This window comes from Cervus canadensis, chromosome X, assembly GCF_019320065.1.
Source record: "Cervus canadensis isolate Bull #8, Minnesota chromosome X, ASM1932006v1, whole genome shotgun sequence".
NCBI lineage: Eukaryota > Metazoa > Chordata > Mammalia > Artiodactyla > Cervidae > Cervus > Cervus canadensis.
This window is the reverse complement of record NC_057419.1, coordinates 53,874,878-53,999,962: the sequence shown is the minus strand read 5'-3', so window position 1 is coordinate 53,999,962 and position 125,085 is coordinate 53,874,878. Positions and strand designations below refer to the sequence as shown.

Sequence of the window (125,085 nt, the reverse complement as noted above, 5' to 3'; positions counted from 1 at the left end):
TTTCTCATGATGTACTCTGCATATAAGGTAAATAAGCAGGGTGACAATATACAGCCTTGACGTACTCCTTTTCCTATTTGGAACCAGTCTGTTGTTCCACGTCCAGTTCTAACTGTTGCTTCCTGACCTGCATACAGGTTTCTCAAGAGGCAGGTCAGGTGGTCTGGTATTCCCATCTCTTAAGAATTTTCCACAGTTTATTGTGATCCACACAGTCGAAGGCTTTGGCATAGTCAATAAAGCAGAAATAGATGTTTTTCTGGAACTCTCTTGCTTTTTCAATGATCCATCGGATGTTGGCAATTTGATCTCTGGTTCCTCTGCCTTTTCTAAAACCAGCTTGAACATCTGGAAGTTCACGGTTCATATATTGCTGAAGCCTGGCTTGGAGAATTTTGAGCATTACTTTACTAGCATGTGAGATGAGTGCAATTGTGCGGTAGTTTGAGCATTCTTTGGGATTGCCTTTCTTAGGGACCAGAATGAAAACTGACCTTTTCCAGTCCTGTGGCCACTGCTGAGTTTTCCAAATTTGCTCACATATTGAGTGCAGCACTTTCACAGCATCATCTTTCAGGATTTGAAATAGCTCAACTAGAATTCCATCACATCCACTAGCTTTGTTCATAGTGATGCTTTCTAAGGCCCACTTGACTTCACATTCCAGGATGTCTGGCTCTAGGTGAGTGATCACATCATTGTGATTATCTGGCTTGTGAAGATCTTTTTTATACAGTTCTTCTGTGTATTCTTGCCACCTCTTCTTAATATCTTCTGCTTCTGTTAGGTCCATACCATTTCTGTCCTTTATCGAACCCATCTTTGCCTGAAATGTTCCCTTGATATCTCTAATTTTCTTGAAGAGATCTCTAGTCTTTCCCATTCTGTTGTTTTCCTCTATTTCTTTGCATTGATCACTGATGAAGTCTTTCTTATCTCTCCTGGCTATTCTTTGGAACTCTGCATTCAAATGGGAATATCTTTCCTTTTCTCCTTTGCTTTTCTCTTCTCTTCTTTTCACAGCTATTTGTAAGGCCTCCTCAGACAACTATTTTGCCTTTTTGCATTTGTTTTCCATGGGGATGGTCTTGATCCCTGTCTCCTGTACAATGTCACGAACCTCCGTCCACAGTTCATCAGGCTCTCTGTCTATCAGATCTAGTCCCTTAAATCTATTTCTTACTTCCCATAAGGGATTTGATTTAGGTCATACCTGAATGGTCGCTCAGTCATGTCTAACTCTGCAACCCCATGGACTGTATTCCGTGGAATTCTCCAGGCCAGAATACTGGAGTGGGTGGCCTTTCCCTTCTCCAGGGGATCTTCCTAACCCATTAGAGAAGACCCATGCCAATAGAATATGACTTTACCTTAAGTACATCTGCAAAGATCCGAATTTCCAAAAAATATCACATTCACAGGGTGGACATCAAGTTTGGAGGGATACTATTCAACTTAGTACACCATCTGACATGCTCTATGTATTCTAGTTCTTTATTGTCTCTCTCCCCCAGTACAATGTCAGCTCTGAGGTTAGGAACTGTCATCTATTTGGTTCTTTGCTATATCCTCAGTGTCTAGAATACTGCTTGACACATAGACAATAAATATTTTGTGACTGAAACTTTGTACCCATCTGCCTGCTGCCTCACAATCTGAATGAGAGAAACAGGGACAGGAAACAGGAACACAGGACAGGAATACTCTGTAAATACTCTGTAAATATTTGCTGGAAATAGAAGTATTTGATACCTATATTAATTTAACTCTTATGGAGCACCTATTTTGTACAAGGTATTAAGGAAAGATACAGAGATGTGAAAAAGAAACATCTGAGCTTCCTGGCTATGCTTCTGTGTGACCCTGGGCGAGTCATTCAACCTCTGGGTTTCACTTTCCCCATCCATGACATGGAGGTAATAACATCATCCACCTCACAGGATTATCATGCAGATTGAGTTCGTGCATGTAGAGTACTTAGCACAGGGCCTGCCACATGGTAAGCACCATAGATGTGTTGTTTTTTTTTTTAACTGTAGCTGTTGTTATATGCTAGACTCTGTGCAAAGTGTTTTTAAAAAGCAGTTTTTATCAAGATACAGTTCACATACCATAAGATTCTCCCTTTTATTTAATTTTTTTTAATATTCTCCCTTTTAAAATGTACAGTTCAATGGTTTTGAATTAACAGGGTTGTGCAATCATCACCACCATCTAATTTTAGAAAATTTTCATTCTCCCTCCCCAAAACCCCATAGCAGTCACTCCTCTTTCCCCAACCCATGCCCTCGCCCCTAACAACCATTACTCTACTCTCTGTCTCTATGGATTTGCCTGTTCTGGAATTTTATCTAAATGGAATCATGCAATATGTGGACTTTTGTATCTCTTTTAGCATAATTTAGCATAATGTTTTCAAGGTTCATCCATGTTTTAGCATGTATTAGTACTTCATCCCTCCTTTAAAAATTGAAGTATAGTTGATTTACAATATTATATAAGTTTCAGGTGTACAATATAGTGATTCACAATTTTTAAAGGTTAGCCTCAATTTATAGTTATTGTAAAAATTGGCTATATTCCCTGTGCCGTACAATATATCCTTATAGCTTATTTATTCTTAAAAAACTTTTTATTTTGTATTGGGAGTATAGCCAATCAGGAGAAGGCAATGGCATCCCACTCCAGTACTCTTGCCTGGAAAATCCCCTGGACAGAGGAGCCTGGTGGGCTGCAGTCCTTGAGGTCGCTGAGTCGGACACGACTGAGCGATTTCACTTTCACTTTTCACTTTCATGCATTGGAGAAGGAAATGGCAACCCACTCCAGTGTTCTTGCCTGGAGAATCCCAGGGACGGGGGAGCCTGGTGGGCTGCCGTCTATGGGGTCGCACAGAGTCGGACACGACTGAAGTGACTCAGCAGCAGCAGCATAGCCAATCAACAATGTTACGATAGTTTCCAGTTGTTGACAAAGCGACTCAGCCATGGGGGAGAATGTGTATCCATTCTCCCCCAAATTCCTCTCCCTTTCAGACTGCCACATAACATTCAGAGAAGAGTTCCCTGTGCTATACAGTAGGTCCTTGTTGGTTATCCATTTTAACTATTGGCTTACTTATTTTATAGACAGTAGTTCTCCCTACCCCTCTATTGTCTCTCTCCCCTTCCCTCTCCCCACTGGTAACCACTGATTTGTTTTCTATAATTGTAAGTCTGTTTCTGTTTGGTCATACTCATTAGTTTGTTTTATTTTTTACATTCCACATATAAATGATATCATACAGTATTTGTCTTTCACTGTCTGACTTATTTCACTTAGCATAATACCCTCCAAGTCCATCCATATTGTTTTAAATGGCAAAATTTCGTTCTTTTTATGGATGCACAGTATTCCATCTTGTACATATACCACATCTTCTTTATCCATTCCTCTGTTAATATTGGCGTGCATATATCTTTTTGAAGTAATGTTTTCATTTTCTTTGGATATATACCTAGGAGTAGAATTGCTGGCTCATATGGCAATTCTATTTTTAGTTTTTTGTGAGGAAACTCCATACTGCTTTCCACAATGGCTGAACCAATTTACATTCCTACCAACAGTGTACTAGGGTTCCCTTTTCTTCACATCCTCATCAACATTTGTTATTTGTGGTCTTTTGATGATAGACATTCTGGCAGATGTGAGGTGATATCTCACTGTGGTTTTGATTTGCATTTCTCTGATAATTAGTAATGTTGAGCATCTTTTCATGGGCCTGTTGGCCATCTGTACATCTTCTCTGGGAAAAAGTCTATTCAGGTCTTCTGCCCATTTTAAAAATCAGGTTGTTCTTTTTATATATAGAGAGAGAGTTGGATGAGCTGTTTATATATTTTGGAACTCCAATCATTTTTATGGCTGAATAATATTCCTCCATGTGGATATACCACATTTTGTTTACCCATTCATCAACAGATGAACATTTAATTGTTTTCACTTTTGGGCTATTATGAATAATGTTCCTATGATCAATCATGTACAAGTTTTCATGTAAACATATTTTCATTTCCCTTGGGTATATTCCTGGGAGTGGATTCCTGGGTCATATGGTAATCCTATATTTAATAATTTGAGAAACTTCCAAATGGTTTTCCAAAGCAACCACACCATTTTACATTTCCAGCAGTGACGACTGAGTGTTCCAATTGTTTTACATGCTCAACCAACACTACTCCCTGTCTGTCCTTTTTATTTCAGTTATCATAGTGGATGTGAAGTGGTAACTGTATATGTGTGTTTTAAGAAACTGATGTTTATTTTTCAACAGCTTTATTTCCGTTTTCTGTTCAAGAGCCTGTGGAGAACAGCTTAATACTACCCAATGGTGGTTCTTACCAATTCACTGGCCTGAGCATTGGGATCAGTCTTCAGTGGTGGGTTGAGTGCTCTGATCTTTGGCAGAGAACTGCTCGATAGGTGCAGAGAGCACCAACATGCTTTCAGTCCAGCCTGTGACCTCAGGTTGAGTAGCAGTAAACTCAGGAACTAGAGCAGTCCATTCGGTCTGAAATTCCTTCTTGGTCACAGCCTTTCCATCAGTGACCTATTTATTCTTTTCGATCTCTACAGGGTCTCTGTAGAAACAGAGATCAGGCATGACATCCCGTGAGTGCTCATGGAAGATGGTGTCACGTATGCATTGTACTTCCCAGGACAGTATTCACATCAGACCCACGGAGTGGGCTCCATTGTTGTTGCCTGGGGTGGCAATGTCCACCTGGAGCAGAGGAGAATCTGTGTCATGCAGAGCAATGGCGGGCAGCCTAACATAAGATGCCTCTGTGAGAGGCTGGTGGTCAGCTATGGGATCAGTGACCACTGGAAGTTATGGCTCATGGAAGGCTGCCTGGATTTCATTAACAAAAGATTCCAGGAGTGAAGGAGCCAGCCACAGGAGTGGCTCCAGTGGCAGCAGCAAACTTCAGTCCAGCTTGGTGGCCAGTATTCCTGGAGGATGTGACACTGACATCAGCTGGGTTTTCAATGGCACAAGTCACCAGCAGAAACTTCTCTCAGGTTCTCTTCAGATTTATGATGTAGATGTTATCACCGCATTCTGTAGATGTACAGTTCCATTTGGAAGTCAAGGTTGGTGCCACCTAAGTGGGTTCCTGCTGCAAGGAATTTAAGGATATCCTCCTCCTTCATCAGTAGGGTATCAAGGGCTCTGGACATTGTGAAAGTTTCCTTTTACATTAGGAAAAAAAGCTCACTGTGGTTTTTATCTCCATTCCCCTGATGGCTAATAATGTTGAGTATCTTTTCATGTGCTTAATGGTCATTTGTATATCTTTGGAGAAGTATCTATTCAAGTACTTTGCCCGTTTAAAAAAATGGGTTGTCTTTTTGCTGTTGAACTGTAAGAGTTCTTTACATATTCAGATATATCATTTGCAAATATTTTCTTTCATTCTCTGCATTGTCTTTTCTGTGCCAAATGATTTTGCATGCTTTTCCCAAGACCACCCCCTGTGAGGTAGGTGTTACTGAGAGGGAAAAGGAAGTTCAGAGAGATGAAATTTAAATCCAGTTCTGTATGATTGTAAAACTCAAGCTTTCTCTTCTATCCCAGCCTGCTCACAAAGATGAATGAAGACATGTTTCTGGCTTTAAGGAGCTTGGTCTGGTAGAGGACATGCAACAAGAATAAAAACAAATGGGCTGTAAAGCAGAGGTCCACAAGTGTCACAAAAGAAGTGTGGAGGAAGTGAGCACTTCTGGCTGGGGAGATCAGGGCTGGCTTCAATGAGGTGGTGTTGGTCTTGCAGGATGGGTACAGTTTCATTGGATGGAGGTGATGGAGTAAATGGAGATGAGCATTTCCAAAGGAGAGTAGAAAATGAGGGCTGAATGAATGAATGGAGCTTTGAGCCTAAGACTAGTTGTGATGGGGAGTCCCAGGGCTTGTTGAGGTGGGAGATCCTGGAGACCGCCCATGATATGGGCTAGAGAGAGGTCTCCAGAGGTAGGAGGTCCAGGGGTTGGATGGGATAGGAACACTGACACTTGGGATTGGCAGACCCAGGGGATGGGGAGTCTGAGGGATTCCTGGACCTGGGGGCTGCCTGGGATGGAGGTTCCTGGAAGGTCTTAGATGAGGATCTTGGGCCTGTTGGAACCGAGGACGTTGGAACGGACTGGGTATGGAGGGCTTCTTTAGGCTGCATTAAGCGAGGACCCTGGGACCGGTGAAAAGGAGAGATCTCCGGCAGCTTGTGATGGGGCTGGCCCATGGGGCCCTTGGGGCAGGTCCAGCTTCGGGCGCCTGCGGCGGCTGCAGGTGGGACGCGCGGGGGCGGGCCGGGCGCGCGGGGTGGGGGCAGGGGCGGGGGGCGGGCCGGCGGCCGGGGCGGTCCCGCGCGGCCGCGCTGCGCAGTGACTCCGCAGCGGGCGGAGCGCCGCGGGCCGCGTCCTCGGGAGCCGTGGCGGCGGCGGCGGCGGCGGCGGCGGCAGCGGTAGCCTCAGCTCCTGCTCCCCGTGCCGCCGGCCCCAGCGCTGTCTCCCGGGCCCCCCCGGGCCCCCGGGCCCTCGAGCCCGGTGCGCGCCCTCGCGTCCCGCCGGCCCCCTCCCCCGGCTGGGCCCGGGGGAGGGTGGCGCCGTGAGCGAGCTGGGATCGGGCTCTCCTGCCCCTTCCCCTGCCCCTGGGCCGCCAGGATGGAGGCGGGGTCGGGTCCCCCGGGCGGCCCGGGATCCGAGAGCCCCAACCGGGCGGTGGAGTACCTGCTGGAGCTGAACAACATCATCGAGAGCCAGCAGCAGCTGCTGGAGACTCAGCGGCGGCGCATCGAAGAGCTGGAGGGCCAGCTGGACCAGCTCACCCAGGAGAACCGCGATCTGAGGGAGGAGAGCCAGCTGCACCGCGGGGAGCTGCACCGGGACCCCCACGGCGCGCGGGATAGCCCGAGCCGCGAGAGCCAGTACCAGAACCTGCGCGAGACCCAGTTCCACCACCGCGAGCTGCGGGAGAGCCAGTTCCACCAGGCGGCCCGGGACGTGGGCTACCCGAACCGGGACGGCGCCTACCAGAACCGGGAGGCTGTGTATCGGGACAAGGAGCGGGACGCCTCCTACCCACTCCAGGACACTGCTGCTTACTCTGCCCGCGAGCGCGACGTGGCCCAGTGCCACCTGCACCACGAGAACCCAGCCCTGAGTCGCGAGCGTGGCGGGAGGGAGGCTGGGCCGGCGCACCCGGGCCGCGAGAAGGAAGCCGGCTATTCGGCGGCGGTGGGCGTGGGGCCCCGGCCACCGCGGGAGCGGGGCCAGCTGAGCCGCGGCGCATCCAGGAGCTCCAGCCCCGGGGCCGGCGGCGGCCACAGCACCAGTACCAGCACCAGCCCGGCCACAACCCTCCAGAGAAAGTAAGGAACGCGTGTTTGTCTTCCCCGGTTCTTCCCCGCTAGTTCCCTCTTCAACTTGAACGGCTAGTAAAGTAAGAAGCCAGTGCCTGATTCCGTGTCTTCTCCTGTCCCAACCTGTCGGGAAAAGCCGGGCGCCCCCTCAGGCAGCCGATACCCCTCTCTAGCTTCCCCAGAGTGGGTTGGCCCGATGAGTGCAGGCATCTCTATTTCTCAAAACCGTGGCCAGTGAGAGCTTGGAGCAGTCGTCACCCCATCCACTTCTTCACCCCCTCCCTGTATCCTTGCCAGAGGATGGCTTTTCATTTCTTTATTTATTCTATTTGGATGCGCCGGTTGGGATATTTATTGTCTGTCACGATGTCAGCTCAGAGCCGCAGGGGAACGAAAGCCCTCCCCCCCCCCACCCCCGGCCGCGACTCCCCCCACCATTCGGGTCTCCTCTGCAGGTCCTGAGCGCAGGCCTGATCTTTTCTCCTCTGGCAGCCTCAGCTCCATCCTTTCCCAGAGAGGCAGGTGGGGACCAGAATGGCAGCTAGAGGCTGAGACGTCCCTCTGAGGGGGAACTGCAGCACATCCTGGCCAGGGGAGCAAAGATGGAGGCCCGGCCCTTGGCTAGTTCCTCAAAGACCACCCCCTCTCCACCCTTAAGAAAAACACCGCCCAATTGAAGAGCATACCAGCAAGGGAAGTCTACAGATCTTCCCTCTTGTTGGATCAGTGCCAGTGTCTGTGCTGGGGTCTGTGTGTCTGCTTATTTGGGACACCTTGGCAACATCTCTTGGGTTGGTGGGGCATGGGCTGGGTCCATTTCTCCATGCAGATATCATGGTGAGCTGGTTGGGATAAATGTCAAGCTGAAGGAGCCAAGGGTGTGCAGGATCACAGGGCTGCCTTAAAGGCTCCCTGATTTTTCTTCTGCTGGACTGGAAAGAATACTGAACTGGGAGTTAGGAAACCCAGGTTCCCCTTCCAGCTCTGCTGCAGATTGGCTTTGTGACCTTGACTGAGTCCCTTCCTCTCGCAGGGCATCAGTTCCCCCATATCTTTATAAAAGGCAGGATCTGCCTTGAATGCTCTTGAATGGCCCCTCCAGCTTAGATTTGATGGTTCTGTGACTAATCCAGCCACCACTACAGACCAAGTCTGAAGTCCTCTAGCAAATGGACAGCTTTCCTCCTCCTCTCACGGCTCAGCTGGTCCTACCATGTGCCACAACCAGCGGAGTGTCTCTTGGAGGCTGGGCTGGGGGTGGGGAAGCCTTCTGCCTCAGGAAATCTGCTGGGAGACAGCTCTCTGCAACTCCCCCGTGGTGAGGCAGCAGGCTGGGGTGCTGGGTTGAGATGGCTGGGCCCCAGGAGCAGCAGCTGTAGCTCAAGGACTCGGCTGGGCTTCACTGCAGTGCACCCTCAGCTGAGGTTTGGTGTGGGCTGCCCCAGAGGGAGATGGGCTCTTCTGCCTGGGGGAGGGGAGGGGGGGCTGCTTGGAGCCCATTCCAGGAGGACTGACTGTGTGCAGCTTGGGGCCCCACACTGGAGGGAGGGGCCAGGTCAACCAAGCAAGACCCTTTCAGGAGAGGACCGTGGTAGGGTGAGGGCACAGGGAGACTAGATGGGCATTGTGGTCCCTGAGCCTGGCTGCGGAAGACTTCCAGAGTGGTCAAGCCTGTGACAGAGGAAGCAGCCTCGTTATGTGTGCTCCAGGTAGCAGAACCGGGAGCAATGGGAAAATTGGGGATAAATCAGGAAGAACTTTCCAACCTGGTCTGGTGATGCAGTGGACTGCCTCAAGGGGATCGGGAAGGGCTAGAGAAAACATAATTCCTGAACTGGTGGAAAGCCCTGTGAAATGACCAAGGCTTTCCCCAATTCTAGGATTCAGTTCCCCTCCTGTTCTCCACCCTGCAGATGTGGGTTTGGAAGCCTGTTTGCTCTTGAGCTCTGGGCTTCTGCCATCTGGGCAGGCTTGCCTCTCGGTCCTTCCCTCTGTGTAGCCTCCAGGCTGTTCGTTGGATTTCACATTTTGTGAAACACATTTGTGTTTGTTGCTTCACATTTCCTAATGGGTTAATAAGGGGATTTTAGATGGTACTTCAAATTTCTCCTAACCATAAATATTTGCACATCCATTATTACCTCTTTTGGTCCTCACAACAGACCCTGTGCAGTGAGCACTAGCAACTCCATTTTAGAGATGGGGAAACTGAGGCTCCAAAAAATGAAGGGACCTTGCTCAAGGTTACACTGCCAGTTCTTAATAGAGCTAGGGCTATAACCCGAGTCCACCTGTCTCCAAGGCCTGTTATTTTTCCACTGGAGCTTTCTGAAGCCTCAAGACCTGACCAGGTCACAAACTGGAAGAGGCCAAGAGAGCCTGAGGTCTCTGGAGGATATGAGCAGGGGGAGATGGCTCTGGAATGAGTGATGAGAGAGGGAGTTGATGGGGGAGGGCAGAAGGCCTTGTCTCCCTCCTTTCCACTCTCCCTCCCTCTCTCTCGGCCAGGTGTCAGGAGGGCCTGTTGATGCAGTAGCCGTTGTCGTCGCCACAGCTGCTGCAAGCTACTCCCCTGCCAGGCCTCCTCTGGGTTTGTAAGGAGTGGGTGAGAGGCTGCTGCTGGAAGCCAGGGCAGGCAGGGTGGGAGTTGAGCAGCAGAGGCTGCAGCACTGGGGGAGGCTAGGTAGAGCTGGTACAAGCGGGGTGCTCCTGTTCCCCTGGCTCCCTCTGGTGGAGAAAGAGGAGAGAGAGGGGCCTGGGCCCAGCATGGAAGGGCCCCTTGCCCCGGGGCATATTCAGTCCTCCCAGCTACCCTGTGCGTATGTCACCACAACCCACGTTTTCCAGCCAAAGAAACCGAGGGCTCAGAGAAGTGAAGCAACACTCCAGAGGTCACAGAGCCACGAGGCAGACTCCCAAGCCTGGGAACTTGCCCTCTACTGCAGTTGATAGCAGCTGTTATGTCCACCCCCACCCATGTCATCCCCCCAGGATCCCCACACCCTCCCGCACTGTCTCTTCTGGACGGGTTCCCAGATGCCAGTCTGCCTTCTGCTGTGCTCTGGGTGTGGCCTTCCTAGTGCAGCATAGCGCATGAGAAGGCCCGACCTCCTTCTGGCCTCTGGGCCTTTGTATGTGAAGTCTTTGCTTGCTTTTGTTTGTCTGTCTGTTCAGCAGCTGCTGATATCCACCACGCTCAGGTCTTTCCCCCTGGAATTGCCACCCTTCCCCCCCCCCCCCCCCCGTCATGATTAGAGAAGATCTCTGTTTTTGTTGTCGATCATGGCCTGGGCCCCCTTGCCATCCTGGCACCTGGAATGATTTACAGCCGTGCTGGGGGCCACTGCTGAGTCCTCCACGCTGAAGAGAGCTGCATTTCCCACTCTTTTTGCCTGGGCCCAGCTCTGGCTTTGCCGTGGGCAGTGGTGGGCTGAAGCCTGTTTGGTGGTAACTCTCCATCCTCTGCCCCCCCCCAACCCTGCCCACCCAGCAAGCTGGCTTGCACCAGGGGACAGCAGTCAGCAGGGCCAGCCTGGTGTTCTTGTCAGCCAGGGCAGTGCTGGTTTAGGCACTGCTGTGGCGTCTCCTGTGTGCAGTGGATTGACAGTGTGCTCCCCGCAGGGGATGTGGATGCTGGGGGGGGGGGCACGGCGAGGGAGGGAGCCCAGGGAGGGGTCCTAGGGAAGTCTGTCTCCTTTGGGGTCTTGGGCACTTTTCCCAGGGGGGGGGTCCTCTCCTTCTTCTCAGGAGGGAATACCATTTCTTTCCCCGCCACTGTGTTGGGAGCATTATAGTTGTGTGGGAGGCAATGATAATGTCGAATTGAATGAGAATTAGAGGAATCTTGCTTCTCTGTCTAGATCTGGGGCGAGAATGGGGCTGTTGTCATCCACAAACATTTCTTGGCTGTGTGCAGAGAGCAGGAGGGGCCTCCAGGCTGAGCAAACACCACACTCTCTGTTCTTGAGATCCCCCCACCCCCTCCCCTGGCCAAAGACACAGGGGACCAGACCTGACCCATCGTAGTGACGGTGCTTAGGACAAAATGAGTAGCACAGGCAGTGAGGAGTGGAGGCTAGGACCTGGGGCAGAGGGAGCTTTGAAGAGAGTGAATATCACCTGGTGTTGGGTAGATGGGTAAGGGGAAGAAGACCAAATCCAGGCTTGCCCTCTGCTACTCTTTCATCTGTCCCACCTCTGCCTCCCATGGCCTCTGAATTTTCTGGGAGCACAGAAGAGGCCTGGGGCATGGAGAAGGGGCCACACATGTGCTGAGTGAGCCTCAATTCCATGTGCCAGGCACCACCCTGTGTGGTTTTATGTAACAGTAGCCAACATTGTTTTAACCTGCATTTACTGTGTGCCAAGCACTGTTTGTTCCAAGTGCTTTCCGTATATTAATTCATTCAATCACCACACGAATCCCTTGATGTATTATTGATAGATACTGTTATTAAGTCCACTTCACAGATGAGGAAATTGAGGCCCAGAAAGGTTGGATCACTTCCCCAAGGTCACTCAGTGCATATATGACAGAACTAAGAAGGAGCTAGGAGTCCGGGTGGCTGGACTCGAGAGTCCATCCACAGCATTCTCACCCACCATTCCGTGCTGCTGCTTATCTCATTCACAATCTGTGCCAGGTGGGTGTTCGTGTTATCCTCATTTTTCAGACAGGGAAATGGGAGATCAGAGAGGTACGGTGACCTCCCCAAGGTTACACAACTGCATGGGGCCCAGAACTATCTGGCTACTGAGCCTTTGGTCTACCATTACCTCCTGCAGGTGGGCGTGAAGATGGTTTAACATGTTCTGGGTGTAGCTCTGGGCTTCTACCCGCAGAGCTCCTGGGACCACTGCTTGAGTCAAGCTCCCTCTCCTGGTAGCCTCTTGGATTTTGACCACAGACTCCTAATCGATGCCCTCCTGCTCTTGTTCCCTTGGGCCCCTGATGAGGTACAGCCAGACCAAGCTTTCTGTGGGGCTCCAGCAGTTTCCTGCTGTCCTGGCCTTTAGGAGAAGGTTTCAGACAGCTCTGCCTGCCATGCATGGGCCCTTTAGGATCTTACCTTTCTCCTCTCATCTTTTTATAGTCCCCCTCACCCAGACTGAGTTACAGCCAGCCTGGCCTGCGTGCCCCATTGTCAGCACACTCAGCCCCCTGAGAGCCTCTGAGTCTTTATTATTATTATTTTGACCACACCTGCAGCGTGCAGGAGCTTAGTTCTCCAACCAGGGATAGAACCCGAGACTCCCCTGCATTGGAAGTGCAGAGTCTTAACCACTGGACCACCAGGGAAGTCCAAGCCTCTGGGTCTTTGCTCATGCTGTTCCCTTCTCCCGGGCTGTTCCATCCAGTGCCCAGGCTGCACTCCGCTGCTGTCACCTCTTCCACGTTTGTTCACTGATCTATCCCTGACCCTTGAAATGAGCACTTTGTCTTTCTTTATCCGTTTATTTGTTTATATCTTGTATCATCTCTACTAGCTTGAGAGCTCCTTCAGATTGAGATTTCACAGATATATATCACATGCATGTTGTGTCAGTCCCTCTGCTAGGTGCTGTGGGTGTAAGTAAAGGAGCTAGAAGCTTGGAAATGCATGGCGGACCACATAGTAGCTGCTCAGTAAATGCTGAGCAGACAAATGAATATCAGGTTAAGTCCTGGGACACTAACAGCCAGGGGTGGCTAAGGTGTTCTTCCTTTCAGGACTCCTGTAGAGAGAGATGACTCAACTCCAGAGTTCTCTTGGCTTCTGTGTGGCTTTTTCCTCACACTCCCTGGAGCTGTTTGGCCTCTGCCCTCTGTGTTCTTCCCCCTTACCAATTTCCCAGTTCATAGGATGTCAGGGTAGCGGAGTCAGATGAGACTTTAGAGACATTTAAGCCAATCTGCTCACCATTACCTGTCCTTCCCATACCATGGCTGTGTCATACCATGGTCTTCTCCCTCAACGTGAGACCTTCTGTCCTGAAAGGAGCAAAGAGGCCTGTATAGGACTGTGTACCATCTGCCTCATCCAGTGCGAAGTTACTTATTTAGCCATCAAATCTTTATTGGGCGCTGGGCACAGTGTCTTGGAGTCAGAATAAGACAGCCCTTCTAGCTCATTCTCTGCTATGTTCCCTGGCAGAAGAATCAACACTGGTCACAGGGAAAAATGGTGAGTAAATGACTTATTCCTCTTTTGCAGCAAGCCATTTAGGGCAAGATCATTTGCCGGTTACCCTCACTTCCTTGTAGTATTGGGTCTCTCTCCAGGCATCCATGTTGAAAAGCACTCATGCAAAGATGCCTGTTTTATTGTTTGGGTTTTTTTGGTTTGTTTTTAGGTTTGTTTTTTTTGTTTTTTTTTTGGCCACACCATGTGGCATGTAGGATGTTAGTTCCTTGACCGGGGGTTGAATCCGTGCCCCCTGCATTGGGAAAACAGAGTCTTAGACACTGGACCAGCAGGGAAGTCCCAGGATGCCTGTTCTTAAGCACTTAAGAGCTGAAGTTCCCTGGGACCTTTGAATTTAGAAAATGTGGTGTTGTGGGAATAAGGACTTCACGTGACTTAAGGAAAGTCACTTAACTTTCAGAGCCTTCTTTTTCTCAAGTAGTAAATGGGGATAAAACTGTATTTTCTGATGGGTGAGATTCCCATTGCCCCTGGCCTCCTGCCCCACAAAAATGTACCAGAAAGTTTCCTGACTGTCTAGCACACTCAGCAAGGTCCTGATCAGGATGGAAAACTGAGGAATAAGGATGAAAAATAATATGTGAGCCTGCCCTGCCCTCTAGAGGTGGAGTGTTGCAAACAAAACAACCCAGCCAAGATTGTCTCATCACATCCTTTTCAAAACAAAGATGACCACCAAGGGCTACATGACAGATCAGGATGATTCCTCTAACATCTTAGAAGGAAATTTATCACAATCATCACCTGATATGTACCATTTTACTAATGTCAAATGTATTTGTAACTGTGATATATATATGTATATGTATGTATGTATATATATATATATATATATATATATATATTTTACTAATGTCAAATGTATTTGTAGCTGTGATATATATGTGTATGTGTGTGTGTATATATATGTGTGTGTGTGTATTAAGGGATAATAAGACTGCATATCTGGATGAGGCTTGTGATTTCCTGATGGATTCCAGATGCAGTTTAGTGTATTCACCTGAAGAAAACCTCTATTTTCCTCTATAGAACCACTTTAAAATTATTGTCATTGTATCTGTGCTAAAAAAATAGTGCATAATTTCTTCCTTCCCTCAAATTTCTTTATAAAACTGGGAGGCATCTGTCACAACTGTACACCTGCTATGCTAGGCAATTCATAAATGACCCATTTTGTGATTGTTGTGAGAATTCAGTGAGATGACAGATACAGAAGTGTTCAGCAAAGAGTGTGTGTTTACTCAGCCATAGGCGTTTTTATTATTAATAATAATAACTTTGTGAAATTCTGTGCCATGGAAAGGCACGGGGAGAAGCCATGAGGGAGCTCACCACACTTATGAGAGAAAGAGAGGGCCGTCCAGTGAATATTGTACACCAGGGATATGCCACAGCTTGTGCTGTTGCAAGCAAGGGAATTCCATCATGGATAGTATACTCTTCTTGGCTTCAGGGAGCTCACAGTCGGGTGGAAAAGACAAGTGTAATGTGGGTCTTGTGTGCTATGCCAGAGGGGAACACAGGAGGCCATGGGTGCCCAAAGGAGGGACATCTACCCAGACTGATGGAGAGGGTTTCCTGATGCCTGCTCTGAGGCTTGGAGGATGAGCAGGGGTTACCTGGGTGAAGCAGGATGGCATCTCAGTCAGTGGGAGTTGGGAGCCAAAGGGTGGTTAAGGCAGAGGGCCAGCAGGGTATATGGAGGTGGGGAGGGGAGCACATTTACCAGGTCAGTACAACCTAGAACCAAACCGGGAAGATCCAGAGAAGAGTGATGACTTGGCTGGCCCAGATCTGGAGGACACTTGAGTAGCGGCATGAGGAGCTTTATTCTGTTAGGAATTGGGAGCCAACATGGAGTTCTAAGCTGAGGGAAGAGGTGTGTATTACAGAGTATGGGGTGGCTGTTGAGAGCCGTGTTTTGGAGAGATCTCTGCTAGATCTCTGCACTTTGAGAGGTAGACTAGAGGGCATCCAGTGATGAGGCTGCTGTGACAGGCTAGATGAGAGGTGACAAGGCCTGAACTTGGGAACTTGGGTGGTGAGAGTAGAGATAATCTACTGGGGGAGAAAGACAGTGACAGCACCTTGATAAATGCTGTGACATAGGAGAGTTTAAGCCATTCATGACCAGCAGGGTTTTAATAACATCAGAATCACTCAGCTCAGGCTTTTCATTTTACAGATGAGAAGACTGAGGCTGACAGAGAGAGAAAGGACTTAATAGGAGGCCACTCCATGTGTGTGAGCAGAAGAGCTCTGATTAGAAATGCCACTCTAGTGTTAATGCCAGTGTTTAAAGCATCATTCCTTAAATGTGCTATTTTCTGCCTTGAAATCCCGTGAAGGTGGTAGGGATCATTATCTTTGTCCCGCAGATGAGAAAGCCGGGCCTCCAGGGGGCTGGGTGATTTGTTTGGGGAGGAAGCGATAAAGATGATGCCATCACCTGAATAAAGGATCTCTTGCTTCAGTGGGAGACAGACCCTGTGCTCTGGTTCAGCCCCTCAGAAGTCAGATTGGTTAGATTTATAGCTGGGGTCTGTGGTTTCCTTTTCTAGAAGCACTAGGCCCAACCTTCTTTCTGATTTGGAAGTCCTCATTTAATGTGACTGAGGCAGCTCAGAGGCAGTTTCTGGCTTGGCAGCAAGGCCTGTAATCCCCCCTTTTCTGTTTTCATGGACTAGGATTGGCCTGTGTCACCACTGTGTCCCCATTGCCTTGGGCAGGATATCTCTAGCCTTGGGGGCCTTGGTTTTGAGGCCCCCCCGGTATGAAACATAAAGAATGAGCTTTGGTTTGACAGAAAACATCAAAATTCTGTAAAACAATTATCCTTCAATTAAAAAATAGATAAAGTGGAAAAAAAAAAAACAAGAATGAGCTTTGGAGACAGGCAGACCTAAGTTTGAATCTCGGCTCTGTCCCAACCAACTGGTTGGGGTCATTTCACCTTCTCTGACCTATAGTTTCCTCATCTGGAAAATGAGATGACAATGCCCATCTCTCAGGATTGACCAAGATCATTTGAATGGCATTCCCTGATACTTGTATGTGCTCAATAAATAGTCATTTCCAGGGGAAGAAAACCAATGACATAATTCTCGATTATGCCAAAACATATGCTCTTATATACTTCATTTCATAATCATGATATTACTTAAGATTCTTCAGTTTTTATAGGAGATAAGTCATCCAAATACCTGGAGAGCAAATCATTAAAATAGGACAACTTGAAGTTTAACAAAACTAAACCAAAACAAATCAAAAACAGTCATTTCCTTTTCCCTCATGAAATCTCCCATGGACAATGACTTGAAGAATTCAGTGCTTGGCAAAGATTTGCTTCCCCTGAAAATGGCTGTATTTCCTCCTTCCTAATATGAGGCTGTCATGGCTCATTTTATCTTGCTTTCTGCCTCAGCTACCAGTTAATTTGAAGTACAGCTCTAGCATCTTTGTTGATCTCTTTTTCTGAGTTCTTATTTTCTAGTTCAATTTTTATTCTTTCCTTATCTGTATTATTAGAGTAAGCCACCTCAAATCCTTTATGACTCAGGCAGGTATAAATAACTAATGGTTGTAAACAGTTGAATGAATGGAAGACTGGCAAGGCTGGACTAGTGATGGTGGGATTTGAAGGAGACCAGAGGGTGGTGCAGGCTGGGGCAACTGAGAAGGCATCTGTAAAGGATGATTGTGATACTGTGAGGAGTCGAGGGGTTAGTTAGGAAAGAATCAGTCTTTCACTCGCCTGTCTTGCTTCTGCTCTAGAAAGAAGCATAGATTTTGGAGAACAAGACCTCACATCACCTTGAGTCATCAACCTCCCCACTTTGTATGGACTGTGTGGGAGACTGCAGTCCAAAGAAAGAAGCGGGACTTGTTTTTTAAAAATTAAAGCAGTACATATACACAATTTTAAAATTATATTTATTTATTCACAGCTGTGCTGGGTCTTCATTGCTTTGTAGGCTTTTCTCTAGTTGAGGCACGTGGGGGACTAGTTGTGGTGTGCAGATTTCTTATTGCAGTGGCTTCTCTTGTTGTGGAGCACAGGCTCTAGGGCTTCAGTAGTTGCCACACATGGGCTCAGTAGTTCTGGCCCACGGGTTTAGTTGCCCTACAGCATGTGGAATCTTCCCAGATCAGGGATCGAACCCATGTCTCCTGTATTGGTATTGGTAGATGGATTCTTTACCACTGAGCCATCAGAGAAGCCCCATATACATAATTTTTAAAGGGCAAATAGTACACAAGGACATATATAGTAAAAAACCAATGTCTCCCTGTCCCCCACTTCCAAACCTCCTGTGTTAGTCACTCAGTCATGTCCAACTCTTTGTGACCCCATGGACTATAGCCCTCCAGGCTCCTCTGTCCATGGACTTCTCCAGGCAAGGATACTGGAGTGGGTTGCCATTCCCTTCTCCAGAGGATCTTCCCGACCCAGGTACTGAACCCAGGTCTCTTGCATTGCAGGCAGATTCTTTACTGTTGAGTCACCAAGGACCCAACCCCCAGAGGTGACCACTTCCACCATTCAGGTTTTCTGGTGGTAACTTCATATCTCTAAATAAACATGCTTTGATGCTAATTTCTTCATTTATCAACTTCAAACATCATATCATCTACTGACTTCTTCCTTGGATGACATCACTGATTCGATGGACATGAGTTTGAGCAAGCTCTGGGAGTTGGTGATGGACAGGCAAGTCTGGTGTGCTGTAGTCCATGGGGTCACAAAGAGTCAGACATGACAACTACTATGACAAGTGAGGATTTAGCTTATTTACAACATCTGACTTTTTTCTCCCCCTCCCAAACTTTAATAGTTATATTACTATTTTGGTCCTCTATTAGTTACCTTTGTAACTTTGTTAGGTACAATTTAGACTTATTTCTTGTTCCATCATTTTGCCACAGTATCTCTTGACCACTCAGTTTATAAGATAGACCTATTAGTTCCCCATTCTTCCCTCCATCTCTCCTCTATCTTTCCACCTCCCACTTTCTGTATTCTGTACTTTCACATCCAGCAAGATTGATTACATTTGCATTCTATTCTATAACAGTAATTAAGTCTTCAGTGCTTTTCTGGACAAATGAACTTTAAAAGTTGACCACCAATACACTGTGTTTATGTGATTATGACTATGTCATATTATTCATTGCAGGGTCAAATAGTGTACTATAATTACACCTCACTTCTCATGGGTCCACTGTTCCAACTTCTGTACTCCTAGGAAAATTTTCCTAGCATCAAGATCAAATGAAATTTCCTTTCTTATGCACTATGAATTGCTCGAAGTCATGCCACTTTTTACATTGTTTCATATCTAGACTGGGATTTTCCACTTTATAAATCTATTTATTTATGTGCTTACTTAAACTTACTGTTGTATGGGGTTCCTTGAAACCACAGGATAATCATAGCACATCTTCTGTGGACATTTTACTTGCAGATTTTTTAGGAGGTTTTTTTTTTTTAAACTTCTTACTGAAATATATGTATACAGAAAAGTGCTCATATCACAAATGAATAGCTTGGTCAGTTTTTTTTACAAGCCAAGCCAATGTAACCAACACTCAGCTCAAGGTCTGTTTTTCATTCATGCTACCTGGTACTCAGTGAGCCCTTTCAACTTGCTGCACCTTGTCTTTTCTTACATCATTTATTTGGTAGTTTTCTCCCCTTCATTTTCTCCATTTTCTCTTTCTGAAGTGTCTGTTAGTTGGATGTTGAAGTTTCTGGATTGATCTTCTAGGCTGCTTACGTTTTCTCTCATAGTTTCTATTTTATAGTTTGCGAATGAGTTGATACAAAGCTGAGTGAGATGTCTGTATATCCAACTGTCTTGTTCACTCCCTGACCTTATTTTAGGTGAGCCACCAGGAGCTGACAGTTGTAATGGGTGACCTCCAAATGCCAGAATGTAAAGCACTTTATTCTGGGAGCAACAACATGCCACTAGGTGCCTAAGTAATACCACAGAGTCTAATTCCTTTAACCAGGAGTTCTCTGATATTTTACCTAGGGATGAATGCCAGGCAGCTTGTGTTTTGGATCTGGGAGTTTGGGGGAGGGCATGGGGGAGGATTTCCTGTACTTACCTTCAGTTTATGCCCCATTTTCAGCCCCCAATCACACCTACTCTCCTTCGTGCCTACCATCTTCAAGTTTGGGTTCTCTCTGGGCCTCTGCTGGCCTGATTGACTCCCTCTCCGGCTGCAACCCCCTGAGTGGTGTTGCTGGCTCTCCTTCAACTATAAACACTCTCCTCTTTGTTTTTTGCTCCCAGAAATTTGTTGAAATCCCTCACCTATTGATATCACCTTCTTCCATCCTCTTCACTGTTATGATTTCATACCTTATTTTATTCCTTCTCATTCTTTTTAGCAGGGTCCTGACAGAAGAAAGAGATAAAGATTTATGCTTTTGAGGTTGCAAACTAAGGCTAATGCGACTTTTAAATATGGTTGTTTTGCTTTCTCAATCCAGATTGAGATGGAAAATACTTAGTCAACCCCCAAAATACCCAACTCTGTAGGCCTCATTTTGGCATGTGTTGCCTCTGGCTCTAGACCTGTCATGAGCATTCCTGTGGCAGTCTCCTGAGCTCCTTTTCCTCAACCTCTGCCGTTTAGACCTTGCAGTCAAGAGAGCCCTCCACCAAGGGGCTGGAGATGTGGGTTCTGACCCCCACCCTGCCACTGCCTCCCTCTGAACCCCCAGGCCAGTCCCTCCACCTCTCAGGATGCCCTTACTGTGACTTAAGGGGGTCTGAGTCTGCTGTGAGCTGTGCTTTGGCAGGATTGGGTGGGTGCTTGGAGAACAGCCTGGCCTCCTTTGCTTAGGCAGTGGGAGCAGGTGGGCCAGCAATAGGCCCCAAATGCACAGGAGGGGGCTTTGAGGCTGAGCTGAGGCTTCTGCAATAGCAGGCTGCTCTCGCTGCTCTCCCTTCCGCCCACTTTCTTTCCCATCATGGCTGAACCTCCGTCCTTCTGCCTCCAGCAGAGGGAAGGAAGAAGGGAGGGCTAGAGAGCCAGTTTCATTTTCATTCTCTCTCTCTCTTTTTGTCATAGTGCTAAGCTTCTTTGGGCTGCAGTACCTGTGCCTAACCCCACCTTCCCTTTTGGGTGCCCCCTTCCATCCTTGAAGTATTATCTCTTTCAGAAGCACCCCCTGAATGCTCAATGTATGGAGGGGGTATCAGAGCCAGATGAGGGAGAGAGGCCAAGCTGGGGGAGACGAAGTGCTACCTAGCTCTGGCATGACAGAAGGAAGCCACAGCTGTAGCAATGAAAAGCACTGGTTTTGGAATCAGACAAACATAGACTTGAATCCCGACTCCACTACTTATTATTATTTGTGTGACTCTAGGTAAATCACATTACTGCTCTGAGCCCCAGTTTTCACACCTATACAATCAGAAGAATAATAATGAACTTGCACAGCTGTTATGAAGATAACACAAGTCCTGGACCATTATAGGTGCTTAATAATCACTTTATCCTTTTTGGATTATTAGAAGGCAGAAATGCTAAAGACCAAATAAAGCCTGCTTCAGTGATTGAAAGGAGAGGGAGGCTAGAAAGGCAGCATTTGCCCTTGTCACTCCTTAGGCCGAGCCCCAGGGGCTCCCCTGCAATTATACAATGAAGTTCACACTCTTGTTCAGTGCTGTTTTTGTTGTAGTCTCTGCCTGTCTTTTTTTATTTCTTTTTTTTTTGTCTTTTTTTCTTTAAAATAAAAAATGTAAAGTGATACTTGCCTCTTTATTTTCTGGAAAAGAAATTTGAAAAGGGATAGGCAAATATTTCCTTTGAAGTACATAGCAATCTTTATCATCATCATCATTGTCATTTCAGGACTTTTCAGTGAGTAGTGCTAACAAATGACTAGAGGAAGAGTAATCATCAACAGAAAGATAACTGGCAACTGAAACACCATGGCTTTCATTTTGTTTCCCCACCACCATTTTGGCCTGTGGATCACATGGATCCATCCAGTGTCATGTGGATCCACTGCGAAAAATGTTATCCAACAAGGTTTCTGATTTGTCCTGAGGTTCATCTAATTGTTATTCTCTTTAAGTAATCTTATAAGATTTTCTTGCATATCACTGTTATCTCCTCCATATGACTTCTATCCTTGCCTATTTGTCTTTTCTAGGTCTGATTCCTGGCTCAGATTGCCCCTTAGAAAGGAGTCTTCCCTCCACCTGAACTATCTTTCAAAATGTTTTCACTTTGGCCTTCCACATCATCATGATTTAGATGACAGTTGAACTTGGAAGGCATCTTTGTCTCTCCGCTAGTGCTTTTCTACTTCCTGGCTGTCACAAGTTGGTTTTCACACCACTTGTGGTCTAGGAAAGCTCTCACGTGCTCCTTTGGGTCAGGCCACAGTCCCACTCATCTTTATAACCACTCTGCTCCCTTCCTCACCCTGCATTCAAACTGTACAGAACTTGGCAAAGTGGACTGCTTTGTGGTTCCATGCCTGTATTCTGGCTGTTCTCTTGGCTGAGAATACCTTATACCCATGTCTACATGGCGGATAGCTACTCGACTATTGAGGAACATCTTCACTCTCTCACTGTTTCAGGCACTTGCAAACAGTGAACAAAACAGATTTCTGCCCTGCGGAGCTCACGTTCTAGTGTGTGAATGTAGGGGGTGGAGACAGAAAAGAAACAGACAAGAAGATACAAAACATGTCAAATAGTGGTAAGTGCTATGGAGAAAAATAAAGCTGGTCAGGAGGATGGGGGTGCAGAAGGCCCAGTCAGCCCTACCGTAGCCAATCTTTGCATGCCCATTATTAAGCGGCGTTTTCTCATTTGAGCATTTTCTAATGTTATTATGTATTCATTGCAACCACAATCCTTCCAACAACTTTATCAGTACTGTTATTATCTTTATCATATTGATAAACAAACTGTGTCTTAGAGATGTAAATCATATAGTTAGGAGGGGCAGAGCTAGGATTCAAACCTTGACCTGTCTGACCACAAAACCTGTACTCATAACCTCTAAGCCATTGTGCCCCCAGTAAGCCTTGCAACAACTCTCTGAGATTGGAATTAGTATACCTATTTTATAGTTGAGGAAGCTGAGGTTCAGAGAGGGGAATGGATTCACCCATGGTTGTACAGCAAATAAATAGATTTGAACCCAGATCTGTCTAAGACTCAAAGCTAGGCCCTTCTACCAACGTTGAGGCCTAGGGACCTATGGACTTGCCCGCTTCTGTTTATGTGGCCCATACAAGGTACCAGTTGAGGCCATTGGCCCTTTCCCCTTCTCTCACCACCTGTACCTCATATGGAACCTTGAGATGTATATGGATATCCCAGCCCACATCTAAGCCCTGACTGTTCTCCTTTCCCATTGGCCACCCAATGGACCTGATGAACCTGAATAATAAGACCACACAATTCCTGCAAGTCAGCTCAAGAAATATAGATGGAATTCTGGGTTCTGAGTACCTGAGTAAAGTCTAGAAGAAAAAGGCCAGAGACCCTAATGGGCATATTCCCTTGCCCCACAGACCATTTACCTCACAGAAAGGGGCCTCTAAAGTGTGATATCCAGTGTAGTAAAGTCTGTTTCCCAGTACAGCTTATGATATTGCAATTTGTAATAAGCTGAACTCCATGATCCTCCTCCTTTGGCTTCCTGAACTAGGTCCTGCTTTGCAGTGGGGGCAGGGACTGGGCCTTCTGTGTCTCTGGTCAGTGAAGGCCAAAGCCTTCCTGGGTCCTCTTCACAATATTTTATTCATGAGCATCTCAGGATTCTTATCTTCATTTCTTAGGAAATTTAAAAAAGATTATACATTTAATGCATTCTTCCATTTGAAAATTTAGAAAAGTAGAGGAGAAAAACATCATCCATAATTACAACACACAGAGGCAGCTACTCTGAACATTTGATGTATTTCCCTTATTCTCTGCATTCTTTTCATATGGTTGAAATAATACAGCAGGTGCAATTTTTTCTTGCTTTGTTCATTTGAACATTTCCCCCATGTAATTGCATATTCTTTAGAAGCATCATTTTTAATGGCAACCAATATACCATAATGTACTTAACCATCCTCTCAATGCAGGGCATAGACACTGGGCCTGTTTTTTTCACTGGTTTAAATCATGCTGCAGTAGGCATCTTTGCACATAACAGCTTTTAGGGAACTTAGAGCTTTTAGGGAACTGGTCTTGTATAGGAACAATTGTATTCAGCTTATTTCCCTTTCTAGATGGTCCCTCTGGCTAGGTCTGATTCATACTTATAGTCATTCATTTATTCATTCATTCCATCCCCACATATTTACTGTGTACCCCTGTGGATCAGACCCTGGGAACTGGGGCACAGGCATGACTAAGACATGGCTCAGACTGCCAGGAGATCCCAGAATGCAAGGAGAGCCAGGCTTGGAAACGGACACTGTCAAAACAGTTCGATCAGGGCTGTGATAGAGGCAAGAAAAGGATCCTGTGGGAGAACAGAGGAGGGGTTCCTCATCTAGGAGGGGATATTAAGATAAGCTTCCTGGAGAAGGTCTTGCCTAAATGAGTCACGGAGGATGAATAAGAGTTGGCCGGAAGAAGAACGGGAACTTCCTGTTAAATACAACAAGTTGAATAAACTTATTTATCCGTGCTGCTTTCACAAATTCCACTGAAATATGAGTAAAGAAATAAAAAAGGTAGACACATGAGGCCTGGGATGCTGACCAGAAGTAAACTATTCCACACAACGAGCCCCAGAAATGCTTGGGTATCAGAGGTACCATGAAGCATGGAAAGTAGGATGAGGCATAGAACCAAAAACACGGAGAATATTGAAAGACTGTGAACAGACCATGTTGGCTCCTCCCCAACCCCATTCAGTCAGGGACGCCCCCTGCCTCCACTGGCTCCATCTCTGCAGATGGAGGGTGATTCTTTGGCAAAATTGAAGTTATGAGCCTCTGGGCTTGGGGACACCAGGCACAGTGGAGGATGGGGTGAAACAGGGCTGCAAGCAAAGTGACCTGCACCCCCAAACAGTGGCACCCCAACCTCTTTGCACTTACCTACTTCAGGACACCAAAGTCAGGAGCACACAAGAGAAAAGGATTCTTCTCGGGAAACTGAAAGACCCTAGACAAAGGCCTCTTAAAGATGACATTTGGGAGTCTTCCATCCAAAGAATAGGCTCTTAGTCCATTAACTCTGTAGTGAAGCCCATCACCTGGCCAGCTCCACCTACACACAGAGATTGTTAGTGTCATGGGAACTTATCACCAGGTCTCACCAGCTGAGGACCCTTAAAATAGGTATATTTCATTTTATGTAAATTAAACCTTAATATAACTGACATTAAAAAAAAAAAAGGCTTAGGTAGCCAGAGATGATCAGGTAGTAAAAAGCTATTTGAGGAAGACCATCAACCTGCAAGAATGACCCAAAAAGTAAGCAAACCAAAAAAACTTGGAGCAGAGGTAATGAAGGGAGGAGAAGACACCTGGGAAATTTAAGATAACGAGAGCCAACTCAAAATTTCAGCCGAAGGATTAGGAAATAAAAGTTGAGGAAGTATCCTAGGAAGCAGGAAAACAGGACAAAGCGATGGACAACAGAAAAGATGAGAGCTTGGGAGGATCAGCTGAGGAACCCCAACATCCAACAATAAGAGTTCTAGAAATAAATAGAGTATGGAGGAAACAGCAGGAAGGAAACGATCAAAGAACATGTCTCAGAACCGAAGGAATGAAAATCCCACTGAGTAACCAGCAAAATAAATGATAAAAAGACTCCCACCAAGGTACACCGCTGCACAATTTTGGAATAGCAGAATAAAGAGAAGATTCTAAAAGTTTCCAAGGGACTCCAAGTGTCCCTTGGACAGCAAGGAGATCAAACCAGCCAATCCTAAAGGAAATCAACCCTGAATATTAATTGGAAGGACTGATGCTGAAACTCCAATACTTTGGCCACCTGATGCAAAGAGCCAACTCATTGGAATAGACCCTGATGCTGGGAAAGATTGAGGGCAAAAGGAGAAAGGGGCAGCAGAGGGTGAGATGGTTCGATGATGTCACCAACTCAATAGACATGAGTTTGAGCTAATTCCAGGAGATGGTGAAGGACAGGGAAGCCTGGCATGCTGCAGCCCATGGGGTCACAAAGATTCCGACATGACTAAGCAACTAAACAGCAATAGCAACTAAAAACTTCCAGAGAAAAAACATATCATATACTAAGGATCAGGAAAAAGAATGGTATTGGACTTCTCAATAGAGGCACTGGAAGCTGGGAGACAATGGAGCAGAATTCTCAAAATTCTGAAGGACCATAATTTCCAACCTAGAAGCCTGTACAGAGTTGAATTATCAATCAAGGGTGAGAGCATAATAAAGACATTTTCAAACAGGAGATCTAAAGATTTTATGTCCTAGGTCTCCTTTCTCACGAAGCACTGGAGAATGTGCTCCAGCAAAATGCAAGCATAAACTCAGAAAAAAAAGGCCAAGAAATTGAGGAAGCAGAAAATTAACACAGAAGAGAATTGAAGGGAATCCTAAAGTGATGGAGGAGATCTTAGGGCAACTTTGTGCAGGCCTGGAGAGCAACCAGTCTGGACCGCAGTGAGGACAATGTCTCAGAGGAAAAAAAAGTCTGATGGATTATGGGATGTGTCAGATTACATTGAGAGGAGAAATGCACTTCTCACAGAGTTTGGGGAGAGTTGATCATACAACCAAAGAAAACTGGGCTTCGTAGGTGGCCCTAGTGGTAAAGAACCCGTCTGCCAATGCAGGAGATATAAGAGACTTGGGTTCAACCCCTGGGTTGGGAAGATCCCCTGGAGGAGGGCATGTCAACCCACTGCAGTCTTCTTGCCTGGAGAATCCAATGGACGGAGGATCCTGGTGGTCAACGGTCCATGGGGTCGCAAAGAGTTGGACATGACCGAAGCAACTTAGCACACATGCATGATTTGTGCTTGAGAGATGTTCCTTTGGCAGCCAGTGAGAGAAGGTGGTTGTCCATTGAAGAGACTTGCAGTTAGGCAAGTTGATGTTTGGGAGTTGAGGTCGCTGTCTGTGCCAGGCCGGGTTCTTAGCTTTTAGAGATGCTTCTCTGGACCAGGGCACACCCCTTTCTCCTCAGGACGCTTCCAAGAGGAGCGCTGTACACAGTAGCTCTTCAAGTCTCCTTTAAAAATATGTACCTTCTCTTTGTGTCCAATCTCCTTTCTGTTGGACAACTGATCTTGTAGACATGTTGCCCAAATGCTGTGAAGAAACCATCTCTCTTTTTCAGGTAACTGCATATCTGGTTTCTGATGCATTTCTCATAGCTTTCAGAGGACAGCCTTGTTTATATAATTGTGGGTTGTTGGGAGAGAGGCACCTTATTTCTTCCCCAGGTACTTTTTATAGATGACTTGGAGGAGCAAGATGAGAGTCAGGGGATCCAAGAGGCGAGAGCAGAAACCCCAGTATGGCATTTCAAAGGCTTATATTCTTTTCAGTTATTCTGCCCTGCTGTCCCTATACATCCCCCAAAGGTTCAAGACTGTCAATATTTTGCCATTTATTCTCCCATCTGCCTGATTGCCCCTTGTACCTGGAAGCAGCAATGTCAAAATCCTTGGTCTCATTACATGCCTGAGTTTTAGGTTCAGTAGGGATTCCCTGGTGGCTCAGATGGTAAAGAGTCTGCCTGTAATGTGGGAGACCCGGGTTTGATCCCTGGGTCTGGAAGATCCCCTGGAGAAGGAAATGGCAACCCACTCCAGTATTCTTGCCTGGAAAATCCCATGGATGGAGGAACCTGGCAGGCTACAGTCCATGGGGTCGCCAAGAATCAGACACGACTGAGCGACTTCACTTTCTTAGGTTCAAAAAGTATGGTCACTATACTCATAGACTTCAGTCAGTTACTGTTTATTGAGCATCACTCTTGAGGATGGGAGTTAGTATAGCCAAGCCTTTTGAGAACTCTGGGGTCCAGGCCAGGCCCCCCTACTTGTGTGCTATGGGGCAACTCATTTCAACTTCTGTGAGTCTCAGTTTCATCATCTTAAAAGCAGATGAGTAATTCCCACTTTGCAGGATCAAAGGAGGTCATGTGTCAAAAGAGCCCGCCACCTTGCCTGGTATATAGTAGGTGCCCAGTGATTGTCCACATTTCAGTGCAGTTGACTATATATGTGGCTTATGCCCTAAAGTAGATTGAGGCAGGGGGCCAGTCTGTGAGCAACTTGAGGGCTTGTATTCCTGACTCGAGGCCTGGTATATAGTAGATTGAACACATGTATGCTGGAGATTTTGGGGTGGAGTGGTGAGGAGACTAGCCTGCCTGGAGCAGAGGGTTCATGTTAGGGAGGGACACTGAGGGGCTTAGCCTCCATTCTGTCGACAGTTGGGGAGTCATTGAATTAGGCCCATCCAACCCGGTACCTGCAAATGATTGAGCCAGGCCTCAGACGCAATCTTGTTGTGGCAGGATGAGATGGAAGTTTTAATAAATGTGAAAAGGTGCTCCGTGGCCCTAATCCTCTGTCCCTTTAGGGGGCTGCAGAGGCTAAAGATTGGACCTACTGTTGTCTACTGTGCCAGGCTGAACCTCACAGCCACCCCACCCTCCTGCCCGCCTCCCTTCCCCTGTCATGTCATTTTACAAGTGAGAAAGCTGAGGCGGGACATCGGACAGTGCCTTCCCCGGGATTATATGGCTAGTAAGTAGCAGAACTGGAAGCACTGGCCTCACCCACTGTCTGTGCTCCTGCAACCAGAAGCTTGCCTGCCCTACCTGGCCGGTGGGTGCTCCATTCACTCTTCCAGCAGATACTCACGCTGAGCTCCATCTCCCTTCCCTGCGTGTCCCTCTCACTTTGCACTCAGCATAGATGACTCTCCCCTGACTCAGGTCCTCACTAAGGTTGCTTCTCACTTTCGGTTCTCTCACCTGAGGACAGAGCCTGTGATGTGTTCATCTCTGTCTCCTCCGGGGTAGGGGTGGGGGTGGGGAGGGAGGGGAGAAAAGGAGGAAGAGGACAGACAGGGGACAAGGAAGTCACTTCACACACTCTCCCCACTTCTTCCTAGCACCCTGGTTCTTCTTCCTTCTCTACCCCACCCCTAATGACAGCCCCAGTGTCCCTCCCCTACACACACACACACACACACACACACACACACACACACACCTTCTTTTAGGGAGGAATAGCGCGCGCGCACACACACACACACACACACACACACACCTTCTTTTAGGGAGGAATAGCACACACACACACACACACACACACACACCTTCTTTTAGGGAGGAATAGCACACACACACACACACACACACACCTTCTTTTAGGGAGGAATAGCACACACACACACACACACACACACACACACACACACACACACCTTCTTTTAGGGAGGAATAGCCAGAGGGGTGTGGTTCTGATTTCACTCATTCTCTCAGTCCCCTCAAAGCTGTCCCCAATGCTATTCTCTTCTCTTGTCCTTCCTTTGCCTCTGAGGGGGCCTCACAATGAGGAAGGCAGACCAGTGTAGTAGAAAGGAGCCCAGCAGCTGACTCACTCACCCTCTCAGCCTCATTTTCTTCATCCGGAAAATAAGCAGGTTGGACCAGGCAATTGGCAAAGCCTTTTCTGTGTTGTTAATAATACCTGGCATTTGTCTGCTGGGTTCCAAAGGGCTTAATCATCCTACCAGCCCTGCAGGGATTGGCCTCATGTTACAAGTGGGGAGACTGAGGCTCAGATTCCAAGCAGGGAGGTGATTTGCCCAGGTCACAGGGCTGGTAAGTGGCAGAGCCAGTATCTGAGGCTCCATCTCTCTGGATTTAAACCTCGGACTCTGCCCCTGCCCGCAGCCACTCCAAGGAAGGCTCCTCACCATGACCCAGTAGGCTAGAACATTGTTGGTCCCTGGCACTTCCTTGACCTCACCTCCAACCGCTCTTCCCCTCACTCACTCCTTCCTTGCCACACATTCCTCCTCCTTATCCCAACAACTGGCCAGCCCCTCCTCCATCTCATGGCCTCTGCACTGGCTATTCTCTTTGCATGAAATGCCCCACCCCTCATTTTCATGATGTGTAGAAGGTGTCAAGGCCACTATGTAGAGCAGAGGGAGGAAAGGAGTAGAGCATCTACTGACTGTTGTTGGTTTTTTTTCTCTGTTTCTCTTTCAGATCTGATGGTGAGAATTCCAGAACAGTCAGGTCAGTACCTCCTTTCTTTAGCAGTAGTTGGGAGATGGGGCAGGAACTGGGGTAGGGGCAGGGACTGGGGTGGGGGCCTCTGGTTTGTCACTTTGGGATCCATGGGAAGGGGGTGCCAACTCCAGGGGTTTTGTCCCATTAGTATCAGGGGTGGGGATGGAATGGAGTGGGAGGGCCACAGTGAATGTGGCAAGCATGCAGAGGGGGTTGAAAACTCTTCCTTAGTCTTTCTGACCCTCACTGACTTGGAGGCTTGGCTGAACACTGGAGCGGCCCATGTGGGAAAGCTGGACCAGGGACCTTCTCCCTCTCTCCTCCCAGGAGAAGGGGACACAAGGGAAATGGAGCTTCCCTTGTCTGGCATTTGTGCTGCACCCTGGCCTGCACTAGCCCTGAGTAGTGGGGTTTGGATGGACTTTTTGATGTGACACAATCTAGACATTAGAAATATACCTTATGGTAACCAGTGGACTTTTTTTTTTTTGCACACTCAGTGAAAAAGGCTTACAGGCATCACTGAGTTTTCAGGGTGTGATCAATCTGCCATTTGAGGAGGTGGGGGTCAAACTGGGATAGAGACAAGGACTATTAGTACATTTCCCAGGCCTTAACCCATCAGAGGCTTCACGAAAACACAAGTGTCAAGGATAGGGACCATGTGGGAATGATGGGGGACTAAGGATACAGCCCAGTTAGGCAGCATCCAGGCCAGAAGTGGGCCTCTGAAAGGAGATGGGTCCCAGCCACAGAGGCATGAGATGGGTCACTCAGTTCCAGTCGGGGCTGCGACTAACATACACAGCACCTATGTGAAGAGTAGAACCCACTGAGTGGATCAGTTGGAGGAATGTTCCCTTTCCACTGGGCTCCTGCAGCCCCTCACCAGGGTTCCTGGCTCAGTGAGCAGAGCACAGGTTGAATTTCAGCCCCGACTCATGCCCTCTTGGTTGTAAAGCCTTGTGCAAGGCACGGCTTGTCCAACCATATGCAGCAGCCCAGGTTCTGGATTCCAGGCAGTGGATATGGGAGAGGCAGAGGATCCCAGCATTCAAATGGAGGTGCATTAATGAGACACGCTGTGTCCTAGCATCCCAGACAGGGGGTATGGGGTGAACACACTGGTGTCCTGTGCCAAGGGACGGGCTGTGGGATGGGAGCACACTTGGGCCAACAGGAAAGCGGGAAGTGTGATCGATGCAGTCAGGCCCAGTGTCCAGGCAAGGGGTATATGATGAGACACAATTAGTCCCAGCCTGCAGCCAAAGAATATGGCCCGAGCACAACCTGTCCTAGCATTTAGGAAGGCACTGGTCTAGCACAGAACACTGATTCCAGTGCCCCACTGTGGGTTTGGAAGAAGACAACTTGGGCTGACTCTGAGCACAGGCCCCCAGGCATTCCCATTGATATGCCTTGTCAAGGAACCCAATGGAAGGCGTCTCTAGCTCTTCCCAGCACGGGTGTTCCAAGGACCTATAGCTCAGGGCATTTAATAGCATAATCATGTATCATATGATAGTGTACGTTGGCCCTTTACGACTCACAGAAGTTGTCAGGGGCTTTCTTTCGTTTGATCCTCCCAGCGACACTGTAAGTGGAAGCTGGGTTGGCCTTATCATCATTCTTTTACAGTTGAGGAAACTGAGGCTCAGGCTGGTTATAGGTTTTGCCCACAGCCATGCAGCTAATTTATGGCTGAGCCACCACGGCAGGAGCTCTCAACAGCCTTGCAGATAATAATAGCCATCTTATCCTCATTCGAATATTAGTAGTCATAGCAGCTATCATTTGCTCCTCACCTAATAAGAACTCTGAACATGATCTTATTCAATGCTCACCACAGTCCCATTAGGCATGGATTGTTACAGATGAAGAAAATGAGGTTCCTCAGATGGTCAGCCCCTTGCCCAAGGAAATAAGAGCAATGGGGCAGGGCGGCATCACTCTGACTCACAGTCTGGGCTGCCTGCTTCCAAAGCTGGCATTTGTTTTACTAAGATGTGCTTCCTGACATCCACCCTGGACCTACAGTCAAGCAGACTACAGGGACCTTGAGGACTCAGCAACTGTGGAAGCAAGGGTTAAACTTAGACTGTGGAAGGGGCTGGCCTAGAATAGCACTTGTGGGGCAAAATCTTGTAAACATGGTGGGAAGAACCTTTAACTTGGAACCTGGGCTGGCTGGGGTCATCTGAGGATGCTCTCAGGCCCCACGTGGAAATTCTTGAGCTCACTTCAGTTAGGCATCAGGGAGAACTTCCTGGAGAAGACGGTGTCTGAGCTGGGTCATGGAGGACTGACACATGGACTTTGTGTAAGGAGGGCATCCTTGGAAAAGAAACCAGCAGGCATCAGAGGTGAGGGGGGCTGGGTGGGGCAGTCGGTCAGGCTAAAACAGATCTGGGCAGGAAAGGAGATGTTAAAAGCTCCTTAACAAAGGACTAGTTTGGTTGGGGCTGGGTCACAGACACCTTCTGTCATCAGTGAGAGCCAGGGGAGGTTAGAGGAGGGAGGCTGGGATCTGCAACATAAGGGCAGCAACTGGATCTGGGCAAAGGGTTCCATTTATGGCCAGGTCACCTTCTAGTTGTGTGACTTTGAACAGATATATTTCCCCCCAGGAGTCCCAGGGTCCTTCCTCATCTAATAAACATTGTGTATGTGTAGGGGAAACATTAGGAGGGTAGAAGAAAAACATTGAGGAGTTAGACCTTGGCTGTTGTGAAAGGGGAACAGGAAGGAGTGAGTAGGGTCAGTGGATTGAAAACCCACTATGGTATGGCAGGGCCCCAGGCATGAGGGCTTTCAAGTATGGGGTGCCAGAGGAAGTGTGGAGTCTAATTAGAGCTGAACAGCTGGTGTTGTGAGAGGGATGCGGGCAGAAGAAGGTGCCTGGACTTCCTGTGGATCCATGAGAAGTTGTCAGACCTAGAGATACCTTAAATCCAGGTCCAGAAAGGGATGGGCAATGGCTCAAGGTCACAAACTAGTGCTCAGCAGAGCCTGCTTCCTAGCTGTGTGTTGTTTGCAAAGTCATTTACAGCTTCTCTGATCCTTACTTTCCTCATCTGTAAAATGAGGTCAATAATTCTGACTTCTTTGGGTTAATGAAAGAACTTAAAACAATGCTCAGCATAAAATGGTGGTACAAGACATTGTAGCGCCCTTAGCCAACGCCTAACCCAATCCATTGTCGTTTATGGGGTATTCAAGCTTGAGAAATGTGGAGCGTAGAACTTGAAAACAGAGGGGCAGGAGGAGCTGATACCCCTGCTACCCAGAAGGGGAGGGAGCCCAGGCCTAGAGGCACTGCCACTGCACTGAGGGTGAAGCTGGAACTTGGGGGCCCTGGGCACCAGGCTGGGGTTGCCAGGCACGCAAGGATGAGAGCCAGAGGAGGTGGCCTGTTGCTAGGGAAGGAGGGAGCGGGTGGGGGAGCTGTTGACACCCGCAGAGCCAGGGACGTCCCCATGGCAACGGAGCCACTGCTGTTGGGAGGAGAAGTGGGAGGAGGAGCCAGTGCTGGCTCTGTTCCCAGAGGAGGCCTCCCACTCTGGGCCTCAGTGCCCCCATCTATCCAACCGGAGCTTGGATTAGATAATTTCTAAAAGATTCTTCCTTGTTTTGACCTCCTGGCAATCTGGGGTGGCTGAGACCTCACAGAGCTTCCATGGCTCCCCCACATGCCCAAGACACCACCAGACACCAGAGTGCCCCAGCTGCTTCTGAATCTTCCCTCCATGCAGTCTCCGGTTCAGTGCAGCCTGGTCGCTGGCCCCGCCCAGCTCTTTGTTGATACCACTTCCTCTGCCTGGAACCTTGTCGCTTACCGCCTGCTCAGTGCTCTCTGGTTCCGGTGGGCCCAACTCCAGCCCTTTGCACTCTGGGGAGCCTTCCCTGGCTGCCCTAGCCTGCCCAGACTGCTTCCTCCCTCCTGGGCTCCTTTGGCCACACAGGTCTATGCTTCTCCTGCTCTCCTTAGTAATTTGCTGCTGCGTTGCTTTGAGCTGCTTCTGAGAGCTTGGGCTCCCCTTGACAGATTCAGATCTTTCTGTAAATTTATGGTGTCATATTGCGAATCCCCATTTTACATATGAGCCAGTGCTCTGAGAACTTATGTGGCTTGTCTGAGCTCCCCAGGTCCTATGTGGTGGGGCCAGGCTAGGAACTTAGCTCTGTGTAATTGCTGCTGCCCCAGACCCGAGGTAGGTTATGATTTATCAGCTGCAGCAGTGCTTCCTAGGTGATAGCTAAAGTCCGTATATGCTGGCCACCATGCTGGGCACTTCACCTGTGTTTTCTCATTTCATCTTCACAATAATCCTATAGAGTTTATATTTTAGTCACTTTACATGTGAGAAAACTAAGGCTTAGAAAGTTAAAATAATCTATCCCCCCCCATAGAACTCAAATACAAATTCAGAGTTGTGGTCACCATTCTATACCAGAGTTTATCCAGTTGTATTCCAGAAGCACGTACAGAGCATTCCCTATGTACCAGTCTTGTGTTGGGTGATCCATGGTGGAGATGGAAGTGGGCTACAGACATAGATGAGCCAGCTCTGGCAAGCCAAAATGGGAGTTTGTTGATGAAAAGCCAGTTCTAAGAACAAGAGGCTGGAAGAGGTAGCACTTGACTCTGATAGTGGGATGGAGGAAGAGGGTAGGGGTGGGGAGGAAGATGGGTAATTTTCCCAAAGAATGTACCTTTTCCCAGGAAGCTCACAAGGGGAAAGAAGAGGTAATGGGGTTCTCCCTCTCCTTCCTGTTTATGTTCCCCTGCCCCCTCTTGGCCCAGCCCCAGGAAGTGGGTGACCCCTAAGCTGGCTGCATGCCTGGTTGGCACCAAAATAAACTTGCCTTCTCTCTCTTCTCCTCCCCTTGTCTCCGTCCCCTCTGTCCTGGCTTTAATTAGCAGCCCTGGGGATGAGTCACTTGGCAGCTGGGGAGGGAGGCTGCTGAGAGCCCAGTTGAGCCTGAGTTCCTGGCCCTCACCTCACAGGCAACACTGCTGTGTTCTTGGTGTGGCTCCACGTCTGTGCGGGTGTGAGGAGTACAGGGACAGTGCTGCGTGCTGGCCAGTGTCCTTGTGTAGCAGGCTGTCTGTATAGAAGCAGATCTGGTTGCTGCTCGGTGTTCACTGAATGTCGATGTGTGTGTGTGCGGCTGTAGGACATATCTGTGGTCGCAAGTGTCAGGAAATGAGGGAGCTTGTGGGTAAACAAACACAAAAGCTTTGTAATTGTATTCACCCCTCCCTACCTAAGTGTTCTTTATGCATTTTTGCTTATGCAGCCCTGCACTTATATCCCCAATTTTCCCTTGTCTTAGTCTAGGTACACTTTGTTGCAGGGAACCGAAACCCACTCAAACATGCTCAAGAATAAGGGATGGGGAGGGGGAAGACTGTTGTGAGACTACATCTCACAGAATCTAAGAGCAGTAAATGACATATAGCCAGGCCTCATGCCAACTGGAAATGGGACCAAGAAGTCAAGGAGCAAGACTGTACCCCCCCACCCCCCTCTCTCTCTGCATCTTCCTGGCCCGTGCCTGTCTCTCTCCATCTTTCATGACTTGCCTGGTCCCTTTCATCTTTTTGTCATTGACTCCTCTCTCTGGAGTGCCTTCCTCTGCTCTCAGGTGGCCTGATGTGGCCATCAACCTTGAAGTTATATGACCTTCCAGCTCTGGGGCCCACCCCCAGGTGACTGCAGCATTTTTGTCCATCCTATGGTAAAATGAGGCAACAAAGGGTTGTAGGTGTGAATGGATTCTCCTAGAGGTGGGTGAGTGTGTACCCGTATGTGCTCAGTTATGTCCAGCTCTTTGCAACCCCATGAACTGTAGCCTGCCAGGCTCCTCTGTCCATGGGATTTTACAGGCAGGAATACTGGAGTGGGTTGCTATTCCCTTCTCCAGGGGATCTTCCTGACCCAGGGATCAAACCCGAATTTCCTGTGTCTCCTGCATTGGCAGGCAGATTCTTTACCACTGAGCCACCTGGGAAGCCCAGGAGTGGGTGAGGGTAGAGGTCAAATACTAAGGACTTGGTGTTTCTTCTATAGTGCCCACAGCTTTTATGTGTTCACAAGCGAGGTCAGAGCCTGGGGAGCAATCTACTCAGAGGCCTACAATTGTCAGCTTGCTCATCCATCAAGGTTGTGGTTCATACTGTAATGCAAGTCGACCTTTGCTCACTATGCTTTCAAGTTCCACACTCTTGAATCAGAACACGCTATTTTATCTAAAAATTTCCCCTTATTTTGTGCCAAAACAGCCTTTAAGTGCATGGTGATTATTACCATCACTCCCAGTGTACGGTGATTTTCATAGCCTCAGAACAACTGGCATAATACTACTATATAATAATGATACAACTGTTCTCAAGTTCTTCGTTGTTTCAGAAATTTTCACATTTTATTAGTACAGCGACTGAATTTATAGTTATCTGAAGTATATAACTACAAGCACACATTATCAATATTATCAGCTTGACGCTTGAGCTTACTTTTCTATTAATACAAACCCTGCTGTTTTTACATTAATTACAGAGGGAATTAATGACCCCTTAGACAGGTTTTCACCTATGAGTAAGAAGTTTGGAACCAGCTGTGTGCATAATGACTGTTCTCCAGAAGCAGGCGCAATTCCCATGGCTCTGACCTCGGCCCTGGCCTCCCATCCTCTGGCTGAGACTGGAGGCTGCCCCCTACTTCCTTGGGGAGTGCCTACTGCAGGTCTGGCACATATCAGGTGCTCTTGTTATTTTTAATAAAAATGATAGTTTTCTTATTGTTAAAGCTATCTTCCACACATAGATGGTAAACCTGAGTGGGAGAGATCATCCCAGGCTCAGGACAAAACCTCTTTCAACCTAACAAATGCTTTGATTTAGAAAATGTGTACTATGTATCAGGCACTGTTAGGGAGTGTTCCACACACCTTTATCTTTAATCTTCCTGGCAGCTCTGCCAAGCAGGGGTGATTGGATCCACTTTACAGGGGGGGGAAACTAAAATCTTGAGAGGTAAGATGACTTGCCCGACGTCATCCATCCATCTACCTATCCATCCATCTATCCATTTAGTCATTCATTCACTCAAAGATAGTTTCTGGAGTACCTACAACATGCTAGTTTAGTTTCGCATACAACATGTGTGAAACTAAATGCAGTTGATACAGTGATGCATAGTAGAATCCTGCTGTGAGGAAACTCACCCTCTGGTAGGAAAACAGAGAAGGAGACAGACAATTAACAGAGGAAGTGTAGAGTGCTGTGGGAGACCCTCAGAAGTATACCCAACCCATCCTGAGGGTCAAGGAGTCTTCTCCAAACTGACCTCTAAACTGAGACTTGGTGGATGAGTTGAAGTTAGCCTGGTTTTTCCAGTAGTCATGTATGGATGTGAGAGTTGGACTATAAAGACAGCTGAGTGCCAAAGAATTGATGCTTTTGAACTATGGTGTTGGAGAAGACTCTTGAGAGTCCCTTGGGCTGCAAGGAGATCAAACCAGTCAATCTTAAAGGAAATCAACCCTGAATATTCGTTGGAAGGACTGATGTTGAAGCTCCAATACTTTGTCCTCCTGATGTGAAGAATTAACTCATTGGAAAAGACCCTGATGCTGGAAAAGATTGAAGACAGGAGGAAAAGGGGATGACAGAGGATAAGATGGTTGGATAGCATCACCAACTCGATGGACATGAGTTTGAGCAGGCCCCAGGAGTTGGTGATGGACAGGGAGGCCTGGCGTGCTGCAGTCCATGGGGTCGCAGAGTTGGACACAACTGAGCGACTGAACTGGTGCAGGATGGAGGTGGGGTGAGGTGAAGAGCATTTTGCAGGCAGAACAAAAAAGTGTGCCAGGGCTGTGGGAGCAGTATTTGGTACCTGCATTTGTGAAGAACTATAGCTGTATCTGTGGAATCCCCAGGTGGCTCAAGTGGTAGAGAATCTACCTGCCAATGTAGGTGACGCAGGCTCGATTCGATTCCTGGGTCAGGAAGATGCTCTGGAGGAGGAAATGGCAACCCACTCAACTATTCTTGCCTGGGAAGTCCCATGGACAGAGGAGCCTGGAGGCTTACAGTCTCGGGTCACAAAGAATTGGACATGACTTAGCAACTGAGCACATAGCTGTATCTGTAGTGGGATGGGGCTATCGTGAGAAATAGTTTGAAAAGGGGGTAGAAGGTATATTGGTAGACTGGGGCCGGGACCCTGGTCAGTCAGACCCAGAGCCAAGGAGCTTCAGGACCCCGGAGTAGAGTTTCCATGATTCCCTGCACGCCTCTTCCCAGCACCAGCCTGGGTGGGCCTGGCCAGTGCCAGCAGCAGGCCAGGATTCCAGTGGCCACAGTGCCCTCTAGTGTCCAACAGCCTGTCTTGCAGTTTCCACCTCAGTGTGGTTTGTCTGTCTCCCAATACCAGCTGACATTTATGACTAGGTGCCCTGTGCCGGATGCTGGGAACACTGGGATGAATAAGACACGGCCCCTGTCCCCACCAAGCTCCTGGCCAGAAGGGGAAACAGCATGTGAACAGACAGCGCTGGAGAAACGCAGGGTGGGAAGGCCGCAGGGGAGTCAGGTTCCCAGAGGGCACCACTTCTGAGCAGACTCCATCTCTCACGAGGTGGAGAGATGGCAGTGGGGGCAGGGTGGTGGGGAAGAGTCTTCTGAGCGGAGGCAAAGGTGAGGGCAGAGAGCAGAGTGTGGCAGACAATTGCAGGCACTTTTGTCTGGGTGGAGCACAGGTTGAGGATATGAGGGGAGGCTGAGACCACCTGGAGGTGGAGGGGGGCAGCTCACAGAAGGTCCTGGGATGCCTGGCAGGCAGTTAGTGAATGGAATCATATAAGGAGCTTCCCTGCCCTTTTGGGATCACAGACTCATCTGAGGATCTGATAAAAGCAATGTTCTCCCAAGAAATGCACTCATACTCATGTTTTTTATACAACTTAAGGGACTTCAGAGACACTCTGCACTCCAGGCCTATCCACGAACCACAGGCTTCGAAATTCCTCTTAGTATAAATACTGAAACCTTATCATGGCCTCTGGACTCTGCGTGATTGGTCCCCCGCCTATATCCCTAATCTCCCCTTTGCTTTTTTCCAATCAACCATCTTGGCCTCCTTGAAGTTCCTGGAAATACCACCTCAGGTCCTTTGCCCAGGTTGTTCCTCTTCCTGGAACACTCTCCCCCTAATACCTCCAATTTTGCCCAGTTTAATTCCACTAGTGGTTGAATAATGTCTGTCTCTTCTCATTCGGATATGAGCTCCATGAGATCAGGACATTGACTGCCCTTAGTCACTACCATATCCGTTCCCCTGCCAGTGCCCTGTGATTGGGTTAGGCTCCTTACCCTTAATTCCTTCCCTTCAATCCCTAGAGGATTATCACATGAGATGCACCAACAGGCTCTGATATGTCTGAATTCTAAGAGTGGCCCAAATGAAAAGGTATCTTCCTAGAAATCTTCCCCTGCCTGAAACAAACAGGTTTCCCAAGAGTCTCCCCTACCTCCCTGGCAGAAGGACCATGCTCTCTCAGGCTCCAACTGAGACTTTTCAGCATGTGCCTATCTGTCTCACTGAAACTTCACAAAAACCTGTGAGAATGGAGTTGCCACTCACCTTTTACAGATGAACAAACCAAGCCTCAGAGGGGTTACCCAGTGGAAAAGTAGTAGAGCCGGGATTTGTACCTAGCTCTGCCAGGCACCAAAGTGTAAGCTCTTTGCCTCACCAGAGAGGGGAAGGGGCTTGCCCAAGGTCACACAGCATTGGCCTTAGGGCCAGAACTAGAATTTATGTTTCTTGACTTCTGCCAGGCCAAGATGAATGTTTGGGCCACAGGTGCCACTTTTAAGACAGTAACTGCAAATGGGCACAAGGTGTGGCTGCCACGGGGGCCAAGAGAGTTGCTGAGTGAGAGAGAAAAAAAAAGCAGGGGCTGAGACCAGAGCCTAAGGACCATGGGGCTTTAGGGGGTGGGCTGAGGAAGAAGAGGCCATGAAGGGCCCATGGATGCCAACTTTGTGGTGGTCCAGAGGGCCAATCTCTCTCAGCAGCTTTGGCTTTCTTGAGAGGAACCAGCTGCCCCAGCAGGAAGGCAGGAAGACTGGCCTGTGGCCTGTCAGCTCCTATTCCTTCTAGATCACTGGCCCCCTGGCCCCTCCCAGGGCCGCCTTCTGCTCAGAACAGCCAGGGGCCTGGGCTCTGGGGCTATGAAAGGACAGGAGCCCCCTGAGTTGGATCTGGGATACTCTTCAGGAACCTCACACCCTTCAAATCCTCCAAATTATCTCCTTTCTCCAGCCCCCACATAAGGAGGAGAGAGAGGTTTACTGTGGTAGGTCAGTGGGGAGTCAGGCTACCTGGATTCTAGTCTGACAGGCAGTATGAACTTTAGTAAGACTCTTCCCTTCTCCAGGCCTCAATTTCCCCCTCTGTAAAGTCAGGAGGGGCAATTTCTTTAGAACAGCCTCTAGATTGTGAATGGCATTTCTTCTGATTTTTGCTTTTCTGTCCAGGGAGCATTTCTCTTAGCCAATCCAGAAAACAATACAGAAGCAAGTGAGAGATTATTGCAATGGTCAAGAATATTGGCTCAGGCCTCATCTTGATTTCCCAAAATGGGTGATTTGAATTTTACTTTATCTGGAACATCCTAGCATAACCACCACACGGAGTCTCTTTAAGTCTGTGGAAGATGAGAATGTTTGTGAAAAGCTTCTATGGAAAGGTTTCCGTATTCACAGGGCAACCGTATGGCCAAGGGGATGGAGTCCTGATTTGGGAATGGTGAAAACAGGTCCTGACCTTGGGGTTCCGCTACTTACTAGCTCTATTACCTGTGCCGAGTTACTTAAATGTTTCTGCATCTCATTTTTCTCTTCAGGAAAATAGAGCTAATGACGTATACTTGACAGGGTGCTTGGGGAGATTCCAACAGAGGTGCATGTAGTGAGACCAGCCTGAGGTTTGGCCCAGGGGAGTCTCTTCAAGCTCTCAAAGCTGCTTCCTCTTACTAGGAGTTCCCAGCCCTCCTGGGGGAGCAGGGGAAGGAGCAAAGTTTCCAGTTGCAGTCTGGCCCCGAGCCCAGCCGGCCTGGCCCCGCCTCCTTGGTTCCTCCTTCTAGGGAAGGGCTGGGGAGGAGGGGGTGGTGACACAGTGGAGGCACCGCCCTGGCCAGGGGGCCTGCCCTCGGGACAGGTCCAGACCCATGGAGCCCCCCGGGAGGAGTAGCAGGTAGGAACCTGGCCCCCAGCCTCAGCCCTGCAGCCTGACCCCCTTCCTTCCTGCCCAGGCCTGGACCTGGTCCCTGGGCTGCTGATTCAGCAGCCTCCTGGCTTCCTGGTTCCTGGCTCCCCTCTTGGACTCTTGGAGGCCTTTGGCTTGGGGGAGGGAGGCAGCTCGAGTGGGTAAGTGCAGGGGCATTTGGGTGCCCAGCTCTGTGAGGACCCTGGAGCCCTGAGCAGCACAGTCTGTGACCCAGGAGGAGTGTGATTGGTGGCTGCCCAGGCGCCTAGCCTGGCGCTGTGGAGCTGTCTGTAGCAGCTGAGACTGATACCAACATTCCAGCAGCCTGTGGGTCTCTGAGTCTCAGATTTAATGAGTCAAGGACTTGGGCCGGTAACTGGCACCTAAATGGTCCTTGAGAAACAGTCATTCTGCTGATGATTATTCCAGAGACTCTGGAAGAAGAGTATTGGATTCCAGGATTCTCTGTAAGGTTCTAAGATTTAGGCATCCTCTAATTTGCAGCAAGCGAGATAGTGGGCAGCTGGCCTGGCCTGCAGCTGTATCTCCTGGCCTTTACTTGGGCTTCTTGAATGGCCAGGCCCTGACCAAAACCAGCCTTCAGGGGCTCGTGGGGGACAGGGGCTGGCTGACTGGGGACTCACTCCCAGCATCTGCCCTGCACTGGGGAGGCCAGGGACCGGGCCCTTGGCCTCACTACCCTGCTGTCTCTCCTCCTCCTTCCCATTCTCTGGACTTTTCATCTTGGGAAGCAGGAGGCAGAGGGGCCTTTGGACCCCGCTCTAGGGGTGGGGGACAGCGCTGGGGGGCGGGGCTTGGGCCCTGCCCCAGGCTGGGGGTGCAGCACTGGCCTTGGAAGCAAAGAACCACCCTGTCCCCTGGCTCGCTGGGCCCCATCCTCCCACTCAGTCCTATCCTGTCACCAGGACCACTGAGACCTTGTCAGCTCTCCTCCGCCCTTACCTCTCCTGTCCTTTGCTCTGGCACTTTGCCTCTCCCCCCGTCTTCTTTCTGTGTCTTTTGTCTCGCCCTTTCACTGTCTTCCTCCTCTGTCTCTCTCCTTTTCTGTCTCACCCTTTTCTTGTCTCTTTCAGTTTCTCTCTGTCTCTTACCCTCTCCTCCTCCAGTGTCTCCCACACCCTCCCCCACCCTGCCCCAGCCTGGGTTCTTCACCCTCTTTGGACCCAGAGCCTCTTTTCTCCCCATCCTTCCCTCCCTTCTTGTGAGGGGTCTTCTATAAGGGGGAACAACCCCCTCCCCACACACCTTTTCCCTTTCTCTTTCATCCACCCGTCCCCCTCCCCTCTTCTATCCCCGTGTGGCATCTGGTGTGAGGAGGGCCCCCTCCCCCTTCCATACTGTGGTGTCCCAGTGTCTCCGTGGCCGAGGTCCCCACGGAGTCACCTGGAACACAGGAGGCCCAGCCCAGCTCTTTCGTCTCTGCTGCCCCCTGTTGTCGTTGTGTTCTGTTTGTGGTTCGAGTGCCGTCCTCTCTTTCTTGACTTTGTGGTTTTTTCTTTTTTTCTTCCTTCCTTCCTTCCTTCCCTCCCTCCCTCCCTGCCTCCCACCCCTCCTCTTCCAACCCCTATCCCCCACCACCCATTCCTCCCAGTCTTCCCCTTTCCCGTACCCCACTCACTTTCACCTCCTTGTCCCCATTCCCCACCCTGCCTCTCCCCTCCTTCCCTCTCTCTCTCTCTGTATCTCTTTCTCTCTCTGTCTCTCGCTGTCTCTCAGGTCCACAGCGTCTCATACTCTACACCAGTATTGCTGTCCTACTCAGGTCCTTGACTCCATGAAGCTTACCCCCTCAGGCAGGCTGGCAGAGAGCAGGTAAGAGCTAGACCCACCCTTCCCCCAATCCCTCACCCCTCCAGACAAATATGAATATCATTGCCAGCCCCTCCCCCATCTTCCTCTAGCCCCTGGAGTGATTGTGGAATGGGTGTCTGAGCGGGTGAGGAGAGTGACTGGGGGACCAGGCCAGGAGACCGAAGAGGACATTCACAGCCTGTTTGTAGCTTGTCCTTCCTTAAAAATCCTTCTCTAGATACTTTCCCCCCAAAGTGGGAGTGGTTGGTCCTAGAATATGTAATATTTGAGCTGTTTTGTAGGATGAGTAAGAGTCTGCCAGTTGGATAGGATTGGTTAGGGTGTTTAGGCAGAGAAAACCATCTGCCTACACTTTTGTGGAAGGAGATTATTTCCAAGATAATTTGAAATAAATACATTTTACATTGTCTGATTATAATGTATAAAATGAAATCTTAATAGCAATGGCAAAAAAGGCTAAGTCCATTTGAAAGTTTAAAAATACTTGTGTTAAAGAGGAAACAAGAATGGAACTTATGGACTATTTAGAGTAAATGTCAATTGAGAATATTAAAGAACAAAACCTATGGGATATGACCAAGGGGTTCCCAGAAGAAAGTTTGTAGTCTTAAATGCTTTTATTAGAGAACAAGACAGCTTAAATGAACTAGCTATTCCAATCAAGACACTATAAAAAGGGCAACCAAAAGAAAGTAGAATTAAGTAATTACTATAGATAAAACCAGAAATTGGGCTTCTCTCATGGTCCAGTGGTTAAGAATCAACCTTGTAATGCAAGGGACACTGGTTCAATCTCTGGTCCAGGAAGATCCCACATGCCGTGGGGCATCTAAGCCTGTGTGTAGCAATTACTGAAGCCTGAACACCCTAGAGTCTGTGCTCTGCAAAAAGAGAAGCCATAGCAATGAGAAGCCCATACACCACAACTAGAGAGTAGCCTCCACTCGCCGCAACTAGAGAAAGCCTTTGCACAGCAACGTGACCCAGTGCAGCCAAAATAAGCAAATATATATTTTTAAGAAGACAGAAATTAATGAAATAGAAAACCAAAGGTTTGATAAACTAAGAGATGTTTTTTGAAAAGACCAATAAACTAGACAGACCAAGCTCTGGCAGATATAATTGAGAAAAAGGCAAGAAAACATGAAGTATGATGAAGGGGATTTAACCACAGATTCAGAAAATATTAAAAAGTCATGAGAAAGGGCTTTGTATAATTTTATACCGAAAAAATGTGAAAATCTAGATGAAACAAGTGGTTTTCTAGGAAAATATAAATTACCAAAATCACTTAAGGAGTGGCAGAAAACCTGAATAGAATAGAACTGTGTAGAAGAAATTTAAAAGATGGTCAAAGTTTTCTCCTCAGACATGGTAGTTCAGGTATGATGGAGGTTCTATCCAATCTTGATGATGCTAATAGGAAAAGATGGACAGCTTCCTATTTCATTCTACAAGGCTAGAATCACTGGACATGTTTAAAAAAAAAAAGAAAACTATATAGCCTAACCTCACATATTAATAGAGAAACACGTATTTTAAATTACAGATTCTCCAACTGAACCCATCAGTGTATTAAAAGAAGGCTGTATCATGACAGGTGAAGGTCTGTCCCAGGAGTGCAGGGGTTGTTCAACATCAGGAAAGCTGTTATTATAATTGACTATACTAAATAGTTATACAATCTTTTCTTTTTACTCTGTCTACGTAAATGCTGAAAAAATAATCTGACAAAATTACCCATCCATTCTTGATTTAAAAACCCTTAGTGCCTTAGTTATCTCTTGCTGCATTAGGACAATTTGTTAAACAACAATAGATAACTAGTACAGTAAGCTAGGAATGAGTGAAAACCTCCTTCACTTGGTAAGAATTTTTATCAGAGACCAAAATCAATCATCAAATGTAACAATGAAGTGCTAGATAAATTTCCATTCAATTCAAGAACAAAATAAGGATGACTCCTATCATTGTCACTAACCAATATTTTTCTGGAAGTTTTAATCATTGGGATTAAAAAAAAAAGAAGTGGTATAAATATCAGAAAGAGAATTAGCATTACTGGAAGATGATATGATTGTCTACTTAGATAATCAAAGAGAATAAAAGGAAAAATTATTAGAACTAATAAGAAAATTCAGTAGATGGGTAGATACAAGATAAATATACGCCCAAACCATTAGCTTCTCTGAATACCATCAATAACTAATTAGAAGACATAATAGAAAAAGATTCCATTCACAATAGCAAAGAAAAGATAAAATTCCCACAAATTTATAAGAAATTTAAAATACTTCTTTGTAGAAAACTATAAAATTTCATCAAAGGCTGTAAGGGTTGAATAAATTGAGAGTCATATCCTATTCTTGGATGGGAAGAATTCAGTATGGTTTAAAATGACATTCCCCCTCCCCCCAATTTGATCAAAAGGTTCAATGTATTTCTCATTAAAATTTTAGTGGTATTTTCTTTGGGGATTGGGCAATTGGATTTTAAAATTCATTTGGAAGAGTAAATGCCCATGAATTACTAAGAAAATTTTGAAAAAGAAGAACAATGAGGGGGGACTTGCCCTATTAAGATTAAAAACTTACCATAAATATACAGAAATTTAAAATATATCATAAATAGAGGAATACATAAATTGAACAAAACAGAGAATTTAGAGACAAACTCATGTATTCATATGAGAATTCAATTTATGACAAAGAATACATTTCAAATCAGTGGGAAGTCAGTAAGTGTGATAGGATTTGGAAAAAATCCTACCATTTGGAAAAAATTTAAGGAACTTCTCTGGTGGTCCAGTAGTGAAGACCCCACACTTCCAGTGCAGGGGGCATGGGTTCAATCCCTGGTCTGGAAACTAAAATTCTGTATGCCACACAGCATGAACAAAAAAATAGAAGAAAAAAAATTTAAGTTAAATCCCTACCTTGCACAAAAACAAATGCAAAAACTAAAGCTGTAAAAGTATCAGAGCAAAATCCAGAATATTTTTATAATAGAGTGGAGAAGTCTTCCTGAGCAGGACTTAAAAACTCAGGAGCCATAAAGTTAAGAGCAATAATTTCAGCTACAATTAAAGTTAAGAACTTCTGTGTGGAAAAGATACTATACACAAAGTTAAAACAGAAATAACAGGCTTGAGGATAGTATTTGCTACATAGATATTAGGCAAGGGTTAATAACACTGTATCTATATCATCTCCTGGAAATCAATAAGAAAAGGTGCACAACTCATTTAAAGTGGAGAAACAATGTGATTTGACAATTCAGAGCAGTAGACAGCTAATGAATGAGAAAGGATGTTGAAGCTTACAAGTAACTAAAGAAATGTAACTAAAACAACAACAAAGTATAACTTTCAAGTACCAAAATTTAGAAGATTAAAAGTGTTGAAAAGAAACAGAATTGTGTATTCTTTGACTAGAGTACAAAATGTTTCCATTTTCTTGTGGGACCAATTTGTTACATGCCCCCAGAAACAAATTTACATATACTTCCAAGCTGAGAACTATGTATGTTTCAGAGCTAGATTTCTCTAGAGTTTCACTATTAGATAGACCCCAAGGTGGCCAGCTAGAGGCCTTTTCTAAATACCCCAACCCCAACTGCAAACAGAAGCCACACTGTGGAGCTCTTTATCACATGCCCTTTTGTAGGATAGCATTCTCAGCCAACTCTTAATGAAAAGGTTGCATGATGTATGCTTCTTAGATGAAGACAGGATTATGTGAGTAGGAATAATCTTTATTTTTAGCTGGTCTATAAAAATGTTAAAGCTACGGAAATAACTTTTATCTACATTTTAAACAAAATGTGCATTCTTTGCCCAGCAATTCATCTTTTAGAAATCCTTCAAAACTACTTTCAGATATATGCAAAGATGTTCATTGCAGCATTGTTTATAATAGCAAACAATTAAAATAACCTACCTGTCCATCAGTAGGATTTCTTTCATGATCCACCCATACTCTGTAGCAGATCAAAAGAAAATGATATATCTCGATATACTCACCTGAAAAGACCTCCAAGACTGATTATTCTATGAAAAAAAGCAAATTGCAGAACAGAGCTTATAGTATGATCCACTTTTGTAAGGAAAAGAAAACCCTCATAACAACAATGAAAAAATGTTATACATACCCTGTCACAATTTTAAAATTACTGGCCTTTTTTCTTGGTCCCAATTCCTTGCCTTTACTAACTTGTTTCCTTCCTCCTCCATACCTTTCCCCTGTATCCACCTGTTCAGGTGTTATTTTTCCTTTTAATAACTTGCTCAAATGCCACCTCATTCATTCAGCAAGCATTTGTCCTGCATGCTCTCAGTTAGGCCTTGTACTGAACCTTGGTGAGACATGGGGATGAGTTGTGTCTGATCCTACAGTCAGGGAGCTCAAGTCTAGAAGGGAGAGAGACCCATAGACAATGATAGGTTCAGAGTGCTGCCAGAGGAGGGGTACCTCACCTCACCTGTCCCCTACAGGAGTGGATGTGTACTAAGTCTTGAAAGAGTAATAGCTTTCCTTTATCCCCCAATCCTGTCAGAAATGGTTGCCTACGTTTTGCCTCTTCTAAGTAGGATGACCTAATGGGGGAATATAGCTGGGTCCGTACCTTTATTCAAGTCCAAATTCTGCTACTTACCAGCTTGACTCTCAGCAAGCCTCTGAGCTTTTATTTCCTCATCTGTGCAATGAGGATAATGCCTATTTACCTCTCAGGGCTGGTTTTAGGATTGGAGATGGTACATGTAAAACTCCTGGATGACTATCAACTCTTGAAGAGCAGGGGCTACCCATGTCTTGTTTTCCTCATAGACAGTGTGTAGCCTTGGATTGGATTGGATTAAAAGCTGTACATGTCTAGGGATGGTTCTGGGCAAAGGATGGACCTGACTATAGTGGGGTTTTGAGATGAGGAGGCTGAATGTAGTACATGGGAAGGGACTGGGGTTGCACTATAAAAGGTGAGACCAGGGAATTCGTCCAGTAATAAGGACTTGGTGTTTTCACTGCTAGGGCTTGGGTTCAGTCCCTGGTCAAAGAACTAAGATCCTGCAAGCCATGTGGCATGTCCAAAAGAAAAAAAAAAGAAGGAAAAAGAAGAGACAGAGCCAGGTCTCTGCTCTTGGCATAAAGGTGACACAGGAGGGAAAATAAATGTAGATGGCCCTGGGGAATGGAGCCCAGGCAGGGCATTCTGGCCCTAATTCATGGTCCTATTCTGCTACTGATGCCATCTCACAGTCTGGGCAGGGAAGCATGGTGGACCAATACTTGCAATGGTCTCAAATTTCAGTTCCACCTCTGGCACCCACTAACTGGGTGACTTTAAACAACCGACTTTACATCTCTGAGCCTAGTTCCTTATCTGTCAAAAAGAACCACCAGCATCATGGGATTTATTTATTGAGGGGTAGAAGAGATCATAAATAGAATTCACCTTGTTCAGTGCCTGGCACATAATGAGTGCTCAAAAAAAAAAAGGGTAGCTATTATTTATGTTCATTTCAATAGACACTTAGGGAATTCTGCTGTGGCCAGGGCCTATGCTGGGTAATGGTTCTTGCCTTCCACAAATTCCCAGTCAGCTGGGGAGACTGAGCCCAGTCAGCTGGGGAGACTGAGGAGGGCTATGACAAAGGAGAGCACAGGGTGGGAGGTACTGTGGAGTGGCTTCCACAGCAGTGAGAGATCTAGCCCTACCTAGGGCTGGTGCAGGTCACCTCAGCCTAAGAGCTGAGTCTTAGAGGATGACTCAGAGGCAGCCAGGGGAAAGGGTGAAGGGTGCCAGAATATTCCAGGCAGAAGGAATAGCATATGCACAAGAACCTGGATGTTGTTGGGTAGAGCCAGAGGTTTAAGAGCCTGGGTTGCACGGGTCCCAAATGGCTTCAGGTGGCCTGGGAACCTCCTGAAATTGAATGCAAAATGTTGTGTTTATCTGGTTGTGTGGATTTGCTGTTGGGGAGATGGTTCCTGGCTTTCATTAAATGCATAAAGTTTTGTGTTCCTCCAGGAAAAGTTAAGAACCAGTGTTGCTAGTGATGAAGTGTCATGTGAATGGATACTAATAGAAAAATTTGGTAAAATTTGTGTTTTAGAAACATCACATTAGCAGTCAGTATGAAAAATGGATCATATGCATGGAGGCCAGCTAGAAGGCCTAAACTGGGGTGTTGGCATTGAAGAAATGACTTGGAGCAGTGCTACTGTGTTGCTTTACTCCAATGGACACTGTTCACAAAGAAGCATTTTAATTTCACCTTATGGAATCTAAATCCTTTGAGAGTTATTAATGAGATAGACCCAACAGCAGGTGAGAGAAAGGGAGAAGGCAAAGATAAGTCAGTGTTAGCAGAGGGCCCCAGAGACGTGAATCCAGGGTAATAGTGCAGGAGGCAAAGGGAACCTCTATTAATGCTCGCCCAGCACCCAAAGTCCATGGTCTCAGATATAATTGAATTGCCAACTACCGTCCTGGTTCTTGGAGATCCTGAGTGACACTGGAGGATCTCTATGCATTCTCTATGCATATTGGAGAGGAATTACTTCTGGTTTGTGAGTCACGTATTTATTTTCCTGAAGAAAGTAGTGTTTGAGCCAATCATCCAATGTCTGTAAAGATTTTGAGTGATAGAGATAGGAGAAGATGCTCTGAGAGTGAATGCTGACGCCTAGAGGTGAGAAATAGTAAGGCTGTACACTGAGGCAGAGATTAGATATACCTCAGACAGCCATTTGTGGAGCCCAGGCTCCTTTGTCATGGTGGGCAGCTGGAGAGCTACGAGCAGCTCTTGAAGAGGGAAGGTAACATGATCAAGTTAGCATTTTAGAAGGAAGGGAAACCAGGGAGGAGACTGTTCCAGTAATCCAAGAGAGGTAAGCTAAGGTAGGGCTTCCCGGGTAGCTCAGCTGGTGAAGAAACTGCCTGCAATGCAGGAGACCCTGGTTCAATTCCTAGGTTGGAAAGTTCCCCTGGACACTCCAGTATTCTTGGGCTTCCCTGGTGGCTCAGAGGGTAAAGAATCTGCCTGCAGTGTGGGAGACCTGGGTTCGATCCCCGGGTTGGAAAGATCCCCTGGAGGAGGAAATGTGACCCACTCCAATATTCTTGCCTGGAGAATCCCCATGGACAGAGGAGCCTGGCGGGCTACAGTCATGGGGTCGCAAAAGGTCGGATACCACTGAGTGACTAAGTACAGCACAAGCACAACCAGCTAAGGCAGTGGCCATGGGGAGGGAGCAGAGGAAGTGGGTTTGAGAGATGATTGGGAGGAAGAGAGAACTGGAGTCAGAGGCTGAACAGATAGTGGGGGTGGAGATGACCAAGATTGGAGTTCACAGTGAGCTGCCTGTGCTCAGGCCTGGCAGTGGATTCATTTATTTAAAAAATATTTATTGAGTGCTAGACAGTGTGTTGGGCATTAGAGATATAGCAGTAAACAAAACAGATGCCTGCCCTGATGGATCTTACAGTGGATGAGACAGATAATAAATAAGCAACTAAATATATATTAATAGCTTGTGTCTGGTGCCACACCTATCTGGGGAATGATGTTTCAATGAGTGCAAAAGCCCTGAGGCAGGAGTGGGCTTGTTATGTTTGAGGGATGGCAGGGAGACCATTATGATTGGAGAAAGAGTGAGTGAGGGGCAAGAGGGGTCGATGATGAGTTAGCAAGAGCCAGATCATGTGTAGTCTTTTAGAGCTATTTAGGGGGGTAGAATCAGCAGGACTTGGTGGCTGACTTGCTGAAGGGCTTCCCTGACAGCTCAGTTGGTAGAGAATCTGCTTGCAATGCAGCAGACCCTGGTTTGATTCCTGGGTCGAGAAGATTCCCTGGAGAAGGGATAGGCTTCCCACTCCAGTCTTCTTGGGCTTGCCTTGTGGCTCAGTTGGTAAAGAATCTGCCTGCAATGTGGGAGACCTGGGTTCAATCCCTGGGTTGGGAAGATCCCCTGGGGAAGGGAAAGGCTATCCACTCCAGTATTCTGGCCTAGAGAATTCCATAGACTGTATAGTCAATGAGGTCGCAAAGAGTTGGACACGATTGAGTGACTTTCACTTCACTTGCTAAAGGAACAGGAAGAATCTAGGCTTGGGCCACTGGATGGTGGCGCCCCTTCACGAAGGTGGGAAATGCAGGAGGATAGGTTTGCAGTGGTAAGATGCTGAGTGAGAGGTCCCTGTGAGCTCTGAAGGCCCTAAGGACCACCTTGGTGGAGCTTCCAGCAAGCATTAGGCTTGGTGGGTCTGGGACCCAGGAGAGAGGTCCATGCTAGAGAGAGACAGATGTGGGGGTCCTCAGCCATACCTGAAATTATGGAATGGAATGAGATCCCTGGACAGTGAATGTGGAGTGAAATAGAAGAGGACCAGAGCAGAACTGGAGAAGAGGTACCAACATATAAGGAATGGGGAGAGGAAGAGGAGCTGGGGGTGGTCCTGAGAAGTAGGAGGAAAACCAGCAGGGAGTGGGCTCATGGAAGCAGAGGAAGGGAAGAGCCGTCTGCGCACAGGAGGGGCTTGTTAAGAGTGGCAAATGTTATAGCTGGGAGAAGTAAGATGAGGGTGGGAGAAAGTCTATTGGCTTTAACCAGTGGGAGGTCCTGGGCGACCTTACTAAGAAGAGTTTCTGTGGCTCGGTGGGCACATGAGGCAGATTGCAGTGGGTTGAAGAACCCGTGGGAGGTACTGAAGTGGAGATGGCCAGTGTAGACGAATTTCTCAAGAAGCTTAGCTGTGAAGGGGAGAGGGGGACAATGATTGCTTGAGGGAGATGTGGGGGCAGATAGAGGGTTTTTATTCCCAGATGGGAGAGACTTGAGCTTCTATAAATGTTGGTAGGAAGGAGGCAACAGAGAGGGAGAGGTTGAAATACTGGAGGGAGAGGGGATGATTGTTATGGAGGAGGTAGCAGGGGTGGGCTCCAGAGCCTGGGTGGAGAGACTGGCCTTAAATAGTATAGGTGTCCTCTCTTTCCCACAGGGAAGGAAAGCAGAGATAATGGTGGTGGGGGGAATACAAGGGCATTGAGGGGATTGGTGAAAGAAATGCCTTGGAAAAGTTCAAAGCAACCACATGGAGAGCATGGATGCTGGAGCTAGGAAGAAGCAAAGAATATTTCTGGTTGGAAGTCAGGGAGGACTTCCTGCAAGAAGCAGCAATTGAGCTGGGTTGTGAAGTTCAGGTAGGATTTCAATGGGCAAAGCTCTGTGCAGGAGGAAGAAACAGAGTCAGCAAAAGCATAGAGGCATGAAAAGGCTGCTTCATGCTGACAGAATAACGGACAAGCTAGTTTCATGAAGGCTGGGCTGGAGTGAGCAGGATAACATTGATGCCACTGATGCTGACGGTCAGAATAATAGTTACCATGTGTGAGGCACCTACCCTGTGGCAGGTGCTTTACATACTTGAATTCACTTACTCCCACCATAACCTACAGAATAGGTGTTTCCTCATTTTGCAGATAAGAAAAGTAAGTCCTAGAGAGGTGAAGAAATGGACTCAAGGTTACCTAGATAGTAGATGGTGGGGCTGATACTTAAACCCTGGTCTGTCTAATTCTAAAGCCTATGCTTCTTCCACTTGACAGGAAAGGCCAGGTGAGGCCATAGGGTGGGGAGCTTTGAATGTCAGGTTGAGGAATCTGAACTTTATGCAGGAAGCAAAGGGGAGCTGAGGTGGGTGTCTGAGCAGGAGATTCACACTCAAAGGTGGGATATAGGAAGCCTAAAGTGGTCCAGAAGAGTAGAGAGAGAAAATCAGGAGATGACTGCAGTGTCAGGTGAAGGGTAGCAGGGGCCTGACTTGGATAGGAGGGGAGCGAGCTGGGGGACTGGAAGATCATTTGTTACTCGTGATAGCCTTGAGAAGTGTGGAGTTTCTGTCTCCTTTTATAGATGAGGAATGGGAGACTCTGAAAGGAGGAGCTGTTTGCCCAGGACTGGAGCCCTGGCTCATGTGGTTTTGCTGACTCAGTGAGTCTGTGGAACAATGTGTCAGAGGGAGCTCTGAGTATGAGGAGTGTGTGTGTGTGTGTGTGTGTGTGTGTGTGTGTGTTTGTATGCGCATGCGGGCACCCGTGCACCCTTGTCTGTCACATGGACAGCAGTGCCTTCCCTTTGCCTATCCTCTTTCCTTCCCATGTCTTCCTGATCCTCCAGTACCCTGGATTCCATATTTCCTTCATCCCCCAAGCCAAGGGGTCTGGGAGTGGGGTAAGACTGTTTCATTCACTATCCTTAGGAGATCTGTCAGCCTTTTCACTCCCAAGACACCTGGTCCTGCCCCAGCTCCCCTGCCTGTCCATCCACCCCATGAAACTGTAGTCCAACTCCAGTGACTGGTCCCTGGTACTGTTCCGCAAGACCCGAGAAACGTGTGCTTGTTCCTGCAATGATTCCTCCTACCACTGTGGTGCTTCTGTGTGAGTGCAAAGGGCTACCTTGTTAATTAGGTTCAGTTCCTGAACAGTTCATCACCATCACCATGTTCCTATTGCTCTTGTTTGCCAGGCACTTGACATGTATTCCAGTCCTTGCAACAATCCTGTAAGGTTGGCACCATAAGTCCCATTTTTACAGATGAGGAAACCAAGGCTCCAAGAGGGGCATTAACATGCCTGGGGCCACAGCCTAGAAGCACTTGTAGAGCTGGTCTCAGAACCCAGGTCTGTTTGCTTCCAAAGCTGTGGACTTCACACACTCCATTTCTAAGCATCTCCCACATTCCAAACCCTGAAGCCTTCAGGAGATACAAATCTTTGTCCTTCAAGGGCAGGATGGATTTCTGGAGATAGTACCAAGTCCACCCAAAGGACCTGCTGGGCAGAGTCTGAGACTTGGAGCTCCAAGAACTTCCAAGTTTAAATCCTGACTCTACCACTAATCCAGCTGTGTGACTTTGGGCAGTTATCTAATCTCTCTCAACTTCAATTCCTTCATCTTTAAAGTGTTGCAGAGTTGTTGCAGGGGTTAAATGAGATGATGCATGCAAAGTGCCCGCACTGAGCTGGTTGCTACTATTTATATTAAAACGAAGGTTGGGCACCAGTCTGATCAGAAAGGGAGTTTACTTACTCTGGGTGTAACCTTAAGTTGGAGCCCAGCCTGAGTGTGGGGAGGGCCAGTCCCAGAGGGGGACTAGCAACAGGCTCCTCGGAGACTGAGATGGGTGTGGCCCTGTTGGTCACACTGGCCTTCCCATTTCCAACCCCCATCCTAGCCCCACCTCCCTGGTTCCAGTCCTTCTTGTATCTCCCCTGCTCTGCAAACTAATGCCTCTGCCTCTCTCTGTCACCCGCCGCCTGTGGCCTCTACCCTGCCCTTCCTGGCCCCAGGGAAGAGGAGGAGGAGGAGGAGACTGAGGAAGAGGAAGAGGAAGACGCTCATCAGTTCTGCTGTCCGGCCTCCGAGTGCAGTAGTCCCTCCTCTCGGTAACTGAGAGGACAAGGGTCATTTTCTATGCAGAAGCAAAAGCCTTAACCAGCCCCCACCCCCGCGATCCCCCATGGGACCCCGTCCCTGCTTCAGGAACCAGATGGGCAAGCATCCTGCCCCATCTTTGCCCACTCCCTTCTTGGAATTCCCACCCCTGCTGCTGTCTCCCCTGGACTCCAGCCCCCGAATTATAAAGGCTGGAGCCCTTGGTCTGACTAAAATGTGGGAGCAGCAGAGCTTGGAGCTTGAAACCTGGACCCTCCCGTACCCGCACCCCACTTCCCAGGCACCCTGGAGCCTGCCACTCCTGGAGAGGTCTCCAAATGACATCCCAAGGACCTACCTCTGTCCTCTGTGAGCACAAACAGAGATGCAGGGTGCCTAGGGCTTAGAGGACCAGAAGGGGTTGGGACCCAGCCTGCTCGTTCCCTCGCTGTGGCCATTGCTGCCATCTCTTCTGCTTGACGGTCTCATCCTGTGCCCCCTGCCGCTCCCATTAGTGCTCTGTAAATATGATCAGGAGGAAAAGGCCTTTCAGAGTGCGTGTCGCTGTGTACAAAAGAATTTCCATCAATAAAAGCTGATCTCTTCTCTCTGTCTGATGTATATTCCACCCTACCCCACTTCCCTCTCCCCATCTCCACTAGGGCCTTACCCTGTTTCCTATCCAGGGCTGGGAACAGGGGCTCGAAAGAGAGTAGGGTTTGATTCCTGGTATTGTCAACACCCAGAAGGCACTCAATAAATGAATGAATGGTGTGGTGCTCTTGCCATGGGCAAGCCTAGAGCCTTCTTCAGCCTGAGGTGGCATGAGCTGGTCAACTCGGGACACGTGACTTGGCCTCTCTGCTACCCAGTTTCCCCATGTGTAAAAGGAGGAGGGGGAGTTGGACCAGAGGATCTCCAAGGGCTCCTCCAACTCTGACATTCTATGAATCTGAGATGGTACAATTTTAAGAAACTATGATTACATGAATTTAAGAGAGGATAATTCAGTGACACATTCCATCCAATTCTGTGGTTTCTATTTCTATGATGCTGTGATTTGGGGATTCTACAATACGGTGGTTTTAAGATTTCATGATTCTACCATTTAAAAAATTCTGATGGTATGCTTTTAACATTCTGTGATGTTACGAGTCCTTGATTTTGTACTTTCAAGGTTCCGATTCTACAGCTTTAGGGATCTCGGAGTCTGAGGGAAAGCCACTGCCTCCAGATGCAATGACCCTAAATATTTCCTGCACCTGCCAGAGGCTGGTTCTAAGAATCCCCAGAGGCTGTTGGCAGGAAGGCAGAAGGTGCCGTCTGTGAGCTGTAGGACCTGCACCTTGCGTGATGAGTCTGTGTTAGGAGCAAAGCCAGGAGACTCCCAAGTGGGCCTGTTGCCCCTGCTTTCCCTTTCTGAGCCTTGCTTTTTTTTCTTTTTTTTTTTTTTTTGCATTAGACAGATCTGAGTTTACCTTATGGTTCTGCCACTTACTCTCTGTATAACCTTGGGCAAATATTTTCTTCTCCTTGAGCTTCATTTTCTTCCTGAGTATAGTGAGAATAGATCTACCTCTGTGGGTTGTCATGAAGATTAGCAAGAAGAAACACAAGGAGCTCAGCATAGGGTCTAATGCACGGTTGGCAACTGCACAGTGATTGGTGGCTCCTATTTTGATTAAGGCCCAGGTGAGAGTCTCTCCTCTCCTTTCTTTCCCTCCTCCCTTCAACATACCCTTCACATGCTCCAGTAGTTTTCCAGAGGCTCGTCTCACTCTTCACTCATTGCTTAACTGACTTAGGCAGTCAACTCAGCTCCTCACTCACTCATTCAAATTCTCATTTATTTCTCCCCTCCCTCTGTCCCTTCTGTCTCCTTTATTTACTCTTCCAGAAGACATTGCTCAAATACCTACTGTGTGCAAGGCTTCAAGCTAAATACCGTGAGAGACCGAAAGTAAGACAGTGACTGTGTTCTCCATAAGTTCTCTATCTCTCAGGGGAGATGCAAATTCCTTTGGGAAAGTAGGCAGGGTACTTTCCTGAAGGGCGGAAGTGAATGAGCAGATATGGCTTCAGTAATGAGCAAAATATGTTCCTGGCCCAAAGAAGAGGGAGATGTCAGGATCATTTGGGGGTGGTGGTGTCCAAGGATTGCTGGCGGAAGAGGGGCAAGAATGGGAAGGGTTTGAATAGATGGTTTGAGAGGTGAGGAGGCATTAGAGAGTCAGGTACAGCATGGACCAAAACCTGGTGGAGAGCTCCAGGGTTGTATTGGGGAATGGTATGTAGATTTCTGTGTTCAAGCTGGGTGTGTGAGTCTAGGTGACCTTTGGCTGTGGAGGGAGAGACCATTTTACCCTTCATTTGATTGGAGATGAAAGTTGAGGGGCACAGGGGCTCAACTGAAGATCAGATGGGTATCATGGGAGATATGGGGGTGTAGACTCCTGTGTAGGCAACTGAAGTCAGTGAGGGCCTATGGTATGGGAATGCGGAAGGTTTCTATCAGTTGTGAGGGAAACGTGTGTGCCTGTGCACATGTATGCATGAGGCCAGCAGGTGAAAGAAGAGTGAGAGGTTGTACACTGTTGTGCATCTGAGGAAATGTGATTGTATGAGGCTGGGTGTGAGGGATTCTGGGTGTGTGAGGTCGATTGTGTGAGATGGCAAATTTCTGTGCCTGGCAGTCTCTCTGTGTGTCCCGGGTGGAGATAACCATAAGAATATGTGTCAGTGGCTTTTGAGCATGTGGAGCTGTGGCTTTTAGGGTGGCAGTTGTCAAGCTAGATGGTCACACACACATGACTGCCAGCTCTGGTCTTAGGGGACCAAGGTAGCTGCTGGCCTGGGCATAGGGAGGGTCCACAGCAGTAAATCAGACCAGGCCACCACCCATGGGAAACAGGAGCAGTGTAGGCAATGAACACTTCAACAGAGAATCTCAAGTTAGCCAGTGACAAGGACGGCCTATGACATGAGTATGCACAAAACATAAAGGGATGGTATCTGATGGGGAATGGGAGTGAGTCAGAACCAACTTCCTGGGAGGTCTGGCCTGCTCGGGGTGCCACAAAATGAGATGAGCTCAGCCAGATCAGTGAAGGTTGCAGGTGGAGGAGAGAGGGAGGACACCATGGACAGAAGCTAAAAGATTGGGCACAGGCGTGGCACTACGAATCAGCTTGCCATAGCCTGGGAAGTGCAAGAGGCCTGCTGTCGCCAACATCTAGGAGCTTCAAGGGGCTGGGTGTGGGGTGGGGACTAGACGGATTCAGCTAAAAAGCTGCAAGTGGGACACTGGCCTTGAAGATAGGGAATTGGGGTTCTCATCCTGTGTGACCCTGAGCAAGCAAGTCACTTTGACTTCGTGAGCCTTAATTTGGATCTCTGGAATTAGATGGTTCAAAAAGTCCATGCTGGTTCTGAGCATCTTCTACCCTTGGCCAGGCAAACCAGTGAGTCATTGCTCTCAAAGGCAGGCACTTCTTCCATTTAACCTCAGTCTTTTCTGCTTTCTCCTGGGTCACTTTCTCACTCAAACACTCCACAAATATTTACTCAGCGTCTGGCCCTCTGTGTGCCACTGTGTGAAGGCACACAGTGAGAGGAGCTGGAGAATGGCTCCCGAGGGACTGCTCGGTGCTGGGTTGGTGGGTACAGGCGTGAGCGATGATTTGATTCCTGGATCCTGCACTGCTGAACATTGAGACTTTGGGCAAATCACTTCATCTTTCTGCATCTCAGTTTCTTCATCTGTATTATCCCCTTCAAGGGAAACAACCCAGACCTTGCAGAGTTGCTGGGCCTAGCTAAAAGTAGGTCCTTAGTAAATGACAGCTATTATTTTTAGGGCTGCAAAGGAAGCAGAGCTGAGATTCAAACCTGATCTCTGTGCTCCCAAGCCTACGTTGCCCGCTGGGTACTCAACGAGCCCTTGCAATGGCTTCCCCCTTCCCTGCGAGTCACTGTACCAAGCCGGGCTGGCCTCAGGTTTGGAGTCTCCATGGCGCTGGGATTGGGCAGCAGAAACAGCTTGCTGAAAAGCTGTCAGGGGAGAGGGAGGTGACAGCAGTCCCTCCACCCCTCTGCCCCAGGCCCTGCTGGGTCTGGTCTCCTTGCCCAGTCTTCCTCCAGAGCCCAACGCTTTCTAGGTGTGCTGACCTCCTTGTCATGTTTTCTTGTCTCTAACTTCCGGTCCCCCGCTTCAGCCCAAGTTGTCATGGGGATAGTCCTCAGCATCCCTAGCTTCCTCTTACCCTCATCTTATGGTATCCATAGCAACAGCCCCCATTCATTTCCATGGCAACTGCATCCTGATTCCATCCCCTGCTGGCTGCCTGGCTCTGGGCAGTGCCAATAAAGGGAAGGAGGGAGAGAGACCTCCCATTAGGGGCAGCAGCCGGAGTGGGTCAGTGCCCCTGCCATGGGCATGCTACCCCGAATCCCTATAGCCCATCCTGCCCCACTTCTCCCCATCATAGTGCCTTGGCTCCCAGGGTCCTTCACACCTCATCTCTACCAGCTCCTCCTAGGCAAGGCCCTATTCCATAGCTCCCCCACTCCACCCACTCCAGGAAGTCTTCAAGGCAGTAGGGGAACTAGCACAGGCTCTGGGCTTTGAATTCCTGTTCTGCCACTTGCTAGTCCTGAGACCTTTGGCTTAACTTTTCCCCTTGGAGCCTTCTCCTCACCTGCAAAATCGAAATTCTTCTTTCCCATTTGCCATGCAGTTAAAATATGTGCAGAAAATGCCTGACACAGGGAAGGTGCACTCTAAGTGAGAGTTTATTTTTATTCTGCTTAGCCCCTGGCCCCCTCCCCAGCAAGAAAAATTTCTCCTGAGCTCCCCCAGCACTTCCTTCATTCCCCAGTCCTGAGAACTTGCAGCTTAATACTGTGGTTGTTTGTGTAATGCACAGGTATATGTGTGTGTGTGTGTGTTTTCTTTGCTCCTGCTCCTGGCTGGGAGGAGTCTGGGGAGAGGTAGGTCTCCCAGGGCCTTTCTGAAGTCCAGGAATCCAAAAAGGGAATAGCATTTTGAACTCCACGAAGATGAGAAACTGAGGTGCATAGAGATAGAGACACACCCAGGCTCACACAGCGGGTGGATGGCCATCAGGACCTGAACCTAGGTCCACCCAGCTTGTTACTGCACAACATGTTCTCTGTGTGTGTGTGTGCATGCGTGCGTGTGCATGTGTGTGTGTGAGTGAGAGACACAGAGAGAATATGAGTCTATATAAGAGAGATTTTTCCACATTATTAGCATGTTCCTTGGTGTTCTGGGGGTTCTGAGTTAAGGGATCCCATGTCCCCAGGTCCCACTCCTTCAGCAATGTGTATGATGCCTTCAATCTCTGTTCTTTTTAGGAGGCTGTGTTGACAGCCTGACCTCCCTGTCACTATTACCTTTGCAACCAAAGCCGAAGAGAGAGCTCTCGAGGGGAGAACTGCCACTGAGTTGAAAGCCAGGGGCAGTGCGGGGCCCGAAGTAGGGAGAGGCAACAAGATGTCATGAGAAGGCAGCCTGGGCTCTGGATTTGCATCCTGTGTGACCTCTAGCAAGTTTATGTGACCTCTTGCCTCAGTGTTCTCCTCTATAAAATGGGGCTACTGGTGCCTGCCTCAGTAAATTGTAAGCCTTCAAGGGGCTTCCCAGGTGGCACTAGTGGTAAAGAACCCACCTGCCAATGCAGGAGACATATGAGATGCAGGTTTGATCCCTGGGTCAGGAAGATCCCCTGGAGGAGGACATGGCAACCCACCCCAGTATTCTTGCTTGGGAAGTCCCATGGACAGAGGAGCCTGGTGGGCTACAGCCCATGGGGTTGCAAAGAGTTGGATACGACTAAGCACACACCCACACAATGAGCCAATTTATGCCCTTGCTCTAGGGATAGAGTTGACTATAGGGTCCTATGGCGGCACAGAAGAGGGGCCTGTAAGCCACCCCGTGTGAAGGGCTCAGGAAGACATTGAAGGTCATACCTTAGCTAAATGTTGAAAAGTGAGCAGGAGGTCGCCAGGTTGGGGTAAAGGGGCAGAGGGTATATGAGGCAGAGGTCTGGTCAGGAGAACCATCCATGGTTATGGTGAGGAAGGAGGAAGGTGAGGTTATGGTGAGGTGAGGAAGCTAGAGGTTATTCTGTGGATGATGATTCCTGTAAAACATAAGTTAGATCATGGTCCTTCTCTGCTTATCGCAATCATAGCAAACACCAGTCTTTATCGTGGGTTCAGTGCCCTTCACAATTTGGCTCCCATTACCTCTCTGATCTCATCTCCCCTTGCTGACTCTGCCCTAGCTACACTGGCCTCCTGGCTGTTCCTCAAACATGCCAGGTACAGTTCTACCTCAGGGCCTTTGCACTGGCTCTACCCTCTGTCTGGACTGCTCTTGCCTCAGATAACCACACAGCTCGCTCCCTCACTTCTCTGATTATATGCCATTTATTCAAAAAGCCCTTCTCTGACTACCACATCTAAAACAGCACCTTTTATCACCCTGCTGTATTTTCCTTCCTAGCACTTCTCCCTGCCTGAAATGATAGTATATATTTATAGTCTTCTTCTCCCACTAGAATGTCACCTCCCTGAGGGAACAAAACTCACACGTCTTGCTCATGATTATATTTCCAGCACCTAGCACTGTTCCTGGCATGTAGAAAGGGCTCAATTGTCATTTATTGAATGAGTTATGAGAAGCCATGGAAGGGTTTTAGTGGGGGAGCAGCATGGTCAGATTTCTACTTTGGAAAGCTCTCTCTAGCCACAGAATGGAGAATGGATTGGGAAGAGGAGACTGGAGTTGAGGTCAGAGTTCAGGTGAGAGGATTTATTAGCCCAGCCACCAGAGCTCATTCACTGACTTCCTCCCTCCAGAGGCTTTTACTGAGCACCTACTCTGTTCTAGGCCTTGTGCTCTGTCCTAGCAGGGAGATTACCAAACTCTCTTCCTGTGCTGGGATTCTGGGAGTCAGGAACACAAATAGCTGTCACGCTTTGCCAAAGCTAACCTGCTACATAAAAAGAAGGACAGACATGTGCTGTGTGTGGGAGCCCTGAACAGGATCAGCCATCATTTCTGGCTGGAGGCGGGCTTCAGAAGGGCTTCTTAGTGGTAGCATATGACCTGACTCTTGATGGAACTAGGGTATGTGTGGGGGGTTCTCAGATTGCAGATGGCAGAAGATGATAGGGACAGCATTCCAGGTGGAAAGTACTGTATGAGCAGTTGGGAAGGTGGAAAGGACAATGGGAGTATTGGGGAGAAACTGGATTTGGGCAAGGTTGGAGGGAAGAGTGGATGGGGTAGGGGGCTGGTAGCCAACTCTGCAGTGTGGCTTAATGTTTAAGAGTATGAACTCTGGAGTCAGACTGCCTAGATTTGAATCCTGGCTCTATCATTAATAACTGTGTGACCATAGATATGTTATTAACCTTTCTGGGCCTCAGTTTCTTTATGTGTAAAATGAAGATGATTAATAATACCTACCTCATAGGGTTGTTTTGAAGAGTAAGCAAGTTATTAAATGTGAAGCAGTAAGAATAGTAGCCTTGGTGGCTCAGACGGTAAAGAATTTACCTGCAATGTGGGAGACCTGGGTTCGATCCCTGGTTGGGGAAGATCTCCTGGAGGAGGAAATGGCAACCCACTCCAGTATACTTGCCTGGAGAATCCCATGGAGAGAGGAGCCTGGCGGGCTACAGTCCATAGCTTTGCAAAGAGTCAGACATGACTGAGTGACTAAGCACAAGAATAGTGTCTTACTAAACAACAGAGGATAAGATGGTTGGATGGCATCACCGACTCAATGGACATGAGTTTGAGCAAACTCTGGGAGATAGTGAAGGACAGGGAAGCCTGGCGTGCTGCAGTCCATGGGATTGCAAAAAGTTGGACATAATTGAGTGACGGAACAACAACAAAACATTAACTACTGTGTCTTGGAGAAGCCTCAAATACCACAACAAGGACTTGGGCTATCTCTCTCTCTCTCTCTTTTTTTTTTAATTGGAGGAATGCAAGTGGGAACCATGGATGGTTCGTAACAAAGGAGCCAGTTGATCAAAACTGGGAGGCATGTGCTAGGAGGGGAGAGGTTTGAGAGGCTGGTGGGTGGGATCCTGCAGTCCTGAGGGGGAGAGAGGTGCATCTTAGATGCCTGGGGGGCACTGGGCTGGGTCTGACCCCTGAAGGGGGACTTCAAAGGCCCCAGAGGCCCAGGAGGAGAGATCATTTGGGGTTCAGGGCAGCCGCTCAGTCTGTTTCCACCTTACTCCTTACAGTGTTGGGAGGGTCGGGGATGAGCAGTGGGCAGGAGCCCTCATTAGTCCTGAGCCAGCACCAATGTACCCCACTGCCCCCAGCCCCTAAGCCCCCAGCCCAAAGTGCTCTTCTGTCAGGCTGGCAAGCCCATTGTAGCTCAAACTCCTGAAATGGCTGGGAGCCTCCCTACACCCACCCCAGCTTGCCCCCCATTCTGGTCCTGTGCCCTGCCCTCTGTCAGGTAGGGGCCAGGGAGTGGCCCCTTAACCCTTTCACTGGCCAAAAGCTCCAGTGCCTACCCAAACCAGACCACTCTCTGGGCCTCAGTCACACCTATTCCCCCCACAACCCCCTCCATACCTCTCCCTGCCTGTCCCCCCTCCCAAACCTCCTCCATTGTTCCCATCTCTGTGGCTCCTCACCGTGCCTGCCTGGGCTCAGGGCGCTGGGCTCTGTCGCCACCTGAGTTCCCTGGCAGCCTGGTTGCCATGGCACCATGGGAGCAGGTCTGGCAGAACAACAGCTCTGGGTAACCAGGGCGGGCAAGACCCAGTGCCCTGCTCCTACCACTCTTCGCCCTTGTTCCCCTCCCCCGAGCTGAGCAGAGGAGGCCATGAGGAGAAAAAGGAAGTTGCCCCGCAGGGCAGCTCTTTACCTGTGAGAATGCTGGTGGGAGGTGCCTCCCACTGTCACTGAGCCTTCGGCCTGGCAGCCAGGGGACACTGAGAACTGGCCAGGCCTGGAGCCCAGGCCTCTGGGGGCAGAGGTGGGGCTGTCGGGGGCAGGGCTGGGTGAGCAGGGGAGAGCCTGGGTGGGCGGGGTGTAGGAGTAGGCTCAGGTCTAGGGACAGAGCTGATCTGGGATGGTGCTGGGGATCGGGCTAGGAGGGGAAGAGGTCTGGCAGGGGTGGGGATATAAGGGAACTGGTCCCTCAGGGGAGGGGGGACTTGGGGACAGAGCTGTTAGGGGCTAAGATGATTAGAAAAAGGAACTTGAGGGGTAGGAGTGGAAGGAAACAGGTCTGAGGATAAGGCTGTGAGGGGACCTGGCCATGAAGGGACCAGGCTGTAAGGGTAGAGTAGGACTTGGGACAAGACAGTGAGAAGACATGACTGGAGGGAAAGGAGTCTGAAAGGATGGAGCTATGAAGGGGTGGGGGTCTGTGAGGGGGGAGAGGGCATTTGAGGATGGAGCTGTGAGGGGACAGGGCTGAAGGGGAGGGGACGGGGCTGAAGGGGAAGGGATAGGACTGTGAGGGGAATAAGAAGACAACTTTGGGGGTAGGGCTCTCCTCTGGCCTTTAAGTATTGGGGTCTCTTTCTGTGAGGAGGCTGGGGAGGATGGTGCTGTGGGAAGGGATCTGGTCCACCTACTCTCAGTCTGGCCCAGCAGGCCTGTCTCCTGTTCCCACATCCTGGCTCATCTTATCTCATCCCCACAGTGTGGAGGGTGATGCCCCAGGCAGTGACCTGAGCACAGCGGTTGATAGTCCTGGGAGCCAACCCCCCTACCGGCTGAGCCAGCTTCCCCCCACCAGCAGCCACATGGGGGGCCCCCCTGCTGGGGTGGGCCTTCCCTGGGCTCAGCGGGCGCGCCTCCAGCCAGCCAGTGTTGCCCTGAGGAAGCAGGAGGAGGAGGAGATAAAGCGCTCAAAGGCCCTGTCGGACAGCTATGAACTCTCCACAGACCTGCAGGACAAGAAGGTACCCAGGAGATGGCTCTGGTCGGGGATGGGGGTGCCGGTGGAGATGGGGGGGTGAGAGGACCAAGGGAGAAATTGGAATGTGGTGCTCGAAGGTGGTATCCAGGGAGGGATGGTGAGACTAGAATGGAAGAAGAACCCTTCACCTGACTGGAACCTCACTGACCCATTCACCATCCATGCACTGAGTCTTGTATTCACTCAGCAAACATTTAGTGAGCTCCATGCTGGGCTGGAGATGTGTAGATAAAAGACCAAGTCCTCAATAATCTCAGTATAAGGGGAGAAGCACACATGTAAGTTGACAAATTCAGAACACTGTTTTCCAGTATATCACATGTATGACACAAGATATTGTTTAGCCAAAAGGGGGGCACAAAATACTATGTACAGAAGTAAAAAAATTGGAAGGACATATCCCAAAATGTAATTGTGATTATGCCTAGGTGTTGGGAGTTTAGGTGAAGCAACTTTCTTTCCTTCCTCCCTTCCTTCCTCCTTCCCTTTTTCCCTTCCTTCCTCTCTCTTTCTCTCTCTTCTCTTTCTCCTTCTTGCCTTCAATTTATGTCTTCCTTTCTTTCTTGTTTTAGCTTCTCTGTTTCTTTTCTTTTTTAATAGTGAACATCTACTTTTTGTAAGTAAAAAAGAAAACCACAATTCAGTCCCGTGTGACATGTGCTATCCGATGTTAAAGTGAGAACACCACACAGACCCCAGCCTGGTGCATCCAGGCAGCTGTAAGCAGTTAGCTATGACTGGGTCGGTGGTGTGGCTGAGGCCCAGGGAGATGAGGAGGCTGTCGTGAATTTCTGACTTTGTTCCCCTCCACCCTCCCCTGCCAGGTGGAAATGCTGGAGAGGAAGTATGGGGGCTCCTTCCTGAGCCGCAGGGCCGCCAGGACCATCCAGACGGCCTTCCGCCAGTACCGCATGAACAAGAACTTTGAGCGGCTCCGCAGCTCAGCTTCAGAGAGTCGCATGTCCCGCCGCATCATCCTTTCCAACATGCGGATGCAGTTCTCCTTTGAGGAATATGAGAAGGCACAGAACCCCGCGTACTTCGAGGGCAAGCCTGCCTCGCTGGACGAGGGTGCCATGGCTGGGGCCCGGAGCCACCGGCTTGAACGGGGGCTCCCATATGGCGGCTCCTGCGGAGGGGGCATCGATGGTGGGGGAAGCTCCGTCACCACATCTGGAGAGTTTTCTAACGACATCACGGAGCTTGAGGACTCCTTCTCCAAACAGGTCAGCATCCCTGAAAAGGGCCTTTCCTGTCCCTCTCCAAGCTCTGGCTACTACTACAACCTTTTACCTGTACTTCAAAGAAGTTGCCCAACAAGTTGTTGTTTTGATAACAACAAATAGCTACCATCTGAGTAGGGACTGTGAGGGTGATGAGAAAGGATTGGCAAGAGAAAAAATATATTGTTCAAACAAGCAAGTTCTCACTCTAGAACATGAGCCACTATCAGATTAAGGCCTAACTAACAGCTCCTACTCTATATCAGCCTTCGAGACTGGGGGTGCTATCCTGGTTTTACAGAGGAGGAAACTGAGACTCCACAACCCTGAGAGGTGACGTAACTTTTCCAAATTGGATTGGGACTCAGCTCTGTCTGGTCCCAAAGCTTTCCCTTATACTACACGATCGAGGACCAGGCTCTGTGCTGGGTGCTGTGGGGGAGACAGATGAACTGGCCAGGATTCTTTTTCTCAAGGATCTCCCCAAGCAAGCAGGAAAAAGCAGGCACGTGTGCACAGGACTGTTTCCTGAAAGAGTGTGCTCAGAGCCGTGAGAAGAGATCCCATATAGTGCTGTGGGAACCCAGAGGAGGGAAAAGAAATTTTCTGGGAGGACGAGAGCAGGCTTCTTTGAGAAAAAAGCACTGGAGCTGGGCCTTAGCAGGCAGCGAAGAGTTAGCAAGTTAGAGATAGTCAGAAGGGTGTTGCTTGCATAAGCATTGCATCAGCAAAAGCAGGGAAGTGTGGGAATGTAAGCAGCAGTGATAGTGGTGGGAGATCATTCTAGGCTTGGAGTGTGTCAGCACAGCTGATCAGGTGCAAATCCAAGTTCTGCCACTTCCCAACTATGTGACCGTGGGCAAACTGTTTAACTCCACTGAAACGTGATCAATAACGTGAAGATAAAACCATCTTTTTAGAGCTGTTTGGAAGGTTGAGTTCAACTCGGTAATATATCTGAAAGCACCTAGTATATGGCATTAGCTAAGTACATGTTAGTTTCCTTCCTAAAACCAAAAAGATATTTGGTAAAAATTGTTGAATGAATGAATGAAAGTGTATAAGAGAAGAAATCATTCTGCTCTAACCTCTGTGATCTGGCCCTGCCCTAAGCTTGGTCATGCTTCCCTGGAGTTAGTGATGGAGTTGGGAGAGGAGGCAGGTAGAAGACAGGAAAGAAGTATTAAAGGGAAGATCTAAATCACTCCTTTATGCATTCATATGACACATTTAATTGAACATCTCTTCTGTGTCAATCAGTGTGTCAAGCTGAGCTAAAAAGAGAGAAACCCAGCCTGGACCCATCCCTCAAGTACTGGCCTCATAGTCTGGTGGGGAAATTGAGGAACCAGGCCTGGGCCTACCTCTCAGTGCTATTCAAGTCTAATGGGGAGGTATCTATTGCTTCATAACAAATGATCCCAAAATTTAGGAGCTTAAAACTGAATGTAAAGACTGAGCTTAAACAATAGTTATTATCCCATATAGTTTCTGAGGGCCAGGAATCTTGGGGTGGCTTGACTGGTGGCTCTCACATAGGGTCTGTCATGAGGCTGTGATCAAGTTATAGGGTGGGACTGTAGTCTCTAAAGGCTTGACTGGGGTTGATGGGTCTGCTTCCAAGCTCACTCATTTGGCTGTTGGCAGGAGGATTCAGGGCCTTACCACGTGGGCCTCTCTACAGGACTGCTCACAATGTGAGCAGAGCGAGGGATCTGAGAGAGGCAGCACAAGCGAATGGGAGTACTCAGGATAGAAGCTGCAGTCTTTCTTAACCTAATCTCAGAAGTGACATCCCATCACATTTGCCAGATGCTGCCGGTCCCACAGACCAACCCTGGGACACTATGGTACATGAGGGTGTGAATAGCAGGAGGCGGGGATCATTAGGGACCAGTTGGGAGGCTAGATACCAGAGTGAGGCCAGCTTCGGTCCAGATTCTCAAGGCTAAATATCATGGATTTCCTAAGAGAGAACCAGACAGAGGGCTCCGGGAGCCCAGAGGCAGCTGGGATTTTGGTTTACCCTAAGGAAAGGCAGAGGCAGGAATGTGGCTTGGGAGCAGTGAGGAGGCGGCATTTGGCTTGGGTCTATATGGACATGAAGAAGGTATTGGGATATCTGAGAAGGGAACTTGTGGGCATAAGTTCCAGCTCTTGTGAGCTCACAATGGCTCCCTGGGAGTTATGTCCTGCAGAGAATCTGGGGAGGTGAGGGAAGGGAAGTCCTTTTATGGCTGCCTCACCAGGAAGAGTTCCCCACTTTTTCTTTCCCTCCCTTCCTTGTTCCCACCCTTTCACCATCCCACTGCCCTTCATCTTTCCCTCCTTTTTCTTCTTTCCCCTCCTCCCCCTCCCCCTCCACCTCAGGTAAAGTCTCTGGCTGAATCCATTGACGAGGCCTTGAACTGCCACCCATCGGGGCCCATGTCTGAGGAACCAGGGTCAGCCCAGCTGGAGAAGCGAGAGTCAAAGGAACAGCAAGAGGACAGCTCGGCTACATCCTTCAGTGACCTTCCCCTCTACTTGGATGACCCAGTTCCCCCACCATCCCCTGAACGACTGCCTAGCACAGAGCCCCCTGCCCAGGGCAGGCCTGAGTTCTGGGCACCAGCCCCTCTCCCTCCAGTTCCTCCACCAGTGCCAGCAGGGTCCCGGGAAGATGGTAGCCGTGAGGAAGGCACTCGCAGGGGTCCTGGGTGCTTGGAATGTCGGGATTTCCGGCTGCGGGCTGCCCACCTGCCCTTGCTTACCATTGAACCTCCCAGTGACAGCTCCGTGGACCTGAGTGACCGCTCAGATCGCGGCTCTGTCCACCGTCAGCTCGTGTATGAGGCTGATGGCTGCAGCCCCCATGGGACCCTGAAGCACAAGGGGCCACCAGGCAGGGCCCCAATCCCACACCGCCACTACCCGGCCCCGGAGGGCCCAGCCCCAGCCCCGCCAGGGCCCCTACCACCAGCCCCCAACAGTGGCACTGGGCCCAGTGGTGTGGCTGGGGGTCGGAGGTTGGGGAAGTGTGAGGCAGCAGGCGAGAACTCTGATGGTGGCGATAACGAGAGCCTTGAGAGCTCCAGCAATTCCAACGAGACCATCAACTGCAGCTCTGGCTCCTCTTCGCGGGACAGCCTGAGGGAGCCTCCAGCCACCGGCCTGTGCAAGCAGACCTACCAGCGGGAGACCAGGCACAGCTGGGACTCGCCAGCCTTCAACAACGATGTGGTGCAGAGGCGGCACTACCGAATTGGCCTCAACCTGTTCAATAAGTACGTGTTCCCATTCCCACCTTGTTGCCCCTACCGACCCTGCTGCAGGCACTTAGGCTCCTGGAGGCAGTGATCCTGCTGCTGCCATCCTTCCACTTTGTGGATGGCGTTTCTCTCTAGCTGTTCAGGGAAAAGAATTGGCAACAGGGTGACAAGAATGGAAAGCTGCCCCCACACTCATGAAAGGCAGTTGTGGTCCTGGTTCTGCTTCTGACTGTGTCGTCTTGGGTGAGATGCTTTCCTCTCTGGCCCTAGTTCTGTCTATAAAGGATGGATTCTGAACCTTGGGTCTCCCACCTTCCCTTTTTGGTTAGGCTATCCCTTTGGGATAGCCGATGTTGTATATGAAGAACCCTGCTCTCAGAAACAGGAGACTTGGGCCAGACTCACTGGGTAGCCCTGAGCAAGGTGTGTCCCTTCCTTGAGCTTCAGTGTTTCTGTCAATAAACTAGCAGTATATGGATGTTTGAGATGTTGGGGGCAGGGTGCTGTGCTGGACTAGTCAGTGACCAGGACTGAGTTCTTTCTAGGTACCTAGTCTTCTGCCAGGTGCTTAGCAGTGAAATACGAGTGTGACACTTGATTAGAAAACAAATGCCTTACATCTTTATAGCCTATTAGACATGGCCATCTGTATTTAGTTCTCATGATAACTCAGCAAGGTGGGTAGTCGTGTCCCTATTTTATAGAGAAGGAACTGAGGCTTGGAGAACTAAAGGGAATTGTCGCAATTCATGCATGGTAAGTAATGGATCTGAGACTCCATCTGTGGCACCAAAGTCTCCCAAATTCTAGCCTCATGAGGCCCTAAGGCTCTGGGGTTCTGAATATGGGATAGCTCAGACCCAGATATGGAAAGTAGGGAGCAACTGATCTATAGAAACACTAACAGAGGCTTGGTGGTGCCTGCCTGAGTGGGATGTGGAAAAAGTAATCTTTTTACTACTTTCCTACTCCGAGGGTCTGTGACGCAGAGAGAAGGACTTAGCCTGGAACTCAGGCCTTCTCCCAGGACTCCTCAGTGCCTGTGGAGAATATCAAAGCTCCTGGCACAGAACAGGCTCTCATCAGATCTTAATTTTCTTTCAATTGTAATGTGGTTCCAGTGAAGGAGGAAGTTGAGTTGAAGATACCTTGGAATTTTTGAATCTCTGTGAAATGGGAAAGTGGCTTCTTTCCCTTGGGCCTCAGTTTTCTTATGTGTACCATGAAGAGAGTGGGCCACATGAAGGGAGTGGACCTTCTTGGCTCTCTGAGGCCATGGTTGGGCCCAAAATTAGTTCAAGATATAAGGCAGGGGGTAGAGTTCCAGGAGGACTGTCATCTCATCTCCCTCCCCTCTTTCTGCAGGAAGCCAGAGAAGGGTATCCAGTATCTGATTGAGCGGGGCTTCCTGTCAGACACGCCGGTGGGAGTGGCTCACTTCATCCTGGAACGGAAAGGCCTGAGCCGGCAGATGATAGGGGAATTCCTAGGGAACCGGCAGAAGCAGTTCAACAGAGATGTGTTGGAGTGAGGACCCCAGGCTGGGACAGACTAGGCCAGGGGTTCTTGAAAAAGGAGGGCAGGAGGGAGATAAACTTTGCAAAACAGGATGAATAGACCTCCTGCTCCCATACCTCTCTGCCCTAAAGAGATCTGATCTCTCTTGGCGTTAGTCCTAAAGTCTCTGGGTGGCCCCAGGCAAGGCATGCTTGTCCTATGACCTGCTTTGAGCCTCAGTTTTCCCATCCCTGATATCAATGGGTTGATGGAACAGACCCTTAGCAACCATGTGTCTTGCCTGAATTTTCTGGGATGGGTTCCATTTCAAACATTCTATCCTCGTTTGGGCTTCCCTGGTGGCTCAGCTGGTAAAGAATCTGCCTGCGATGCGGGAGACCTGGGTTCGATCCTTGGGTTGGGAAGATCCCCTGGAGAAGGGGACAGCTACCCAATCCTGTATTCTGGCCTGGACAATTTCATGGATGTACACTCCATGGGGTTGCAAAGAGTCAGACATGACTGAGCAACTTTCACTTTCATCCTCATAAGTATTTGCTTGGGCCACAGGTTCAGATTTTGGAAGTCTATCAGTGGGGGATTTGGTTCATTGGAGCAGGTCAGGGTGGGTCAGAGGTTCTTTGCAGAGGAATTGAGAGTGCCACACCCCCTTCTCTGCTCCTCAGCTGTGTGGTGGATGAAATGGACTTCTCCTCCATGGATTTGGATGATGCGCTCCGGAAGTTCCAATCCCACATCCGGGTTCAGGGTGAGGCCCAGAAAGTGGAACGACTCATCGAAGCCTTCAGGTGTGCCCACTTCCCAGTACTAAAGCTGCCTTTCTCTGCTTTGGGGGCCAGTGTAGGATGGGTCTATGAGTCATCTCTCTGAGCCTCATACTTTCTGAACTAGAAATTGGAAATTATAAATCCTATATTGCAAGGCAGTTGTGACGATTAGAGGTAATGTACCTAAAGTATCCAGCTTAGCATCTGGGACATGGGCATCTAATAAGTGACAACAGCATCAGCAACAACAACTCATGTTCCCTGAGCTGATACCATACTCATCAGGTGTTGATTGGGTTACTGAGCTGGACACTTTACATGATTATTTCAGTGAACATTCCCAACAACCTGGTGAGGTAGGTGCTTCTCTTATTATTCTCATTTTGCAGATGAGAAATCAGAAGTTTAGAGAGGCTGAGTAACTTGTCCAGAGTCATATGGTGAATAAACAGTGGAACCAGAATTTCAACTCGTGTGTCTGATTCCATGACCCATGCTCTTAACTGTTATCTTCCTCCATGAATGCTGCAGGGATCAGGCATCAGACCTGGTTATAAGCCCTGACTGTACCACTTTGGGGTATTTAGAAGAGAAATAGAAGAGTTGCTGGGAACTTGTTTTCTGACATGGGAGGATTTGCTTTGTAGTCAGAAAGATCTAGATTTTCACCCTGGTTTCACCATTTATCAGCTCTATTATCCTAGACACTGAAGGCCACTTTGGGCTTCAGTCACTTCATCTGTAAAATGGGGCTGCAAAACTATGATGGGATTACAGAAGATGACATACATAAATACCCTGGCAAAGCTCCATGAAAGGTAGCTGTTGTGATTTTTACATGCTAATCTTGAGGAAAGTCTGAATAAAGAGGAGAGACCCAAAGGGTTTGGGAGTATGTCTTGGAGGAGAGAATTGGTGGTGCCAGATGGGAGGATGGTGGGTAGGCGGAGATTACTGGTGCCTAACCCTGGTCCTGACCCCTCCTGCCCTGCAGCCAGCGGTACTGTGTGTGTAACCCAGCCCTCGTGCGCCAGTTCCGGAATCCAGACACCATTTTCATCCTTGCTTTTGCCATCATCCTCCTCAATACTGACATGTACAGTCCCAGCGTCAAGGCTGAACGCAAGATGAAACTAGATGACTTCATCAAGAACCTGAGAGGTACCCCAGAGCTTCCCATCAGCTTTTCCTGTCTTTTACCTGGGAAGAGAAAGTGGGCCAGGTGGCAGGGGTGGGAAGGAAGAGGGAGATCACATCTACTCCCTGAAAATTTAACCTCGTTTTCTGCCAAGGCTAGATGTTCCCACAGCATTCACTTGTTAAATCACTCAAATGGTCATTTGTTTGTCCATTCATCCCCACACTGAATATTGACTAAACAGGAGGTTCTGAACGGGAGGTAAAATCCGTGACTTTTATGGAACTTACACTAATTCACTCATTTCTCCCTGTTTCCCTTTCTTGTTTGCCCATAAAGACTTATTTATTTTAGGTACCCTTTCCTCCACTCATACATTCATTTATTCATTCATCAATCAGCCAGCCAGGCAGTTGACACTGAGTGCCTCATGTGTGCCAGTCCTATGATAGGTGCTAAGGACCGTGGAGGGGCATCTGCCACAGTCCCTGCCCCAAGAGGGCTCCCAGTTTGTGCGCGAGAGATTGACTTGTAGTACCAGATACCCAGCACAAGACAGGAAACGAACTGTGATGTCAGACAGGCCAGAAGTATATTCAGAGCTCAGGGAAGAGAGATAATATGACCAGTGATAGAGGAGGCTTACCTAGCAGTAAGAATAACAAAGGCACAGAGGTAGGAAAACAAAGTTGCTTGGAGAACAATCGAGAGGAGGCAGACAATCTAGTTAGGAAGGTCAGTTAGAACCTGTTTCCAGGGGCCTTGACGTGCCAGATGAAAGGTGTCCCCTTGACTTTTTTCTTGGTTTATTGTATTGATGTCAAGCCCTGCCTCTCACCAAAGAGCAGCCTACTAGAAATGGCACAGATGTTAGGATTATTTAAACAGAAAGGAAAGAGGGAAGTATAATTGAGGAAAAACAAACAGACAAGACAGATTTGCTAACTGTCAGAGGTTTGCATCATTGGGCTCTTAAGCTGTCTGACTGCTGAGGTAAAAAGGCGGTGTGATGAAGGCTGTTTGTTTAGTACCTGGTGTCCAAGGAGGAGGCTTGGCATTTCCTAAGGAGAAAACATTTTCTTTAGCAGAAGGTTTTTGTCAGAGGAGTGAGTGGGTTTTGCTCAGCAGACAATCAGAAGGATGGTAGACTTCAAAGGAGGGAGTAAGACAGACCAGAGGCCATCTGGAGCTGTCTCCCAGGATCCTGCCATTAGTCATTCATTCGTTCGTTCACTCATTTCATCCATTCTCCCTTCTCCCCTCCTTGTCTGTGTGTATGTCTATATGTGTGTATATGTACATGTGTATACATATACACACATGTACATATTTTATATGTGTACATATATATTGTATATATACAATATATTTTTTATATGTACATATATTGTACATGTGTATATCTTCACCCTCCAATTATTAAATAAGCAAACAAAATGAATTCCTGTTCATTCCAAAAATTTTAGAAATATAGAAGTTATTAAAAATTTTAACCATCCAAAATTCTGTCCCCTAGAGGCAACCATGTTTGATATTTTGGTATATTCTAGTCTTTTTTTTTCCTATGCACATGTAACTCCCCCAGTGGCTCAGTGGTAAAGAATCCGCCTGTAATGCAGGAGATGCGGGTTTGATTACTGAGTCGGGAAGATTATCTGGAGAAGGAAATGGCAACACACTCCAGTATTCTTGCCTGGAGAACCCCACGGACAGAGGAACCTGGTGGGCTACAGTCCATGGGGTTGTGAAAGAATGAGACACAACTTAGAGACTAAACAGTAACAGCAACAACAATTCATGAAAATGGACTATCTCTCCATTTATTTGACTTAGTGACTAAACAACAGCAACAAGTGTAACTATACAGTTAAGATCAGGTTGTACAAGCAATTTATTATCTTGCTTTTTTTTTCACTTGCTATAGGAATTTTCTTGTGATTTTCTTAAATAAATATCAAATTTTTAACAGCTATAAATTATTTTATGAAATGGATATATTCAGCTTTACTTCAGTATTCCTTGGCTGTTAGAACTTAGATTGTTTGAAATTTTTATCATAAGCTGCACTTATACACATATCTTTGCACATATTTCTGAGTAATTCCTTACAGTGGGTTCCTAGAAGAGGAATCACTGAATAGTGAGGCTTGCCAAATTACCTTCCAAACAGTTATGTTAGTATATATGCCCGCTTCCATGAACTCTTACTAATACTGGATATTATCATTTAACATTATTTTTGTTAGTTAGAAAGGCCAAAAAAAAAGTGTCATTGTTTTAATCACACTGTGCTCTGAGTTGTTAGACAGAATTCCCGTCCTGGGGAAGAAAGCAACTGACTCTTCTGGCCTGATCCTGGCCAAGGGACCAAGGGTGGCTGTTCCCTCCAGTCCTGGCCATCGTTAGGGCCCACGCCTGGGTGTGGAGGGTTGTGGAAAATCCCTGACACTCACTCCCCACATGTATACTATATATTCCTGTGTATTCCCTCCACCAGGGGTTGACAACGGTGAAGACATCCCCCGAGACCTCCTAGTGGGTATTTACCAGCGCATCCAGGGACGCGAACTGCGGACCAACGATGACCATGTGTCCCAAGTGCAGGCCGTGGAGCGCATGATTGTAGGCAAGAAACCGGTAAGTGCCTTGGGAGGCTGAAGAAGGGACAGGGTTGGGGAGGTGAGTCCATGCCCCTCTGAGCCCCAGGCTCCCCTCAGCTGCTGAATGGAGGGGGTGGTGATGCATTCCTCAGGAGTGGTGGGCAGCTTGAGTGGAATGCTCTGTGGGAATGGATCTGGTGCATGGCAAGGCATATCGTGGATGCTGTGTAAATATTAACATGCTTCTCACCTCTGGTTTGGCTGGTCCATCCCAAGTGAGCAGCCAAGATAACAGCTGATGACCGAAGCCACGAACACACTCTAGTCTTTTAGTCAACAAACATTTACAGATGCTTTTCCACTGAGCCTAGCATTTCAGTTGGCACTGGGGACACAGGTACAAACAAGATATGGTCTCTGTCCTTGGAAGCACAGACCAGGGTGGGGAGGTGTCAGACAAAAACTCAATACCTCCACCTTATAGTTAGGTTAATTTAAGGGGAGCACATGGGAGGGAGAGGTCATTTTCAGCCCAGTGAGATTAGGAATGGCTTCTTGGAAAAGAGAACACTGGAACTGGGGTTTGGAGGAGGGGTGGAATGTGGCCATAGGGAGCTGAGCAAGGAAAGCATTCCAGACAGAGGGAGCTACAGGGACAAAGATAAGCCTAGGCTTAGTTGCTTAGATTCCTTGTATCAGAGTGACAGTGATATATACCAGAAGTGAACTTACTCTTGCAGTTAATGTTAAGATGCCTGAAGCTGGTGGGCTGGCCTTGCGGACACCTATTTCTTCATGCCTATCTAGGTCCTATCTCTTCCTCACCGTCGACTGGTTTGCTGCTGCCAGCTCTATGAGGTGCCAGATCCAAACCGCCCACAGAGGCTAGGGTTGCATCAGCGGGAGGTCTTCCTCTTCAACGACCTCCTTGTGGTATGCGCATTGAGGGGAGGAGAAGGAGGGAAGTGGTGAGCTTGGACTCTGGGTGGGGTATAAACCATTAACATTGGTGGGTGGAGACATGGTGGGTAAGTAGCTCTGCCATGTGATCTGGGTGCCTCTGCCCCTCCTTTACCTCACCATTTGGAGGATCCATTTGGAGGTAGTGACAGCCACAGGGGGACAGAAAAGGTGAGGACCAGGGCAGATAACAGGCTTACAATCTGGGAAGTGGTAGAAAAAGTCCACGCCCACCTTAATAACCCAGTAGGTTGACTGGAGGAAGTGAACCTGTGACCCTGAAGTCGGTCTGAAACCTTCTGGTGGTTGGGATGCTTGAAGTAATTCTTAAAACCGAGCTCATCACCAGTGTAGACATACGTCTTTTAGAACTGGGACTCTTAGGACTCTGCAGATGGGAAGGGAAATTCAGGGTCCTGTCCAACCTCTTATCCTAGGCAAGAGTCAGATTCCCGCATGGTTCTCTGTTTGCATGAGTGCGGCACAGAAGGCTGCCTTCCTCCAAGGGAGCCAGTTTTCTGTTCGGACAGCTCTGACTGCTAGAATCTGTCTCCCAATGGGTTTCCTCCAATAATCTTCACTCAACCCTTGGGATCCCAGAGAATGAGTGTTCTCCCTCTGCTCTGAGACAGCTCCTCAGGGGTTTGAGGACAGTGACCTGTCCTCCCTTGGTGTTCTCTCCTTTAGAGCAGATTTCTCAACCTTGGGACTATTGACATCTGGGGTGGATGTGGGATAACTCTATTGTGAGAACTCTCCTGTGCATTGAAGCATGTTTAGCGGCACCCCTGGTTTCTATCTACTAGACAGCAGTAGCACTCAAACTAAAAATGTCCTCTAGGGGGCAAAGTCACCTCTAGTTGAGTATTGCTGCTTTGGATAAAGCTCCTCCAGTGCCCTCTGAACTTTTATTTCCTCTTCTGTGAAGTGGAGCTAATCCCCAGCTCAGGGTTGTCATGGGGGTGAAATAACACGTCAGATGTGGACTAGCCTAACCCAGAGGAGGGCCTCGCCCACATAGGTATTGAGTAAATGTTTCACCATCCATTGTGCACTGACACCTGTGGGTGCCCAGCCCCATACTAGGCACTGGGTTCCCAGAGATGAGGGAGACTCAGTCCTTGTTCTCTCACAATCCAAAGGGCTAAAAAGATGCTTTGCATAAGTGTGTACCGTAACCATCCTGAAATCAAATAATGTGCTTTTAAATGCCACTTGCAGATGGTCTGAGATGTTTCCAATCCATGTTAGCTGAGTCTAGAACACTCGAGTACTTGATAAAGACCTTGGGTTGTTGAGAAGAAGACTCATTAACTCTACACATTGGTTTATTGTAGATTTCCAATGTGCATTGGGTCTGGCCCAGGTGGGCAAGATAGACTCCTCTTGGTGTTTCCAGTCCAGCAGTCACACACTCATAGCACTTTCCTCAAGCCTAATGGTGAAAGGCACTGAACCAGCACTCTAGATGCTCAGAAAATGGTGGGAGGGGGACTCTGTGTGCGGTATTAGAAGAGGCTTCCTGGGGGGAGCAGCATTCAGTTAGTTCCTATAAAAATCGTGAATGCCTGTTGCGCATCATCATTACATCAGGAAATTGCATTTCTCTCCCGTCTCTCCTGTTCTGCTCCACCAAGCTTCAGTTCTCCCCAACTTGTGGGTATGTGTGTTTGTGTGTATATGTCTGTTAGTGGTGGTGGTGGTGGTGGGGTAGGGCGTAGGCAGTAACAAGCAATAGATGCCATGGGAAATTCCCCACCCCAAACCCTGCCTCTTGTCTTTTTCCCACCCCTGCCAAAGGTCACCAAAATTTTCCAGAAGAAGAAGATCTTGGTGACATACAGTTTCCGTCAGTCCTTTCCCCTCGTGGAAATGCACATGCAGCTCTTCCAGAATTCATGTGAGTCCCTTCTTGGATCCCAGCATCCCAAGAGTCTTTGCCGTGGCCCTCATGCTCATCCTTCCTCCACACCAGCCTCCAGTTTTGGGACTCCTTTACAACAGGGCTGAGGTCTCCAAAGCACTTCCTTGGTCCCAGGATGGAAGGCAGGGCAGGGTGGAGTATGACTTGGGTCTGTGCCCTGGGGAGCTCATAATCTGGCAGAGAACTGCAGCATGTATGTTTTCTGATGGGCTAAAGTGATGGTGATCACACCACGCATTGAAGGACTAAGCCAGAGGAGCTTTGATGGGTGGCTTCTGGGCATCAGAAGCAATGTGAGTAGAGTCAGAGAGGTGAAGGAAGGGGTTCTAGAGAACAGCCAGAGTTCAGCCTGCCTTTCCATCCTGGGGCATAGGGAATACCATGACTACCAGGAGTCTGGGGGCTTTGGAACAAAGGGGGCCCACTGATGATGCCCATGCAGAGAAGAGGCTGGGTCAGAGATGGACATGAGAAAAGTTATTTCACATATGAGCCACCTTGCCTCAGACAGAGGTGCCTGACCTTCCCCTTCCCAACAGATTACCAGTTTGGGATCAAGTTGCTGTCTGCAGTACCTGGTGGGGAGCGCAAAGTCCTCATCATCTTCAATGCCCCCAGCCTCCAGGACCGACTGCGCTTCACATCTGACCTCCGAGAATCCATTGCTGAGGTGCAGGAGATGGAGAAATACCGTGTGGAGTGTGAGTAACCCAGCCACATCTCCTTCCCCGACTAATACAGTGCCTTGCAGACACTAAGAATCCTGTCCTCTGAGAAACTCAGAGTTGGGGGTTAGCTTGTCCAAACTTCCTACCCTCATTCCAGGAACCCTTCAGCCTCTGCTTGAATACCTTCAGTGACAAGAGGCTCATTACCTCTCAACCTCATTATTATTTCAAGCCCTAATTATGAGCCAGCACTTCCTTCTATTGAAAGGCAGCAGGGAGAAGAAGCAGGGTATTGGAGGTAGGACTCTAGTTTCAGATGCCAGGTATGCTGCTTATTATCTGGGTAAACTGGGGAAAGGTACCTGACTCTCTGAGCCCCAGTTTTTTCATACATGAAATTGGAGTGGTGAAATTTTCACAGAGTTGTAAAGATTCAATGAGATAAGGTGGAGGATGTGTCCTACATGTTCACAGGACATGAGTGTTGAATATCGTTAGTGTCCAACTGATGTTACTCCCCTTCCCAGCCTCTCCTTTCCTCTTCCCACATTCTCGTTCCTGAACTGAGTCCTGATGACCCATTCTCCTGGCCTCCAGGGGCCACATCAAGTCATTCTGATCATATATAATAGAAAATAGTGATTGCATCTCATTCCTCCCAATGCCCTCTAAGTTCTTTTCTCCAGGTTAAGTAACATGGTGTTAACTAGAAAGGCAGGCAGATAGACAGAGAGACAGAGAAAGAGATGTGGACTGCTCCTCAGTGAGGCCTTCACAGTTTTTGGGTCTGCTGTGCTCTTCAGCAAGGCAGGGTCGTTCATTTAGCTCACCATATCCTTGAGACCCTGGGGATATTCAGAGAGAGGGTGAGCATGCCAGGAGGAGGGATGGGTGATAGATAGAAGTCTCTGTGACCTCCGCAGGGAGGCGGGAGTATAAGGCTGGAGAACATGAGCTCTGGACTCAGGCAGACCTGCTTCCATAATGTCAGCTCCCCCACTTCCAGACTTGCCCTGGGCAAGCTCTGTGACTTCTCAGATTCTCAGTTTCTTCCTCTGGAAACTGTGGCTGCTAATACTTACCTCTGAACTGGTATAAGGATTGAGAGAGACTGAGTAAGCATAGCACCCAACACATGGCTGACACATAATAGAGAATTTGATTTCCGTTGGTTTCCTACTCCTGTCCTTGCAGGAGCCCTCTGCTCTGGAGCAAGGTATCTGAGAATGGAGCGGGCTCTGGAATGAGTGCCCTTTGCCATAGGCTCGAAGGGCCTTCCTGCCCCTCCTGGGAACAAAGCAGCCACTGTAAAGCTCTGTTTTGAAAGGTAGGGGTGGTCTGGGAGACCAGACAGGGGAGGGAGAAGCAAGGGGAGAGGAGCCAGAGGAGCAGGCGCTGAGAGGGACAAGGGAAGACTGAGCCAGAGGAAATTGTGCAAGACAGGCTGGGCGCTGCAGCACTTAGGAGATGTAGCTGAGGTATGGCTGTCCAGGGGGCGAAGCAGGAGACCTGAGGACAGAGCAGGTGAGGAAGGGGAAGGCCCACAGAAGGCTGGGGTCAGTCAGGTGGCTTCTCACTCCTGTCCCTGACCTTTGCCCCCTGTCTCCCCCACTGCCACCCAGCGGAGCTGGAAAAGCAGAAAGGTATGATGCGGCCTAACACCTCACAGCCCGGAGGGGCCAAGGACTCGGTGAATGGCACACTGGCCCGAAGCAGCCTGGAGGACACTTATGGGGCAGGCGATGGGCTCAAACGGGGTGCACTCAGCAGTTCCCTGCGAGACCTCTCAGATGCAGGCAAGTCTCCCGGGGCCCCTGCCCTGGCTGGGGAGCCGTGGGACTGGGTGTCCTCTTCGCTTCCTATCACTGACTGCCAGCCTTCCTTGCACTCACCACACATGCACGCATCCTGCCTTCATCCAGAGTCCTAGGTGCCATGCCACAGGGGACCTGGGAGCTGGGTCAGCACAGGCGGAGCCCAGAGTTTGGGCCAGGGAGTGCGAATGGGGCCACTCAGCCCCTCTCTTTCGCTGCTCCACTTCTCCTCTCTTTGCTCTTCTGTCTCTCAGGCACCACCTTTCCTCCTCCTCCTCTCCTCCTCCTCCTCCATCTTTTCCTCCTCTCGCTCCTCCTTCTCTACCTCTCCTCCTCCCGACCTCCCCCTCTCCAACGGGGGAAAGGGAATAGGGGTGTCTGTCCCTGGGAGGGGCCCAGACCTGGTGCCCAGCTCTGGAGCCCAGCCGGGTGGGGAGGGGGGGTTGCTGCTCTGACGCTGGGCTCCTTGCTTGTGGGCGCAGGGAAGCGGGGGCGGCGTAACAGCGTGGGATCGCTGGACAGCACCATCGAAGTAAGTGCCAGCTCCTGCCCCACTCTCTGCATGAGCCCTGCCCTGCCACCCTGGCGCCCCAGAGGAGGAGGGGACCTGTTGCTTCCCCCTCTTCCCTGCCGGGAACCCTGCGGCTGCCTCTCCCAGCCAACCACTCTCTCAATCTGTCCTCAACTCTCTCTGTCCTCACTCTGCCTGTCTCTCAGTCTGTCTTCCACTCTCCCGAGCCCCCTCTCAACCCCAGGGCCGACTCCAAGTAGTGATGCTCTTGGAGTTGGGCCGAGAGAAGCTCTTACTTCCAAGTCCTGCTCTTTGAGCCTGACCAAGTCACTCTGTCTCTCTGGGCCTAACATGCTCCCTGCCTGCAAAATGGGGATGAGGAGAAGGTACTGCTAAATCTTCCTCTCCCAGCTGAAGCTCAGATGAGATAGTGGATGTGACAGCAGAGCTCTGCAAGCTGGGGGCGCTCCATGTACAAGTACAGGACCATGACTTGGTTTCCATTATGCCGTGGAGGGGGGTCCTATCTCCCCAGCCCCCAGGGACCAGGGGGGTGGGGCTTAGGGTTGGGGGTTTAGGACATCTAGACCGGCCTGACTTCCACCCCTCCCCCCTTCCAGGGGTCTGTTATTAGCAGTCCACGCCCTCACCAGAGGATGCCACCTCCACCCCCACCCCCGCCGCCAGAGGAGTACAAGAGCCAGAGGCCCGTCTCCAACTCCTCATCCTTCCTGGGCTCCCTATTTGGAAGCAAGCGGGGCAAGGGGCCCTTCCAGATGCCACCGCCACCAACAGGCCAGGCCTCTGCCTCCTCTTCATCTGCTTCTTCCACTCACCACCACCACCACCACCACCACCACGGTCACAGCCATGGTGGCCTGGGGGTGCTGCCTGATGGGCAGTCCAAGCTCCAGGCCCTGCATGCCCAGTATTGCCAAGGACCAGGCCCAGCCCCGCCACCCTACCTGCCACCCCAGCAACCCCCGCTCCCCCCACCGCCTCAGCAGCCTCCGCCCCTGCCGCAGCTGGGCTCCATTCCACCACCTCCCGCTTCAGCTCCTCCTGTGGGGCCGCATCGCCACTTCCATGCCCATGGCCCAGTCCCAGGCCCCCAGCACTATACCTTGGGCCGGCCAGGCAGAGCTCCCAGGCGGGGGGCCGGAGGACACCCTCAGTTTGCTCCACATGGCCGCCACCCCCTGCACCAGCCCACCTCCCCCTTGCCCCTGTACAGTCCTGCCCCCCAGCACCCTCCAGCCCACAAACAGGGCCCCAAGCACTTCATCTTCAGCCACCACCCACAGATGATGCCAGCAGCGGGGGCCGCTGGGGGCCCTGGATCTCGGCCACCAGGGGGCTCCTACTCCCACCCCCACCACCCCCAGTCACCATTGTCACCGCACTCACCCATCCCACCCCACCCCTCCTACCCACCCCTGCCCCCACCCTCACCCCACACCCCACACTCGCCCCTGCCACCCACCTCCCCCCATGGCCCACTGCACGCCTCTGGGCCCCCCGGCACGGCCAACCCACCCACTGCAAACCCCAAGGCCAAGCCAAGCCGGATCAGCACCGTGGTCTGATGAATGGAGTGTGTGAGCTGGGGACTGGGAAGGTCTGGGGAATCTGCAGGAGAGGGACCTCTCTGCTTCCTCAGTTTTTCCAAAATATACATGCACATAGAAATGTCCTCCTCCCCACTTCTTCCCTGCCTCGGGACCCCTTCTCTAACCCCTAACAGTCTCCTTGGGGTTTCCTTCCAGATTTGAGACTCCTTGCCACTTGCAGCCTGTATGCAGGGCTCTTGAGCTCTGGGGAGTGGTGAGGACCTTTCAGAGATCCTCGTCCTCTTTTTCCCTCTCTTCACCCTCCCCCTCCCTTTCCCCAGAGGTCTAGTTGGGTGGCCTCAGACCTCTGGGCCAGTGTGAGCTCCCCGTCAGCTCTGGCTGGTAGGGATGGGCAGGTGTTGAGAGCAATGAGGGTGAAGGCTTCCCCAGGGCACCTCTGGCCAAGTGGGGTTAGGAGGGGGCTCTGCAGTGTTGTGGCCAAACCCCAGCTGGCTCGGCCCTCTCTCTGACCTCAGGGCCTGGCCACACACTTCCAGGTGTCTCTCCACCTGCTGGAGGATGTGGGGTGTCAGTGCACTCGGTGAGTGGGCCCCCACATATGCTGGTCCCCAGGTGGAGCAGTGCTTCCTCTTTGTAGCCGATCTCTGCTCTCTGTCTAGTGGGCCCCAGCCCAGACCTCTTCAGCTTCAGGACCTTGCCTTTCCTTGCAACGTTCTTATCCTGATCAAAGTCCAGACAGGTTTGGGGCGGGGGTGCTGAGGTCTGGGATGAGAAGGGCGCAGCCCTCCCTCACCCATATTGCATGCCCCCCATTCCCTCACACCTACCCCACCTACAGCTGAAGACAGTGCACTTTACAGATACTGCCCACACACACCCCGCTGGGGCAGGGCACCCAGCGTCAGCCCTGGGGAGAGGGGCTCCCAGAGGGCCACCATGAGCCCGAGATGTCCTTCCTGAGGCAGAGATTGAAGCCATCAGAGTGGGGGCTGGGAGCCAGGATGCCTGAGTCCTTCTGTCCGTCAAAGTCTCTGCTGCCTCTCCAGCCCCTTTACAGCCCTGTTTATTTATTATAAATATATTTTTTACAAGCCCCAGCTCCTCTTCTTGCCCCGCATATCCAGCTCCTTTCTCAGCTCCTGCCTCCCTCTCCCCTCTCCACCATGGGCTGCAGTACAAACAGACAGACAGACCCTGGCTGTATGAAGGGACAGGGACCCCGGGGTTTGGGGGTGGGGGAGGGCAGCAGTGGGAGGGGCTGTATGGAGAGGACCTGGGGTTTAGGCATTGTCTTTTCTCCTTGTATATAAGAATGTATATTTGATGCCTCATAAAAGACCTTGTGCTCACCTCCCGCCTCTGCCTCCTACTTGTGCCCCCTCCCCCATGGTGGAGCCCCTGGGAGAGAGGCCTTAGCCCAGGGAGGTGAGGCGCTGATGGTAGAAGCTCAGGCCACTGGGTGGGTGAGAGGCTTTGGTTGGGTGGGAGGTGGGCGGTGAGGGAGGTTTTCCTGTTTGTTTCATTAACAGTTTGCATAACAGAGTGGCAAGGGTCTGGGCTTTGGAATTGATACAGTTCAAACGATAAGCCATTGCCGCATGGGGCTGTGATGATGGCATGAGGTAATGAGTGTCGGGCAGCCGGCATAGAGTAGGTGCTCAGCAAGTTAGTTCTCTTCCCTTCCTTTCACAGGTTGGATACTTCCTCTATGCCCATGACATCTATTCTCACCCTTCCTGGGACTGGCCTGGCCTTGCCCTGGAGCCCTCCTCCCTTCTCCACAGCGGGCCGCATTTCTGTCCTTGAGGGTGTGGGTGGAGGGTTACCTGGGCCAGGAAGCCAAGGCTAGATATATTCATTATAAGAACTCCGTGTATGTACTTGGGATGTTAGATGACAAATAGCAGGGCTCCCTTTAGTTTACCAAGGAGGGGTCAGGCCCAGAGAAGGGGAGGGTCTTTCCCAAGTCCGGATGAAGGATCCTGATTTCTAGTCCAGGCTCTTTTCCAGTCCCCAAAGCTGCCTCCCTATGAAATGGACATGTTTCCAGCACCACTGATCATGTCCTGGGGCTCAGCAGAGCCTAGGAAGAATGGGGGATGCTGGCTCTTGGTTAGGGTCGGCAGGGTCCCTGGAAGCAGCAGTCAATAAATATTTGGGGGACTTTCTTAGAGTGTGAAATGGCCACTAAGAGGGAGCAGTTTGGATGACCCCACATTTTCGTTTTGAGGCCTTATTTCCCCCACCTTATGGATGGCCCCACTCTTCAGTAGCTGAGATCAGTGTCTTTGTTTTCTTCCTCACATGCACATTTATACAAAAGCAGCAGCTGGAGCCATCTAAGCATTTGGTACAGAATCAAATCCAATCAGACTTTTTTCGTTTCTTCTCTGGTGGACCAGGCTGGACTACCTTTGATTGTTCCCACTTCTCCCACCTTCAGCTTGATGCTCGTTTTTGTCTTCCCATAGCTCAGCTTTTAGCAGTCAGTCAGACTTGACTGTTGCCTTTGATGAAATAGGGATAATAATCTTGCAGGGCAATTGTTAAGAGATGGGAGTAAAATGCCTGCCCCTTTGCCAGACACACAGTCAACTATTCCCGGCTGCCTACAGAAAAAAGTGCAAACCCCTTGCCTTGACTTTGGAACTATCTCTGTAATCCACTCATTTCTCGTCTACACTTTGGTCATCCACTCACCATTTCCTGAAAAGACCTGTATGTAATTTCCAAACTCAGTATTTTACCTGTGCCTTCTCCATGAAAGATGTACTCCCCCCACATCCCTGATGAAGGTTTTCTCACTCTTATGAGATGGTCTTAAAGAACCCATGCCTCACAAAGTGTGCCCTTGATCACATTTTCTGGGATCCCTCACATCAGTATCTATCTTCCCCACTAGACCATAACTGGCACAGGCGTGACGCTGATCTGAATCACCTCTGTCCAGAGCATTCCCCAGCACAGTGCTTGTCATAGCACAGATGACACTAAACTTTTTGTTGATTTGAATGAATAGTTCTTTCTAAGCTAAATGTTAAAGTATCTTTGCATTGGTTGATTTATTGATTGATGCGACCTGCAAGCTTTCAGGCCCCTCTGGAACCTCCTCGTGCTTCTCTCAGCTCTCTCCTATCTTCTCCTCCTCCTCCCTTCCTCCCCACAGTCCCAGCACTGGGCTGTCCCTGCCCCACCCTCACCCTCACCCTGGAAGCTCACCATCCAGACTTTGGCTCCTCACCTCCCCATTTCCCTGAGGACCTGAAGACAAGGAGTTAACTGGCCATCCTCAAACGTTTTACTGCCAGTCTTTTTGGAGATGTGGATGAGGAGGGATGACACATAACAAAAGACAAAGGTCCTAGAATCTCATGGAGTTCATGTCTTTACCCTAGACCAGTGATAGCCTATAAGTCTTTCTGTGATGATAGAAATGTCCTATACCTGTGCTGTTCACTATGGTAACCCCTAGCCACATGTGGCTGCTGAACACTTGAAATATGGCTAGTTGCAACTGAGGAACTGAATTTTAAAAAATACAAACAGCCACATGTGGATACTGGCTACCATATTGGACAGTGCAGGACAAGACTTTCAGAAGTAGACAGCCTGGGGGGATAATGTCAATACAACACAAGTGTGGGCCCAGAAGGAAGCACAGAATGTGTGGGGGTGCAAAGAAAGGGAAAACTCAACTTGGGGCAGGGGAGAGGGGTCAGGTGAGCATTTCTGGAACTGTTCCTTTGGCTAAGTCTTGAAGGGTGAGTAGGAATAAGCCCAGGAAAGAAAGGCATTTGCCAGAGGGAGCAGCATATGCCTGGAGGTGTGTGAGTATGTTAATGTTAGTGGAATGATGAGAAAGGAATGGGAGAGGACAGCCCAGGTGGTGGGCATGGCACATCCCAAAGGAGAGGTGGGCAGTCCCCATATCCTCTGTTGCCAACAGATTTTCTCACCCAGGCCTTGGGAGCTAAAGAAAGACCAGGTGACATGTTGGGCTACATAGCATCTCTGTTATAAAGCTATTATTTTTCCCTTTGTAAATAATGAATGATTATATTGAGGGGAGATGCATTAACATTATGTATTTGTCTTGTTACTCCTCAAACTTTCACCCACCAGTTTTAACATTCACTGATGATTCTTGAGGTGGCCAAATGGTGACTGCCCAATGCCATCCTTCTTTGAACTTCTGTTAGTTGGCTCTCCAGTGTAAGGGAGAGCTTTCCCTTTTCCTACATTTATGTATCTATAGTCTCATGGACTCATGGTTGTCTATCATTTCGGTGAGTTATAACACATTAATGTCATTCTTTATCTCGATGTTCAAAATGTCCCATATTTAGCCTGCAGGAAGACGACTTCTGTGTCCTTTTGACAGCTCTCCATCTTTCCTGAGCACTTCCTTATTTTCTGGTACCACAAGATGCTCCAGACTCATCTTATATTTTCCCTGACCCAGTCTTGGAATCAACCACTTTTTCCAAGGAGCTCTGGTTCTTTTTGGTTGAGAATGGCATTTAGAAACCAAGATTTGGGCACTAGGTGTTATATTAATAGCTTTGTTTTCAGGATTTGCTTTTTTATTTGGGAAAACTTTGAGCATCTTTTGATGATTTTCTAACTCCATCATTCTTTGAAGGAAAAGTTTTTCCCTTTCCCTCATTTTATTTATTTATATCAGTATGGAGTCATGGATTTTTATTTTACTCGAGTTATAAACCACTACTATCATAATTCATTTGGGATTATCACTGTTTTGAATGTATCATTTTTATTGTTATGCATATATATTGAGCACATAATATACATCTCCCTCTCTATCTATAAATCTCCACGAACTCACACAGAGACCTTGATATCTTAAGGAGGCTCTTTTAATAACCTAGGATAGAAACAGTCAATGGCTCTCTTGGGGAGCAGAAGATTAGAAAAAGGCATGGGGAAGAGGGGATAAATTTCAGAGCTACTTAGGATTTAGAACTTGCAGCTCATACCTACTTTAGAATTGGAAGGGACCCTGTTTTAAAATCAAGAAAGTGATGCACAAAGTCATTATGCAGTTCATCCAGAAAACATGGATGGAGTGAGTGTGGTCAAGAACAGAGCCAAGCATTCCAATCACTGCTCTGTACCAGTTCCATACCAGACCCTCTCTCCCCAGGTGCATGGTTGAGGCCAACCCAACCCCCAGTTCAGGGTGAGCTCCCTGCCACTTCTCAGTTCTTAACTCTGCAGGGCCCAGACTCAGGCTGGTCCCAAGCAAGATCCAAAGATTGAGAAAGGATCCCATTTCCTGAGCACCTGTTTTGCAAGGGGCACCATTTGAGACTTTTACAGGCAGAATTGCATAGGAGTCAGACAGACTTGGACAGTTTGTACTCTGCTACTTACTAGCCATGTAACTGGGTTAAGTTTACATTACTCTGAATTTCAACCTCCTCATCTGTTATATAGGGATAACAATACCTATTTCATAGTACCTGGCCTTTGAGCAATGGCAGTTATCATGATCTCTAATCTTCATAACCACCCTGTGTGGAAGGGATTATATAGTCTCATTGGACAAATGAGAAAATCGAGGTTCAGGGAGGTGAGGTACATGGTAGATCTCAGTGGGTGAATGTCAGCTGCAGGAAAGCAGAGACCATGTCTGTCTTGGTCACCATTATATTCCCAAGGCCCAGAAAAGTACCTGGTGCATAGTAGGAATTTGATGTGTTCATGAATGAATGAATTGGGACTGGCTGGGCTTCAAAGAGTCTATGCAGTTTCCATTTGCCCTTCCAGGATGGTGGGTGGTGTCTGGGCTAAGAACCTTAGAGAAGACTTTGGGAAGGGTAGGCTGTGCTGAGACCCCAAACCTGGTCACCTGACTCCTAATTTGTGCTCTTTGCCCTTCACTGAGCAGCCTCAAGATAGAAAGGCCGAACTTCTTTCAACCTAGGATTTGGCATATTCTTTTATCTTCTTTGCTCTCATCACCTTCTCCTGCCTAGTTCTACTATGGTGGGAGCAAATGACAAGAACATTTGACCAAGAGTCAGCAACTTCCTGTGTAACAATGGGCAAGTTGTTTAATCTGTCTGGAACTTGGTTCCTCATCTACAGGTTGGGTAAATTGATCTACATCTTTCCCAAGACTGTTGCAAAGATTAAGGGAAGTAATTGGTATGAAAGAGCTATGTGGGCTGTTAAATGCTTACACATGTGAGAGACTAGTGATTTTTTTTTTAACTGTTATTAGCATTACCTTGCCTAGCTTTGTTTCCTGTCCATACAGTTGTCTAGCTGGGTCACTCACCTGTGTTTCTGGTGGAGAAGGGTTGAGGTTTCCCTGATACCTAGAAAGCTAGAAAGGAGATGTCACTTACTATATGTATTACTTGGGACAAGTTTCCTCACAAGGCAAGTAGGGGATAAAGATTCCAAGCATTCAAGGCAATCTAAGGGTTCAAGTGATAAAAAATCTGAAATCACTAGGCACAGTGCCTGGCACAAAGGAGATTCTTAATGAGTTTTGACATACTGTTTGTTGACTCTCAGGAGTGAAAATAACAGTTAACAGATACTGAAGGCCTTCTATATGCTAGGTAGTATACAACAATCCTTCAAGGTAGGTATTATCATCACCATACAACATCACTCAGTTTCAGAACCTGGGACTTACCTAAGGCCACATAACTAGAAAATGGCAGAGCTGGTGGGACTAGAAGTCAGGCCTCTCTGACTACATGGTGTGAGTTCCTACCAGTGTTCCCCACTCCCTTAGAGAGGATGCCCTTAGCTCAGCAGGCAGAATGAATATACTTAACTGGGACATGGTATGTGATTGCTGCTGCTGCTGCTGCTAAGTCACTTCAGTCGTGTCTGACTCTGTGCAGCCCCATAGATGGCAGCCCATCAGGCTCCCCTGTCCCTGGGATTCTCCAGGCAAGAACACTGGAGTGGGCTGCCATTTCCTTCTCCAATGCATGAAAGGAAAAGTGAAAGTGAAGTCGCTCAGTCGTGTCCGACTCTTAGCGAACCCATGGACTGCAGCCTACCAGGCTCCTCCATCCATGGGATTTTCCAGGCAACACTACTGGAGTGGGGTGCCATTACCTTCTCCAGGTATGTGATTAGAAACTGTTAACTGAAGGAATGACACTCTCCATCCCCTTCAAACATACTCAAGCTTACAGCAGATGCTTAATATATCCAGGATATGTTTGCCAAGAGTATATATTATTTTTAGTGAATATATATTAAGGCTGCTCAAAAATATACATTCATTTTTCTGTTTACTCAGCATTTATTTACTGCTTACCATGCCAGGTGCTAAGGATGTGTAAGATCACAAGGTTCCTACCCTTAAGGAATTCACAGTCTGATGGAGGAACACAAAACAAGCACTTAAGCAGCATGTGGTGAAAGTGAAAGTTGCTCAGTCATGTCCCACTCTTTGCAACCCCATGGACCATGGAATTCTCCAGGCCCAATACAAGAGTGGGTAGCCTTTCCCTTCTCCAGGGGATCTTCCCAACCCAGGGATCCGAACCCAGGTCTCCCACACTACAGGGGGATTCTTTACCAGCTGAGCCACCAGGGAAGCCCAAGAATACTGGAGTGGGTAGCCTATCCCTTCTTCAGGGGATCTTCCCAACCAGGAATCCAACCAGGGTGTCCTTCATTGCAGGCGGATTCTTTACCAACTGAGCTATCAGGTAAGCCCAATCAGCATGTAGAGAAGTATTCTAAAATGTGCACAGTAGGTTTTTGAACTATTTATGCGTTAGGCCCACAACTGATGAGTAACTTAGAGCTCCTCAAATGCAGTAGATGCCTGATCTATGGGCAAAGTATTGGTTTGATAGTCAAAGCAGTTGCAATACACCTATTCAGAAACTGCTTACAAACATGCACACAATAGGAGCAGAGGTACACATGGTAGATACTCAAATATAAGGAGGGGGCTATACACAATAAATACAATCCATGCACACAAATACATAAGTACACTGTAGGCCACAAGTGGGCACAGAGTAGGTACTTCAAATGGTGGGCACTGGTAGGTGATATATATGCTGTTGTTAAAATCCGATAGTTAAAATATATATACTCTCAGGCTTATTTTGTAGGGGTACATGCCACAAATGAAAGTGGAAGTCACTCAGTCGAGTCCGACTCTTTGCGACCCCATGGACTATACAATCCATGAAATTCTCTAGGCCAGAATACTGGAGTGGGTATCCTTTCCCTTCTCCAGGGGATCTTCCTAACCCAGGGATCAAACCCAAGTCTCCCGCATTGTAGGCGGGTTCTTTACCAGTTGAGTCACAAGGGAAGCCCACATGCCACAAATAAGGACACGATAAAAGTGTTCATTAAAATGCTGACTGACAATAACTCTTTGGAGTTAAGGATGGAAGCCCCATCTCTGAGAGGCCTCTACACGAAAACTTGGACAAAATAAATATTTCCTTCCTCTCCTTGGGGCCCAGGGTTCTAAAAATCCGCAATCCTCGAGAAGGGAGCAGCATCCCGGCTTCCTTTTTTCAAAGCCCCAGAGGTGTCAAAACCTAGACCTGGGAGCTATGTATGTCTCTCGTAATCTACGGGCCTGCAGAAAGGTCCCTTGCAATCACGGACTCGAAGCCGCCTTCTGTGGCCCACACCGGAAAGACCCGGGAGGAGAGCATGTTGGGGCGGGGCTCGCGCCAGAGTTGAGGTCATCGAGTGGGTGCCAGTTCAGACCCACCACCCACCAACGCCAACTCCTCTTCCGGTCTCCCTCCGTAACGCGCATGCGCAGCACTGGCCTTTAAACGTGCACCGCCGGTCCGTCCGGAAAGAGGGATCGGTTTGCTAATTTCAACTTTGTTCCTCCGCCGCTGAGGCGGACTATTTGCTCTCAGTCTGGGAAGCAGTTTTAAGTTCCCGCTTCCTGATAAGGGGATCCACGCCTGCCGATTCAGCTCAGTCCCCACGGGATGATGGCTTCCTAGGGCTTGGCCTCACGCAAGGCATACGAGGCTCAGAGGGACATCCCGCGGAGGGATCCGGTTTGTTGTGGTGAAGGGAGGGGGGGAGACGGTGAGAAACCAAGATGGCGGCGGCGGCACTAAAGGCCGCGGCGGTTGGGAGGTAACTGTGGTGGTGAAGGCTGCGGTAGTTGGGAGGCAGCGGCCGAGCTTGGAACGAACGGAGCGGAGCGAAGAGGCGATAGAGTAGTGTCAGCCTGAGCCTCTCAGAGCGCGGCAGCTACACGTCCCCTGGGCCCTCGGCGGGCGGCGGCCGCCCCGCTTAGGGCCTAGTCTCCGGGCAGTGCCTCGGCTTCGTACAGCGGCGTCCGCCATGAGTCCTTAAGGGCGGTCCGAGCCCTCCAGTCCTAGGGCGCACCATGGAGCCGGGGTCTGACGACTTCCTACCGCCGCCGGAGTGCCCGGTGTTCGAGCCTAGCTGGGCGGAGTTCCGAGACCCTCTTGGCTACATTGCGAAAATCAGGCCCATCGCCGAGAAGTCGGGCATTTGCAAGATCCGCCCACCCGCGGTAAGGCCCTGGGCCGGTGGTCGCCGGGGATGAAGAACTAGGGTAGCGGGCGGAGAGGTCCAGATCAGAGGGCAGCTCGAGGTGTGGGGAGATGGGGTGGCTGGCACTGTTGTGGATGCGGCGCGGGTCGGAGAAAGGGTGCTGGGGGCAAGGGGTCTTTCGTGGTGGCCCTAAGTCGGAGACCCACTCCCACTCCGCCCTTCAGAATCACTCTTAGTAAGATTCAAGAAAGGGATGCCTGGTGGCCCCGGGGAGAGTTCACAGAGAGGCACTCCAAACATCTCTTGGTTACCCCGAACCACCTAGGTCAAGGCTGCTCTAAAGGTCTTTTTTCCCATTTACTGGCATCCCTTCTCTTAAGGCACGCAGTGTGGTGTAATGGAAAGATCACAGCTCTGAAGGGAGTTAAACCTTCAGAACTCCACTCTGCAGTTTACCAGCTGTGTGACCTTGGTCAAGTAACGTGATTTCTCTGAGCCTGTGAAATGGGGTCCATGAATGGTTCTTTCGAGAACTGGATTAAACTAGGTAGCGTCTGTGTGTAGTAGGCACTAGGTAAGTGGTAATTATTGTGACTGCGAAAGTGTTTGATGTGGTCATTGGTTTGCTTCTATGTGGGTTGACTCATATTTACTCATAGCCTGCCAGGCCAATACATTTATGATAATATTCTGGGCTGGTAGACCAGTCAGGAAATCAGTCTCACAGGGAATGCTCTGTCTGGCTCCCCTGAGATGGGTTCAGCGCATTGTCCTCTTTTCCTAGTTGAAGGCAATATCTGGGCCTTTTCTGCCCATCACTACCCAGGCTTGACTTCTATAGAGAGTCTTGGACCAGTCAGCTTGGGGTGGAGTATGAGTCCTTCTTAGAAGATTTCTCCTCTGATCTGCCCCGGGATGTAGGAGGTGCCAGATGATAGGATATTCTTGAACCCTCAGAAACAGAATGGTTGGATGGATGGAAGTATGCCTCCTTTGGAACCCTTGATTCCCAGAGGTCAGCGACAAAGGGCGGTGTATCTTTACTCCTAGGCCTGGCTTCAGGCCAGGAGAAGTCCCCCAAGCGCTAGGATACGCTGCCACCTTGCTAGCATCAAAGGGAAATGATGATATATGTTGTTCAGTCACCACTTGGGATTCAAAGGGCAGGAATTGAGTTTGGGTGTTTTTGAACGGGTGTCTCCTGGCTGAAACCAAATGAGAAACCTCGCTGCCACCTGAGGAGGGCATCACAGGCCTCCTTATTTAACTTGGTGCTTTCTGGTGCTCAGCCATAGATCTAGGCTGGTTTCAAATGGATCCTTTGGGAGGTGTTGGGTAAGCTGATTTCTTCCTTATTGGAGCCTGGCCACATATCTCTGAGGTATCCTTGTCCATGGTGGGGGAGTGGCAGTGGGTAGTGAGAGGTCAGAAAGGCCAACAGAAAGGAGAAGCTGGAGTCCTGGGCAGCCTCAGGGAGGTATTCCCTGAAGTGACTTGGCAGGCCTGTGGGAAAGAGGCATATCTGACATAAGGGGTAGTTGAGCCTTGAATTTTCTATCCTGTTTTTCTGTCTTGGACTTCTCAGGGCAGACTGGCGTTGTGCAGGTATTGTTACCCTTCCTTGGGACACCAGGAGTAGGAAATGTGACATGGTGACATGTCATGTGTGTGTGTGTGTGTGTGTGTGTGTGTGTCCTGCAGGGGGCCTTCCTTTGTTAGGCTTCTCTTCCCTACCCCAATACTGTACTTCCCTCTAACCCAGGAGATCTGGCTCTCTCTGGTTTTGTTCGGTTTTCCCCTCCTGTAGAGCTGCTCCTAGGCCTCCTTTAGAAGTCTCTCCTAGCGGGACTTCTGGCTGGAATTTAAAGCACTCACCCAAGTGGTGCTTGGGCCCAGAGTTGGAACGTTTGTAGGGGTGGGTGCTTGGAAACTGGAGGTTTGCCTAAGGAAGGGCAGGGGAAGGGTAATTTGGATTCTGAGTTGCTAGGCGAGTGGCTGCCACTCTTGAAGAAGATGAGTGCAAGGAGAGTGTTGGTATTCTGGAGTATACCCAGGGGAGCTGGGAAGGGCCTTGCTTCAGGTGGCCAACCATTTTATCACCATCCTGCCAGTACTGACATACTGAGTATTTGACACATGAGAATATGGGACTGAAGGCAGGATGAGGGAGCTTGTAGGTCCCAGGGAGAGCCAGGCAGGGGAGACCACTGAACCTTCCTCAGCTATCTGTTGTATGTACAGCTTTTGCTCTAGGATTTCAGTTCTGCCATTGTCAGGTTGCTTGATGTTGCACTTATTCTTATCTCGAACTTGATTTAGGAGGAAAGAAGGGTGCCTGGAGTTCTGGGTTTGAGCACCTTCCTACCTGGGTTACCTGCGCTGAGGGGAATGCCCTACTGATGGGAGGCAAGGGAGCATGGGGAGCCTGTCTGGACTTGAGCCATATCTTTTTAGTTTGAGTTTTTTTGTTGTTAGTTTTGTTTGTTTTTGCCCCTACTTCATTGAGTCCCATGTGTTTGCTACCTGCTTTGCAGGGGGTGGGCTTGGGGATTATGTATGCATGTAAGTATGAGTCCTGTGGCCCCTTTTCTAAAAGTGTGTGTACAGAAGAGGCCAGCAGCTTTTTCTTCTCTTTAACTGCCCCTCCCCTTTCCCATGTGTATGCATGTGTGGGTGAATACTGGTATCCTGGTGTAGTGTAAAGAGCCTTGGACCAGAGGTCAGAAGACAGGGGTTCTGGTCTTGGCTTTACCAGTAACTCAGCATGTTATTTTGGAGAAATCACATTTCTTTTCTGGGCCTCATTTTCCCCATTGGTTAAATGAAGGCACTGGTCTAGGTTACTCCAGGTTCTTTTCACCATCCCAGCAGGAGGCAGGGTTCTAAGAAGGACTCCTGGGAGGGTGGAGGGAGGAAGGAGCATGGGGAGGAGGTTCTTCTCAGCTGCCCTTTGGGCAGGACACAACAAGCTCCAACTTGGCAGATCAGTCTCCTCTACTTTTGTTATCTTTCCTAACTTCTCTCCTCCTCCCCAAATCCTCCCAATCTTTGCTACCACAGTCAGTGGTACATTTCAGCACTTAGGACACCCCTCCCTCCTTCCTACTTCTTCCCCTGTCTCTTCCTGGTACTGGGCAGGTGTTTGAGAGAGGACACATAGGAAGCCAGACCAGGTGAGTATTGCAAATTCTTGCTCCTTGCTCTTCCCTGCAGTGTCTATCTCACTGAGAGAACAAACATTAAAGGCCCAAACCTTGAAATAGCCCAAATTGGAGCTGAGCTACTCTGCATATGTATTGGGTAGTGAGGTCACTCTTAGATATCAAGTCCTAATGATGATTCCTTTGAAAAGAAAACCAGTTTAATTTTTCATATCAGTCTTATGAGGAAACCAGGGCAAGAGTTCATATTGCCACCTTACAGTTAAGGAAACAGATTCAGAAAGGTAAAAATCCCGTAACTATTAAGTAGTAGAGCTAAAATGTGAACCCACGTCTTCTGACTTCAGATCCTGTATGCTTTCCAGTACAGCACATGCCTAAGGGATATGTGCATAGGGAGAGTTTGAAGTCAGCTGTTTTGGACCTCATTTTTCTTTTTCTTAAAATTGTACCACTGTACTGTTGGGAGGGAATCAGGAGACATTTCCCAGGGTATATGCATGGGATGTCGAGTATGGACTTGAGGCAGTTCTAAAGCTCTGTTGTGAGTAGTGTTTGTATGGGTTGGGTGTTTGCCAGGTTAAAAGTTCTGGGGTGGCTAGAGGTCTGGGAAGCCGTGAATGGGGTGCTGAGTTGCTTTTGGTGCCCAGACTGGTCTTGCACTATGCTGGAATAACCCAACTCCCTTTCTCCTCCTTACCCACTCAGGACTGGCAGCCACCCTTTGCTGTTGAAGTGGACAACTTCAGGTTTACTCCCCGAATCCAGAGGCTGAATGAACTAGAGGTAAGAAGACCAACAGCTGGTGGTGGGGTTGGGAGAATGGATACCTGAGCTCTGATCCTGCTTCCCTCCTACCTTCTCTGGCTGAGGTACTTTACCTAACTAGGCCTTTATTCTATCTTCTGTGAAGTTGCCTGGAGGGCATGGAGAAGCTTTAGAGCTCTGAATATAAACCAGAGCAAGGGCTTTTAGTCTCCCAGATCTGATAACCCCAAGGTTGGGGATTGTGCTTTTCCCACAAACATTTGGTACTTCTGAAACTCCCCTGTCAACCAACCCACCCTACTTAGGTCAGCAAAAGAGAAATATGGGGCTAACTGAGACCCTTTCTTGCTTGGCCAGCTGAATATATCCTCATCTGTCCAATCCATCTACAGCCCTGTGCTTCCTACCTTCCTTCCATGGTGCTTGGTAAGGTGGGAGGTGAGGTGGATGGGCAGGAACAACAAAAGAACTGGTCTCTGTGGAAGCTGGAATGGTTACAATGGACAGAAGGTCAGGCAAGTAGGCTTTTCCCTCTCCCTTTTGTTCTGTACAGGAAATCTAGACCCTTCACATGGATAAGGTGAGGTTCTCCATGAAAGACTTGAGAATGCCCTAGAGCAATGAGAGTAGATGCCCTTAAGCCAGTTCCAAGTAAAATCCTGGAGTTTCCCTTGGAAGATGTAGATTAGAAGTATGCTATACTCCTCTCCCTCATTTTTATGTATTTTCAAGCCTTAATAGGTGTCTAAGGGTATGGGGCTGACTATTAGGCCCAACCAGATACCCGTAACCTGAAAGGTTACTTGTCTTCTAGACTGCAGATCCTCAGCCTTGGCACTATTGACAATTTGGGCCAGGTAATTTATTGTCATGGAGGGCTGTCCTGTGCATTGTAGGATGTCTGTCATCCCTGTAGGATGTCTTGTCAGCCCATTAGATACTAGAACATATTACCCTCTCCCAGGTATGGCAACCAAAGCATGTCTCTAGACATTACTTAAATGTCCTCTGGAAGGCAAAATTGCCACTTAATGAGAATCACTGTTTTAGAGTCAGTCTAGGTACTCTTCTGGTTAGGGCAAAAATCATCTTTTGTATGTGATACAAGTTCCTTAGAGAAATGGATCTGACCAGGTCTGTTGTTGTATAGGTAGGGCAAGGTGTAGCCTACCGTAGGACAGGGGCAGGTTTTCTAGAGAGAGAGCTGGCTAATGTGGGGGAGGGGGGCAGGCATGAGGCCAAGGTTGGAAAGCTAAGGGGTTGAAGTGGAAGGGTTAGGGTTCCTGGCCCCTTAGGGATTCTCATAGCAAGGGAGCCATAGGATATTCCTTTCTGTGGATAAACTTTACTTTTCCTCATCTATGAAAGAACTGTCCCTATTTCCGCCTAATGGGATCAGAGCAAGGTAATGAATGGTAAGGACTTAACCTAGTTCTCCCTAAAACTAGGCCCTCTGACTAGGGTGAGGTAGTTATAGACTTGGGGTGCCCTTCTTGGATCACAGATTTCAGGAACGCATGGCAAATGCCTTGTTCCTAGGATCTTTTGCCCACATTGGGTCCTGATTAGGTTGGGTGCCAGTGCTGCTTTGGTACACCATCTCAGTTCTTTAGGCCATTTTGTCTTTAGCATGCACTCTCACCCTTTGGCCACCATGGAACAAATTTCATGGTGCATGTGAAGAGGTGAATGTTCTCTTTTGGAGGCATCATTCTCTGAAACATGCCTAGAGTTTAGATATAATTCTGTAGTTTCCAGAGGGTATTCACTGTTCTTCTCATAAGTCTACTCTTCTGGGGTGAGTGGACTGGGCAGTTATTTTATTTCCCTCCTAATCAGAAAACAGGGGTCCAGAGAGTAGAAGTGATTTACTCAAGACCATACAGCAGATTATTAGCAGAAGAAGAGCAAAAACTTATTTGACACTCAGATTTCTTGGTACCTGCTGTGTGACTTGAGGAAGCAGAGGCTCTGTAAGAGGTGATGATACTCACACAGCCCTGTCAAGGAGACTGAGAAAGAATATATGTAAAGCTTTGGCTGTTGTGACTCAGCCTGCTCTGTTTTGGGACCTTGGGCTTCTCCTGTTGACTGGAAGGTGGCAAAGATAACAGAGGTGGGTGAGGTGCTACCTAGAGTTGAGGATCCAGTTCACTGGGAGAGGCCTGCTGCTCTGTAGATGAAGTGGGCTGCTCTGTATCCCTTCTCCTTCCCTAAGATTAGGCCAGAAGATGGTCAGGTAGAGGGGGAGGCCAGCCTCTCTGAGCCATTTCTTCTCCAGGCCCAGACGAGAGTGAAACTGAACTACTTGGATCAGATTGCCAAATTCTGGGAAATCCAGGGCTCTTCCTTAAAGATTCCCAATGTAGAACGGCGGATCTTGGACCTCTACAGCCTCAGCAAAGTAAGAACAGGTTTTTCTCAAACCCCTCCCCACCCCACGCCTTAATATCCTCGGTATTCTGGGGGCCACCTTGGTTTGGATATTGGATCTCTAGGCTACGGTGGAAGGGGCACAGCCTGGTAGCACACAAGCTGTCATCAGAACTTCTTGGCATCCCTTGGCTACAGTTTGAGTCTGAGTGGTGGAGGTAGGAGGGGGTAGCCTCCAGTGAAGTAAGGGGCTGGAGTTGTCCTCATTGTTCTTTCTATACCTACACATAGCAAATCACGTCCCTTCCTGCTTGTCCTTACAGATCGTGGTGGAGGAAGGTGGCTATGAAGCCATCTGCAAGGACCGTCGATGGGCTCGGGTGGCCCAGCGCCTCAACTACCCACCAGGCAAAAACATTGGCTCCCTGCTGCGCTCCCACTATGAACGCATCGTTTACCCCTATGAGATGTACCAGTCTGGAGCCAACCTGGTGGTAAGGATGCCAAGCCAAGGTGGGAGTAGGCTTTCCTCTGCCAGATGCAGATTTCCACACTTGCTCTTAATGGAACTGGTTCAGTGGAGTGGACTGGACACCTGGAGAGGTCTGGAAAGAGATGAAGTCTGGTTGTTGGGGAGATTTTTGGAAGGTATAAGCAAAAGCATGTATAAGATGTTAGGATGGTATAAGCAAAATCATGAGAAGAATTCCCAGAGTGTGTGCTGGTGTCAGTGGTAAAGACCAGTTAGGCAGGGCCTGTTGGCAGGGGAGGGGGGATGAAACCACAACTTTAGTTGCCATTGTGGGGAAGGTAGAGGGAAGTCCTTGCTGTTGGGGGCTGGGGCCCCATGCCCTGACCCTTACCCTTCACCTATCCCTAGCAGTGCAACACACGTCCATTTGATAATGAGGAGAAGGACAAGGAATATAAACCTCACAGTATCCCCCTTCGACAGTCTGTGCAGCCCTCCAAGTTCAACAGCTATGGTCGGCGAGCCAAGAGACTGCAGCCTGATGTGAGTGCCTCCCTACTTCTAACAGAGCTTTAGGGGTGAAGTGAGTCCTCTCCCTCTGACCAAGACTCTCTTCCCTGTTCCACTCTCCCTTCTCTCGGTTCTCTGAGTTCTGAAAAGTAGTGTGCCTCTTTCTGGCTTCACTCTTGCTTTTCTTCTGAGCTGGGTTTTGATCTCTTCGTGTAATATCTTCCCTGTGTCTGCTGTTCTTGCCTGCCTTGTTCCTTTCCTGACTCTGCTTATAGGGGAAGAACTCTCTTTCTCCTTACACCTATATTCTGGCCTCAGAAAGAAGCTTATGTGCCAGCATTCTTCTGGGCACTGGGGCTACAGCAGAAAAGAAGATGGACACTGTCCCTGGGCTCACCAAAGCATGTAATTTACCAGATCATGTTAGTCTCTGCCATTTATTGGTAGTGTCAGATACTTAGATTTCTTTATATATATCTTTCTCAAGCTCCTTGTAACTGTGAGATAGGAGTTAATATTCTCATTTTACAGTTGGAAAAACTGAGATCCATCTTAATTCCATTCCAGGAGAGGAATGAAGAGGGAGCTCACTTACCCTCAGTCTCCAAAAAGCAATCTAAATTCTTGCCTTGGCCGACCTGTGCTTCAGGCCTGACATGAACTCATGTGATATAGCCCAGGCTGTTCTTTTAGGAGGGGGCAACCTGCAATCTTGATTCATTTCTTTCTTTCCTCCTAGCCGGAACCCACAGAGGAAGACATTGAAAAGAATCCTGAGCTAAAGAAGCTTCAGATCTATGGGGCAGGCCCCAAGATGATGGGCCTAGGCCTCATGGCCAAGGATAAGACTCTGCGGAAGAAAGGTGAGGCCTGACAGGCTGGGGAATTGTGAAGAATGGCCTTACCTGGGGAGAGGAGGCGGGGCCCTAACTGTTCAGACTTGTACTTTAGAGCCATTCTCTCTCCCAGATAAGGAAGGGCCCGAGTGTCCCCCTACTGTAGTGGTGAAGGAGGAGTCAGGCGGGGACATGAAGGTGGAGTCAACCTCACCCAAGACCTTCCTGGAGAGCAAGGAGGAGCTGAGTCACAGCCCAGAGCCCTGCACCAAGATGACCATGAGGCTCAGGAGGAACCACAGCAATGCCCAGTTTGTAAGGACCCAGCCCTGACTTTCTAATGCTCTGCTTCTCATCCCTTCAACGAGCATTTCCCCAGCATGGCACTGGACCAGGTTGCATTAAACAGAAAAGTGGGCCTGGTGGGCCCTGCCCTCAGGTAGCTCACTTAATTGGGGAAACAAGGCCAGCTCACATGGAACAAAGAACAGGAAAGGGTGATCAAGTGCTGTCAACATGACGTGCTGGAAGGGTGCAGAGAAGGAGACTCCCTCTCCATTGCTTCAGGATAAAGGCTAGGTTCCTTATTACCGTGCATAATCTAATCCCAGCAGACCTCTAGCCTCATTCCCCAGCACTGCCCACCTTACTTCTCTGCTATAGCCACACTGAACTACTTGTAGGTATGTTTGTTTTTTCCCCGAGATGTGCCATGCTTTCTTGCCCCATCCTTTGCACATACTGTTTCTTCTGCCTGGAAGAGTTTCCCCCTGTTCTCTGTGCCATTGCCAAATCTCAGTTTGCCTTCAGATTTCAGTTAGTTTCAAGTGTCACCTTTTCAGTGAAGTTCTTCCTCAAGGCTGTTCCTCATCTCCAGCTGATTTGTGTGCTTCCTCCTCTAGGTTTCCATAGTACCCTTTTATGGGGAGCTATTGGCAGTTTCTACACTGCCTTTTAATTTTTATGAACTTGTGCTTCTGGACTATTGTATGCCTTTAGAAGGAGGATACCATGTCTTATTTATCACTGTACCATAGAGTCTGGCATAATGTTGAACACACAAGTGTTCAGTAAATGTTTATTGAATGAGTAAAAATGGAGAATTCAGCACTGAATGATAAAGACTCTGCTCTCATGGCTCTACCAGTTAGTTTATTTGGGGAGATTATTGCTTGCAGTTTAACTCCTGAGCAAGTATGACTAACCTGTAGAAGGCCATGAATGATCCAGCCATCAAGCACAGTGGGTTTCTAACAGAGATCTCTGTGGACTGGGATACTGTCTGGAGGAGTCTTATGTTTGAAAGGCTGGACAGGGCTTGGGTTGATGAACTGTTGCCTCCCTCCCCTGGCAGATTGAGTCATATGTGTGCCGAATGTGTTCCCGAGGGGATGAGGATGACAAGCTCCTGCTGTGTGATGGCTGTGATGACAACTACCACATCTTCTGCTTGTTGCCTCCTTTGCCTGAGATTCCCAAGGGTGTCTGGCGGTGTCCAAAGTGTGTCATGGCGGTAAGGACTTCCCAGCCCCAATCTGTGTCTGCCTCATAGGCTGTCCTTGCCTTCCTTCATCTGGTCTTATTGAAAGCAGCCTCCTAGCTCAGCCACAGTCTTATGTTTTGGGTCCCTGAGGTTGGGCTAGGTTGGGCAGAGCTTTGGGAGAAAGAAGAGGAGGACATTCAGCCTGTGTTCTCTGGAAGCTGTCAGACCACCTGGGGAGGTGAGATTTTATAATTAGATTGTATATGATGACATATAATCAAATGTTAAATTGTGTGTTAGAAATTCAGATGTAGGAATTCAGAGGAGAGGAAAGTGACTAAGAGTAGTAATCAAGGAAAGTGTCAGCAATGAGATTTGGAGGACAGGAATATGAAGAAAAAATGTTCTTTTGATTTCCAAGTTTTTTATTTTTTCTTTTTGAAAGCTTGGAAAATAGACAAATTACCTATCTCACCACCTAGAGTTAACCACTGTTAATAGCCTGGTGTATTTTCTTCTCATCTTTTCGTTGTTGTGTATATATAACTGTCTTTAACAGGTTTGGGATCATATTGTGTATTTTCATTTGTTACTTTATAATCATTTTTCTGTATTATTATATTTATTCATGGTATGATTTCTTTTCTTGTAAGGGGTTCATCATGTGGGTATAATATTTATTAGTTATTTTCCTTCTGTTGTGATAATTAAATTGGTTTGCACTGTTGTAGACTTCAATTACAAGCGTTGGGCAGACTTTCTAGACTGGGGGATAGAGGAGTTCAGGAGTAAGGATGTGTGGGGATAACGTACCTAGTGCAAGAGAGGCAGTGAGAACACCTGAAGCAGCAGTGAGGGCTAAGAGGCCTGGTAAGTCTGCCAGTTTCATTTCATGAGCCTTTTACCTTGATCCAAATTCTGGGTTGCTTGTCTACATCTTTCCCTGGGTTTCTGGGAGAGTAGATGTTGATAGTCTCTTGCCCTGTCAGCTGTGGTCATAGAGTCCAGGTATGCATGTGCATGCGGACACACACACACACACACACGAGGAAAGAGACCGGGGCAGTGTAATGCCTTGGTAGTGGTGGGGATTCCTTTAGGAAGGAGTTTGAATACCAACAGTATCTTAGACAACAAAGATTGTCAGGTCTACTTAGCTCTCTTCTTTAAGTGGTCTTGGGCCGGTGAACCAGGTTGACATTTAGATTTCAGACATGAGCAGAAGGTGCGTCTGACTCAGGGGTACATACAACTCTCATCTAAAACCATGAACATGAGTAGAAAATGAGTTAGACATATGTCCTGTCTTCTGAGACAGTCTAAAGAACAGAAATAGTGTGGAGTTTGACACTAAGGGTTGGTGCCTTTGTTTCCCATCCTCTGAGCTACTGGAATATTCAATGTTGTTTTCCCAGGGCTATAGTTCCAGTCTCGGCATAAAAAAGTTTCTCTAAGCATCCTGTATAAACCCACATTTTGTCTTGAAAGAAAGATAGTGACAGAAGAGCATGGGGTAGCATATTAAATCAGAGCCCATGGTTTAGATAGTCAAGTCCTGAAGGAAGAGAAGATAAAAGCATGGTAGAAGTGCATGTGAGGAATGACGAGACTAACTGCACTGAAGTGCTAGGAGAAAAAGATAGAGCTATTATGTGAGACCTGCCTCAGGGGCCTTCAGTAAAAACCTAGGCCTGTTCTCCCTCCCGATTCCTACCCCATATTCCAGCTCAACTTTTGGGGATTCTCCACCTCTTTGCCTCTGCCTTGGTGACATGTTCTCCTTTGGGTTTCAGGAGTGTAAGCGCCCCCCTGAAGCCTTTGGCTTTGAGCAGGCTACCCGGGAATACACTCTGCAGAGCTTTGGCGAGATGGCTGACTCCTTTAAAGCCGATTACTTCAACATGCCCGTACACGTAGGTGATGGAGGGCTGGGGTAGTGTCAGGGCTAGGGTCATAGGCGCCTGATGGTCTTTAGCTTGCCTGGGTCAATGGGGCCAGGATATGATGAGCCACAGTCATCAGCTACCCCTGTTCCTTAGATGGTACCCACAGAACTTGTGGAGAAGGAATTCTGGCGGCTGGTGAATAGCATTGAGGAAGATGTAACTGTTGAGTATGGGGCTGACATCCATTCCAAAGAATTTGGTAGCGGGTTCCCTGTCAGTGACAGTAAGCGGCACCTAACCCCTGAGGAGGAGGTGAGTAGATGATTCATGGTTATATTCAGCTGTGTGACTTAGGCAAGTACTTCAGTATCTGAAAGACTCAGTATCTCTATAGGAAGGGGGCTATTATCCCTGCCTTAGGTCTTGCTATGAGATTTAGATGGGATGATGTGTGTAAAGAGCACAGCCTAGTATCTGGCATGGCTTCTCCAGCCATGAGATTAACTATTTTTTGTCTGTAGAATGGGAATAATATCCATTTCGCAAATTTTATAAGAATTAAATGAGAAGGTATTTGAAGTACCTGTCAGAGTACCTGGCTCATTCATAAGAAGTGTTCAGGGACTGGGATTATAAATGCAGGAAATAAAGAGGCCCCAGGCCTGTATCACAAGAAGGGTACATTTTGGTCCAGAGCAGGGGCTTTTAACTTGCAGATACTTTTGTGAGTGGGCACATCTATAAACTTTCCTAAAACTGAAGTAAAGTGAAGTGAATTGAAATGTTGTCTATGCATTTGAGGGAGGCAAGGGGAAGAACATCTGTAATATTTTTTAGACGTTTCAGAAAGGTCTGTGACCTCAAAAGAAGGTTCCCTTGGCTAAAGAACTCAGCACCTTAGCAAAACTCTCATCTCTTTTCCACAAATACCTGACCTATCAGGAGTATGCTACGAGTGGTTGGAACCTGAATGTGATGCCAGTGTTGGAACAGTCTGTACTGTGCCACATCAATGCAGATATCTCTGGCATGAAGGTGCCCTGGCTGTATGTGGGCATGGTCTTCTCAGCCTTTTGTTGGCATATTGAGGATCACTGGAGTTACTCCATTAACTACCTCCACTGGTGAGTGGGGTCCTGGGCAGCAAAGGAAGCATTCAGGGTGGGCTCTTTGAGTGCCCACTCTACGTGTCCCCTTTTTTTTTGGCCAGGGGTGAGCCGAAGACCTGGTATGGGGTACCCTCACTTGCAGCAGAACATTTGGAAGAGGTGATGAAGAAGCTGACACCTGAGCTCTTTGATAGCCAGCCTGACCTTCTGCACCAACTTGTTACCCTCATGAATCCCAACACCCTCATGTCCCATGGTGTGCCGGTGAGTGCCTAGGAAATGGGCAAGGAATAGGAATGAGTTAGTGATGTCCTGTGTGGTGGTGGTGGTGGTCATTGTCTAGAATATATCCCCATGCCTTTCTCATTCTTAATCTATCTTAATCAGACTGTAGGTTTGATAGAAATAATAGTGGTTAGAGATACAGTGTGATGGTGAGCCCCCTGGGCCAGATGTTTTGGGGCAACACCTTAGGGGTGGATTCCACCAGTAGAGGAGGGAAATGAAGGAAGGACTGGGCAAGACAAGTCTTCTTACTGTTAAGGGCACACATCATTTTCATTCACCTCCTATTAGTCATAACTTAGTCACATGGCCACATCTAGTTGTGAGAAAAACTGGAAAATCTGATTTTTATTAAGGATGGTCATGTACCAGCTGCAAATTGGAGGTCATGTTATTATGGAAGAGGGTGAGAATGGATATGGGGGACAACTAGCAGTCACTGTTATACTTTGCAATTGTGACCCATCTTGGAGAAGTGAGTAGGTCTGTTTACTTATTTAACAGGTCAGAGTTCTGTGGTGGTAATTACTTTGCAAATACATAAGTGTATCACATCAAAATGTTGTGCACCAACAGGTTATATGTCAGCCGTATCTCAGTAAAGTTGGTGGGGAGTGGGGGGAATTAACCTAAAAAAAATGCGAATATCTTTCAGCATTTAAAAAAAAAAACTGAACTCAGAGTCCTGGCTTGTCCTATTCTCCTTCTCTGTAGTCTTCTCTCCCACTCTGGGTATACATCCTGGCTTACCTCTAAGGGGCTTTATATTCCTGGGAATTTCTAATGTTGATTAGCATCAGCCAGTTTTCTGGTATGGATCTTAAAATAATCTGATCAGTAGTCCTGTAGGAATAGGATTGAGTACATCTTCCACCTCTGCTTCAGTCTTACTCATTCTGTGGTTATACTTCTCCCCACTCCCTTCAACTCACCACTTCCTCTACACACACACCCCCACACCCCAGCCTTAGCTACCCTGCCACTTAGTCTGATGTATGGGACATGGTAGACAGTCAGTACATACTGAATTAATCTCCTTGAAATTCCTGGTCACCTGAACAGCAGGTCTTTGGACTAGGTCAGTGGTTCTCACCAGAATTTCTTGCCTTCAGCTTGTTTTACTATACTATATAATCTGCGAGTAATACTTATACATGTTTAAGTGGTACTTAACTAAGGATTGAGATACCTAGGGAATTAGAGGAAACAAATTCTGCAACAGTTCAGGTCACCTTCTTCCACTTGGGGGAGGTGGGGGGGGTTATATTTTCCTCTCTGCCTCACCCCATTTAAAAATGACTGGGCTCAAGGTATGGAAATGATCAAGGGCCCTTCAAGTTATGCTCTTCGCAAGTAGACATTGAGTCTGACCTTTCCTCAGACTACTTCCTGATTCATAGCATCCTTTCTTTCCCACAATGTCAAGGAGAATTTTAAGAGTAGGAGAGGATTCTCATTAAGGATTCAGACAGCTTATAGCTATTCAATCCTTGCCTGTTTTTTAAAAAAGTCTTATCACAGACTCTTAAATATGTGCTCTTTGCATCCACCTCCACAGAATTTCTCCTGCTCATGGCTCCCCAGCTTCTCTGGCCAGCTGCTGTTTCACCACCTCATCCTCTGTCTGCCCTGCCACTCCTATAGGTAGTTCCCAGAATCTCCAGGCTCTTTAGACTTGGCAGTATCCCCTCCATCCAAGACGTCTGATTTTTCATATTCACATGTTGGCAGACTGCAATTTAGCCAGCTGGAGCTCCCTCAGCCATCTTTGGCTGCCCCCACCCCTACCCGCCACCACCTTACCCATCTTCCCCTTTGGTGAGAGAAGGCCATTTCCTTTTATAGATAAAAGATACATAGTATAAGTATTTTTATTATAAAAGAAAGCCCCCCCTTCAAGAAAAAAAAGGAAATACAAAGGTCACCTCTATTTTCCTCCACATTTTGTTGTTTCCACCTGTTTTTTATGTAAATTTTGACATAACAGTAATCAGTGTATGGATTTTTATAATCTCTTTTGTTAAGTTTGATCATCTAGAATGGCATTGTCCAACTTGATAGCCACTAGCCACATGTGGCTGTTGAGCACTTGAAACATGACTAGTTATAACTGAAATGTATTTAAAGTATAAAGCACATGTTGGATTTCAAGGTGTAATATAAAGCAGTATAAAATATCTAATACTTCTATATACCAGTTACACATTAAAATGATATTGTGGATATATTAAATACATTGAAGTTAATTTTATTTTTTTAATGTGGCTATTAGAGAATTTGAAAAGGATATATGTGGCTGGCATATTTCTGTTGGACAGTGCTGGTTTAGAATGATTTTTGCTTCCTCACCATGAACTATTTATACCATCTTTTTTGAAAAGCAACTTTATTGCAGTATAATTTACATACCATAAAAATCATGCATTTTAAATGCACGATTCAGTGAATTTACAAAGTTGTGCTACCATTACTATAATCCAGTTTTAAAACATTTCCATCACCCCAAAAGGATCCTGTGTACCATTTTGCAGTCACTCTCCATTCCAACCCCTAGTCTCAAGCAACCACTAATTGACTGACTCTAAAAATTTGCTTTTTCTAGACAGTTCATATAAATGGAATAATATGTGGTCTTTGTATATCTGGCTTTTCATTTAGCATAATGTTTTTGAGGTTCATCTGTGTTAGAGCTTGTTTCAGAACTTCGTTTTTAAGGTGGAATAATATTATATTGTATGGATACACTAAATTTTGTTTGTCTATTCACCAGTTGATGGACTTTGGAGTCATTTTTTTAATAGCTGCAGAATATGAGGAAAGCTTTTTTAAAAAAACTGTATAGGAAGGAAATAGTAAAGTGACATTGCCAAAATGAGGGTGCAGGAGCATTAGGTTTTATTTCTGACTCTGCTACTTGAGGCTTTTCTAGAGCTCAGTTTTCACATCTATAAAATCAAGGCTGGGACTAGATCATTCAACAGATATTGCTAGAACTCCCTGTTTGCAAGGCCTCTGGTCAACACCCTGAAAGCAAATAAACCAATCCCTGCCTTTGGTCGTGTGTAGTTGAGTAGAGGACAGAGATGAGTAAACAACTGGAATAAAATATTATTAGAGGTGTTACAGGAGAACAACAGACTGGGTCATTAGGAAGTTGAGGGGGAGGGGTCAGGAAAGTATTTGTAGAAGTGGCGACACTTGAAGGAAGAGTAAGAGTTTGTCTACTGGGGCCGTGGCTTTATCATGTAGATATGAGGATTTGAGTGAGGGGTTCTCAACAGGGACATTACATGATCAGATTTGCATTTTGGTTGGGGAAGACAATTCTGGTTGATAATGGGGGCCAGTGCGGTAGTACAAGCAGTAAATACTGATACTGTCTCTAAGTAGGAGTAGATTTGAGAAGAAAATGTATTGGAGGTGGGAGCTGATACATGACCTGAATAAATTTGGAGATTCAATATTGTTAGGATGCTGATTCTCTCCACATTAATATAGAATCCTAGCAGAGGAACTATCGTGTTGAAGGCTATTAACATTTTAGGTTCTTAGTATATATTAGCAATTTTGCTTTCTAGAGAGAAGTTAATTGGTCCCCATACCTGCACTGTACTGATTTCACTGTGTCTTCCTCAGTGTTAAATGTTCGTCTTAAAAAACTTTGTAGGACTTCTTCATAATGGTGGCAAACTAAACATACACATGGCTACTTCCGTTCCTTATTGAAACTTCACTAAAATGATACAAAGTGATTTTTTTTAAGGTCAAAAAATCACAATGATGGGGAAAACAAGAAAAGAGACAATGAAAAAATTCTTGAAACTAGGAAACAAGAAAACTGAAACTTAGTATCTGGAACATCTGAGAATCAGTCTGAAAGCCGTGGGAACCTCACCCACACTAGGTAGCGGGAAATGTGACCCTCCCTCTCTCTAGTAAAAGATTGTGAGGTGTACTTTTGAAATTGATCTCTGGATTGAGGTCTTTTAGGTACAGTTGAGGTATAGTGAAACTACTAGAATTCATTGTATACTTACTGAATGTTGAGGTTCCCAGCCATCTTCCTCCACTTGACTCTTAGAACACTGGTACCCAGACCTTTTTTCTTCAGGCGTGGAAAATGGGAGAGTTTTCTCTGGGAACTCTTAACTGGCTCAAAAGGAAAAACCTAGAGTTTCCCAAACTAAGTGGCTTTACCCTACAGTGAAGCTCACAGTTGACAAACTTCACCTCAGTACTCAGAACTTCTATTCAGTCTTTTGCTTTCTTACTTTTGAATATAAGTAGATAACCGAGAAAACTCTAGAGCAAAGTAGAACCAAATGGTAAAAAAGCAGTTTGAACAGAGGCTGGGCTGGGAGAAGTAAAGTTGAAAAAGAAAAGGAAAAGAAACCTCATTAAAACTTTCAGAGATGAGCATATGTTGCAAACATAAGAACAAGATGCTATTTTAAAAGAACATGCTAAGAACAAAAAAGAGCTCTTGGAAATTAAAATTAATGATAGCAAAAGTGGAAAACTAAATAAAAAGCATAGAAGATAAACAGTTAAGGCTATCTCCCAGAAAATAAAATAAAAAGTTAAAGGTAGAAAAAGCTAGAGAAAATCAGGTAATTTTTTCTGGTAGTTCAATATTCAATAATTCTCTCTGAAAAGAGAATAAATGAAAACTGAAAGGATCAAATTATTAATGAAATTGTTGGAGAAAATTTCCCTCAACTACATGAGTTTCCAGAATCAAAGGGCCTACCTAGTACATGAATGAGAATAGATCCACACCAAGGTATATCTGGTGAATTTTCATATCAAACACTGGGACCTCATACAAGCTTTCTGAGAGAGAAAACTGGTTTCATTCAAAGCATTACAAATCAGAATGGCTTCAAACTTTCAAAGCAACATTGGAATCCAGAACACTAGGGGGGATCGGGATGGGGAATACATGTAACTCCATGGCTGATTCATGTCAATGTATGAAAATTTTTTTAAAAAAGTAAAAAAAATAAAAAGTATGTTTATAATTGGAAAAAAAATGATTTTCAACTTAGAATTTTATATGTGCAGTCAAATTATCAAGTGTGAGAGTAGAAGAGAGATATTTTTCTAAATTCTTCCCACTGTTTCTCAGGAAGCTGTTGGATGATGTGCTTAATTAAGCACAGCAAAGGAGCAAACCAAGAAAGAGGAAGACATGGGATCTAAGAAACAGGAAATCTGTCCTGGGAGAGTGACAATCCAGGGAGGGCAGCTGGTCCCAGTTGTAACAGATCATAAGGTTCTATGAGAGACTGCTACAGAAAGGTGAAAAGTGATAGAGTTTTACATTTGTCAAAAAGGTTGGGATTAAATTACTAATACATGCATAGAAAACTAAGCAAATTGAGAAATAGAAGGCTGTTTTTAGTATAGTCTTGAGGCATGATATTTAGAATTGTTAAGGTGAATGCCAAAATAATCAGAAGAGGTGAAAACCAATGGCTCTAGGAAATGGAGAATGGCAGGGCCTGCTGATTTTATAACAGATCTTGTAGAACCACTTGGTGTGAAACTGCTTACATGACTGGTAACAAAAATTGTTACTGAGAAAGGAATGGCCAGCTTAATGGAAAGTTACATTTTGAATTTTTATAAAAATTATTAAGGAAGTTGAAATATTTTGGTATATTTCCTGCTTTTGACTCAAATTCTCTTTTTTTAAAATTAATTTATTTATTTTAATTGGAGGCTAATTACTTTACAATATTTCCTGTCATCACAAATCAAAACCTTGAGAACAGAGACCAGTGGTCCTCTCTGTTGGAGTTGGAGGGTCTGGGAATCTGTTGTCAGACTGTTCCCTGAGACTTTCCTTCCTCTCCTTGAGGACTCTGTACTTAGATGAGGTTTCTATAGACTATGGAAAACTTTTATCTCTGCAATCTTGGCTTTTCTTCCTCAGGTTGTCCGCACAAACCAGTGTGCAGGAGAATTTGTCATTACCTTCCCTCGTGCTTACCACAGTGGCTTTAACCAAGGCTACAACTTTGCTGAGGCTGTCAACTTTTGCACTGCTGACTGGGTGAGTCTGGAGTGTGATGGGGGGTGGCAAGGAGAAGCAGGAGGGTGGCAGGGAAGCTGAGGCACCATTGCCTCCAGACTTGGCTATACTCAACCTTGAACCTGTCCACAGCTGCCAGCTGGTCGCCAGTGCATTGAGCACTACCGCCGACTCCGAAGATATTGTGTCTTCTCCCATGAGGAGCTCATCTGCAAGATGGCTGCTTGTCCAGAGAAGCTGGACCTGAACCTAGCAGCAGCTGTGCATAAGGAGATGTTCATCATGGTGCAGGAGGAGCGGCGTCTACGAAAGGCCCTGCTGGAGAAGGTGGGTGGTGGGGAGAGTGCACAGGATTGGGTACCCTAGTCTGGCAGAGGTAGGCAGAGGAAGAAGTAGTGGTAGCCTCTACTCTTGGGAAGTACTGAAAAGAACTAGACACATCTAAGTTGGAAACTACATTCTATTCTTTACCATTTAAAATAACTGTTGGCAAGTTAATTTACCTGACTGAGCATCAGCATTCCCATCTGAAAAAAAAAATGGAGATTATAATAGTGCTTATCTTTTTGGATAGTTGAATGGATTTAAGATGTTAAGTGGGCTTCCCAGGTGACTCAGATGGTGAAGTGTCTGCCTGCAATGAGGGAGACCCAGGTTCAATCCCTGGGTCAGGAAGATGCCCTGGAGAAGGAAATGGCAACCCACTCCAGTACTCTTGCCTGGAAAATTCCATGGATGGAGGAGCCTGGTAGCTACAGTCTATATGGTCGCAAAGAGTCGGGCATGACTGAGCAACTTTACTTTCACTTTCTTTTCTTTCAAGGTGTTAAGTAAGTGACCCATAGAAGGTGCTGGTATAGCTGCTATTCATGATTATTTAAATAACCCAAGACCAACTGACATAACGAAACCCCCACTTGCTGATACGCTGGACAACCTTTTCAGGTTACCTAACCTCTCATAGTCTCACTCTCACACTCTATAAAATGGGAATAAATAACTTGTGAAGTGGTTGTAAAGCTTGAGTAAGGTGATTTATGTCAAAGCGTCTATTACTGCACTTTCAGTGTAGCAGCTGCTATTATTGATAATAATACATGAACAAAATAATTGAAATATGGAATATTAAGAAATGCCATTGTATTGCAATTCAAATGGTTTAGCAGTTTAGATTGGGTTAGTGTTACTGAGTAGAAGGCAGATAGATTCCTCATAACAGTTTTGTTTGAAGGTGAATGGGACTGCTGTTCATGTACTTTAGCTGCCTTCTTAAAGCTCCAAACTTGCTCAGTTAGGGAGTTGACTTAGTGAGAGTGCTCCATAGGATGACAGAAGAGTGCTGGTCCTGAGGAATCCCATGCTGGATCCCTTTTCTTAAAATAAGGAAATTTAGGCTAGTATTTTCTTATTTTAAAGCTCATTTATAACTTTCCTATGAGCATGGGCTGTAAGAATTGCAGCTTTGGCAAGTGTTGGAAGTCTAGGGCCTATCAGTCTGTGGTATTAGTTGATAGGCTTTTCTAAGCATCATTTTTCCTCTCTGTTCAGTGCTGTTATTAAATGATGACTTTGGGGCTGTGCTAGGCTACAGGAAGGAGCCAAAGCAAGGTGGGAAAAGTAGATGTTCCCATACTAACACTCAGAATTCTCTACATTTGGCCTTTATCTAAGAGGAGAATTCTGGAACCCCTAGTCTCAAAATTCTGTAAAAGATTGTGTGTGTGTGTGTCCTTTTCTAATGAGAGAGCTCAAATTCTATAAAAGATTGTGTGTGTGTGTGTGTGTGTATGTGTTTGAGTCCTTTTCTAGCAAGAGGGCTCATAGCTTACATCCAGTTCTCTAAGGAGTCCATGATCCAAGAATACTTAGGGGCTTCATCCTAAGAGCGTCATTCTCTAGCTTCGGATTCAAAATAGGCTGTAGTCAGATTTTCACTTGTGCAAGTTACTCTCTCTAAGACTTTGAGATAGGCCTGTGAAATATGTGTCTTTATCTGCAAATTAGCTAATATCAGTAAATATTTGTTGAGTGCCTATTTTTCCCCCTCCTATAGTCATCATGTTATACATTAGACTCCCCCAAATCTATCTATTTTCTAACTGGAAGTTTGTGTCCTTTGACCAACATCTTCCTATTTTCCCTACCTCCCTAGCCCTTGGCCACCACCATTCTACTCTGTTTCTTTTTTGTTTTGTTTGGCCATGCTGCTGCAAGCCGGCTTGCAGGATCTCAGTCCCCCCACCAGGGGTTGAACCCAGGGCATGGCAGTGAAAATCTGGAATTCTAACCACTAGGCCACCAGGGAACTCCTACTACTCTGTTTTTAGGAGTTTGGGTTTTTTAGATTCCATATATAAGTGATACCCTGTGATATTTGTCTTTTTTGTCTGATTTGTTTGACTTAGTATAATGCCCTCAAGGTCCATCTGTGTTGTCACAAATGGCAAGATTGCTGTCTTCCTTATGGCTGAGTAATACATATTCCATTATATGTATGTGTACATATACACACACATACACCACATCACCTTTATCCATTCATCCATTTATGAACTCTTAGGTTATTTCTGTATCTTGGCTATTGTGAATAATGCTGTAGTGAACATGGGAGTGCAGGTATCTTTTTGAGATCCTAGTTTCATTTCCTTCAGAGTATACCCAGAAGAGGGATTGCTAGATCATATGGTAATTCTATTTTTAATTTTTTGAGAATCCTTCATACTGTTTTCCAAAGTGGCTGTACCAGTTTGCATTCCTACCACAGTGCACAAAGTTTCCCTGGTCTCCACCTCCACATTCTCTCCAACACGTATCTCTTTTCTTTTTGATGATAAGCCATTCTGACAGGTGGGAGGTGATATTATGGTTTTGATTTGCATTTTCCTGATGGTTAGTGATGTTGTACATTTTTTCGTGTACCTATTTAGCCATTTGTATGTCTTCGTTGGAAAAACATCTTTTCAGGTCCTCTGCCCAGTTCTTATTCGGGTGTTTGGGGTTTTGCTGTTGAGTTGTTTGAGTCCTTTATATACTTTGGATGTTAACCATTTATCAGATAGACAGTTTGCAAATATTTTCTCCCATTCCATGGGTTGCCTTTTCATTTTGTTGATGATTTCTTTTGCTGTGCAGATGCTTTTTAGTTTGATATAGTTCCACTTATTTATTTTTGCTTTTGTTGCTTGTGCTTTTTAAAGATACCATGTACAAGAAATCATTGCCCACACCAATGCCCAGGAACATTTTCCCTATATTTTCTTCTAGGAGTTTTATGGTTTCAGTTCTTACGTTTAAGTTTTTAATCTACTTCAAGTTAATTTTTGTGAGTGATATAAGATAAAGGTCCAGTTTCATTTTTCTGCGTGTGATTATCCAGTTTTCCCAGCACCATTTATTGAAGAGACTATCTTTTCCTCACTGAGTATTCTTGACTCCCTTGTCAAATATTAGTTGAGTGTATGTATGAGAGTTTATTTTTGGGCTTACCATTGGTTTATGTGTCTGTTTTTATGTCATTACCATACTGTTTTGATTACTACAGCTTTGTAATATAGTTTGAAATCAAGAAACTTGATACCTCCAGCTTTGTTTTTCTTTCTCAAGGTTACTTTGACTGTTGAGGGCCTTTTGTGGTTCCACTATTCTAAGTGCTAAGATACTTTTCTAAGTCCTTAGTGACTTTACCTTTGTTAATCCTCATAACAACCCAAAGAGGATAGTACCATAGTCTCCATTTTACAAAATAGGGAAACTGAAACCCAGAGAGGTTTAAATAATTTACTGTTTATCAGCACAGCTAGATTTGTAATGTGCAATGGACTCATATGAGCAGGGTTTGTATTGTGCAGAGCACATTTGTGGCAGGGTTGGATTTGTAATGTGCAATGGACTTACACAGAAATTAGGTCAGTACAGAAGACAAAAACTGTTAGAATCAAAATTTCTCTCTAAAATCCCCAAAATTGCCCATAATGTATAGCATTATATTGTCTTTTAGTTACTCCAAGATAACTGGCTTTTCCTCCATTTTTGGAGTGGATTGCTTTTTTTTCATCCCATCAACAGATAAAGTCATTGGCTTAGGTTTGGAACTTTAAACACTGGATACAAGCACATAGAGTTTATTTCTCTTAAGTTATAGATGTGTATGCGGTGTGCTGCTAAAGCACCCAGCACAGTGCTTAGAGCACAGTGGGCTCTGAGTGCCTGGAAGCTAGCATTATTCCCCAGTACACGACACTTGTCTTGACCCCTTCCACATATTGCGATCTCTCTGGTGCCTTGGTCCACATTTTCCTCACCTTCTTTCACCCCTAAGGCCCTTCCTGCTAATCTGAAATTTACCTGAGTTTTCTTCCTCTCAACCTACATTGATCTTACCCTGCTTCATATGATTACCCAGCTTTGAGAGTCTGGACTTCACAGAGGCAGTGTGATCTGTGCAGTTTTGTCTCCTTCATAGCTCTTAGCACAGATTTGAGTCTTTAACATGGAGCTCAGTGGTGGCTGAGTTAGGGGTTTCTGCAGCCCTGTTCTGGTTCTATATAATGAACACCCCCAGGGCATCACCGAAGCTGAGCGAGAAGCTTTTGAGCTGCTCCCGGATGATGAACGCCAGTGCATCAAGTGCAAGACCACGTGCTTTCTATCAGCCCTAGCCTGCTATGACTGCCCTGACGGCCTTGTCTGCCTTTCCCACATCAATGATCTCTGCAAGTGCTCCAGTAGCCGGCAGTACTTGAGGTGAGCAGGGGGCCTACCTGGAGGAAGTGGGCTGAGGAGGAGGATGTAGAACTGGGCCAGATGTGCTCTTCCCTGCCCTCTTCCTATAGGTATCGGTACACCTTGGATGAGCTCCCTGCCATGCTCCATAAGCTGAAGGTCCGGGCTGAGTCCTTTGACACGTGGGCCAACAAAGTGCGAGTGGCCCTGGAGGTGGAGGATGGGCGGAAGCGCAGTGAGTGATGGGGGGACGGAGGGACTCCACAGGCAAGTTCTATTCCCTTTTCTTCTGTACCCTCCACCCCCTTCCTCTGCCTTTACTCAATACTGCCTACTCCTTGCTGCTCTTATTCTCTCTCCAGGCCTTGAAGAGCTGAGGGCACTAGAGTCAGAGGCCCGTGAGCGGAGGTTTCCTAACAGTGAGCTGCTGCAGCGACTAAAGAACTGTCTGAGTGAGGCAGAGGCTTGCGTGTCCCGGGCTCTGGGGCTGGTCAGCGGCCAGGAAGCTGGGTATGGCAGCGTGAGGCATTGGGCACAGATAGCCTGCTGAGGAATGAGCACCTTAGGAAAAGGACTGTTGGCGGGGGGTTGGGGGGGGGTGGTGAACTCTGAGTACCTTTAGCAGGTGACATCAGCAGGAAGCTGACAAGCACTGCCATTGGAGGAAGTGGGGAGGCAAGAAGGCCAGGCAACTAGAACAGCGGGGAGTACCTCAGTGCTAGGAAAGCTAGGATTGTTTCTTTTTATCAGTACCTGAAGGTACTGATTTCAGACAGGCTGAGGTCAGGGAGTTGTGGGAGGTTTAGGGATAAGAAAAGGACACAGAAGCATACACTTAATCTGAGTTCACAGTAGAATATGGATTATAATTGTCCAGCTTCTGTTGCCATCAATTTCTAAGCTTTCCCCACCAAATAAATCCTATATTCCTCTCTTCTAATTCTTTCCCCTCATCATATGAACATGCATGTTTCTTAAAACTCTCCCTCTAACCTGGGCATTTGCAGGGAACTGTGAAGTATGAGAGGTCAGGGTGGGCATGTATGAGGAAAGGTGTTGGGCCTTAGTACAGAGATTGAGGGAGGGGACTGAGTTGGACTTGAAACCCTACATATGAAACTCCATAGCCCCCACAGGATGGCTGGTCTGCAGATGACCCTTGCTGAGCTCCGGGCCTTTCTGGAGCAGATGAACAACTTGCCTTGTGCCATGCACCAGATTGGGGATGTCAAGGTGAGGAGGGGTGAACTTGGGGTGCTGCTGAGGGTTTGGGGGAGGGGGAGGGACCTGAGCAGCAGGCCACTCTTGACTTCTTTCAAAAGTGGCAAGTATTTGGGCAAGACAGGATGCACCTGTGAGTGATGGAGGTAGGAGGCAAAGGGTTTAGCAAACTGCCTGTTAGAAATGGGATTTGAGGGGCAAGTGGCAAGGGTACAGATACAGGATGCATAGTCAAGGAAAGGTTTCCTCTTCAAGGTAGAAGAGGAGAAAGGAAGTAACAAGGGTGTTTGTGGGCCTGGAAAGCTGAGTCAAGTTCAGGAAGGTACAGAAAAAGGATGGAAAGAGCAGTGTGAGTGTAGAGATTGTGATAAGGCCAAGCATAACAGAACATTTTTAAGACAGAGGGTCTCCTGATGATATACATCAGAATCCTTTGGGCGCTTAAATAAAGCATAGATTCCTACTGCTGCTGCTTAGTCACTTCAGTCCTGTCTGACTTTGTGCAACCCTATGGACTGTAGCCTGCCAGACTCCTCTATCCATAGAATTCTCCAGTCAAAAGTACTGAAGTGGGTTGCAGTTGCCATGCCCTCCTCCAGGGGATCTTCCCAACCCAGGGATCAAACCTGGGTCTCCTGCATTGCAGGTAGATTCTTTACCACTGAGCCACCAGGGAAGCCCTTTAGACTCCTGACCAATCCCTATTAAGAATCTCAAGGAGTGGACCCAGAGATCTGCGTTTTAACAAATGTCCCAGGGTATTTAGTGGGCAGTGAGTGTTAGGAACCACTGCTTAGGGCCTGGTGAAGGAAGAGTGCCTAGACCATGCTAGGTTCTCTTCCCAAATACTGAAGGGTAAGAAGGTAAATAGGGCAGAGGTATGTGGTGGTGGGACCTCTGTGTGGGCTCTGCTGAGGAGTTTGTTTTTTGTTTGTGTCCTGGTAGGGTATTCTGGAACAGGTGGAAGCCTACCAAGCTGAGGCCTGTGAGGCTCTGGCCTCATTGCCATCCAGTCCAGGGCTCCTGCAGTCCCTGCTGGAGAGAGGGCGGCAGCTTGGAGTGGAGGTACCTGAAGCTCAGCAGCTCCAGCGGCAGGTGGAACAGGCACAATGGCTGGATGAGGTTAAACGCACACTGGCCCCCTCAGCCCGAAGAGGCACCCTGGCTGTCATGCGGGGACTGTTGGTAGCAGGTGCCAGTGTGGCCCCTAGCCCTGCTGTGGATAAGGCCCAAGCTGAACTGCAGGAGCTACTGACCATTGCCGAACGCTGGGAGGAGAAAGCCCATCTCTGCCTGGAGGCCAGGTAGGTCCAGCTTCTTCCCCTCCCTGCTCTACTGCATCCTTCAGAGTTTAGCAGAGAAGCTGAAGATGATTCCCATGGGTGACCTTGGGCACCAGATTCCTGTATTGGTGTATTGACTATCCTATCCTCCCCTTTTTTGTTTAACTCTGTATTACACGTAGAGGCAGAGATAGTCTTACGGAGAAACAGAGATGGACAAATACAGAGCTATATAGAGGACTAGCTCCACAGGCTGACGTGTGCACACACTCATGAGAAGTACCAACAAGCAGATGAACACCTGTTAGTAGAAAGACCCCACACATGGAACAGTCTGACAAACTGCAATTCCCAGATTAATACTACAGGTTGTGTGTGTAGGCACTGCCAGCAGGCGGACAGACTGGTGGACAAGCAGAGCATGGGGATACGGCAGAAATTTGGTGCATGCAATCTGGAACAAGCAGAGACTGACAGCCACTTGTAGGCAGAATACAAGCAAGTAGGCCCAAGTGGCAGCCACAGGGGCTCATACTGCTATACCCGAAAGTCAGACTGGGCTTCTGGTCACGGAGACCATCCCAGACTGAGGCCTCTTTTTTCCCTACCTTTAGGCAGAAGCATCCACCAGCCACGCTTGAGGCCATAATTCATGAGGCAGAAAACATCCCTGTTCACCTGCCCAACATCCAGGCTCTCAAGGAGGCTCTTGCTAAGGCCCGGGCTTGGATTGCTGATGTGGACGAGATCCAAGTGAGGACTCTGTTGCCCCACCCCCCCTTCACCCCAGATCTCCAGTCCAGATGGGAGAGATGTCATACACTGTGTTGTGCTGGGTTGAGTTGGGTTGGCTAGAGCGAGGAAGGGGGTATAGCATGTTTTGAGGAGGCAAAATGTGCTTGGTGAGCAATGTGAAGAAGGGTTGCAAGGCTGGCCTGAGGGAAGATAGGACACTGGTTAAGATGAGAATGGTAGGGGCAGGGAGGCTAAAAGAGGCCAACCACAGCAGTGTAACTGGTCTGGTGGTCCTGGGGACTGCCTGGATATCTGGAGGCTGAGCCAGTGGATGTAGAAGTTGGAGGAGAGAGCCAGGTAGGCATACCTTCCTTAGGATGAGCCTGTTTTTTCTGGCTCAAGACTGTGAGTCCAGTCTATCTTCCCAATTCAGGGCCAGGGACAGAGTAGCATCAGTAGATGTTGGCGAGTTGAATTGAGCTTTCTCTTGCCCTGTCCCAGAATGGTGATCACTACCCCTGCCTGGATGACTTGGAGGGTCTGGTGGCTGTGGGCCGGGACCTACCTGTGGGGTTGGAGGAACTGAGACAGCTAGAGCTGCAGGTACTGACAGCGCACTCCTGGAGGGAGAAGGCCTCCAAGACCTTCCTCAAGAAGAATTCTTGCTACACTCTGCTGGAGGTGAGGCCTGGGATCCTGACCCACAGCCTCTCCTGCCTCTGGCCCAGATGTGAGACAGCTCATGTGAGAACGTGGGTTTGGGGCCTTTGGGCATAGGAAGGAGTGGAAGCCCAGACAGTCCCCCTCTGTCTGCCTGCCTCAGGTGCTCTGCCCGTGTGCAGATGCCGGCTCAGACAGCACCAAGCGCAGCCGTTGGATGGAGAAGGAGCTGGGGTTGTACAAATCTGACACAGAGCTGCTGGGGCTATCTGCGCAGGACCTCAGGGACCCAGGCTCTGTGGTAAGGAGCTTAGGCCCAGATGGGGAGAAGAGTCTGGCAATGATAGTGTCTGAGCCTGGTGACCATGGGCAGACCGCTTGCTCCCTGTGCGTCAGTTCTCCTGGTTTGGGAGTGGGGTGTTCATGGTGCCAGAGAAGGAGGGTTGGGGTGCTGACCTCTCCTCCCCTGTCCTGGGCACGGCAGATCGTGGCCTTCAAGGAGGGGGAACAGAAGGAGAAGGAGGGAATCCTGCAGCTACGTCGCACCAACTCCACCAAACCCAGTCCACTGGCATCATCGACCACAGCTTCCTCTGCAACCTCCATCTGTGTGTGTGGGCAGGTGCCAGCCGGGGTGGGAGCTCTGCAGTGTGACCTGTGTCAGGACTGGTTCCATGGGCGATGTGTGTCGGTACCCCGCCTCCTCAGTTCCCTAAGGCCCAGTCCCACCCCATCCCCACTGCTGGCCTGGTGGGAGTGGGACACCAAATTCTTGTGTCCGCTGTGCATGCGCTCACGGCGCCCACGCCTGGAGACCATCTTGGCACTGCTGGTAGCGCTGCAGAGACTGCCTGTGCGGCTGCCTGAGGGTGAGGCCCTACAGTGCCTCACAGAGAGGGCCATCAGCTGGCAAGGCCGTGCAAGGCAGGCTCTGGCCTCTGAGGATGTGACTGCTCTGTTGGGACGGCTGGCTGAGCTTCGCCAGCGGCTGCAGGCTGAACCCAGGCCCGAGGAGCCCCCTACCTACCCTTCAGCCCCTGCCTCTGACCCTCTCAGAGAAGGCAGTGGCAAGGATATGCCTAAGGTGAGCTGTGCAGCCCAGCTCTTTCACCCTCAAATTCCTGTCTCCTAGCCCTCACCCTTACTTAGGCTCCGGCCCTACCCCTGCTCTCTGACTTTTGGTCTCCTTTGGCCTGGCCTTCTTGCCCCATTCTGCCTCCTCTCCAGATCCCTGTAATGCTCAATGCTGGCAGACTGTGTCTGCCCATCTCCAGGAGGTGGAGGGTCCCAAGTCTGAAGTTGGTGGGCAGCAGTAGGACCTGGTTCTTCAGTTACCACTACCTTCTCTTCATCTCTTTGGCAGGTGCAGGGGTTGCTAGAGAATGGAGACAGCATGACCAGTCCTGAGAAGGTAGCCCCGGGGGAGGGCTCAGGTAAGAGAGGTAGGTCTAAGTGTGGGTAGGCTGTTAGTGAATCTCACCAGAGTGATCCCTGTGGTCCTTAGCTCTGTCGTGGTAGGAGGCAGGGGTATAACCAGGAGTAGCCTCTAACCCAACCTGTCCCGGCAACTCCCCAGACCTGGAGCTGCTGTCCTCGCTGTTGCCACAGTTGACTGGCCCTGTGTTGGAGCTGCCTGAGGCAACCCGGGCCCCCCTAGAGGAGCTCATGTTGGAGGGGGACTTGCTTGAGGTGACCCTGGATGAGAACCAGAGCATCTGGCAGCTGCTGCAGGCTGGGCAGCCTCCAGACGTGGAGCGGATCCGCACACTTCTGGAGGTAAGGAGAGGACAGGTCATGTGCAGGGCTGGGAGGTCAGGCGGAGCAGGCAAAGAGCCCAGGCCTGACCACTTGTGCTGCACCTCTTTTTGCCTGTTGTGATCACAGCTGGAGAAGGCAGAGCGCCATGGGAGCCGAGCACGGGGCCGGGCACTGGAGAGGCGGCGGCGGCGGAAAGCAGATCGGGGTGGGGAGGGTGATGACCCAGCCCGAGAGGAGCTAGAGCCAAAGAGGGTACGGAGCTCAGGGCCAGAGGCCGAGGAGGCCCAGGAGGAGGAGGAGCTGGAGGAGGAGACTGGGGGTGAGGGCCCACCCCCACCCCTGCCCACCACTGACAGCCCCAGCACCCAGGAGAATGGCTTGGAGCCTGCACTAGGGGCCAGTTCAGGCTCCTCGGGCCCTTTTCCTACTTTGACTCCCCGGCTGCATGTGCCCTGCCCACAGCAGCCGCCTCAGCAACAGTTGTGACAGTGGCTGAGCCTAGCACAGACCCCAACAGAGACCCCTTGGCCTCAAGGATCCTCTTTCTGACCATCAAGCCTGCTTCTTGGGAGGTGGGCGAGTAGGGGGGATGACCACCCCAGCCCACCCCTGAGTCCCTTGACTTTTATATTCTGACTCCAAGGTATTGTTCAGACCTCAGCTCCTGGGGGCTGGCCCCTGGAGTCCCCCTCCCTGGTAGCCTCTAACCAGCATTCCTAGACACCTGAGGCAGATAGACGGATGGGCAGGTGGCAGGGGGTGGCTGGGACTGGGCCAGCACCATTCCAGAGAGACAGCCAGTGCATATGCAAACTGGGGGAATCTCCTCTCCCTTCTCTCCCCAGTTGTGGCCCTGGCCAGGCCATGCTACACTAACCTCACCTCCCCCTCTCACTCTTCCTCCTTCTTCCCCCCTTCTCCTGCCTCCGTCCCTTCCCTCACCTCCTTCTCCCTTCCCCTGACTTCCACCCAGGAGGAGGAAACTTCACATAGCTGTGCTCACAGTTTATTATTTTAAATGAATTTGGTTGGGGAGCTGAGGAGGGCTCCCTGTGATCTGAAGAAAGCTTTTGGTGCTTGTTCTCATTACCACCTTGACCTTCCCTCCATGTCCTGCCCTGTCTCCTTTCCTCCTCCTGGGTTCATGTTGTAATAAAAGAAGATTGTTGGTGTGTAATTAATTTGTTCAAAAGAAAAAAGGCAAAACAAGAAACTTGGTTCCAACTGAAGCCTATTTTAATTTTATTTTATTATTTTCCTCTTGTTAGAAATAAAACCCTTAGCAACATTTTTTTGAAACATGTTTCTGAAGTGCATTTCTCTTCGGAAGGTCTCCATCACCTGTCAGTGGAGGAGCTGCAGTGCTGGTGGAACACGAGGGCTGAAGCCAGGGAACTCTGAGTTCTGAAACGAGTTCTACCAGGTTCTCCTTAACCATGGGCAAGACATCCCAATTCTCCCCCCACTCCACCCCCAAGCCAGTTTTAGCCATCTCCCAAGAGATAGGCCCTGGTACGTAACTCCTGCCACAGCCTCCTCCAACTTTATGCCCTCCTGTCTACTCTCTTTGAGCCCCTAGAGGGATGGTTTGGGGGCAGGGCTTTACTGAGGTATAATTTACACACAAAATTTACCTGTTTTAAATGTACAGTTCAGTGATTCAAAGGGATGTTTCTATCCTGCTTAAAACCATCCATGATGCGTCATTGCCCTTAAGATACACATGGACACATGGTTGACCTTTAAACAATGGGTTTGAACTGAGGGTCCACTTAAACTCAGATTCTTTCCAATAAATATGTATTGACACTACTGTACTATACACCATGTGTCAAATCCGCAGATGATATGGAAGACTGGCTTTAAAGTGACATGCAGATTTTCAACTGTATAGGGGTCGGTGCTCCCTAACACACACATGTATATATACACCCATGTAATCTCATTCTGGAATGCTTTCCTGTCAGACCCATATGCTGGGTCTTTCAGGGGCCCTTCCCTGGTTTTTCTCTACCCTAAAGGGTTTTTCCTACGTCTGTGAAAGAGGACTAAAGTTAGGTCATTTACAATCACCAAGTTCACTTTTTTATAAAACAGCATTACTGTAATAGATTTTACATACTACACAGGTTTCACCCACTAAAGTATACAATTCAGTGGCTTTGAGTATATTCTAGTTGTATAATCATCACTGCAAAAGGTTTTAGAACATTTTTGTCATTCCAGAAAGAAACTACACTCCTTATGCATCACCCTTCTCCCTAGGCCCCACTCCTAGGCTACCACTTAATCTATAAGGGTTTGTCTATTTTGGACATATATAAGTGGGATCATAAAATATGTGATCCCTTGTGACTGTTCTTTGACTTAGCATAATGATTTCAAGATGAGTTAACTTTAAAATATAGATTATTAATGGTGACTTTATATTGGATAGATTTTTTCCCCTCCTGGGCCCCAAAGTCTTTAAAATGGGGGTGTCTAAGGCTCTAAAATCAGACCATCACTGGAGTTAGTTAACATGTTTTTAATGGGGGTTTGCATGCATCTATTATACTGGCAAGAAGATAAACCACGTTGCATCAGATTCACAAAGGGATCCTAATCCTAGTCCCTCCAAAGGCTAGAACCGCTCTCTGTAGTCCTTGATACTGTGTTCAGAGTCTGCCCATGATGGAAGGATATGGAGGAGGAAGCAAGAGCACCATCCCGACTAAGCCAGCCCATCAGCATCCCATCATGCCTGGCTCTGCAAGGGCTTTTCTTTCAATGTACTGCACAGAGGGCTTAAAAGTTAATGGGCAGGCTTTGGTGCCTAGCCCGGGAACCCAGAACACTGCCACTCTGCCCTTTCTCATCTGAATGCTCAGTGGGTTCATTTTGCTTCTCTTCTTCCCCTTCAAAGATTTCCAGTTGATGGTAACCCAGTGATGAGTTGAGAAAGCCCACCCACTTCTAGCAGCTTTGATTGGTTGGGGCTTTGATTTGATATCTGCCTCAGCCCTGCCTCCAGTCTTCCAGCCAGGAGATGGTGGGCTGTGTAAGTAAGGGGAGGCATGGGCCAGTGGACACCTTTAATTTGGGCTCATTTTAATCCCAGTCCACGGGGAAAGCCTGGTCTTTTGTTTGCCCACTTATATGGAATTGAGCATGAAAAGTGGAGACCACCTGAGAGGAGACGGATGTGAAAGCTGGGACAGGGACAGGAAGGGCTCAGTCTCAACACCACTCCCAGTCCCACCCGGAGGCAGACCCCAGAACATGTGGCCTAACAGGAGAGGAAGAGTGTGCCTACAACCTGTAGCAGCTCCCCTGCTTGAGAACTCGGCCCAGGCTCAGGCCCTCCAAAGGAAGGGGCCCGCCAGTTTCTAGACAGCCTTTCCCATCTTGTCACTGCCCTGCCCCATCCCTCAGTGATGTGCATCCTGTGAGCTCTGCAGGAGAGGTGCTAGCCCCTATCCTGTAAGTCCCAGATCAAATATGACCTCTTCCAGAGAGCTTGCTCTGGGTGCAGATGTGTCCCCCTTTTCCAGACTCACCTAGAAAGGAGTGACTGCCCTGGGAGATTCCAGATGAGTGGCAGGTGGGGAGAAAGAGCACTGGGGAGCACAGTATCTTCACCTCAAGGTCATTTTCTTCTGAAGAGACCACTGCAGACAGATGCAGTTTCCAGGGGCTGCCAAATCCCTCAGAATGGCTCGTGAGTCCGCAGTGACAGGGATGGGAAGAGACATCACTTATACTAAGGACTTTTTCCAACCCCTTCCCCCTCCCTAGTGCCCCCACTGTGCTTTAGGTGGTGCCTGAAACACTCTTCCCACCCCGAAGTCCCCTGTACTGGGAGTTCCTAGAGGGAAGGCAAGTCCCAAGCCTGAGACCTCTGCTCCCACTTTCAGTCAGGGCTCAGAAGAAGAGGGAGACAGGAACAGCACTTGGAGTCTAATTCTGTTCTCTGCAGTGCGT

The 125,085-nt window shown here is 48.1% G+C and overlaps 2 protein-coding genes and 1 pseudogene across 16 annotated transcripts; 2 read left to right on the top strand and 1 right to left on the bottom strand.

Annotated features, from left to right (window-relative positions):
* Positions 1-4,166: 4,166 nt before the first annotated feature.
* Positions 4,167-5,220, bottom strand: LOC122435215 (annotated as a pseudogene).
* Positions 5,221-6,433: 1,213 nt separating this feature from the next.
* Positions 6,434-83,660, top strand: IQSEC2 (IQ motif and Sec7 domain ArfGEF 2). 9 transcript variants are annotated; one of them, XM_043458156.1, is made up of 16 exons: positions 6,434-7,406; positions 29,797-29,826; positions 42,837-42,932; positions 64,087-64,348; positions 65,190-65,591; positions 67,959-68,854; positions 70,205-70,366; positions 71,023-71,145; positions 72,119-72,285; positions 74,760-74,899; positions 75,670-75,795; positions 77,623-77,722; positions 78,286-78,447; positions 80,037-80,210; positions 80,711-80,760; positions 81,360-83,660. In XM_043458156.1, the coding sequence occupies exons 1-16, from the start codon at positions 6,700-6,702 to the stop codon at positions 82,323-82,325; spliced, it is 4,563 nt and encodes a 1,520-aa protein (XP_043314091.1). In that variant the 5' UTR covers positions 6,434-6,699; the 3' UTR covers positions 82,326-83,660. The 9 variants fall into 9 exon arrangements, with proteins under 9 accessions (XP_043314091.1, XP_043314092.1, XP_043314098.1 ...); XM_043458162.1 differs by lacking the exons at positions 6,434-7,406; positions 42,837-42,932 and adding exons at positions 10,282-10,288; positions 14,083-14,085; XM_043458157.1 differs by lacking the exon at positions 42,837-42,932.
* A 7,484-nt stretch (positions 83,661-91,144) lies between these two features.
* On the top strand, positions 91,145-122,421 carry KDM5C (lysine demethylase 5C). Of its 7 annotated transcripts, none has more exons than XM_043458089.1 (26): positions 91,147-91,842; positions 95,693-95,770; positions 98,034-98,156; positions 98,449-98,619; positions 99,009-99,140; positions 99,847-99,970; positions 100,077-100,258; positions 101,298-101,456; positions 103,220-103,339; positions 103,466-103,624; positions 104,255-104,436; positions 104,523-104,685; positions 110,645-110,764; positions 110,876-111,070; positions 115,305-115,486; positions 115,576-115,700; positions 115,828-115,975; positions 116,593-116,698; positions 117,632-117,990; positions 118,584-118,722; positions 119,206-119,385; positions 119,528-119,665; positions 119,849-120,448; positions 120,728-120,806; positions 120,941-121,140; positions 121,249-122,421. In XM_043458089.1, the coding sequence occupies exons 1-26, from the start codon at positions 91,693-91,695 to the stop codon at positions 121,606-121,608; spliced, it is 4,674 nt and encodes a 1,557-aa protein (XP_043314024.1). In that variant the 5' UTR covers positions 91,147-91,692; the 3' UTR covers positions 121,609-122,421. The 7 variants fall into 7 exon arrangements, with proteins under 7 accessions (XP_043314030.1, XP_043314024.1, XP_043314027.1 ...); XM_043458091.1 differs by having other exon boundaries at positions 91,148-91,842; positions 120,728-120,797; XM_043458088.1 differs by having other exon boundaries at positions 91,148-91,842; positions 99,006-99,140.
* The last annotated feature ends 2,664 nt before the right edge of the window (positions 122,422-125,085 follow it).

Bases quoted from the DNA above. Each gene is read 5' to 3' on its own strand.
- KDM5C (XM_043458088.1), top strand. From the start codon at position 91,693: ATGGAGCCGGGGTCTGACGACTTCCTACCGCCGCCGGAGTGCCCGGTG. The intron at 91,843-95,692 runs GTAAGGCCCTGG...TTACCCACTCAG, and splicing joins GCAAGATCCGCCCACCCGCG to GACTGGCAGCCACCCTTTGC. The intron at 119,666-119,848 runs GTAAGGAGCTTA...TGGGCACGGCAG, and splicing joins TCAGGGACCCAGGCTCTGTG to ATCGTGGCCTTCAAGGAGGG.
- IQSEC2 (XM_043458156.1), top strand. From the start codon at position 6,700: ATGGAGGCGGGGTCGGGTCCCCCGGGCGGCCCGGGATCCGAGAGCCCC. The intron at 72,286-74,759 runs GTACCCCAGAGC...TCCCTCCACCAG, and splicing joins CTTCATCAAGAACCTGAGAG to GGGTTGACAACGGTGAAGAC. The intron at 80,761-81,359 runs GTAAGTGCCAGC...CCCCCCTTCCAG, and splicing joins CGCTGGACAGCACCATCGAA to GGGTCTGTTATTAGCAGTCC.